The sequence below is a fragment of the Podarcis filfolensis genome (genome assembly GCF_964270895.1).
Source record: "Podarcis filfolensis genome assembly, chromosome: 2".
In the NCBI taxonomy this organism is placed as follows: Eukaryota; Metazoa; Chordata; class Lepidosauria; order Squamata; family Lacertidae; genus Podarcis; species Podarcis filfolensis.
Genome location: NC_139605.1, coordinates 96,293,322 through 96,437,500, shown reverse-complemented (window position 1 = coordinate 96,437,500; position 144,179 = coordinate 96,293,322). Strand labels below are relative to the sequence as shown.

At 46.0% G+C, this 144,179-nt stretch overlaps 4 long non-coding RNA genes and 1 pseudogene across 6 annotated transcripts; 3 read left to right on the top strand and 2 right to left on the bottom strand.

The window, feature by feature from the left end:
• Nucleotides 1-25,545: 25,545 nt before the first annotated feature.
• LOC310758139 (acyl-CoA-binding protein-like) lies at nucleotides 25,546-26,101 on the bottom strand (annotated as a pseudogene). Its single transcript has 2 exons — nucleotides 25,967-26,101; nucleotides 25,546-25,770 (listed from the first exon to the last, which is right to left on the bottom strand). The product of its transcript is annotated as an acyl-CoA-binding protein-like (transcript).
• An 11,765-nt stretch (nucleotides 26,102-37,866) lies between these two features.
• Nucleotides 37,867-100,918, top strand: LOC310755755. Its single transcript, XR_014544513.1, has 3 exons — nucleotides 37,867-38,761; nucleotides 63,892-64,007; nucleotides 99,635-100,918. It is a non-coding gene; the product is annotated as an uncharacterized lncRNA (long non-coding RNA).
• Nucleotides 100,919-114,702: 13,784 nt separating this feature from the next.
• LOC310755760 lies at nucleotides 114,703-119,067 on the bottom strand. The gene is made up of 2 exons (XR_014544518.1): nucleotides 118,929-119,067; nucleotides 114,703-116,058 (listed from the first exon to the last, which is right to left on the bottom strand). It is a non-coding gene; the product is annotated as an uncharacterized lncRNA (long non-coding RNA).
• A 1,153-nt stretch (nucleotides 119,068-120,220) lies between these two features.
• On the top strand, nucleotides 120,221-120,821 carry LOC310755783. The gene is made up of 2 exons (XR_014544542.1): nucleotides 120,221-120,314; nucleotides 120,504-120,821. It is a non-coding gene; the product is annotated as an uncharacterized lncRNA (long non-coding RNA).
• A 112-nt stretch (nucleotides 120,822-120,933) lies between these two features.
• On the top strand, nucleotides 120,934-130,897 carry LOC310755743. 2 transcript variants are annotated; one of them, XR_014544496.1, is made up of 4 exons: nucleotides 120,934-127,064; nucleotides 127,420-127,608; nucleotides 128,566-128,693; nucleotides 130,751-130,897. It is a non-coding gene; the product is annotated as an uncharacterized lncRNA (long non-coding RNA). The 2 variants fall into 2 exon arrangements; XR_014544497.1 differs by lacking the exon at nucleotides 130,751-130,897 and having other exon boundaries at nucleotides 128,566-129,699.
• The last annotated feature ends 13,282 nt before the right edge of the window (nucleotides 130,898-144,179 follow it).

Below are 144,179 nucleotides of genomic sequence, written 5' to 3'. Positions count from 1 at the left end.
AAGATCAGCGGCGTTGGTCAAACTCTTCTCCTGCAATGAGTAGAAGGAAGGAGGGAGGGAGGAAGACAAAGGAGGAGGAGGAGAAACACAGCAGACCCCATCCCAGTGGCCATGGAGGAAGTCACTGGCAGAGCGTGCAAGGTGATGAAAAGCACACTATTGGAGTTTCTGGTCCATGGTCTCTCTTGGCTTCAGAGGCACCAATACATCTCCTTTGCCTAGGGCACAAGGGAGCCTAGGAGTGCTGAGGAGCTTTCCCAGAACTCAGCGTTTCCCAGAAGATAAGAGTGGAAAGGGTGTTCCATATGTGATGGTTGGCAGCAATATTTAATGCACGGTTATATTTGATAGTAGACATGTAATGAGTTGTTTGTTTGCTTGCTTTTTTAAACCTTACAGCCTTTTAAACTTATAGCCTTTGGCAATGGCAATTATAGCATGCAGCTTGTGAAAATTTGTATCTGAAACCTGTTGACATCAAAACAATCAAGCCTATAGCAAGACATCCCAAACACTTAAATGTCAAACGCTGAGGTTAAAATTTCACATTTTAAAAACGTGTATGTGAATTTGGCTTCGAAATATCTCCCTTGGAAAGGTAACGTTGTGACCCTGGAATATTTGCAGATATTTGTTCCAAATCTTCTTTTTTAATTTTTTTTTTTAACAATAACATTATAGCATTACATTGCTAAACCTTTTAACCCTAAGTCAAACATCTTTTTTCTTCTTCCAAAAAGTAGGTGGGGACTATAAAATAGGGCTTACCACAAGTGGATTTGTGCTGAGCTCTAAATGGCCCCATCCATGCTAAATATTATTCTGTACCCTGCTCTGGATGGAACAATCATGGAGTTGGAAGGGACCACAAGGATCATCTAGTCCAACCCCCAGCAATGGAGGAATCTCTCACCCAACTTGGGACTTGAACCCACAACCCTGAGATTAAGAGTCTTATGCTCTACCAACTGAGCTATGTCAGGGTATATAATGACTGAGTAGTGCTAGGAGCCGCCCATCTGGAAGCAGCCTGAAGACCTATGCATGACCTTAACTTTTGTGGGTGTCACATGTCAATGCAGCTTCTACCCAGGTTGAAAATTACTGGCATGTGATTCTGGCAAACACAGGGAAAGTGGGTCATGTGGAAATCTGCATGGCTAAATGGTTTTTGCTTCACAATCTCCACCTTTCGTTTAAATGGTCCTTTAATGTACAGAGGGCAAGTTCTCTTTTTCTATGCCTCTGGTTCACCCTTGTTCTCACCTGCTGTTCTGATTTGGGCTCTTATTCTGGACGCTCGGTGATGCTACAAAGGCAGAGGTGATGATGTTGCTTCCTGAACATCTTAAGCGGAATTTCTGGTGCCCTCCGTGCTTGCGTCCCTTGATTTATTCATTTTATTGCAGGGCTGCAGTGTACCTTGAGGTGACCAGGCCTTGCATTGTTCACACCGAGGAAACCTCCTTTGTGGGCAATGCTTCTACCAGGTGGCCAGATTAGGATGTGTTTCTGCAGAGTGAAAGGCAGAAATCGAGAACTCTGCAGCTGCCTGTAGTGTAGGCCCACGAACGCGATTTTAAACAAATTAAAAATTGATTATTCTTGTGATGAAAGTAAAATTTAACATATTTTGTCAGCAGATATCCACAAAGTCAACTGATTTGCTCATTTTAGCACTACAGTAATACCACTTAGTGTGTGTCAGTTTATTTGAGATGATTTAAGTCTGAATGTTAATGATGGAGGAAAAAACACACAGAAGCTCCCTGTGGAGACCTGTGGTATTTTCATCTGGTATTGCGAGCTAAAGTGAGAATCTCTGCACTTAGAGGTTGGAAAATAATGATGATCGTGATTAATAATGCACTCCTCTCCTGTTTATCAGTATAGCCTGGGCTGGGCGGTCCTGAACCAGTGCGCCAAACCTCCCAGATGCCCAATCTGAACTCTCCTAACTGCACTGGATCTTCTGTCTGTCTTTTTTCCATCAACCTCTGCCTTTGGAGCTCGCCGTGAGTGCACACTGAATTTGAGGCTAACCTGGGTTAGCTCCCAGAATGAGATTTTATAAGTGGGGATTTTATAAGATGGTAACGGGAAGGGGCCTGAGCAATTGGCCGGGACCCACTTCTCCCACCCACTTTGAACTATGGATGTCCAACCAGCATGGATTGAATCTGGATGACCTTGGGCCAAATGGTGCCTTTCAACTCAGCCAACACAGTTTGTTATGCTGTGTTATGCTGTGTTGGCTTGTTCACACAGTTTGTTATGCTGTGTGAAGGTAAAATCGCCGGGGTCTGCGGGGAGAGGTTGGTGGAAGAGAAGTGTGTCTGTTGCCTTGAGCTCTTTGGAGGAAGGATGTGATAAAATAAAAATAAAAATTTGAAGGAATGAATGGAGCAGATAGGACAAAGGGGTACAAGTCGCTTTGCCTACTCCTCTATCACTTTGGCAAACACAGACACACACGCACACACACAAACACACACACAACCTAATGAAAGGAATGAGACACAAGTTGGGCAACCTCTTGCTTCCCCCTTCCTCCCAGATCCTTCCCATACCCATTGGTTGGGGCAGTGGCAAGAAAGACAAGGAGAGAGGAACTGGCCGCTGGCAAGCAATCCAACTCAAGCAGACTTGCAGACAATGGTCCTGAACGGGGATTGCCTAGACATGTGCCAAGCTGAATCAAAGTTTCCATCTATCTCAGTGTGCAGCAAGGGATGCTTAAATATCCATGGCTGGAAGAAGGAGAAGGAGAGGCCTGTTTGTTTTTTTCTGGTCACATCAACATCATATATTTAGAGCATATGACTCGCCCTCTCAAAAAAAAAAAAAAGGTTTTTGGGAACTGTTGAGGAAATGATAGCTCTGTGAGTGGTAAACTACAGTTCCCAGAATTCTGGAGAGCCATCCGTTCCCAGCGCCTGCTATAATCAAAACCAGCCTTGGTACCATATTGAGAGGTGGCCCAAGGCATGATGCTGCTTGAGGCGGGGTGGCAAATGCCTCGTTCTTGCTCCTCAAGTCGAGGTTCAGAGTCCCCAAGGGCAGTCAAATTAAACTGGCACCTGAGGCAGAACTCTCCTACTTCCTGTCATTTTTTTAAAAAAAAGAATAATAACAAAGTTAAATACCAATTTGCTGTCCTTTCGTACCTCAGAATGCTGTCTCACTCACCTAATGGTAGAGCTATCCCTGCCTCACTGCAGACTCTATAGTCACACCTCACATTTAAAGCGCTGTTAGCACCACATTAGCAGCAGCGTCCTATGAATTGCAGTTTGCTATGGCTGCTGAGAGTCAGAAGGTCGGTGGTTCGAATCCCCATGACAGGGTGAGCTCCCGTTGTTCGGTCCCTGCTCCTGCCAACCTAGCAGTTTGAAAGCACTTCAAAGCGCAAGTAGATAAATAGGTACCACTCTGGCGGGAAGGTAAACGGCGTTTCCATGCGCTGCTCTGGTTCGCCAGAAGCGGCTTAGTCATGCTGGTCACATGACCTGGAAGCTGTACGCCGGCTCCCTCGGCCAATAAAGCAAGATGAGCGCCACAACCCCAGAGTCAGTCACGACTGGACCTAATGGTCAGGGGTCCCTTTACCTTTATTTTACAGAGTTCCCCAGGAAGACTAGGTCAGTGAGGGGAACAGGGTGTCTCTTCACTTCTCTCAGCATCCTTAACAGACTACACTTCCCAGGGTTCTCTGGGAGAAGCCAAGATGAGTGTCAAAGAGGTATTACAGTGCAGATGCTGTCTGTGAAGGATCAGTTTAGTATCTCTGGTAATAAGCACTGGCCTTTCTTGTGTCCTTTTAGAGAAAGTCTCACAGTGGCCAGTGTGGTGGGGCAGAACCACAGAGCCATTTCCCCAATGCCAGCATCTTTGCAGCCCCAAAAAATACAATAAAATTGGGATTAGATGTTTTCTCAGGGCGGTGGAGGGTGGGTATGCCCCACTTGGACTGTGTAGACTGAAATATCTGGTAAGCATTCCGATCCCTCTTGCTGAACAGTGACAGGCAACGGAAGAATGGCTTGGCCAAAGTCACCACCTTGGGATTTTTCACAACTGCCCAGGTTTTGAACTGACTCTTTGCTTCCAGCATCTGTACTCAACAGGCAAGCTGCTGTGTTTTGTTGGGTCACCACAGCTGCAGCCTCCCCTATTTTGCAGCCACCCTCATTGTCAGGGAGGAGGTGAATTGATCTGCATGGAGGACGGAGGAAGTTGGTAACCCTGACTGCTTAAAGTTAGCCCATGGCTTGCTCTCATTCTAGTTTGCTTTGTATGTGCTGGAAATATGGAAAGGCAACTAGCAATTGCTCCCAAGCCTGCCACTTCTTTGCAAGCTTGGGAAAGAAAAGCCGGATAAAGGTGGATTTTTTTTTTAAAAAAAGGAAGTTTCCAACCCTCCTGACTTCACAGTCCATTTTGGGATAATTGCAACATGACCTCAAGAACTGGGAAACCAGAGAGCGCAGACACAGAACCCAAGGTATGCTTGAACTCTTGCGATTGTTAAACCAACCCTGTGATTTTTGGACCCTCCGGGGATAATGGCATTAAGCCCAAGTTTATTAAAGACAGTTTTGTGAGCTGCCTCCTAAGCCCCTCTCCTCAAACTGTCATATTTCCTCTGCCATGAATGGCGTAAATACTAGGTCTCTACATTCAGCTTTGGAGAAGTGCCAAGCAGAGCCATAAAAGCACTATTTAGCTTCCAGATCTGAAATCTGAATAGCGTGACCACAAATGGAGTTCAGGTACCAAGAGGGATGGTTTTGGATGTAACACTTATTCAAATGGTGGGGGGGGGGGAGAGACAGTGCACACTGCAAAAGCTTCCTAGCAGGAAGCACCCATGAGGGGGGTCAGCCAGAGACAGTAGAAATAATTTGTGTGGAGGGGGGACCCAGGAAGGTTGGTGGGGTATTGGGGAGTTAGTGAATGTGTGTCAAGCCCACACTGATGGTTCGCTGAGAGGCAAAGAAATCAGGATTGGACAAGATGGGCCAAATTCTGTGTTATTCTAGTTTGATCTTGAAGACAGTAGTTAAATTAAGGGTATTTGGTTGTATACTAACTTGAGTGGCAGCTGGGATTTATTTTTATTTTAAGTGCGATAACTTCCCAGAACAATGCACTGAGAGACAGGCTGCCAATCCCATGGTTAATCAGCTCTGTGTGCCAAGATCCTTACCTAGTTATTTAGGGGCGGATACTTCCTGGGAATTATTGTGAGATGTTAGGCTACCAGCGCAGTGTAACGGTTAGAGCATTGGACTAAAACCTGGGAGACCCGAGTTCAAATCCCCACTCAGACACACAAAGCTCCCTGGGTGATCTTGGGCCAGTCACTGCCTCTCAGACTCAGCTACCGCACAGGGCTGTTGTGAAGTCAGGATGGTAGAGGAACCATGTACGGTACCTTGAGCTCCTTGAAGGAAAGGTGGGATATAGGTAAAGGTAAAGCGACCCCTGACCGTTAGGTCCAGTCGTGGACGACTCTGGGGTTGCAGCGCTCATCTCGCTTTATTGGCCGAGGGAGCCAGCGTACAGCTTCCAGATCATGTGGCCAGCATGACTAAGCCGCTTCTGGCGAACCAGAGCAGCGCACGGAAACGCCGTTTACCTTCCCGCCGGAGCGGTACCTATTTATCTACTTGCACTTTGACATGCTGTCGAACTGCTAGGTTAGCAGGAGCAGGGACCAAGCAATGGGAGCTCACCCCATTGCGGGGATTCGAACCGTCGACCTTCTGATCGGCAAGCCCTAAGCTCAGTGGTTTAGACCACAGCGCCACCCATGTCCCAAGGTGGGATATAGAAATGTAATAGATAGAAATAAATAAATAAACCTGCTTGTGTGAAACCTTCCTCCCTTGCCCCAACACACCCTGGCCTTAATCTGAAGTATATTTTGAGAAGATCAGGGTTCCGCCTTAGCAAGAGCTGAACTCTGCAAGCCAAATTCAATATTAGTCATACAGTGGTACCTCGGGTTACATACGCTTCAGGTTACATACGCTTCAGGTTACAGACTCTGTTAACCCAGAAATATTACCTCAGGTTAAGAACTTTGCTTCAGGATTAGAACAGAAATCATGCTCTGGTGGTGCAGCAGCAGCAGGAGGCCCCATTAACTAAAGTGGTGCTTCAGGTTAAGAACAGTTTCAGGTTAAGAACAGACCTCTGGAATGAATTAAGTACTTAACCTGAGGTACTACTGTATATTAATATTATTTCCGTCCCTTTCCTAACATTTCTGCTACTTGAAGCTCGACCAGCAGAGGTAGGGAGATGGAGGCAGGGCTAAGCAGAATGTGCATTTTATTTCAATTGCACGTAGCTAGACATCGTTATAATGCAGAATGGGACTGAGTGATTATGCCAAAGACTTTGGCAGAGAGGAACTTCATTAATGGCCATGGTCCCTGCAATATACAGGCCCTTTCTCAACATAACACTCCAGCCGATCACAACGGCTGGAATCTTGGTGCTAATAAATAGGTCTGGTGCCCGCTTACAAATGTCTGTGCTGCACACTCTTTTGTACATTTGCCCCGTATGTGGTGCGTTTGGTTGCACGCAGCGAGCGCACCGTTTTGTATGCCTGGCCGCTGCGTGTGCATCTTGCAGATGGTGGGACCAGCTGTTTCTTAGAGAAGGATAACAGCCGCCTCTCCGAAACCAAGCAAGCCTCCTCGTTTCGGTAAGCACCCTCTGATCTTAAGAAACCTTGGACGTTCAGCAAGTATTCGCCTTGACCTCACTGCTTTATTATGTTCTCTTCCCACTCGCCCCCCCCACCTCCATTCCCCACGGTAAGTGCAGAATGCTCCGCCTGGAACCGATCATATAAAACTGGCCGCACCAGCCTCTCCCTGCCTCCTTTGGAACAATAGCTGGCTCCCGAAGCCTACAGGGACATGCCTATGCAATGTGTTTGAAAGAAACTGACAAAGTCCTTTTGTAGCTCTCCAGCTGCAGGTCAGACAGATGCAGTCAGAGCCACATAATAAAGCTGATAAAAACAGCTGGGTGATAGAAGCAGGGGCGGTGCGTATCCCATACAACAGGGAGCGCCGGGGAGCGGCCTGTTCCTTTAAGTGAGGCAGATTTGGCATTCTGAACATCTTTCAATGATGCCGCTTTTGGCAGAGGTGACAGAATTGCCCCAAATATCATTGTCCTGATGCTTAAAGCAGCAGTGGGTGCTGCATTCGTAAATTGGGACTTGTCTCTTGCAATGAACCTCATTGTGCACATTAAGAAGAGACAGGCATGCTAAAGAGAGAATGAAGTCATACCCTCCAACATTTCTCTGGTGAAAATAGGGGCGTCCTATTCCATAATTAATTATTATTATTATTATTATTATTATTATTATTATTTTATTATTATTTATACCCTGCCCCTCTGGCTGGGTTGCCCCAGCCACTCTGGGCAGCTTCCAACATATATAAATACATAATAAAACATTAAACCAGAGCTTTCCAAACTTTTCATGATGGTGACACACTTTTCAGACGTGGATCATTTTACAACATGGTAATTCAGTTTTACTAGCAAAGTGGAGGTTATACTAACCCCTTCCCAGCCCTGGGAGGAGTGCGGGGAGCATTGTGTGACACACCTACACACTACAGCCAACCCGCTAATGTGTTGTGACACACAGTTTGGAAAGCTCTGCATGAAACATTTTAAACATTTTTTAAAAACTTCTCTAGACAGGGCTGCCTTCTGATGTCTCCTAAAGGTTGTATAGTTACTTATCTGCTTGGCTTGGAGGTCACATAACTCCATTCCCGCCAACATTTATCCGGTCAAAAGAGGGACATCCTAAGGAAAAGCGGGACATTCTGGGATCAAATCTGAAACTGGGATGGCTTCTGTAAATCTGGGACTGTCCCTGGAAAATGGGGACATTTGGAGGGTCTGTGAAGTAATGCAGAGGCATATGAGGTCGCATTGATAATTTTAAAAAATTGTAAACTACTGAGGGGTCTTGTTACAATCATATTCATTTTGTTAACTAAGTAAATTTACCTGAATGCAGAGAATCCTCCTGCAACCAACGGTATTTGGGCAGTTATTTGGGACAGAGGTCCTGGCTCCCCACTCAGCAGAATGAGCAGGAGTACCCCGAATCATAGATGGGTGGCTAACCACATTTTCAAGTAAGTGAAGCAGTACACAATACCATCTAACGAAGGCCCCTCTGCAAGACCAGTAAATCCAGAGTCTAAAATTACCTAACTGTTCCAATGCCTCCAGCCAGCATGCTTATTCCTCTAGCAAGGCAAGGCTACAATATCTCAGGTGAATAAAGCAGCAGTCATGTACACTACCTTGCTGTGAGAGTGAGCCCTGCTGAACACAGCTTACTTCTGAGTAAAACATGCATGGGGCTGAACATCATCCTGAAGGAGGGGTTTCAGATTTTGGGTCATTTCCCCAAATATTACTCAAGGATGCAATCCATGAAGGAGATCAGCAATAAAATATAAAATGTTATTTCTTGTTTGTTTCTCCTCCATCTGCTTTTTCTTCCCCCTTCTATTTTTTTTTAAGAAACATGCTGACAAATCCTGGCGGCGTGGAAAACTTGGAAGTGAAACGGCGTCAAAGGTTCAGACACCTGAAAGCAAATAAGAAGAGATGTCGATGTGAAATTAATTTATATGAAACATATGATGAGAGCTGGGATGCGGGTGGCGCTGTGGTCTAAACCACGGAGCCTAGGGCTTGCTGATCAGGTCGGCAGTTCGAATCCCCGCGACGGGGTGAGCTCCTGTTGCTTGGTCCCTGCTCCTGCCAACCTAGCAGTTCGAAAGCACGTCAAAGTGCAAGTAGATCAATAGGTACTGCTCTGGTGGGAAGGTAAACGGTGTTTCCGTGCGCTGCTCTGGTTCGCCAGAAAGCGGCTTAGTCATGCTGGCCACATGACCCAGAAGCTGTACGCCTGCTCCCTCGGCAAGTAAAGCGAGATGAGCGCTGCAACCCCAGAGTCGGTCACGACTGGACCTAACGGTCAGGGGTCCCTTTACCTTTACCTGTGATGAGAGCAACATGCAGCAGTCTCTCCTTTGTTTCCGCATCACTTGTAACCACCTTGATGGGGTGGTTCGCCCCTCAAATAGTTACAATTCCAATAAATCCTTGACAAACTAGAGCATCCAGAACTTTTTGAGGGTGTGGGGAATATGTTTTGACTGTGCTTTAAGGGTGTAGTGAGTATGCAGGCCCAATTGGGGTAGGGATGGGGCCTCTCCCAGAATAATAAGTGATGCTCAGGAAGTGATGGTCTTTTTCATTGCTTTTATCACTCGTATTCCCTTTTTGGTATTGTACTGGAAATGGGGCAATCAGGGCTTCCGTAATGCATTCAAGGTGTGGATAAATTTATGCAATGCCCTTTCTTTCTTTTATTCTGTCATTCTTTGGCGTTTCATTCCCTCGGATCTCTGGAGAGTCTTTCTTTTCTTTTTTTGTCTTACTCTAGAGGGAGTTTTGCTTCCTATTCAGTCCCATCTGTTCCCCTGGAAAGAAATGAAAGAAGCCAAGCCTCTCTCTTCCTGCCAAACCCAAAACATAGCTGGTTGTTCCAGTGTGGTGGTGGTCGCTTGGTGGTTTTAGGCCGCAATCTTCCGCATGTTTCTCTGAAAGTCATGAAACACAATGGGACTTCCTTCTCAATAGACATGGGTAGGATTGCACTGTTAAGAGAACGATCTATAATCATTTTTGAAATCTCTGTTTCATGAACTGGCTGCTATGGATTTTTTTAAAAGGTTTATACCTTCATCTCACCTTAAAGGGACCCCTGACCATTAGGTCCAGTCGTGGCCGACTCTGGGGTTGTGGCGCTCATCTTGCTTTATTGGCTGAGGGAGCCGACGTACAGGTCATATGGCCAGCATGACTAAGCCACTTCTGGCGAACCAGAGCAGCGCACGGAAATGCCGTTTACCTTCCCGCCAGATCGGTACCTATTTATCTACTTGCACTGGTGTGCTTTCGAACTGCTAGGTTGGCAGGAGCAGGGACCGAGCAACAGGAGTTCACCCCATCACGGGGATTCGAACCGCCGACCCTCTGATTGGCAAGCCCTAGGCTCTGTGGTTTAGACCACAGCGCCACCTGCGTCCCATCTCTCCTTACTATGCACAAAAACACCAAGTCCCATTTGCCACTGGGTTACCCACTTTTGTTTTTCCACAGACCTGTTGGCACTCTTTGCGATCTGACCTGGACAGCCCTCTCCTTTCCACGCAATTTCATCTCCCGCCTCCCCCCACCCCTTTTTATATTAGTAAACAAAATGCTCACAAATAATCCATTCCCCGGTGAAAATCCTTGGGGCACCTTGCTGATTACCTCCCACTTCACAATCCTGAATTTCTTCAAATGCATGCGGTGCTTTCCTAAGCTGTTTTACCGCTGAAAGACGCCGTGCCAGAAAACGACATCTGTGCTCCGTAAGAGATTTCATCTGTTCCGTTGCTTGAAATATCTGCCAGCCAAGGCGCGCAGTCGGGGGGGTGGGTGCATTCGCTTTCGTAATGTGTGCACACACGCACACATACCCATGACCGGTGTTGTGCCTTTCACATGTGCAACTTTGCTGGTGATGCCAATGACATATCCTTCAATCGTTTGGGGATGAAAGCAGGGATGTGCACAAGTGAAACCTGCAACAAAATTTTGCAGCATGGAGTTCCAAACAGCTACCGAATGTCTCCTTCCATGATATTCCATTCCCTCTTCCCCCTGGTTTTCCGCTACTCTATCCCAACGGTCAGCCATGGTCCTCTTTCCCACGGCCACTATGTATCACCAGCCCTTGTTTTTCCAAGGACGGGGGAATGATTGCCTCTTAAGATTCTTCCCACTAAAACAATGTTGTTCTGCAAACTGTAGGGCAGGCACCCCCAAACTCGGCCCTCCAGATGTTTTGGGACTACAATTCCCACCATCCCTGACCACTGGTCCTGTTAGCTAGGGATGATGGGAGTTGTAGTCCCAAAACATCTGGAGGGCCAAGTTTGGGGATGCCTGTTGTAGGGTTTCCCCAAGACAACGAACAGCCCTCTCTTGTGTTGTGGATGGTGCTGTTTCGGCTACACACTGTACACTGAGAATGAGTTCAAAATGTATCTATAATACTATTCTCACACCAAGTATCTGTAACGCTGCTCCTCTCTGCCAGCATAAGTCCTGTTCATTTACTCCGTGTTAACAACAACAACAATTATTTTATTATTTATTGTTGTTGTTTAGCTGTTTAGTCGTGTCCGACTCTTCGTGACCCCATGGACCAGAGCACGCCAGGCACTCCTGTCTTCCACTGTCTCCCGCAGTTTGGTCAAACTCATGCTGGTAGCTTCGAGAACACTATCCAACCATCTGGTCCTCTGTTGTCCCCTTCTCCTTGTGCCCTCCATCTTTCCCAACATCAGGGTCTTTTCCAGGGAGTCTTCTCTTCTCATGAGGTGGCCAAAGTATTGGAGCCTCAGCTTCACAATCTGTCCTTCCAGTGAAGTTATTATTTATTACCTCAATCTGGCCGGGTTGCCCCAGCCACTCTGGGCGGCTTCCAACACATATAAAAACATAGGGCTGCCTTCATATGTCTTCTAAAAGTTGTGTATTTCTTTATTTCCTTGACTGGAGGGTGTTCTGTAGGGAGGGTGCCACTACCGAGAAGGCCCTCTGCCTGGTTCCCTGTAGTTTCACTTCTCACAGTGAGGGAACCGCCGGAAGGCCCTCGGAGCTGGATCTCAGTGTCTGGGCTGAACGACGGAGGTGGAGACGCCCCTTCAGGGCTTTAAAGGTCAGCACCAACACTTTGAATTGTGCTCGGAAACATACTGGGAGCCAGAGTCGATCCTTTGGCCCAGCCTGAACAATATCTGAAGCAAGGTGTGCTGTAAGCTGACTATAAAAGTTCCTTTAAATCAACAGTGCAACTTAACAATGTTTATTAAAACATCTAATCTCACAAAGGATCTGACTGTACTTATAAAACTGCAGTAAATCAAACGTGTTTAGCAACATTTATTATTTGGACAGGTGTTTACAGGGAAGAAGAGAAGGGAAGCAGCGTGCCAGCATTTGGTGAGTGTGTGTATTTGCATTTTTACATGCATGGTTACAAGGGTCAAGATACATCTGCCCCTTGCTAATATATTTAAGGTCTAGAGCAGGGGTCAGCAGATTTTTTCAGCAGGGGGCCGGTCCACGGTAGACCTTGTGGGGGGCCAGACTATATTTTGGGGAAAAAATAATGATGCAAGAGCACCATGAGCCCCGGTGGCTGCTTACCTGTATCTTGCAAGTGGCAGGGGCTGGCGGCGGAGGGACGATGAGCGGCGCATGAAAGGGTTCCAGAGAGGGGCAGCTTAAAATGGCGGCCGCTTGAGCGCTGCTGCTGCTGACACCAACAAAGCCCAGCCCGCTTCCTCCTCTAGGCAGGGCAGGGAGAAGCCAGGAGGAGGGAGGGAGGAGGAGGCAGCGCCATGGGAGGGAGAGGGAAAGAACACACGCGCCGGCGATTCCCAGACCGTCTGTGGGCCAGATCCAGAAGGCAATTGGGCCTGATCTGGCCCGCGGACCTTAGTTGCTGACCCGTGGTCTAGAGATCTAAGCGAAAGACTGATACCTGAAGAACGCTAGCGCACAGCACAGGTAAATTCTGAAGAGCAGACTACACTCCCAGGGAGACTCCATATCCACACCCACAGAAAGTGTCCAAAAAGGCAGGCTGCTGTGTTGATTCATGATAGATAGATAGATAGATATAGATAGATAGATATAGATAGATAGATAGACAGACAGATATACCCCCCAAAGAGCTGCTATACATACAGAATATACTTTTTTTTAAGGATCTGCAGACAATCATTGAATAGTGAGCCGGTAAATGTGGTGCAATGGTTAGTTAGGGTAATGGAGCTTGAGTGAAGAGACACGATCCGTCACGTGGCATGACTGCAAACCTATGCATAGTTACTGAAGGCGGAAGCTCCACTGAACTAGTGACTGCATAGGTTCAAACTGCAAAACACATTTGATTTTAATATAAGATCTTCAGCCAGCTGAGTTGCACGCTTTCGCGTTCTGTTAGAAATGCAAGCGATGTTGCACAGAGGTGTTGCCGTTTGAATTGCCAGCAGCATGAAGCAGGAACCCAGTCAAAGGAGAGAAGGCCACACATTAGAACATGCACACGGGTTGCAGAGATCTGATTTTTCCATGTGCGCTTTTGTCCACACTTCAGCGCTTTCTGTTTATATTTTTATTAAATATTATCTTTAATAAGGAATATAAAAGGCAAGTCTCCCAGTTACATGGAACAATTCAGCATTTCACCCCAACCAGCTCCACCCAGTGACACAGTGAACGCCGTTTCCCCGGTGTGTTTTCTGATAATACACAAGAAGTGTCCAACCTCTGCAGCAAAGAGGGACAGCTTGTGAGCAGGAGCTCTAAGAGAAGGTTATGGCAGGGAAAGAGAGGTCATGATCAATGGGGGTGGTATGAATTAATTTCAGAAGAGAGGCTACCTCCTGGATGTTCAAGCTTAGGAGACAGGAAGCACCCAGTTTTAGAAGGATTTGGTACCACTGAGAAGACATGGGCCTCCTTCCTTCTGTTGCGTCATGAGACAGGTACCTGGGCTGGCTACAGTGAACTTGGGTATTCTCAAAGGAGTCTTTACATGACAGGCAGGGTTGCAACAGAGGCCTGCTTGAGTTGTTACCCTACTCCCAACAGTGCTCTCTGGTCACTGTAAATGGTTTCCATCGGTCCTGCGCAGCCAGGGGAGGGCAAAAGATGAAAAGGACATAGACGAGAGGGGAGCTGCTCAGTTTTACAACGCAACGCAGCTGCCTGTGGGGCTGGTAAGGAACTTATCTCAATGTTTCCCATCCACACTAGTGGGTGCTGCTGTTCTCCCCCCCCAAAAAAATTATGACTTCCCAGCCCAATGAAAGTCCCATAAAACCTGAGGTCCATCGTGGGTACCTGTGCAAGTATTTGCTTAACTTACACACATTATTATTATTAATTTAATTTATGTTGTTGTTTAGTCGTTTAGTCGTGTCCGACTCTTCGTGACCCCATGGACCAGAGCACGCTAGGCACTTCTGTCTTCCACTGCCTCCTGCAGTTTGGTCAAACTCATGCTGGTAGCTTCCAGAACACTGTCCAGCCATCTCATCCTCTGTCATCCCCTTCTCCTTGTGCCCTCAATCTTTCCCAACATCAGGGTCTTTTCCAGGGAGTCTTCTCTTCTCATGAAGTGGCCAAAGTATTGGAGCCTCAGCTTCAGGAGGCTCAATTTATATACTACCCTTTCAATTGATATACCACCCTTTATCAAAAGATCTCAGGGTAGCGTACAACATTAAAAACACATTACAGAGCACCATTAATAAAAACATAATAAAAAGCATAATAACAGACAGCATGATAATAAAATCATCTTAATAACAACAGCCCCCTCCCCCAAGCTTTAACAAGCCATAGATTATTTAATGGTCAAAGGCCTGGGTAAAGAGGAATGTTTTTGCCTACTGGCTAAACTAAAGGCATGTATGCATGGCACTAGGTGAGCCTCTCTCCACATGCCCCCTGTTTTAAAGAGAACTGTCCCACCTCAGCCTTCCCACCACCTCAACTCCTCCACAGTATCCCACCTCCTGAGAAGCTTGCGTAGCAGTTCCGACCTACTCAGTGAGTTGCTTCTGTGCTCTGGTAGACCATAAATGCTTTATACAGGGGTCAGCAAACTTTTTCAGCAGGGGGCCGGTCCACTGTCCCACAGACCTTGTGGTGGGCTGGACTATATTTTGGGAAAAAAATAAATGAACGAATTTCTATGCCCCACAAATAACCCAGAGATGCATTTTAAATAAAAGGACACATTCTACTCATGTAAAAACACACTGGTTCCCAGACCATCCACGGGCCGGATTTAGAAGGCGATTGGGCCAGATCCAGCCCCCAGGCCTTAGTTTGCCTACCCATGCTTTAAAAAGACACCTCAGCGTCTCTCCAAAAGGCAAACAGGGAGCCTGTTTTGTCAAGGATGGATGCCATAAAATAGGGACTGTCCCTGGTAAATAAGAGGCAGATGGTAAGTGAGAATTATTTAGGCCAAAATGGAGAACAGTAACAGGATCCTGAATCCTGTTTCTGAATTCTTGCCCTCGATAATGCATGCGGCGGAAGAACCTGAACGCCATATAATGCCAAGGTTCTTTGTGTTAATCCATCTGCGGGAACTATTGTCTCTTTACTCAAATGGGCAGATGATCCGGGTTCCGTTCCGTTTTTAAATTGCAGGCAACTACAGCTTCCTTACCCCACCCTCAAGCTTTTGGAAATGATGCTCTGTACACAGCCTAGCACAGATTTGACCTTCATTTCATCCCCCCCCCCCAAAAGGGGGTGTGGTGTGAGGGGGAAAACACCACCTCCCCTCTCCTCTGCAGTCTGTAATCACTCCGGCTGTGAGTGCAAAAGAGTGGTGTAAAGAGTGAGATTCACTAGAAACAGGAGGCTGGGAGCCAGGAGCAATTTTTCTGCATCTTCCTAAGGAATGAGGATTGGCTGCTAGCAGAAGGGACTCCTTTGCTGGAGTAGCTCACTCTTGGAATGCTCTCCCCAGAGAGGGTGGCTTGGCCCCTGAATCGTATCTCTTTGGCACCAGGTGGAGAACTTTTTAATTTCCTCAGGTCTTTCAGTCTTTAAAAAAGCTGAGTATTTATTTATTTTTATTTTTTTAGATTACCGTATTTTTCGCTCTATAAGGCGCACCAGACCACAAGACGCATCTAGTTTTTGGAGGAGGAAAACAAGAAAAAAATTATTCTGAATATCAGAAGCCAGAACAGCAAGAAGGATCGCTGTGCAGTGAAAGCAGCAATCCCTCTTGCTGTTCTGGTTTCTGGGATAGCTGCGCAGCCTGCATTCGCTCCATAAGATGCATACACATTTCCCCTTACTTTTTAGGAGGGAAAAAGTGAGTCTTATAGAGCAAAAAATACGGTATTTTGTTTTCCACTACTGATATTCCCTGTTGCTGGCTTTACTTTTGTTTCATTCCGCCGCTGCTTATTCTGTTTCAGATCTGATGTTTACGTTTTATTTGTGCGGTTTTAACTTTTGCTGTAAACTGCCCCGGTGACCTTTTGTTACTGGGCAAGTATATATCCATTGCAAATAAATAAAATTGATAAATAAAGACTGACGGCTGGATTGGATTGTTAGAAGGGCCATAGGATGCGTTGATAACCATCGCTGAGAAAACTTGATTGAAAACACAACAAAAAGCCAAAACTCTTTTCTGTGGACGATTGAAATATCAAAAGTACCAAAAGGTTGACAAAGGTCAGTTACTCCAAAGGAGTCCGTAAAATGGAGGTTCCCAGCACCTGATCATGAATGAATGACAGGGCATCACTTAATTCTGTTAATACGCTATGCCCTGCAGTGTGAACAGAATGTAAGAAATAGAGACAGAAGTGCTAGCATTACAACCAGGAAAACTAACGCAATAACAGCTACAATTAAATGCACACTGATAATGTTCAGTGGCTATTGAATGTTGACTGGCTGTTGGTGGGTGGGTGTGGTGAAAACCAGGTGGGGGATTAATACAATGGAGTCTTCTAGAAAAGGGCATGGCTGGCAGGCTAGAACCCTGAATGACGGTACTCCACAACAATGCAGTATTTTGTTGCAGGTCCCTCTTGCCTTTGCAATATTTTAAAATCCAGCATAAGCAAGCCAGCTAATTGATATAAGTGCTGCAGAACACATCACAAAAAAGGTCATCATTTTTTCACTTCTGAAGTGCCTGACTAAAAATAAACAGTCTGCAATGTCACCCTGGACAAACTGTTCCACACTTTGGGGGCAGAAAATACCCTGCTCTGCATGCAAGCTGAACACACACACTTATCCAGTGCATTTTAAAGATCTCCTTTGGATGGGAGGGCTCCATATGGAACGTTTTGTAGCAAAGGGTGCCAGGTCTTCACCCAGAGATAGTGCCCATACCATCAGAACAGACATAGGGAATCTGTGGCTCTCTGTTTGTTCCATCATCCCAGACCATGAGCCCTGCTAACTGGGGCTGATGGAGTAAAAGATCTGGAGGGCTATGGGTTCCCCATCCCTAAATCACAGCATTAGTGTCGTACAGGACAGTCTTCTCAACCCAATGCCTTTCAGGTATTTTGGACTACAATGTCTGCCATCCCTGAGCACTGGCCATGCCGGCTGAGGTGAATGGGAGCATAGCTGTCAACCTTCCCTTTTTTTTGCAGGAAATCCCCTTATTCCAGCGCCGTTTCCCGCTGCTTCCCGCTGCTATCCCGGATTGTTAGATATCCCGTAGACTGTTCCCGGGACAGGTGAGGCTGCTGATCCCTTCTTTTCAAATCTGAAAGTTGACAGCTATGAATGGGAGTTTTAGTCTGAAACATCTGGAGGGTGCTAGATTGCGGAAGTCTGGTTTACAATGACTTAAGGTGCTTCCAAACTGTTGCTGGTTTCGAGTGGGATTCAGTCACACACCAGAAATTCAGGTTGCCCAGTAAGGTATCTTATGCAGAGAAACCTGCTTCCCCTCCCCACCCCAAAATCAGACTCTTGTGACAGGAAAATGCACAGAAAAATACTTGCTTTGGCACAACAGCATCCAACCTCCCTGTAATTTTTTAATTTTTTTTGCTCAATCAACAGATTGTCAGGAAACAACCTTCTGGGAAGAAGATCTGAGTTCAAATCAAGTCACTCTCTCTCAGACTATTTAATTACTTATACTGGGATAGCCCCATTTTAACCACTGGAGGACAACGGGATAATAATCACACACATCAAGGGAGTGCAGCTGCCGTGCCTCCAGTGAAGGGGTGGGGAGAGAGGTGCAGTGGGTGCTGCTTTGCTGTCGCCACATGCTCTTAAAGCAGGAGCGGGGAGCTGTGTTCAGCCTGGGGGGGAGCACATTCCCTTCCCCAGGGCCTCATGCCAGTAGTGGGCGGAGCCAAAGTCCAAAGTAGGCAGGGGCAATGAATGTGGCTTTTGCCTTTTTACAGTAGGGTAGTTTCCACACGCATACCCTGCCCTCCATCTGAACAAGGAAGAGACATGATCAGAGTTCAAGGGCTCAGACGTAAACATTCAAGGAGAGAATGAATGAAGCAGGGCCAGTGAGGGGCGTGGCCTGTGAAGAAGGGTGTGGCTGCAGAGAATCTTGAGGGCCAGATACTGAGCCCCGCCTCCTGAGAGTTCCTGATTTAAAGATATAGGCGCCGTCTCACTCCCTGAGGGAGTTGGCAGCTGTACACGCAGAAGCAGTCCACCATCCAAGCACCTAGCTAGCGCAACGTGGGTGCTCAGCCACATGGTGTTCTTTCAGAGCCAAGTGCCCCTTTCCACCCAAGGCACCCTGGCATGGGCATAGCCAGGATTTATGTTGGGGTAGGGGCGCAGGACACCCACCTGTCATCATCTTCCGTCTGGCTCTGTCTTACCAGATTCTGAATGAAATGTCTCAACAACAGTTGTTTTAAATTACTTTCTTTTGACCCCAAGTGCTCTGAAAAAAAATCTATCAAAATCTTCAGTCATTTGAAAACTAGGAAATTAAATTTTAAAAAATTAACACCAGGGAGTACCTTCCATGCGGTTAATGAGTATATTTTTCAAAATTACAAAAAAATACTTTGTTTTCACCTTATTATTTTTTTAAACAAAATCTAAACTGAAACAAGTTTTCTTGGATTTCCTGAAAACCTTTTCAGCACTTCTTTTTCAAATTCCTCCTTTTTCCAGTGCAGTTGTTCTGTGCACACTCAGTAAGCATGGCAAATTTCTACTTTTAGTTAAGTATTTTTATTTATTTACTTGATGGGGGGCGGGGGCGGGAGGAGACAGCTGCCCCCAACCCCAACCCCTGGCTATGCCTATACACCCAGGGCTGATAAAACAAAGCAGGAGATGGCAGAGAGATGCGCACTGGAGATCAGGCTTGGGGGCCCTTCTGAAAGAGATCTCGCCCCCCCCCCACCTGCCCGAGGCAGGAGGCCTCTTGAAAGGGGACCCCCCCCTCTCGATGTGCCCAGCCAAAGTGGCAACAAAGCAAGCCCCTTTTAAACAAAGAGCAGGTAAGGCGAATAAATCAGCCAGGAGGAGATCAAATTTCCGGTGCACCCAAAAGCCCCTGTAAAACACAAGAGAAAATTGACCTGTCAAGGGAATAGATGGACAATGAGATCACGCCTGCTTTCCCCAGACATCCGCGCGCGCCCTCTCTGGAAATCCATGGGGCGATGCCCGCTCCTGGCCAGAGGGAGAGACAGAGCCGGGGGGTCGTGCGCCCATCCCCACAATGCACCGCCGAGGGAGGGGAGGCATTTAACAGGCCTCTTTCCGAGGGGCGGACGGGCCTCTTTGCGCACAGCCGTGGCACAGCTGTAGCAGCAAATAAGACAATAAAACAGATGAAGACCAGCGATCCTGTCAGCAGACAGTTATAGGGCCTTTCTTTAATTTAATCTCCCGCCGCCGCCCCCTTGAACCATGGAGGGTAACCTCTCCATAACCTCATCCTTCTTTGCTGTGCAATTGGTGGACGCGCAGAGCGCAGGTGTCCTTGGAGCGCGGCGGACAAGTTTGCCGGCTGGCGCGGAGATGGGAAGGTGGAAGCTCTCCGGGACATCTTCCTTAACCTTGACCAGTGGAGGTTGCATTTGAACAGAGAAGCAGGGATTGGAGGAGAGAGGGATGGAGAGGAAGGCAGGAGGAGGACGGAAAGGGAGCTGAGGAGGAAGGGGAGAAGCCTGCCTTCGGGCTGGCACCGGTTAGGGCTACTCTTTTAGTGTGTAGTAGCTCACCTCCCAGAGAGCTACAGTTCCCAGCACCCTTAAACTATATTTCCCAGGATTCTTGGAGGGGGGGAGTCATGTGCTTTAAATGTGCTTTTAAATGTGTGTGTGTGTGTGTGTGCAGCCTAAATGAATATCCCTCCTGGCAAATAGAAGGGGACGAAATGGAGGCAGTGAGAGATTTTACTTTCTTGGGCTCCATGATCACTGCAGATGGTGACAGCAGTCACAAAATTAAAAGACACCTGCTTCTTGGGAGAAAGGCGATGGCAAACCTAGACAGCATCCTAAAAAGCAGAGACATCACCTTGCCGACAAAGGTCCGTATAGTTAAAGCTATGGTTTTCCCAGTAGTGATGTATGGAAGTGAGAGCTGGACCATAAAGAAGGCTGATCACCGAAGAATTGATGCTTTTGAATTATGGTGCTGGAGGAGACTCTTGAGAATCCCATGGACTGCAAGAAGATCAAACCTATCCATTCTTAAGGAAATCAGCTCTGAGTGCTCACTGGAAGGACAGATCCTGAAGCTGAGGCTCCAATACTTTGGCCACCTCATGAGAAGAGAAGACTCCCTGGAAAAGACCCTGATGTTGGGAAAGATGGAGGGCACAAGGAGAAGGGGACTACAGAGGACGAGATGGTTGGACAGTGTCCTCGAAGCTACCAGCATGAGTTTGACCAAACTGCGGGAGGCAGTGGAAGACAGGAGTGCCTGGCATGCTCTGGTCCAGGGGGTCACGAAGAGTCGGACACGACGAAACGACTAAGCAATAACAAAGTTTGCAATCCACAGAAGGAGAGTAACTCTTAGGAGCCAAGGTCCCTTCGCCTCCTCCTAATAAAATATTTGAGGGGGGTGCCACCCCAAGTGGATGGACATTGCCATTCAATGGTGTGTGCGCACCACATCATGTGATTGATTATGCGGGGCAGGGCTTACCTGCCCCAGTATTTTGTTCAAGTTGGCACCCCTGTTAAAGCTACAACCTGAAGCCCAATTACCTGAGAATAAGCCCTATTGAATTCAAAAGCAGTTTCCTTCTGCGTAGACATGGTAATGTTCTGCAATCCTACATACACTTACCTAGGAGTAAGCCATACTGAGCACAACAGGATTTTACCCTTAAATAGGCATACATAGGATTGCACCCTGCATACTTACTTGAGAGTAATAAACCCCAGTGAGCTGAGGGAGACTTGCTTCTGCACAAATAGGTGTAGGGTCACGCCGGCTGGCTGCAAATGTAAAGGCTTTTACCAGGGAGTAAGTCCCCTTGAACTCCCCAGAAGTTATTTTTAACTAAACATACATTAATATTGCCGCGTGTTTATAACCTGCTGTTCTGCACAGCACTCAAAAGTGGCTTACAGAAGATTAAACAATAAAAACAAATAACCAAAACAGCACTTAAAAAAACTAAACAGTACATTAAAAAATCAGCAGTAAAACTTAAAAGCAGCAATAATAGCAGCAGCCATAAAATGACTTAAAAGCAGCAGTCAGAAATAAATTAACAGAATACTGAACATTAGAAACCTTTTTGGGGGGAAATTGTCCTTGATAGACATCTAAAATCGAAAGGGGAAAGTGCCTGGCAGTTCTCCATCAGAAAGGCATTGCTCAGTTTTGGAGCCACCACTGGGAAGGCCCTGCTTGCCTGTTCTAAAGTGGGATAGGAAACAAGGCTTCTGACATTCCTCTCAAAATGTAGGCAAATCCATGAGGGGTGAAGTTATTTTTGAGCTAATGCTGTTTGAACATTTAGGGCTTTAAATTTGTGCACCAGCACTTTAAATTTGGGCTAGAAAAAGGCAGGTAACAAATGCAGGTGATAAAATCAGAGTGATGTGCTCTGATTGTCTGACCTCATGAGAGATCGCCAAAGTTCAGGGCAGGGTAGGAAGCACACACACCCTCCTCCCACTAATATTTCCCACTTTCCCCATCTTTCATTCACAATATATTAAGGTCCTGTATAGGACAGATTTGATTCTTGCTCCTGTAGTGAAGGTCTTTGTAGTGACAGAATTCTTGCCATGCAATGGAGGGGAGGGAGTAACCTTGGTGGAAGAGAGGATAGCTGTATTGCAGGGAAATCGTCATTTCACTGCTATATTACTGTTATTATTATTATTATTATTATTATTATTATTATTTATTATTTTCAGGTAAATTAGTTGATTGACAGCCTGTCCAGTACTGCAGAAAATAAGTGCACTGCCTAGAATCTTTTTTATTTTTTTAAGTAGGTGTTTCATATTTTCCAGTGTGCAACTTAGGTCAAATATGACTCTTATTCCTTTCACACAGTTGCAGACTTCCCTCACTCTATGGATATTCCTCTTACTCTCTCTTTCTCACACACACTCTCTCTTTCTCACCCCCGGCTAGGTCCAGTGCTTTTTTTCCTAAAAAAAATGTTTAGGGGTACTCTAATTTTCCTACTCATACTGAGTAGGAATATGAGTAGGAAATTCAATGCGGCCAAACTTAGATTCACAAAATGTTTAGGGGTATGCATACCCCTGCGTCCCCCCCTGAGAAAAAGCACTGGCTACGCCCATGCACACAAATATCATAGCCGCAACCTCACACACAAATATTCAGGATCATGCCCTCTAGTTCCTTACTCATAAAAAATATAAAAAGAAGTGAGGGAAGTTTCAAAAAAGGAGAACTCTGGAGAAAGAAGACTTTGCACAAGAAGGGAAGCACTTTCCATGATGCAGCCTTCCCATGGGAACTTGAGGACATTACTAACATCTCATTTATTTAAAGAATTTTTATATCACTTAACTGCAATCGTCTGTGAGCGGTGTACGAGAAATACAGTGAATCAGTTAAAATTCAAAAATCAGACTTCAGTTAAAATGCCTGCAGGAATGAGGGGGGAAATAGTCTTCAGTAGGTGCCTGTAGTTGAACAGGGAAGCAGCTTCTTTTCCTAGAACATGGGTAGGCAAACTAAGGCCCGGGGGCCGGATCCGGCCCAGTCGTCTTCTAAATCCGGCCCCCGGATGGTCCAGGAATCACTGTGTTTTTACATGGGTAGAATGTGTCCTTTTATTTAAAATGCATCTCTGGGTTATTTGTGGGGCATAGGAATTCATTCATTTTTCTTTCTTTTCAAAATATAGTCCGGCCCCCCACAAGGTCTGAGGGACAGTGGACCAGCTCTCTGCTGAAAAAGTTTGCTGACCCCTGTCCTAGAACCTCTTCAGCAGGGTTGAGGAACCCATGGTCCTCAAGGTGTAATTTGACTCCAACTCCCATGAGCCAGTGTGGCCAAAATTGAGGGATACAGTGGTACCTTGGTTCTCAAATGCCTTGGTACTCAAATAACTTGGAACCCAAACACTGCAAACCCGGAAGTAAGTGTTCTGATTTGCGAACTTTTTTTGGAAGTCGGATGTGCTCCGTTTTGATTGCCACACTTCCGTTTTGAGTGTTACGCTGAGGTCTGTCTGTTTTTGCTATTTATTTTGCATTTTTGTTTTTGCCACTCTTTTTGTTTTGTTTTTGTGACTATATGGAACCTAGTTCAGCTGCAGATTGATTGACTGTATGACTGCACTACATTGTTTATTGCTTTCATTTTATGGATCAATGGTCTCGTTAGATAGTAAAATTCATGTTAAATTGCTGTTTTAGGGGTTGTTTTTAAAAGTCTGGAACGGATTAATCCATTTTGCATTACTTTCTATGGGAAAGTGTGCCTTGGTTTTGGAACGCTTTGGTTTTGGAACGGACTTCTGGAACGGATTAAGTTTGAGAACCAAGGTACCACTGTAATTGGAGTTGTAGTTCAACAACATCTGTAGGGCCACAGGTTCCGTATCACTGCTCTATAAGTATCTTGACTTGGGACCTCAACCACAAATGCTCCACTCCAGCAACTGAGAGTCCCTGAGAAAGCAAGAGAGGGAGGCATTCATGAGACAAAGTAGAATCGCTGCAACTGTCCCCACGATTCCACATCTCTCGAAAGCTCTGTGTCCCATCATGCTCTGAATATATTCTTTTGGCTCAGACCAGAGCGAGGCTGGGACATGCAAACGCAATCAGAATAGAAGACAAACCTTTTGGTCCCACTAGCAGGAAGCTGTCCAATTTTTAAAGAATTCAGCCAAAAACTACAAATACCTTATGAGTTTCTAAAACTCTGGCCTAAGTCAACTGGGGCGTAGGAGTGCAAAACTGGAGTGAAACATGAATATTTGCAGAACGGTTTATTCTCATTAACAGGATTACCTGGCCTTCAGTATTGATTGGCCTGAGAAGTTTAGTGCTTATTTGTCAACACGATGTGCTAAAATTCATTCATCCAGACCAATGACATCAGAAAGCCAGCTGTGCTTCAGCAGATAGAGTGCTGGAAACAGAATGGCAGACCTTGGTTCACATCCCCAGGTCAGCCAGGAGCTCAGTGGGTGGCCTTGGGCAATTTACTATCTCCCAGCCTCAATTTCCCATCTATAAAGTGGGGAGGATAATGACCTGCCGCCTCTCAGAGTTGAGAGGATGAGCAAGAGATAAATATGGTAAAGCGTGGTGTGCATTAAGTGCGCTATATAAATGATAAATTGTGACATGCCCTGGGCCATGTGACACCCACTAACCAATCTCAAATTACAGAATTATTGATTATTAAACAGCATATATCAAATTAAACAAAAAAAAACAGTCAGATGCGGTCATTCCAGTGTGTGTTTTCCCCACTCTGAATATCTGCTTCAGCCCTAATTGATTTGTTTTTATTTATCTGACAAAATTTATAAACCGCTTAATATATGTTTGAAAAGATATTTAAGCGGGTTACATGAAGTATCCATGAAGATCAAACGTATCCATTCTGAAGGAAATCAGCCCTGAGTGCTCACTGAAAGGACAGATCGTGAAGCTGAGGCTCCAATACTTTGGCCACCTCATGAGAAGAGAAGACTCCCTGGAAAAGACCCTGGTGCTGGGAAAGATGGAGGGCACAAGGAGAAGGGGACGACAGAGGACGAGATGGTTGGACAGTGTTCTCGAAGCTACCAGCATGAGTTTGACCAAACTGCGGGAGGCAGTGGAAGACAGGAGTGCCTGGCGTGCTCTGGTCCATGGGGTCACGAAGAGTCGGACACGACTAAACGACTAAACAACAACATGAAGTGGTGTGACACACACATATACACACAATGAAATTTTAAAACAAGTGCCACAATAATAGAATGATCAAAAATAAAACCAACAGAATTTAAAAAGAAGCATGCATAATAATTGCATGTCTGGGTAATAATTGCCAAATGGAAACAAGAGTTTTTAGTAGGTGTATAAAACAGGCCAGTGAGGGCACCCGCCTGATCTTAACAGTTTGGGAGTTCCAGAGCTTCAGAGCTGTCACAGTGAAAGACTGATTTCTCACAGAGGCAGAAAAAAGCATTGTATGGCACTTGTAGAAATGCACATCCCCCGGATAGAAATGGTCAAGTGAGCATGTATGGGTCAAGCAATCCTGTAAAACTGGTCCCAATATGGTTTTTTTGGTGTGTTTATTATACAACCCATTAGAAGTAAATTTATGCAGCTATTAATCATAGAAAGTGGCATCAAGTCTTGCATACTGTGTAACATACGGTAGTTTAAGTTAGTAGAGTAGTAAGGCATTGAAAGGCATGCAGGAAGAGGTTTGCTGCAGTCCGTATTTTTCCTTCAGCTCTTCCACTTTTTTAATATATGCTTTCACTGCATCTTTTTTGGACATTCCTTTCAAGGCATTCCAGGCATCCCACTTGGTGTCCACCTTGGAAATCAAGCATCCCAGGATGGCCTGTATTTACATCTCTAACTGTGGCCTGCTTGTACAGTGGTACTTCGGGTTAAGTACTTAATTTGTTCTGGAGGTCCGTTCTTAACCTGAAACTGTTCTTAACCTGAGGTACCACTTTAGCTAATAGGGCCTCCCGCATGATTTCTGTTCTCATCCTGAAGCAAAGTTCTTAATCTGAGGTACTATTTTTGGGTTAGCGGAGTCCGTAACCTGAAGTGTCTGTAACCTGAGGTACCACTGTAATGGCTATAGACATCCAGCATTTCTTGATCTGCTGGTTGGGTCTTCAGCTCCTTGACTTCTTCTGCAGCTTTTTCAAACTCTGTCTCTGTCATAGTTGCAGAAGCGCGCAACGACCTCTTCCCAGTGCAACAAAAGGGTGAACTGAACCTGCTCTGGTCATAGATTACCAGATATTTTTTCAATGAATCTGGGGACTCTTCTCAACTTGGATTTTGTATGGGGACTGATTTGTAAATCCGGGGACTGTCCCTGGGAAACGAGGACGTCTGGTAACCTTACTCTGGTCCCAAGATGCTGAGGGCTTTATATAATAATAGTAGTAGCAGCAGCTTGAACTTGGCTGCCTTCCTCGTGAAATAAGGTGTGTGTGTGTGTGTGTGTGTGTGTGTGTGTGGTCCTCTATACTGATTGGCGCCTCCAGCCACAAACTCACATCCCAAAAATGTTTCCATTTCCCCACCTCTCAACTTGGTATCCCCAGAGGAATGCCTTTTTCAGCAAGCACCTGGTCTCTCCATGGGGAATGCCTCTATGGTCCTGTATGCGGGAGGCATCTGCTGCGAGTATTTGAGCAGTGGAGGGGGGGGATGTAGGTAAGTCGTGCTAATTTAATTAACATAATGCACAAGTCTGCCCAGTTTGGTGCATTTCGAGGGACTGGCTCAGATGGCTTTCTCCTTAGATACCAATCGCACCCTAGGAGCTTGTTCTCTCTGTGCCTGTCAGCTTGGGAGAAAGAGCCAGACAAGCGGGAGTCCTGTTTGGGGGTTTGCAGAGCCAGCCACATGACCACATCGCTTGATGTCACATTTAGGCTAACCTATTGGGTTAAACCACAGAGCCTAGGACTTGCTGAACAGAAGGTCGGCGGTTTCAAATCCCTGTGATGGGGTGAGCTCCCGTTGCTTGGTCCCTGCTCCTGCCAACCAAGCAGTTTGAAAGCACGTCAAAGTGCAAGTAGATAAAGAGGTACCACTCCGGCGGGAAGGTAAACGGCGTCTCCATGCGCTGCTCTGGTTCACCAGAAGCGGCTTAGTCATGCTGGCCACATGACCCGGAAGCTGTACGCCGGCTCCCTCAGCCAATAAAGTGAGATGAGCGCCGCAACCCCAGAGTCAGCCACGACTGGACCTAATGGTCAGGGGTCCCTTTACCTTTACCTGTTGTTTCACAGAGGCCAGTGAGGGTTGTGGCTTGAGGAGAGCTCCAGATAGAAAAAGCTGGAGGGGAAGGAAGGGGTATGTTCCCCCAGCAGAGTGACTTTTCCTCTTTCTAGAGCAGCAGGAGAAGTAATGGTGGCAGTGTATCCTTCTTACAGGGAAAATGCTGATTAAAAAAGAGGGAAGGTGTCAAAAGGTTTCTGGGAGATGATTTATAATGAAATGATAAAAATGTTGAAAAGGTCTTTTATTTTTTTTTTAAAAAGGGCCAGAAGCCTTTCTTTTAGGAATAATGGGTTCAGATATACTTAAGAGATCAGAAAAATATTTACGCAACAACGGCAGCCCAAATGGTATACGCTCATTAGTGGAAGGAGGGCACAGTACCAACAAAGGAGAAATGGCAGATGGAATTGATACAGAAATGGTTAATTTATCTGGAGGAATAAGAGAGCAGGGAGAAAGAGTCGTTAAAGTAGACTGGAAGAAGTTTGTGGAATAGTTGAAAAATTATCGTAAGCAACTCCAAACAATGGTAGGATTAGAGTAAATCTAGCAGTAAAATAATGAATGTAGGAAAAAATGGTAGAGAAAGAGTAAGAAATAATCAGAATAGGCAGCAGTAAAGGAAAACTGAAATGAACCATGGAAAGGGAAGGGGAGGGAAGTCAACAATTAAAGTGTGGTTTGTTTTTGTTTGATTTGTGCAGATTTGTAAAATTGAAAATGATAAATAATTTTTAAAAAGGGAAGGGGTGGGTGAAGTTTCCCCAGCACAGATACCCCTCGAAAGAAGCTTACCCAGGGTATTTTTTTCAGCTGGAATTTACTGGAACTGATGGTGCCATTGCCATTCTAAGAGAACAAGGGAGGCGTTCATGGTGAGTTCTGGCACCTCTTTTTCTAGAAGATCAACCGGATAAAGGTTATCCATTACAAGGAGACTACCTATTGCACCATTAGCGCTGATGCAGGCTAGTACTGTGTGCTTGTGATGCATTTCTGTTATTGTCTGACATATGTTGTGCATGTCTGTGTATGAGGGATGCACCTCTGAGGGCAGGGGAGGCAAGTACACTAAACATACTGAACAGCAGTCAGTTGCCATTATTTTTTCCATTTCTTCCAGACTGCATAAGCTCTTTTGGCAGGCACTTGCCTCGTTTTTATTTCTTGTACTGCACTTCATACAATTTTAAGCACTTCACAAGGACCGTAAACAAAACATCCATGCTGTAGGAAACCGGCGTCTCTCACCTCCTGGGAGGGAAGGAGCCTGAGGCAGACCCAAGGACTGGGAGAGGGAAAGCTCTTGGTCCATAACTCTGCTTTAAATGCCAAGAAGGTCTCAGGTTCAATCCCTGGCAGGTAGGGCTGGGAAGGTAGCCTGTCAGCCCAGGTCAGTCAGTGTAGACCAGGCATAGGCAAACTCCAGCTCTCCAGATGTTTGGGACTACAATTCCCATCATCCCTGACCACTGGTCCTGTTAGCTAGGGATGATGGGAATTGTAGTCCCAAACATCTGGCAGGCCGGAGTTTGCCTATGTGTAGACAATACCTTTCTATCTGGCTCAGTGGGACGCGGGTGGCGCTGTGCTCTAAACCACCGAGCCTCTTGGGCTTGCCGATTGGAAGGTTGCCGGTTTGAATCCCTGTGATGGAGTGAGCTCCTGTTGCTCTGTCCCAGCTCCTGCCAACCTAGCAGTTCGAAAGCACGCCAGTGCAAGTAGATAAATAGGTGCCACTCTGGTGGGAAGGTAAACGGCGTTTCCATGCGCTCTGGTTTCCGTCACGGTGTTCCATTGCACCAGAAGTGGTTTAGTCACGCTGGCCACATGACCCAGAAAGCTGTCTGTGGACAAACGCCGGCTCCCTCGGCCTGAAAAGTGAGATGAGCGCAGCAACCCCATAGTCGCCTTTGACCGGACTTAACTGGCCAGGGGTCCTTTATCTTTACCTTTTACCTGGCTCAGTATAAAGCAGCTATGCTACCTATCATTCAGAGCCCTGGATATTCAGGGTCATGGCCTGGGAAGGATTCACTCCCCTTCCCGTCTTCTCCTGCTTCTGTTTGTACCTTCATGTCACACAGCCACAGTCCTTATTGAGGATTCTGCCAAAGTCTGCCTTCTAACCAACTGAACTGAGTCCCGGAGGATGGATGGTGCTGTAAAGAAATAAGACTGCAAAGAGGACCATTATTCTGCTTCTGACTCCGGCAGAATGAAATGTTGACCACAAGCCTTCCGCTTACAAAGTCCTCGTGTACATGCAGCACCAGGCTGAAGGTGTTTTGAATAACTGCTCCAGTTTGGAGCTGTTTCTGCATGTTTTATTATGCCATGCATGTTCTGTGCAAAATGAAATACTTCTCTCTAGGGCTAGGCCATCCAGACCTTCTTCTTTGGATGGAGAAAATCACCCAGGCTCTGGGGTCTGAAGCAAGGGTGCTGCTTGGTGCTTAATGGACTCAGGGCACAGAAACCTCCATAAACACAAATCTACATATATTGTGCATGTATCAGATTTGTATTGATGCCTCTGGGCAAATCAAGATGGCGGATAGCTAAGGGTAGCAAATAAAGTATTGTGGGGGGTATTTGGTTTGGGATGGCTTTTGGGGGAGTGAACTGCTTTTTCTGTATGAGTGTGTGTAGTTTTTTTTACCTGGGTTCTTTTTGGGGGGGGGTCCTTTACACCACCTATTTTTCTTCTGTGAAATGGGTATTTTGTGATGCCTATGACAAAAGGGTTGTGGACCTTGCAGCAAACAAAGCAAATATTTTTTGTTTGTTTAAAGGAAGTAGGAAAAGGGGGCAAGAGATCTGAGGTATGGCACAAGAACAGGGGTCTGGAATTTCCTGGAATACCCCCCCACACACACACACACACCACCTTATAACACGCCTGATCTGAAGGCACCTGATGTAGCAATTTTGCTGATTCTTAATAGATCTTAGACCTGGGTAAAAGGTAATGGAAGGACCCCTGGACAGTTAAGTCCAGTCAAGGGCGACTATGGGGTTGTGGCGCTCTTATTGCTTCAGGCTGAGAGAGCCGGCTTTCCAGGTCATGTGGCCAGTGTGACTAAACCACTTCTGACGGAAACCAGAGCACACGGAAATGCCGTTTACCTTCCTGCCACAGTGGTACCTATTTAGCTACTTGCATAGGTTTGCTTTTGAACTGTTAGGTTGGCAGGAGCTGGGACAGAGCAATGGGAGCTCACTCCATCGTGGGGATTTGAACCGCTGACCTTCCGATCGGCAAGCCCAAGAGGCTTGGTGGTTTAGACCACAGCGCCACCTGTGCTGGGCAGTGCCTGGATGACAGAATATCTGGAAACTGTAGTTTGTTAAGGATGCTGAGAACTGCACATCCCAAAGGAGTAAACTATAGTCCCCAGCATCTTTTGGGGGGATTCAAAGTGTGCTTTAAACATATGGGGTGTATGCAGCCTTGAGCTGTATTCAAGCATTCAAAAGAAAGTGTGAGGGATGTAAAATAGGGAGCCGGGGGGAGGAACAGACAGGCCAGGCCTCAGTGTCCTTGTGTGCACTGGGCATGCCTGCTCCACCCTGTGAATGAAGAGACTGCTGTGGTAGCCAAATCTCTCTCTCTCCGTGGGTTCAAATGCAGCACAAAAGTCCCATGCACACTCTTTGTGGTGCAATGTGTCTGGCTGTTAACCAGAAGGTTGGTGGTTCGAGCCCACCCAGGGATAGCTGTGGGCAGAATTCCTACATTGCTGGGGGTTGGTCTAGATGACCCTCGGAGTCCCTTCCAACTCAGCAATTCTATGATTCTCTTTGATGTGCAATAGGGAAATATACCCACTTTCCAAATTCAGGTGCATACTTTCCCAAAAGTACTTCCAGCAGCCTCTCCTCCTTCCAGGGAGCATGGCCTTAAACATGCCAGCCTCTGGAAGTTTTGGACTACAAATCCCATCAGCACCTGCTGGTTGGGGCAGATGGGAGTTGTAGTCCAGAACATCCAGGGGCTGGCAGGTTGGCGAAGGCTCCCCTAAGCCAAGAAGCAGGTTATGTGAAAGTGGTCACTGTCGCTTTAATTGTGGTCAGCATCCTTTCCAAACCAAGCCAGAACAGTAGCCAGGGATAAGCGGTCCACCCTTCCAGTCAGAATGCAAAAGGAATCATTAGCACCCCCCACCCCACCCAATACATAACTTTGTGCAAGTTAATGGTTCTTGAGTTAGATGTAAAAATGATGCAAACTGGGGGAGGGGAGTGGATGGTTGGGGAGGCTTTTGAAACTATAATTGAGTTAATGGAAGCTCAGCAAGTGCCTCGTTTTTTTGGGGGGTGGGGGCGTAATTGGTCGTTTTTGTCACTTGTGTCCATTTACAAACTTCGCTTTTCTTTTCTCTATTGATTTTTCCCCCTTAACAAAGTGAGGCACTTAAAGGCAATTTCTGAAAGCCCCAAATGATTAATAAAACCCCATTTCCCTCTCTCATTAAAACAAAGGAATTAGAAGCTACCACTTGATTTGTTTAACAATCCTGCAAAAACTTCACCGGAAGCTGTTCACAATGGCTGATTCCTTGTTGTAGTAATGGATCAAGGATTTATTTTCAATTTTTTTTGGGGGGGGGGGGAAACAACCCTTCAGAATGAGACAATGAGAGGGACAGCTCTCTTTGTTGAGAGGAAAGCATGGACTGTGTTGGGTCAATGTACCTCCTTACTAAAGGAATCAATGATCAGGATTTTTAGTCATATCTCTCTCTCTCTCTCTCTCTCTCTCTCTCTCTCTCTCTCTCTCTCTCTCCCTAGCCAAAGACACTGGTGTCTCTGAGATGCCTGGGTTTATACCTTTCCCTTGTCTCTAGTCTCTGTTCAATACACAGCCAGGAACAGTGAGATTTTGGAGCTGCTATACTATTCAGCTGCTGGTCTGTCTTAGAACAGTATTTTCTCATCTGACTAGTAATAATTTTCCAAGGCTCACACATTGCCATTTGAGTGTGTGTGTGTGTGAGAGAGAGAGAGGGGGGGGAATAGGGGCAACCATCCAGGACCCCATATTTTCACAGGCCCCATGCTTGGCTGCAGTGGCCATGATGAAGATCTCCATCTCTTCCCTTGCTAGTGCAAGGCAGGGAATGAGGAAGTGAAGGGCCTTGCGGGTGTTGGCACCACTAAAGCAGCAGCAAAAGCGGGAAAATGTAAGCAGGGAGGAGAGGCTGCAGCTGCTAAACTGGTGCAAAACAACAACAACAAAAAGTAAGCTGGAGGAGAGGAAGACAAAGGGTTGTTACAATCACCAAGGAGGAGTAAGAATTCCCAGTGAAATACTGAATGTCTGGTGTGAGAGGACCCTGAAAAATGAGGAGGGGAGGGAAGGGAATGGAATGGAATATCCTGGAAGAGAACATGACTGGCTGGATTATTCAACAGCAGCACTCGCCAGCCCACGTTGCAACACACTGCTGCAGTTCCACTGGTCCTGTTATGATTCTGTTGGTGGGAGACTATGCTGTGTGTATGGATGTCCTGGGCGATGGCAAGACCCCCCTCTTGGCCTCACTGATGCGGTCCAAAGGAAAGCAGAGCAATATGTTTGGCACATAGGTGTAGCCGGGGGGGGGAGCTGCCCTCCCCCAAATCAAGTAAATCAATAAAAATACTTAACTAACTGAGGTTATGCCCCCCCTAACATGAAGCCTGCCCCCCCCAACATAAATCCTGGCTATGCCCATGGTTTGGCACCAGCTTGGCTGCTGGAGTTGTAGGAAGGAGATGTACATCATCATCATCATCATCATCATCATCATTATTATTATTATTAATACCTTGCCCATCTGTCTGGGTTTCCCCAGCCACTCCAACCATCTTAGGGACTCCATTCTGGATTTGTGCAGGGTTTCCTCCTTAGCCCTTTCTTCTCCTAGATGGGTTGCCTACCTTCCTAGGCTGACAAGCCCCACCTGCCCCTTGCTTTCCTCTACAGCACGTGCAAAAACCGCCTTCTTGACCATTAGATCCAGTCTTCCTCGCCCGAGCCTGTCTTTGCATGCAGGGGAACACACACGGCACAGCGGGAACAAAGTTACTTATTCATACACCTGGAGAGGTTGCTCTTCCAGAATAAGTATCTGGGGAGATGATACCTAGAAGAGGATTGCGGGGAGGGGAGGGAGGAAACATCTCTAAAGAGACCACAGAATCAATTTTCTAAAAAGAAAGCAGAAAAGAAACCAGGGATGATGAGTGATGCATTAGGCTGGTTCTCTACCTCAGGATGTTTTCACTGTGAGGCCTGGGAGCTGAAGTAATACAAAGGATTCAGGTCTACCCTTATCACCTTGCAGGGAACTTGCATCCAGCTGAGGAGGAGTGAAGTTTTACAAGGCCAGGTGGGTCCGTTTGCGTGGCGAGGCCCCAGACCCCCTAGCTCCCCCCGAAATAAATACACAAACACAAGTATGTTGGGTTAATGGGATAAACAAGGCCACGGCTTTATTGGTTACAGATGTGAGCGGTTTGGCTTTGGCAATTGGGTGAAGCAAGACTATATCCTGACTCCTGCCCAACTGCAGGAAGTATCTTAAGGGTCGACCACCGGAAGGGGGAGCCCTATGGTGTACATCAATGGAGCACCCCCAGGGTCACTGTTGGGGTCATGGCATGGCCCTAGCCCACGCCAGGAACCACACACCCGGGTCCCTTTAAGGGGATACCCTTAATGTGGAGGAGCAGGCGGAGGAACAAGCTCCCATAATAAGGCTTACCCAATGCCTAACCTTACAAAGTTGTGAGGATTGCTACTAGGTAGGCAAAAAGCAAATGGCTAGTGCCATTTTTGCCAAATGGAAAAATTCCTAGCCAGCCCCAACATCCAGGCAACTGACATAAGTCATAGCAAGGCCATAGTCAATCCACGCAAGAAAAGAGGATGGGTGGGCTGCGAAATCCCACGAATGGAGACAAAAGGAGGCCATACACTTACCAGACGGTGTCATATGCCGCCAGGTGTTTCAACTTCGAAAGCAAAAACGGGAGTGTTCTCTCCCTTTCTTCCATGGCTGCCCTGGTTTTATTTTAAGCCGTTGACTGGAAAGACTCTTGCTGAAAGTGGGGCTTTATTGTTGTTGTTCATTAAATTGGTATACTGCCTGTAATGGCTTTAGGGGTTGCTTGTGCGTAAATAGCCGCCGCTCTGGGCTAGGTTGGCTGGTTAAACCATTTCTCGCTGGACAGCCATCCACTCCGTGGCTGTTCAGTCGCTGGCAGAATCCGTCAGTGGGCATTTCTTAAACCTTTTCCAACATAAAAGTTGTTTGACGCCCAGTCTCCTCCTACTCTCCCTGCGCGGAAGTCTTCTGCGCAGGGAGGGCGTGGGTAGCGGAGGACCTGTGCTCTCCCCGCTGGTGTCCAGTGAAGAGTCCCGGAGCCTGCTCTCTGCTTCCCCCATTGGCCCCCCTCTATCCCTGGTGTAGCGCTGATTTTCTTCCCCAACAGGAGACTTGCCTCTCTCCCTGCTTGGCCCCTCTCCAGCATCGTTGTGGGGCCTCGCCTCCTCCTCTAGTTCCGATGGCAGTTCCCTGACACTGCCTTATACCCACAGGTCTCAGGGCAGTTACGACATAACATCACAACATAAGAAAACAAAATATATAATAAAACAAAGACAACTAAATAACCTTCCCCCTTTCCACAACACGTTTTTGAAAGGGCATTGGGTGTCAATCAACCAAAGGCCTGGTTACAGAGGAATGTTTTTGCCTGGCACCTAAAGGTGTATAATGAAGGCACTCTTTTTATTAATTGTGATGAGGAATTGGGGTTTGCTATCAGAGAGGGAGCCTGAGGAATGTCTACCACATCCAAGGAAGGCAGTGGGCATGCGAATTAGCTGCTCACGACCAGGGGAGGTAGCGACAGAAAAATAACAATGTGGGACACTTTCAAAATTGGGATAAGCGGTCTTTGACTTTGATTCCAGCTCCAGTAGCTGTGGCTGTTATTAAAAGGTATGCATTTATTAAAGAGTGATGACGACCTACCGCTGAGGCTGGGAAGAAAATCAAAAGACCTGATTTGGGTGGGAGAGAAAGGAGTTCTCAGAAGACTTTGAAAACAGGCGATGTCTCAGCGGACGAAAAAGTGTGCTGAGCTGAAGAAAGACACAAGAAGTTGCTTATGCCAGGTCAGTCTATTTGCCCATCTAGCCCAGTATTGTCTGCTCTGACCACCAGCAGCCCTTCAGGCTCCCAGGCAGACATGTCCCCCATTGCCTAACTGGAGATGCTGGGAACTGAGTCTGGAAAGCCTGGGTAGAGTAAAGCATGTGCCTGACACTTAGCTATGTCTCCTTCCACAACGAGGATCCTCCCACAATAGTTTTTAAGAGAGCTTAAAGTAATTTGAGAGAGGCATCACTTTTTATGGTATACCTTTGTCTTACTGTCACATCTGGCCAGACAGGTATTTGTGGGTATTTGAAAGTAAGTTAGTTAGTTAGTTAGTTAGTTAGTTAGTTAGTTAGTTTAACAACAACAACAACCCAGCCGAATCAGAGGGGGCACAAGAATGAGTGTATTCTATACTGCAAGTACCATTCCTGTCCTCCACTCTGTTAGGGTGAAGATAGATGTAATATAAATAGAGAAGCCACAGCAAATTCTTCACCTGCAATGTGAGTTTAGTTATTCAGTTTACATGCCAGACACCAGTGAGTCAGACACTGGTTCAGCTATCAGTCTTGCTTCAGGTGGACTGTCTAACCTTTTAAAGATATTTAACGCATCACCTGTATGTAGGGCTGCCAAACGTCTGGATCAGGGGTAGGCAACCTAAGGCCCGGGGGCCGGATGCGGCCCAATTGCCTTCTCAAGGTCTGGGGACCGCCCGGGAATCAACGTGTTTTTACATGAGTAGAATGTGTCCTTTTATTTAAAATGCATCTCTGGGTTATTTGTGGGACATAAGAATTCGTTCATATATTTTTTAAAAAATATAGCCCGACCCACCACATGGTCTGGGGGACAGTGGACGGGCCCACGGCTGAAAAAGGTTGCTGACCCCTGGTCTGGATTTTCCCGGACATCACCGGGAATTGATGATGGAATTGAAGGCAGAATTGACGTCTGGGGGTGGGGATTTTGTATGAGTTAATCATTGCCTTTTTTAAAAGGTTAAGGAAGAATTTTTCATGAATAGATACATTCTATTTCTAAAAGAACTGCAAACCATTTCTAAAACAATTACAAACTATTTTTAAAAGAATTGCAAAACTGTTTTGGAAATAGGGGGAATGGCGTTGTGATGACCCAAGTGCTAGCCAATAGGTGCCCTCTACAGGCAGCTCCATTATGCTGAAAACTCACACAACCCTTTTTTAAAAAGAAGAGCTTGTTTCCACATGAAAACAGTATGTTGAACTAATAAAACTGCCTCTAACACTCTCACAATGGCATGTTGCATGTGTTATGTCACAAGAAATATCTCTTGTTGGCATTGGGAAATATGGGGATGTTCCCTCCCTGTGCATACATAGTAATTTTGAAATGGCCCTTGATGCAAAGCAGTTCCTTTAATTTACCGTAGTTTCAATTTCCATTCTGTTGGTTGGTAGTTATGTTTGCAGTTATGCCCAGACTGAAATCAGCAGAAGCCTTTTCCTTTTGGCTCAACTCTTCTTCTAGGGGGTGTTTGTGGAATTACTAGAGTAAAAATGTATTCTCTTGTTTCAGTCTCAGGAACGGAGGCAGAGAGAGATGAGACACTGTGTGATAATGTATATGCATGAGATCAGTGGGATATATACATACATATGAGTTATATACACTGACACAAGTAAGGATTGGGTGCATGTTTGTGGTCAGCTATACATGCACAATAATCTGGTTTGGGGGAGTGAAACACAATTGCTGCCATTTCAGATTTTGTGCTGTCCCTGATATAAAGCCTTTATTTGTTATGTCGCATTGATGCCGATGTGCCCCACGGCCAGGATGGATCTGTGGGCCACTCCTAAGGGGGCCCCTGCACCAGGGCAATCTAGATGGACTTTATTTATATCTATAAGATTTTGCAGACTTTGGCTATAAACTGGGGCCCTACAAAAATAAAATTCAAGTTGCACCCCACTGCTTCAAATTGGGCCCCACTGGCTAGCCCTGAGCTAATAGTTGCTGGGCCCGAGTTGTCCTGCCCTCGCATGAAGTCTTGGGTTTGCAATTTTGGGAGAGGGGAGACTGCCCGCTAGGGAGTATTAGGGTTGGTGAGGCCCCCTAGATTTAGAGGCCCTAGGCTTCAGCCTACTTAGCCTATACATAAATCCGGCACTGTTGCCAGTTCAAATCCCTGTCACGGAGTGAGCTCCTGTTGCTGTGTCCCAGCTCCTGCCAACCTATCAGTTCGAAAGCACGCAAGTGCAAGGAGATGAATAGGTACCACTGTGGCGGGAAGGTAAACGGCATTTCCGTGCGCTCTGTTGCGCCAGAAGTTTAGTCATGCTGGCCACATGACCCGGAAAGCTGTCTGTGGACAAACGCCGGCTGCCTCAACCTGAAAGTGAGATGAGCACCGCAACCCCATAGTCGCCTTTGACTGGACTTCACCATCAGGGGTCCTTTACCTTCACCTTATACTTTATGCCAGTCAAATGGATGGGGTACAAATAAAGCTACTACTGTTGTTGTTGTGCTTGTTATTAGCATGCACCCCTTTGGAGAGGTGAGGTTAGTGGGCAGAATCAGGTTAGAATATGGTATATTAGGGTTGGAGCCTACCTAGCCTTTGGAGTTTGCTGCCTTTTAAGACTTCAGACTTTCATTTCTTTACACAACACAGTTTCATCTGTCAGATTGCAAAATACTGGATGGTTGGCCGCTTTGCAGAATGCCTGTAACATTTGCAGGCTGCTTTACTTGGGAGGTAGCCATGTTTCCAGTGAGGCTTCCTTCCCAGATCTGGCTCCCAGTGAGGCCTCTGCTAAACCCAACCATGGGACCCACTCCATACCTTAATGCAACTGCCCGTGTTTGGCATTGGGCACAAATGAACTGAGGGAGGAAGGAGTACTGAGCCACCACCGGAGCAGGGTTGTGCACACAGGAGTGCGGCACCGGCTGAGGCGTGGGAGACATTTATTCAGTAGCTCGGGGCTGATTAGTTGCAGGTGAGCAGATGGCACGTGGTTTGGATTTCGGCAAGGTTTGGGAGCAGGCGATTGGAAACACATTGTTTGGCAGAGCCGGCTGGCTCATTGGGGAAGGGCATGTGATCCAGCTCAGGCCCAAGGCATCTTCCACATGTCGGAACAGGAGAGGCTATGAGAATCACAGAGCAAGACAAAAGCACGGGTCATCAAGGCCAGGCCCTGACCTTTGGGGCTGAATGCATCAGCCATCCAGCAAGCCACAGATCGACTCATTCAGTCCAGAGCTGAATGGGGAAAGGCTGCGGCTCAGAGGCAGAGTGTCTGCATTGTATGCAGGTTCAATCCCTGGCATCTCCAGGTAGGGCTAAGAAGAGACCTTTTGGCTTAAAGGCTATAGAGCCACTGCCAATTAGTGCAGACAATACGGACTTACATTTCTGCCGTCATACAGCAAGTGTGCTACAGAAAGGACTCCTTGCAGAACAAAGAGCTCCAGGTAAGAGTCGGGCTGCACTTGGGCTTTGTGTAGAATGGATAGTCACTAAGAGCAGGACTTGGGAGGTTCCCAGGAGGGATGGAAGAGAAATTTTATTCAGTTCACATTTAAAGGCGAACCAGTCAAATCTGCACTTTCTGTAACAGCACGAGAACCAAAGTACAGTCATCCTTTGGAATTGGCACTTGCCCAGATTTTGAGATGCGGGTCTACAACCAAGCTTTACAAAAATGCATAAATCAGGGGAAAGGTCACAGAAAAAAATGAATATATTTTTGAGATTGACATACAAAGATGCGTTGTATTCAAGGAAATTGCTTGCGAAAATGTGTACATTAGTCCAAACATGTGTTTATTAGAAGAAATTGGTACCAAAATGATGAATTTTTGTGAGGATCTTTTAAAAAAACGCTGCAGAGTTGTGGAGAACTGAAGATTGGAAGATTGAGAAAGTGATAGGCACGGGCAAATTCCCTGCCTCTCATCCACCAACTCTTTATCTGGCCTTTTGGGGCAGGTTGATTGCTCTCAGCCTCTGCCCTGCATCTTAATTATTTTGATGAAAATAATAACACCACTGCCTTACCTTATAGGACACTGTCAGAAGCTACCAAGATAACACCTGCAAAATACAGTGGTACCTCGGGTTACATACGCTTCAGGTTACAGACTCCGCTAACCCAGAAATAGTACCTCGGGTTAAGAACTTTGCTTCAGTATGAGAACAGAAATCGTGCTCCGGCAGTGCGGCAACAGCAGGAGAACCCATTAGCTAAAGTGGTGCTTCAGGTTAAGAACAGTTTCAGGTTAAGAACAGACCTCCGGAACGAATTAAGTACTTAACCGGAGGTACCACTGTACTTTAAAAACTCAGAAGTGTTTTATTCATGCTAAGTAGGGTGATGACGATGCTTAAAAGGGAAGGGAAAGCACATCATTGTTATTAGTTTTATCAATGCCCATCTGAAAAATTTGTGCAAATCGCCGTTGTTGAGGGAGTGGAGGGCAGCCATTTTGTGATGCTGGGTTGGGGTGTGTGTGGGAGAGGGAGGGGGGAATTTGTGGAAACCACAGGTGTTTAATTTGTTGTCTGCCTTCAACTACAACCAGTGCTTTTTTTCTTTAAAAAATGTTTAGGGGTACTCTCATTTTGACTCAAAAAAAATCACCATTTTATAGTTCAAATCAGGAAAGATAAATACAGTAAATGGACAAAAGTACGAAGATTCACAAAATGTTTAGGGGTATGTGTATCCCTGCACCCCCCCAGAAAAAAACAACAACACTGACTACAATTATCATCATCCCTGCTGGATGGTCAGGCTAGCTGGGGATGAGGGGTTGGGAGATCAACCACCTCTGAAGCGCCACAACTGAGGCAACTCTGGTGTAAAGTCTCCCTACATATGTGTGTTCAACATGTGCACTGTTATGTATTCAGTGGTCTGTGTTTGCCTGAGCTTGAGTCTGGACTCAGGGTTCTGAGCCCCTGTGGTCTGATATCCAATCACAGAACATTTCAGGATTTGGGCCTCTGCCATTGGCCCTTAAATTCTGAGTTATGATTCGTAGCTTGGAAGTTTAGACAGCCAATCACGTTGGGAGTGGGAGTGGCCCAGGCCTTCAGAAATATATATAAGCAGTTGCTTTGCCCCTGTTGTCCAGTTCTGTTAGTTCAATAAAAGCTCTTGCTGTTATCACTGTGTCTTGCTTCGTAGGAACCCACCTACACTTCATGCATGACCGTGTATGCGTGTGGTGCCGGGAAGTAATCAAATAAATCAATTCAAACTGTGGGTTTTTTAAAAAGGGTTTCCAGAGGTTTAGAGGGTGTTTACAGGCTTTTTGGTTGATATTCCCCACTACACACAATTTCATGTATGTGGTATCCAGGAACACTTACCCTGGGGAAGATGCCTTTATTTGTGTAAGTTTAGACCGCTGGCAATAGTAATCTCTCTGGCTCCCCCTCCCTCTCTCTCGGCAGCCAATGGGACAGAATGAAAGAAAGAGAGAGAGAAAGGGGTGGCTCCAGCCAATTTTGGCTTTGGCCCTGACCACATCTGGCCTGCAGTCCACCTTCCTAGAGAGTGTGATCCTCAACAGTAAGTAAATAAATAAATAAGCCACTGTCACATAGTGGAATATAAACCAAAAACATAAACAACAAGGTACAATATTTAATCGATTATTTTAAGCGCTAAAAAGGATACCCTCCGATGAATCGGGTAGCATATTTAAAATGTTAACATTATTTTTAGAAGCACGGTAAACAGTATTAGAAGATTAGAGCGGTTCCCCTCCCCCATATGTAAATGCATGCACATTTAATCAATCAGTCAACCGGCACTCATGCACTTAATCAGTTTTGATTTTTTTTCTAATTGTGTGACAGCACCAGTAAACAAATAAAGGAGCTGCACTTGGGGGTGGGCACAAATTTGTGGGCAAACAGGAGTAGGCATTACTAATAGAGATGATGTCATGAGATGGTGTCATACCTACAAAGGCTGCCCTCAAAACCTTGGTCAAAGATATCATAACTATTGGCCTCAACCTTTTCCAGGACACTGAGTGAATGACTTATTCCCCCACACAGCATCCTTCCTGCTCCATCCCAGATATTCCAGACATCTCATATGCAGAAAGAATCCCAGTTGCAGGTAGGCTGCATGTATTTATGGGCACATAGGCTAGATTGGCCCAGACCGTTTTTGGTGTGGCTCTTTTGCACTCCATGAAACCCAGAATATGCAAAGAAGGGCAGAGCAACCAATAAATATCCAATATCAGGTTTGCTAGGTTTGAGAAGTAGCAAGTGGGGCAGAGACGCTGAGGACTGGGATAATGGCTGATGGGTTGACTTGGAAAGCTAATAAGAAAATACAAGAAAAGCCCTGGGTTGTGGTTGTTATTTCCTCATACACCCCTAATTTTGAGCTGATTTGGAAGCCTTTTTTGGCTAAGAACTTTGGCGAAAATTATTTCAACAAAATATATAAAATCAGCTCTGTACACAGCCGTCTCTGAAAAGGGGGAGTGGCCATGTGATTGACACAACATCCAGCCAATCCATGCTCAGCACAGCCAGTTCCTGCTAAAAAACAGATGAATCGGTTTCCCCCCAGCTTGATCTGTGGGAGAAGGCTGTACATGTGCCCTTAATGCTGTGATTGTGATTCCACAGTGGCCTCACTGCTGTTATTAAACATGTCTTCATGCATTCTGAGTCATTAAGTGACTCCACATGAGCTGACTTTCTCTGTGACGCTACTGTCAGTGGCAGGACCTGAGTGTCCATTTTGCCATTTGCAACAGGTGGCAATAAAGTTTTTGACTAGACTATCGGCTGATCTTTGATTCCATTCTTCCTGGACTTTCAAAATGCTTGGCTGGGCCTAGAGCATCAGTGGTGAAGGGAGGAGAAATCAGTTCATCTCCTACAAAAACAAGAACTAGATCACGTTTCATCTTTTACCTCCTTCTCTTTGCTGTTTAGTTTAGTTGCAGGACAGGTAAGGAATGGAATGACAGTACTTTCATGGGGTACGCAGTGCAATTACAGAACACTAGAGACTGAATGAAAGAAGAGGTAACTTGAATGGATTGCTAGGTCCAGGAAGAGAGATGCTCAAAGGGAAGGAGGAGATCCAAGGAGAAACTGTATAGGATACCAAAAGAGAGAGTATCCTTCTAGCTAGGAGTCCTGGAAATGCTTAGAACTGGATAGCATGAGATTGGCTGGATGGTTCCATCAGTTATTCAAATATCCTTAATTTTCTCTTCTATTAATGCCCCCAGAGGCTCTGCCTCACCTTCCCAGCCAGTGGAGGTGTTGAAGAAGCCACGATGCTACCTAATATTTAAAAGCTTTCAATTATTTTAATCCATCGGAAGCTACCCTAGAGAATTCCTGTCAGCAGGAGAGAAAAAATGTGATAAATGAGTCTCTGCCTTTGTATTATTATGAGATTATACTGTTTATCCAGTTTTCAAGTTAATGTTAAGAGCAATTATGCCCGTATCTCAGGTGCTTTCTTTGGGGAGCCTTGTCCCTAAGGATGGTTTCTTGGGATCCTTGTTGAAAGGCTAGGTCAGATTTCACCTTTTCCACCACATCTTCTTTCCTGTTCACTTTCTCTGTCTAATTCCAGGTGGGACTTTGCTCACATTTCCATCCACTCACCAGCCCCTATAAAACAGAAGGAGTTAGACCCAGACAAAGTTCCTTGAAGGAATCTCTGGCATTCCTGAAAAACCTGGTGGGAAACCAATTGCTACAACATGCCCTCCGAAATGGACTGATGGTTTGAATCCAGAATCCTGCACCTGTCCCTTCTCTCGGGTGAAAAGTGTGTATCTAGGCTTCAGTTCCATATTTGTACATTTTTGCAGAGGCGTACCTAGACTCACTTGTGCCCTTGGCAAGGAGATGTATCGGCGCCTCCGAAGCTCCGAAGCGAGACCATGGACAAGAAACTCAGAAAGTTTGCTTTTGTTTTCTTCCATCTTGCCACCCACAAAACAAATGTTTGTGTTAATTTATGTTTCAGTTTATGTGCACGTTTATGATATTGTTTTCTTACATTATCTGCTTTGTTAGCACTTAATTGAAAACCCTGATAAACATTTCTTTAAAGGGGAATTAGGCAAGTTGATGGAAGATAAAGCTGAATCGTAGGGTTGGAAGGGACCCTGAAGATCTTCGAGTCCAACCTCCTGCAATGCAAGATGTCCCTTATGGGGATCGAACCTGCAACCTTGGTGTTATCCGTACCACACTCTAGTCAACTGAGCTATCAAGGGCTGCTCACAAGAGGCAGCATGGACCCAGATGCCAGCACATCAGAACACAATGGGAGAATGCTCTGGCATTCATGTTTTGCTCATGAGCTTCTTGGAGGCATATGGTTGGCCACTGTGAGAAACAGGACCAGGTTGGCCTTGGGTCTGATCCAGCTGCAGGGCTCTTCTTGTGAGCTTATGGGGTTTTGCAGAATTCTTCTATACAGTAGTACCTCGGTTTTTGAACTTAATCCATTCCAGAAGACAGTTCAAGTTCCAAAACTTTCGCAAATTGAAGACTCAGTACGGAAGCCTCAATACAGAAAACTCAATATGGAAGCTGCTTTTCATGTTCGACTTCTGAGGCGCGTTCGAAAACTGAAGCATTTACTTGCATGTTTACGGCGTTCGAAAACCGAAATGTTCGTCAACAGAGATGTTCAAAAACCGAGGTATGACTGTATAATGCTTCAGGTTAAGGATCAATACATGAGAAGCAGCAGATCCCAGGCTCCCCTCCAGAGCGGGAAAATTTGTGATCCAAGAGTGACACAAGCACAGTCTTCCCAAAGCTGCCTTTCCCTCAGGATGAGCTTACACATGCTTATTCATCACTCGATAGCGGCAAAATCAAGTGATGACCTACGAATGTGAAGCAGCCATCTCAGATCAAACATCACAGCCAGAGTGCTTTCATGCTGTCTGACATCACCTATTTAAATAGAGTCAGTTACTCGGTCATCTGAAAGTCACTGAATGATGAGATATCAGGTGATATATGCTCATCTGCGAACCAGCCCTAAGAAGACTTTCCAGAGTCCAAGCAATCTTTCAACCACTTTGTGGGCTCAGCTAGACATCCCTTTGTGTAGCTGTCCATCTGGGCAAGCATATTTGTCCCTGTTGACGGTGTGGGTCTAAAGCAGTATGGTGCAGTCAGGTTCCCATTGTCTTGTTTAATTGTCCTGGTTACATGCCCGGGTGCAGGAGATCTTTGTCATTCAGAGTAAGCCTTATTATGCAGGGTTCCAGCTTCTTCGCCTTTTTAAGGGAACATTTAATTTTCAGCCCCATTGATGTCCTCAGGAAATCTGGCATTCTCTACACTTGGCATCCTGCAGGCCTGTAATTATCTTATATGGTGCAGAATAACGTGGCATTCGGCACCCAGGGCCTGTTGCTTCCTAAAGGAGGGCTGCCTTTGTAAAACGACGTGGCCCAGGTTTATGCCCTCCAACATTTCTCTGATGAAAATAGGGACATCCTATTCCATAATAATAACAACAATAATTTTGTTATTTATGCCCCGCCCATCAGACTGGGTTGCCCCAACCACTCTGGGTGGCTTCCAACACATATAAAAACATAATAAAACATTAAACATTAAAAAACTTCTCCTAGACAGGGCTGCCTTCAGATGTCGTCCGAAGGTTGTATAGTTCCTTATCTTCTTGGCTCAGGGGTCACACAATTCCATACCCTCCAACATTTCTTTGATGAAAATAGGGGCATCCTAAGGAAAAGCGGGACATTCCGAGATGAAACCAGAAACCGGGTTGACTTCTGTAAATCTGGGACTGTCCCTGGAAAACAGGGACACTTGGAGGGTATGTGCCAAGAGTCAGGAGCAAAGCAAGTACCTTAACTGCACACAGGTTTCATTGGTCCCCTGTATTCAATTACTGTAGTAACCCTCCCCTTTCAGGGTAAGCGACAAATCCATGTACCAGACCAGTCATATATTGTCCCTTTCAGATTCTTCTTGCCAGCTCTGCCATCCATCTCCTTTTTTGACTTTAAGATACTCCGAAGACCCCTGCAGTTAAGACTCCTCCTTCTCAAACTACAGTGGTACCTCTGGTTAAGAACTTAATTTGTTCTGGAGGTCCGTTCTTAACCTGAACCTGTTCTTAACCTGCGGTACCACTTTAGCTAATGGGGCCTCCCGCTGCCGCGTGATTTCTGTTCTCATCCTGAGGTAAACTTCTTAACCCGAGGTACTATTTCTGGGTTAGCGGAGTCTGTAACCTGAAGCGTCCGTAACCCGAGGTACCACTGTACACAGAAAAAGGCCCTTGCAAAGAGTTCTTGTCTCTCACAAACGTCGCTCATGGGAGAGGTACGAAGCTACCCTATCTGCCCCACAGGCCGGTGTCTGGACCGAGTGTTGTTCAGAGGTTTAATGCAACCCTTAAGAAATACTCCAGAGGTTTCGCCGTGTCTTCTTTTTTTATGAGCTCAATAAGCAAGCCCTTTATGGAAGGGATGTGAGGAATATCCACAGAAATGTTTGCTCATGCAAGAAGGGCCCTTCGCACTCTGCCACCCAGTTGGGGGAAGCGAGTGGAGATAGGGCTGCGGAGGCAACGTCATAATTTCAAACAAACAAGGAATAAAACAGGGCAGAACACCCTGACCTCTGGCAATAAAACCCGCAGCTCGGTATTGGGGTGGGGTGGGGGCTTAAAGACGCAGGCCTTGGAGCAAAACGTGTGGGAGAGCCTGTGAAACGTAATTACCATCCGTGGACAGATACATTCTGGAAGAAATCGAAAATATTTATTGCTGGCAATAACTGGCCCAGTATTACAGTTGTAGCTTGCCTTTTTATCCAACCCCCAACTTGCTTTTCTTTATTCATTCCCTCACCCCCTATCAGAATGTGAAATGCCTTGTTTGCTAGGCTGCGCAGTTTGCAGGAAAAACATCTGCCCCTTGTGGCCTGGGGGACTTGGAAATGCCAAGAGGCCTGGAAGTGAGCATTAAAGCCAATCTCCCCCTGCCTTCTTTTCTGAATTTAGGTTTCCTGGAAGTCCTTGTACTTCAGGCCTCTCCGTGGTGAGAAACTAAGACTACGTCCATAGGTAAAGGTAAAGGGACCAGAGCAGCGCGCAGAAACACCGTTTACCTTCCCGCCGGAGCGGTACCTGTTTATCTACTTGCACTTTGACGTGCTTTTGAACTGCTAGGTGGGCAGGAGCAGGAACCGAGCAACGGGAGATCACCCCGTCACAGGGATTCGAACCGCCAACCTTCTGATCGGCAAGTCCTTGGCTCTGTGGTTTAACCCACAGCGCCACCCATTTAAAACAAATTCTCCACATACATGCTAAAATCTTGGAACTGTAGTTTACCCATCACAGAGCTATAATTCCCAGCACCTTTGTTCCCAGGATTCTTTGAGAGGGCATTGTCAGATCATAGGTCTCATCTTGCTCAGTATTGTCTACACTGATTTTCAGCAGCTGTCAATAATAATAATAATACCCCACCTATCTGACTGGATTTCTCTAGCCACTCTGGGCGGCTTCCAACATATATAAAAACATAATAAAACACTACTTTTTTTAAAAAAACTTCCCTATACAGGGCTGCCTTCAGATGTCTTCAAAAGGCTATATAGTTAATCATCTCCTTGACACCTGAAGGGAGGGCATTCCACAGGGTTGGTGCCACTACTGAGAAGGCTCTCTGCCTGGTTCCCTGTAGCTTCACTTCTTGCAGTGAGGGAACTGCCAGAAGGCCCTTGGTGCTGGATCTCAGTGTTCAGTTCAATTTCAGATGGGGGGCATTCATAACCCTTAGGAAATGAACTTGAGACCTTCTGCATGCAAGGCAGATACTTTCCCACAGAGCTATGGCCCTTCCCCTGTTGGGAGAAGATGGAGTCAGCGGAGGAGCTGAGCAGGCCAGTCTTCTTGGTGTTGCCCGCTGGTATTTCCTCATCCTTAATGAACAGCATGCCTACCATTCCCTTCTTCTTCTTTGGAGCTGAACAAGCTATTTCATTGCTCTTGGCATCCCTCACTAGCTTTTTCTGAGCTTTAGCTTTTCTACCAACCTGGGCTCCTCATCTGTATTCATCCGAGTGTCCACCAGCCATGGCTTCCTTCCATTTCTAACAGGTGCCTTTCTTTTATTTTCAACTCCTCACAAAGCTTTTCATGCAGCCACTCTCTGGCATTTTGAGATGCTTCCTCACTCTTGAGGGATTGTTTGTGCTTCTAGTAACTCCTTTAAGAAAACTCCCACCCATTTGGGGCTCCTTTCCACATCAATATATCTAGACATGGCATCCATCCCACGTAGCATTTCTCTGAATTTATTAAAATCTCAGCTTTCCTGAAATTCGCAACACACATTTGACTATGCTCACCTTTGGCTTTCCACAGGATCAAGAATTTGGAAGCACATTGCTCCCCCCAAAGAATTCCAAGAACTGTAGTGTCCCATCCCCCACAGAGCTACAATCCCCAGCACCTTCAACAAACTACAGTTCCCAGGACTCTTTGCGGGAAGTAAACTGCTGTTAAATGTGCGTTGGATGTGTTCTAAATGGATGACTCTGCCTTGCTTCCCTATTGGTAAAGAACAAGTCGAGGGTAATCAGTCCCCTCATTCCTTCTTCTGCCTTGCTCTGAAAGAGGAAGTTTTCAGCAAGGCCTGTCAGGAATTCACTGGAGATTCCATGCTTGGCAGGATTTGTCTGCCAACGGATATCAGGGTAGCTGAAGCCCCCATCACTACTAATTGTTGCTTCTCTGAAACATCTATAACTTATTTCAGAAAAGTTATTATCTGCACCCTTGCCTGGGTTAGGCAGTCTGTAGTAGACTCTGACCACAATGCTGTTTTTTTTTGTTTTTTCCTCTATTCATTGGGGCTATGGTACCATATTTGCTCTCCTTAATGTCTGTGAAGGTGTACATTTAAAAAAATTTAAATGCTTCCAGCCACTCTCTTTTTTTGTTGTATCTCTTGATTTTGAACAAGTTATATCCTTCAGTTGCTACATTCCAATCTTATCAAGTCATGTTTATCTTCCTGTACTAGGAGTTCAAGCTCATCTCGTTTGTTTCGTATACTCTGCATATTAGTATATAAACACTGGAAAACGTGGCTGGTCTGATCCAATGTCTCCTCTGGTATGTTATTTTGCAGTTTGCTAGATAACAGCACAACACCCCCAGTTTCTCCTGCAGCATCCAAGTCCCTTCCTTTTGTGCTTACTTTCATATTTACCTTTGGGCTATCACAGGATTTAGTTCAAAGCCCTTTTGATTAGGGACTCAGCTACATTAGTAAAGAAAAGGCGTTTTAAATGCATTATAACGCTGTGGCGCTGTAGAGTTCCATCTTACACCCAAGTGATTTCCCATTATGAGGCTTACCATGCATTTTCCTGAAACGTTTTTTTTGTGGTATCTAGATCCAGCCTAGGTTGATTATCAATAGCAGACATTGGGGTGGGCTAGGGTAGGTGCTCACCTGACATCTGGTGATGGACTGGCATACTGGAATGGACATGGGGAGGAGTGAGTCAGTGGCAAGGTCAGCCTGGTGCAAACATACCAGCAGGAGTGCTGAAATGGCTCTGATGGCAGGTCTGCACCATGCTGTTGTCACCACTGCCTTGGCCCTCCATCATCAATGCAGGTGACCAGAGGTCAGGTGAGCACCTCAGCCCCACCCTGCAATGCACTAATGTTCATAATCCTTCAGCCAAACACATCTAATCCTGGTGAGGTGCTGCCCATCTCCTGCCAATAGTCCGGGGTTAAGGAAGCTTTAAACTATGATTCCAGAAACCAGACATCTTTTGTTGACACCATCTCTTTTCTGAAAGTTTTTTGAAAGTCTAAATACACAATGTTGACTGGAGCTCACCTTTTGCTTCTTGAAACTCTCAAAGATCTCCCAGAACACTTAACAAGCTACACATCCCATGCGTCTTTGGAGGAAGTCATCTGTTTGCAGTGTTCTTTAACTGCATAGTGTGTAAGCAGCCATGGTCCAAAATATCTGAAGGGCACCAGTTTGGTGAAGGCAGCTAGACCTCATCTTTGCTCGAACTTCGTCCAAAACTCAAGCTTAGTTCATCCTGTCAAAAAGGTTTCACTGGTTAGCTTAGTTTGGCTGAGGTGAACTATTATTTGGGAGTTGCTTCAGTTGACTTGGGGACGCGGGTGGCGCTGTGGGTTAAACCACAGAGCCTAGGACTTGCTGACCAGAAGGTCGGCGGTTCGAATCCCCGTGACAGGGTGAGCTCCCGTTGCTTGGTCCCTGCTCCTGCCCACCTAGCAGCTCAAAAGCACGTCAAAGTGCAAGTAGATAAATAGGTACCGCTCCAGCGGGAAGGTAAACGGTGTTTCTGTGTGCTGCTCTGGTTCGCCAGAAGCGGCTTAGTCATGCTGGCCACATGACCCGGAAGCTGTACGCCGGCTCCCTCGGCCAATAAAGTGAGATGAGCGCCGCAACCCCAGAGTTGGTCACGACTGGACCTAATGTTTAGGGGTCAGTTGACTTGAATTTGGCTGTGAGCTCCACTAATTCAGAAAACTTGGGAAATTTGGCCCGTTTGCCTTCAAAATACACTAATTTAATTCAAGTTAGGTTTTTGGCCAAGGTAGCGTACATTGAGATGGCTTACAAGTAGTTAAATTAGCTTGATTTGGGAGCAGGTTATGATGGAGAGGGCAAAATTTGGGTGGATGGCGTGTTTCAAATTGAGTTGTCTTAGGTAAGAATTGTTCCAGCTCTGCAGCAGCTGTGCTGGAATGGATTGAGTTTCTGGTTTAGTAAAGCTAACCTTTTTGGTTGAGCTGAACTGAACTGAACTGATTAGTTCTGAAAAGGAATATATTGCTCTCACCATTTCCCCTCATTTCTTATTGGCTCCCTCACCAGTTCTTTTATTGTCTTTAAGGACCGCCCTTTTAAGTTCAGCCAGAAAGGGTGGAGGCAGTTATTACCTGACTAAGGGAAGTCCATTGCTATTGATTCTTGCCCTGTAGGTGAAATAGGACTGGAAGCTTTTGTGTTCCATGCAAATACCTTTTCATCTGCAGTCCAAGCTTATGAGAAAGGATGCTTCAAGGGCCCCTGGGGAGAGGAGGGGTCCTTTTGTTATACATGTCTGAAGAGAAAGGTCAATGTGTCTGTTAGACAAAGGGCTCTGAAACTATTCCATACACTTTCCCCATATAATCTCCACAGCACACATTCAGCCGAGTAAGGTTGTGTCTTCACACACACACACACACACACACACACACACACAGAGAGAGAGAGAGAGAGAGACAGAGAGACAGAGAGACAGAGACAGACAGACACCACTTCTCCAGCCTTCAGCCTGCACTGAGAGGCCCTATACAAACTGCTGCCTCTGAGGATCAATGTTGAAAAATTCATGCAAAAAAAAAAAAAAAGGATCACACCAGATCCCCAAACCACAAAATTAGTGTTGCCAAAGGCCCTAACAGAGAAAAAGGGCAATTCGTTTGAGCATCCCATTTTTGTCTCGGCACTTAATTAAGGAACAAAAGTTCTGGGCTCTGTCTGCGCAGGTTCAAACAGGTACATGAGTTTGAATCTCAAGTTTTGAGGTTATCTGCACAGCCTCGAGGCCTGAGAACAAGAGAAGAAATAAATGATTGCTGTTTATGACCGCCCAAACCAGATCATCAATCATTTCCAAGCACATCAGACTCTGGCACTACGTGACCCTCACCTGCACAGTTTGGACTAAAGAGGTTCTGCCTTTGTGTCTGAAGCTAGCCCCTCTTCCGCATGCGCTTTTGTCCTAGAGGTTTAAACATCGCCAACACAACAAGGAGTGAGTGTCACATCCTGAAGTAAAGGATCAGATTCCAAAGTCGGCTCACACATATGCTTGAGTTGTCTCCTCTTAAGTCTCCTTCTCTGCAACTTGTGAGCTCTCTGCTTGTTAAGCTCACTGACCAAGTCCCAAACCGAAATAGCTGTCAGGGACATCAGTAGTTAGCCATGCTACACCTTCCAAGCATCCCTATTTTCCAGGGACAGTCCCGGATTAACAGAAGCCACCCTGATTTGATCCTGGAATGTCCCTTTTTTCCTTAGGACATCCCTATTCTCATCAGAGAAAGGTTGGAGGGGATGGAGTTATATGACCCCTGAGCCAACAAGATTGGTAACTATACACCCTTTAGAAAACATCAGAAGGCAGCCTTGAATAGGGAAGTTTTTTAAGGTTTAATGTTTTATTATGTTTTTATATATGTCGGAAGCCGTCCAGAGTGGTTGGGGCAACCCAGTCAGATGGGTGCATGATGATGATGATGTTGATGATGATGATGGATGTCCTTATTTTCATCAGAGTAATGCTGGAGGGTATGGCTTTCAAGTCCCAAACCAAAATGGCTGTCATGCACATCAGTGGTTGGCCAGGCTCATATTAAGGGAGTGGGGGGAGACACTATTGTTCAGGCAGAGTGAATTTGGCCTTCAACACCCACTAGAGGGTGACCAAGAACAATAACAATGTCCATTGCCACCAGTAGAGCAGCAAACTCTACCTGTGGCCTTGGCACAGCATCACAACAGGAGAGCCAGTCTCTATTGCCTCATCACATTGTATGAAACAGGGGTGGCAAGCTGGCAGCCCACCATGTAATCTTGGCTGGAGCCTGACCAGTAAGGAATATACGAAGCTACCTTATACCAGCTAATCTAGCTTAGTATTCTCCACACTGACTGATAGCAGCTCATCAGAGTTTCAGACTTTCTCACCATTACCTGGAGATGATGATGATGTTGATGATGATATTTGTACTCCACCCATCTGACTGAGTTGCCCCAGTCACTCTGGGCGGCTTCCAACATATATAAAAACATAACAAAACATTACACGTTAAAAAGCTTCCCTATACTTTTTTCCTATGTCTTCTAAAGGTTATATAGTTACTCATCTCCTTGACATCTGACGGGAGGGCAGGTGCCACTACCAAGAAGGCCCTCTGTCAAGGATTGAACCAGGGATGTTATGCATGCATAACAGATACTTTGCCGCTGAGTTATGACCCTTCCACGGTTGTGCCAACTTCTGATATTCCAAAATGTGGGTATCTCATTGCCCCCTTCTGCATAGAACCTGGAGTAGCGAAGGAGGCAGCAAAGCAGGTGTGAAAGCACTATGCACTCTGCCACAACATCACATTTCTTTGTCTACACACACACACACACACACACACACACACACACACTTTTCCTGGCTCAACAGAGCAGCCTATGGATGGCAGCTATGCAAGCAGTTCTTCCAGGCACACTGCCAACTCACATGAGATTGCGTAAGAAACACAGCATTAGGGTTTCGTTCGGTAACATGGCATCTTAGTAGTGTGCAAGTATTGACTAAACAGCTTAACCAACTAAAAACAATCCTTTGGTTTAAACATTCTAGATTTACCCAACAAGAACTCTGGCAACCATGCCAAATGCCTGGTTTTTTTTACCCCCCCCCTCCAATTCTGGTGGCTAGCTCTCACGCAGTGCTACAAAAACCAAATATTACACCCAGGCAGGTTTTGGTTTTCTTTAAAGAACCTGACCAGCTGGAAATCTTAACAAATTTCACTCGAGATGAGCTCTTTTGAAAATTGCTCCCACTTCCATTCATAAGGAAAATGGTTTTCAAATGCTATGTGAGATAAAGAGATTCTGTACTTTAGCATAACATCTCTCTGGCCTTTATTATAAAACCCAATCCCTCCCTAATAACAGAGCGACGCGAGGCAGGGTAGTATGACAACATACACATCCAGCCTATGGTCCATTGTTTAGAGAACGGGGAAAGCCTTTGAGAATACAGAAATTAGCCATCCCTGGAATGAGGAAAGATGAAGCTTTAATAGTATGCCCCCCCCCAAAGAGTTATTATGAGCCCCGGGCTCACATAATCACAACTTGGTGGCCGGTGATCCATAAGGCATGTTTACTCTGAATATAAAGAAGCCCATTTACCCATGCTTCTCCGTATTGCGCAGCTTGCAAAGCTCCCTAAAACCTTTTAAATACTCACCCCCTGAAAAACAAATGGAATCTGAAGTCTCTATCCTTAAAAAATAACTCCAAAGCAGGCTGGCACAACATTAAGCCTCATGGGCAATGAACCCTCCTTGACTAGCTTCAACTTCTTGGGGGAATACGAAGTATTCTTTTGTTTACAGACCATCTCCTTCCTCTTTGCGGGAACTTCTAATGCTCAAGCATCCCATCAAAGGCGAAGGTGGAGATGAGGGAATGCCAGAATCATCTTTATTGCTCATGCAGTCCTTGGATTCCCAGGTGTGTGCTGGAGTTGACATCAGTTTTTCCTGCTTGTTGCGCCAAGGCTGCTGGGCCCATGCTTTCCCCCTCTTGTGAATTGCAGGGAGGGAAAAGTGTGAAAGCCTTGTAAGTTGTCGTGTTTTTTTGCTGCTGAACTCAGCGAGAAGTGGCTGGGAGGAAAAGGTAGGAAGGAATTTTAAAGAGAGATTGGAAGTGTGTGGTATCTGTGTATGAGAGAGAGTGGGGGAATTGTAAGAGATGGGGTTGCAGAGAAAACCACAGGGTGGAGTGGGAAGAGGGAGTTAACAGCATACAGATCTGTGGTAGTTCATAGAGAGGGAAAGAGTGTGTCTTTCTGTGTGTTATGGGGGGGGGGGGAGGAAGGATACCTGAGAGGAGTTTTCAGAGTGATGGGGGTACTATGTATGGGGCACAGAGTTAAAAGGGAGCTGACACAGTATGAGTTAAAGGCCAGCACTGATTCCCCCACAATTAAGATAGCAATATGCGCCCCTCAGAATTATTTCAGATGCAAAAGTGGCTTTTCAAGAGTGATTTGACCCTGTTCCCAAGCCTATTCTGAGCAAGTCTGCTGAATATCCAGCAGAGGGCGTGCTTAGACTCTTGAAATACCGGGAGAGCCAAATATGGGGTGGAGGGGGGCCCCTTGTTCCTTAGACAACCGATCCCCCATCCCACTCTCATGGAAAAAGGTCATTTGAAGCACCCTCGCACAGAAATCATTAACCAAAATGCCAAACAGCAGTTGGTGACATCAACTACCCAGTGGCTTTTGGTTACAGGCCCTGCCATGTAGTATCTGTGCGATGTGTACATAGATTTTGTTTTGGCCACTAGTGCCTCTATATCTCCATCTCATTCCTTTATAGCTTGGTTCTGCTACAGCATCCTTTAAGTCTGTGGTTTTGTGCTGACCCACTGTCAATCCTGGACTAATGTGATTGGTGGAAGGATGCAGGGATGAGGATTCCTGGCAGCTGCTGTTGAAACAAAACAGTTCTCCCCTTCTTTCAAAGTGGTGCTTCCTAGGCAGCCGCCTGGAGTCATTTAGTAGAAATGATGGCCTTGATGATGCTTGCTGAGAGTTGGCTGCTCGCAGGCAAAGGTCGCCTTCCATGGCAATTGTACTATAGAGAAGGTCTTCCATGAGGACAGAGAGGTTCATTTTTTCCTACAGATGCTCTTTCAGCTTTGCTCAGGCAGCGAGAAATAGAGCTGCAGAGAACCAGAACAAGGCATGGCTGACTGAAAGAGAAAAGGATATTTGTTTGCTTTATTATTTATTACCGAGGTATTTAACTAACTAGTCCTCAAAAGAGATCAGTGTGCCATGGTTTCCTACTTTGTACTTCCTGTGTATGTCCAGTGGTCTTCCTGTAGCTTCCTGTCATGCTCAAAACTGCTCCTCAAATCCTATCTTCTTACATAAGTACAGAAGAAAAGTGTGACAATTGCTCATCTGCTTTTTGCCTTTGGCTTGAGGAGCCACCTGTTGCCATGCCAATCATTGGTTCCCAGCATCTGTGCACGTTATAAAATAGACATATATGTGATCTGCACATGCAAAGGTATCCATGCATATTCTTGTGAACATCCAAGCAGGAAAATTGTTATGTGTGAAACTGTCCTTTAAGTATAGGTACTAGAATCAGCGGCTGTTTCTTTTGCATTTATAGGAACCCGAATCTTGCAATTTGATGCCATGCGGCAGTTCCTAATGATTCATGGTTATTTGTTTTCAATGTGGCTTTTGAGTCACAACAGTCCCATAGAACCCTGATGAAGCAGACTCCTTCCTCCCAGCATAAAAGATCTTGCAGAAGCAACAAAGAGTCCAAATGCATAAATGCTTCCTGGCCTTTTGGCTATGATCAAGTGTAGTACCTGTTAAGATTTGTAAATGCAAAAGAAAGCAATTTATGCTCCTCTCCCTGAGAAGAAAATGCCCATCCACTGACCTGTGATAAAAAAAATAAGTCAATAAAACTCACTTGGGGATTTTGCTGCTCAGGTTTTAGCATGAATTTTATTTATTTATAATAGTATTTGTACGCCAACCTCTTATGAAATATCAGGACATTTCAAAAAACATAAAAAATAAAAGCAATACAGAACAATCATAGAAATGACTGACTACTCAAGGAAATTTTAAACAACTGCACAGGCTTGTTGGTATAAAATAGCCTTCAAGAGACCCCTACAAGTAAAAAGTGAGGCTGCCCACCACATCTCTGCTGGGAGAGTGTTCCAAAGTATGGGACCAGGGATACTGAATGGCTGGCCTGATTGAGGCCAGTCGGGCCTCAGTTACACAGGGGACAACTGACAGTACTCCTTCAGTTGATCTCAGGGTTCAGTTTGGGATATAAGGCCTCAGGTTTCTTGGACCCAAGTTGTTCCAAACTTTGTATATACACACAATAGCAGCAGCAGAAGTAAACTGCAAAATGATAGATTAGGAAACAGCAGGGAGATAGAATGGCTTTTGTTGTAGCAGTCTACCATCCGAAGAAGTACAGCTGGAACAGAAGAAGAGCCTCCTGGATCAGTTCAGTGGCCCATCTAGTCTAGCACCCAGGGGAAAATCTGCAATATGGGTGCAATACCTGGGTGCAATATGACTCTCTCTTCCTGTACCTGCCCTAGGGAATGCCCCCTATAGAAGGTGATGGTTGAAGCGGAATCTTCTTCATTGCATAGCTAGAGAGCTTTGAAAGGATCCAAGTGCCAGTGGAGAGGGAAGAACCGCTTCTACATCCAGTCAGAGCTAGCCATAAGGTGTCAGCTATTAGAGTTATCAGCTAACATGCAGGGCACGAAAGGGCTATCAGTTCTATGAAATCATACCAACGAAGCGTGATGAGCAAGTGCAACCTTCCCAGCTTTAGGGTGGGTTCTCAACTCCCCTGCCTGTCCATTTGCCATTCAAGGTCTTTCCTGGCTCAGAACAGCTTTTGTAACAACCTCTTAGTTTACAATGCATGGATTTCCTCCATCAGGGTCAAACCAAACCAAGTCATCCCTTGTACTCAATTTATTGCCTTTTGCTCTCTTCCACCCTGCTGGCTGTGCAATCAGTCCACTGCAATTGCGCCTAACCCTTAACAAACAAAAACTCTTCTTCTCCTTCTTCTTCTTCTTCTTCTTCTTCTTCTTCTTCTTCTTCTTCTTCTTCTTCTTCTAAATCCTTGATCTATCTTTTGAGTGAGTCTGCTGTTTCAGAACCAGTGTGCGTGTTTGTTCCAAAGCAACACAGGAGGGATTTTCCTTCTGTCTTCTTTGTTACTGTTTCATATATTTTGCTGGTCCCAGTTGTCTTGTCCCTATTTCTGGCAAATCACTGTTCCTGTTTCGTCCCCCATTTTTGTCTTTTGTCGGGCAGGGACAGCTCTAGCAGAGTAGCAGAGAGCACATGCGTGGCATGCCGTGGGCCTCCGGTTGGCACCTCCAGTTAAAAGGATCCAGCGAGCAGGCTACAGGGATGGCCTCACCTTGAGGCTCCAGAGGGCTGTTTACCTGTCAGACTAGACAGTACAGAGCCAGGTGGACAAGAGACAGACTTCCTATAAGAGAGCTTCATGTGTTCCTTGTTAATGTTCCGTAAGCTTGAGCTGCTAGGGTTGCCATGCCTCAGGATTCAGCTCTTGAAGGTGGGCATGGTTGGTGAATTGAGTACTCTTGAGTACCTGGATGTTAATTATAGGCAACACCAGCGTGGCAATGCTCTCCCCCTGCCCAAACTGCTGCAGTTCTGCACCCCTGTGTTGATTTGAAGGAAGCAATTCCCCCCCCCCCATATACAATAATAAACCCAAACTTAAAAGCAGATAAATAAACGAGTAAGTTAAGTTAATTTGGATATGCAGAATAGATTGAATTTAAGGAACTGCAGAAAGAGGGGGAAGGAAGTCAAGTTTTAAAATGTCAAAATGATTGTAAAATCAGAGAAATGTATATACAGTGGAACCTCGGCTCCCGAATGCCATGGGAGCTGAACGTTCTAGCTCCTGAACAAACGAAAACCAGAAATAATTGTTCCGGTTTTCGACATTCTTTGGAAGCCGAACGCCCGAATGCCCGGCTGCTGCAGCCAATCAGAAGCCGCACCTTGGTTCCTGAACTGTTTCAGGAATCAAACAGACTCCTGGAACGGATTAAGTTCGGGAACCAAGGTTCCACAGCGGCAACAGGAGGCCCCAATAGCTAAAGTGGTGCTTCAGGTTAAGAACAGTTTCAAGTTAAGAACAGACCTCCAGAACAAATTAAGTTCTTAACCTGAGGTCTAACTGTAATATGCTCAAATCGTCTGGTCCAGTGGGCAACCTGGCTGCTGCATTCTGCACTAGCTGAAGTTTCGTAACATAACGTAGCAGCAGATGCAGCCGAATTGTCAGACATGTGTAGCACTGTGTGCATGGAGAACTGTCTCAGCATCTTCTAGGAACTGGTGGGGGGAGACAGGAAGGAGTGGCAGGTTGCTCCCTGCTGTAGGAATGTGTCCATTGCTCAATCTGTAGCATGCATGTAGCATGTCAGTGCTATATATGTTCCTATCTCGTTGCCTGGGCCCCAGGAATTCTAATGGAAGTCTGATGTTTTCCTAAGTCTGCAGACAGCCTGCGATATCAGCTTGGAGAAATGTGATCAATGCATCAGCTTGAATCCGAGGCTGAGCCCTCTGGCCTTGGGGGTCTGGCTTTCTGTCTGTGGTGCCACCAAATGGGTTCTTCTCAGGTCACTTGTCTCTAAAGAAATGCAGATATCTGCCCTACAGATGCAGCTACATGTTGCTTGATAGGAGGAGATACTGTAGTATCTCTTTCACATTCTCTTTATCTCTTTCTCTCTCTTTCTCTGGCTTCTGGTAAACAGAACTGAGCATGACACGATGCCTGCTTTCTTCCAAGATACATTCCTTCTGGCCAGAGCACACCCTTTTCCTGCAAAACCATATCCTTGTGAAACCATCTCTTCCTGCCTTGAAGCCGAATTCAAAAATGCCAAGCAAACTCCTCCAATAAGAAGCTTTAAGTTAACAAACTAAAATCCCGGGATATTCTACCTAACTCACTCACTATGTGGACATCGCAAAGGAAAAGCGATAGAAGAAACTTCTTACATTGTTTATTTCTCACTATGACTGGAAGATTACTCTCCCCACACCTAGTGCGTTTTTGTCGACCTGCTGTTATTGGTCCAGGATGGCCTGGTTTGGAGGAAGCCTGGTGCTATTTATCCTTACTCAGAAGAAGTTATGTTCCACTGAGTGCAACAGGGTTTGCAGTCAGGCCAATGTGTTGCGGATTTCGGGCTTGGTATTCCAAAAGCCCAATACAGTGGTACCTTGGGTTACGTACTTAATTTGTTCCGGAGGTCTGTTCTTAACCTGAAACTGTTCTTAACCTGAAGCACCACTTTAGCTAATGGGGCCTCCCACTGCCGCTGTGCGATTTCTGTTCTCATCCTGAAGCAAAGTTCTTAACCTGAGGTACTATTTCTGGGTTAGCGGAGTCTGTAACCTGAAGTGTATGTAAACCTGAAGCGTATGTAACCTGAAGCGTATGTAACTCGAGGTGCCACTGTATTATGCATGTCTATTTGGAATTCCCATTGAGTTCATTGGAATTTACTTCCTGGTAAGAACAGCAAGGAGTTCTGCAGCACCTTAAGGTTTAACAAAGCAATCCAAACACCTGGTCAGCAGTGCAGAAAGGGGTCTGGATGACACAGAGGTGTCCCTCTGCCCAGCCCTCCCCAGATCCACTGCAGAAGCCGGTGTTGGGGTGCTGCTGTCAAGGAGCACCCCAAACAGCGGGTAGAAGTTACTGCTGGTGGCATCCTTTGCACTGGTACGCAGCAGCACTGGCATAGCAACCCCCATTGGTGCCTGGGGTGCAAAGATGGGTTAAAGTTGTTGAGCTTTGTTTGGAAGATTGGACCCAGGAGATGGACAGTGGCTCTGGGGCCCTGAAGCTCTTGTGTCACCCACAAGCCCCCATACCACCCACAAGCCCCCATACCACCCACAAGCCCCCATACCACCTGCCTTCCTGTGCTGCCACTGCTCAGCAGAAACTCCCAAAATGAGTCGTTTTGCAGGTGGGGCTCCATAAACACAAGATCCGCAGAATCATGACCTGACTGTATGGCCGGCACATGACTTGGAGTCCCCCCCCCCCCCCGCATAGCACCAAGCCATGGATCAGGCTCAGTTTGTGACGGGGGAGCCAGAATTCTTGGATGAGTCTGAGGAGATACTGTTCGCACCATGAAGGGGTTTGACTGCAGTTTGTCAAACAGGGGGAAAGTGGGTCACCTACAATTGTGTGTCACATGTACTTTTGCCTGAATAAGTAGGCCTTCAAGGCAGCTTGTAGCTGGCAGCGCAGGAAGAGATGCTTTCCTTAGGGAGGGAGGGAGGGAGGAAACACATGTATATCAGGGCTAGGTAGACAGCAGGGAAAGGACAGCCACTGGGCAGGAAGTTGTGCAAGCACTAGGCTAGACGGAAGCCTCACCCCGTGGCCTTTGGGAGAAGCACTGTCCAGCCAGCTTCAGTTCCTGAGACTTCACTCGATTCAACACACTCGCAAAGTGACCACGGGGGCCAGAAACATGCTTTAAAATAAATAAAATTCTCATTATGCCGATACTTCGGTCAAAAACTAATTCTGGCTTGCTGAATAGAATATACACAGCCCTGCTGGAAACCTCCTGCATTTCTGTACCATTGAATTTTAGAAAGAGAGGAGGCTGAATCAAGCAGTTATTCGATGGGACTTCTTACAGAGGCTGGGGAGGGTTGTAGTTTGTTCGGTGCCCTTCTCCCTGCTGCCCCACTCTCACCTGCCATGAAGAAGAAGAAGGGTTTGGATTTGATATTCCGCTTTATCACTACCCTAAGGAGTCTCAAAGCGGCTAACATTCTCCTTTCCCTTCCTCCCCCACAACAAACACTCTGTGAGGTGAGTGAGGCTGAGAGACTTCAGAGAAGTGTGACTAGCCCAAGGTCACCCAGCAGCTGCATGTGGAGGAGTGGGGATGCGAACCTGGTTCCCCAGATTACAAGACTACCACTCTTAACCACTACACCACAGTGGTGGTTACAGACCTAGGTGATTATTTAACAGGAGCACCTATATCTCGGGGTCAGCTTTCAAGTTCTATATGCTGAATGGCTATGTTTATAAACAATGTTCAATGTACGCATGTCAAATGCGCAAAACCCCACGCTTAAGGATGTAGAAGGATGACTGTCTTAAGCTTCCAGATGCGGGCTTCATATCACACAGCAGGGATGGCGAATCACCAAATTTAAGAAGACCCTGCTGGATCAGATCAGTGGCATATCTAGTCCAGCATCCTGTTCACCAGATGCCTGTGAGAAAATCCAAGAGCAGGACCCAACCACAGCAACATTCTCCCCTCCTGTAGTTCCAGGAACTGGTATTCAGACTTATTACTGCCTGCAGGTAGAACAAAGCCCTCATGGTTAGTAGCCATTGAATGTGGCTCAGCAGGGGTTACAATTTGCCCCTCTAGACCAGGCACCCCCAAACTCAGCCCTCCAGATGTTTTGGAACTACAAGTCCCATCATCCCTGACCACTGGTCCTGTAAGCTAGGGATGATGGGAGTTGTAGTCCCAAAACATCTGGAGGGCTGAGTTTGGGGGTGCCTGCTCTAGACCATTTTTCTCCAAACCACACCCAGATGCAACATTAGGTGGGAGTCAGGCAAAGGAGTGGCCTTCATTTGATGTGCACAGAATTGGTTTCCATTGAAGGGTCATTCAGGTATCACAAATGGGCCATCAGCAACAGGATAAATCCAGATTTAATAGAAGGGGGATGGCATAAGGGGTTGGCAGCTTGATGCCCACAATATCATGTGAACAGTGTAAAAAAAAGAGAAATAAATCACATATGTTAGGAGCAACTATTACACAATAAAACCCCATCTGGAAGCACGCCTCGCAACCATTACTATGTGTTATAAATGGCAACCCCAACCATTGGTTCTGAACATATGTTGCTTTTTGCTGTTGACTATGCCCCAGAGCAGAACTTTCCACTTTACTGTGAATCTCCTACCCCTCTCAGATCTGACATGGTGCCCTTGGGTGTGCCATCTGGCTCCTCCATCCCTGCTGACTAGTTGGAGATGGACAAGCAGAAGGAACTGGGCCTCGGAAGAACCCTCTCCAACCGTGGGACAAGGAGGCGACCTGACCCCACCACCACCTTCTGGTTCATTGTCCAGTGGGGTCAGGTCACTATTTCCCCCCCCCATGGGCATTGACCTCAGATCAGATTGGAACCTTTGACCTCAGAGAGTCATCTTTCCACCCATTGACAGATTTGCCTCAAGAACCGACTTCCGCTCTCTTTCCCCCTTGGCTTTCTGCTCTAACACTGGTTTTACCTGTCTAAAAAAAGAGAGCAGGTCTCATTCAATTGTTCCTTGGGCTTCCCAGATGACAGGTGCTTCCCATACATCATCTGAGGGGGTCTCAGGCAACTGGCGAAACACATAGTTCCAGAGACAATTTATAGGGTAGGAGGGTTGTGCTGATTTGTGCCTGATTCTCCCCCTTCACTTCTTCAATCTCCCCTCCTCCCTCCATTTTGCTCCTGAGACACACCTGAGCAAGAGGCAACCTGCATTTGACACAGACACAAAAGGTGGTAGAAAGAATAGGAGGAGCAGGAGGGCAGGCTGCCTCCCTGACCATCTTTATTAGCAGCCAGACCGTGACAGTTTCTTGCCTAGTCTTGCCGGGTCTGCTACCTGTGGAGGCGCCCAGATTTCTCTGATAACAGAGGACTGTCTCTCCCAGATGTCTCTCCATCTCTCTAATACCATGTCACGAGCATGGAACTTGCACTTGATTTATAAGCCCTTCAATTAAAGGTTGGACAACTGTTTAGGAAGCAGCAAGGAGAGGTTTTTCTTTTCTTTTTTGGTCCTGGATCCTATGATAGCCTGTGCTAACAGCTTGCAGCGAGGACATGCTAGATTTGACAGAGAGAGGTAGCGGTCAACAACCTCAGATATGCAGATGACACCACCTTGATGGCAGAAAGTGAGGAGGAATTAAATAACCTTTTATTGAGGGTGAAAGAGGAGAGTGCAAAATTAAAAGATGCCTGCTTTATGGGAGAGACCTAGACGGCATCTTGAAAAGCATCACCTTGCCAACAAAGGTCCGTATAGTTAAAGCTATGGTTTTCCCAGTAGTGATGTATAGAAGTGAGAGCTGGACCATATAGAAAGCTGATCGCTGAAGAATTGATGCTTTTGAATTATGGTGCTGGAGGAGACTCTTGAGAGTCCCATGGACTGCAAGAAGATCAAACCTATCCATTCTTAAGGAAATCAGCCCTGAGTGCTCACTGGAAGGACAGATCGTGAAGCTGAGGCTCCAATACTTTGGCCACCTCATGAGAAGAGAAGACTCCCTGGAAAAGACCCTGATGTTGGGAAAGATGGAGGGCACAAGGAGAAGGGGACGACAGAGGACGAGATGGTTGGACAGTGTTGTCGAAGCTACCAGCATGAGTTTGATCAAACTGCGGGAGGCAGTGGAAGACAGGAGTGCCTGGCGTGCTCTGGTCCATGGGGTCACGAAGAGTTGGACACGACTAAACGACTAAACAACAACAGCTTGCAGGGAGGAAATGCTAGATTTGACAGAGAGAGGTAACTTTTTGGGGGGGTTTTAAGGCTCTGAAGGCTGCTGTCTGGAGCTTCTTGCAAATTTCAGTCACGTCCACACTGTATACATTTAAAGCACGTGACTTCTCCCAAAGAAACCTGGGAACTATAGTTTGTTAAGAGTGCTGGGTACTCCAGTTCTTTCCCGAGACTAGCAATTTTCTACCTAGCAGAATCTAGGGGGTTGACTAGGTTGGCTCCCTCCAAGGGTGCAGACCCAGGGGGGCCCCAAAACTGTGCCTCTCCCTGTTGGGCTAGGAGCCCATCCACCTATCTGCGGCCCACGGCCCAAGACTGGCAAAGGGGCTGGAGGTATCCCAGCCCTGATTTAGAAAATCAATTCATTCAGCCACTTTTGGAGCTACCACTATGAGATCATCTAATCCTCCTCTGCCCTGCCCCCTGCCCCCCCCAATAAGGTTTTTGTGTAGATTTAAATCCTTTACCTTCTACAGCCTGATGGCCAATGACATCAAAATGAAGTAATGACAGAGGGCTTCTTTCCCCCCCTTTTGTTTCGAGGAAGGAATGCATAATACTCAAGAGCTTAAGAATCCTCCAGGGCGATGCTCAAGGGACACCTTAACAGAGATATCTCAAGTAAACATCCTCTTGTTTGAGGAATGAGAAGCTGCAAAGTGAGTTTTATCAGAACCCCACCATTCAAATTCTGGCCACAATAAAAATTGCATTTTTATTTGGTCAGGCGTTTTACGGACAAGAGGAAGACTGGAGTCATTCTTCCTTATCTGCTGAAGATGTTTAGTTAGTAGATGTTGTTTGTATTGTCTACAACTGAAGCAGGAGCACCCTAAATAGTGGAGATGGAGGCTCCTCTGGGGCCTGCTGATGAGACATGTTGACTTCTGTGACCCCTGAGTTGCATTTACCATTGCTGGTGTTGCTGGATTGTGATTTAACTGCAGTACTTTGAACTTCATATAGCCCAGTGACTTTAAAAAGTTTGCCTCCTGCTTACTTGATAGCATTTTCTATGCATACCTCTGAAATGTCCTTCATTGTGTCAGATGTGTCAGGGCAAAAGCTCACCTGTTTTTCAGATACTCCAGACTATTAAGAGGTGTGAGAAGCCTTTTCAAAGAAGAAAGGAAGCTTTAAAACACAAAAAAAGAAGAATGCAGGATGGATGTTCCTCACAATGGGTCACATTTCAATTTAAAATACATTCACCACAGGAAGCTAAACATATGTAAAAGGGAATTAAATCATGGAATGGCATTTGCCCATTTCATTCCCATTAGCATCTTTAAAAGGTTGGATGTTGTGTGTCTGCTGTACCTGGAAGAGAATAATAATAATAATAATAATAATAATAATAATAATAATAATAATTTATTATTTATACCCCGCCCATCTGGCTGGGCCTCCCCAGCCACTCTGGGCGGCTTCCATAGAAACCAAAAATACAGTAAAATATCACACGTTAAAAACTTCCCTGAACAGGGCTGCCCTAAGATGTCTTCTGAATGTCAGGTAGTTGTTTATCGCTTTGACATCTGTTGGAAGGGCGTTCCACAGGGCGGGCGCCACTACTGAGAAGGCCCTCTGCCTGGTTCCCTGTAGCTTTGCTTCTCGCAATGAGGGAACCGCCAGAAGGCCCTCGGCGCTGGACCTCAGCGTCCGGGCAGAATGATGGGGGTGGAGACGCTCCTTCAGGTATACTGGACCGAGGCCGTTTAGGGCTTTAAAGGTCAGCACCAACACTTTGAATTGTGCTCGGAAGCGTACTGGGAGCCAATGTAGGTCTTTCAAGACCGGTGTTATATGGTCTCGGCGGCCGCCCCCAGTCACCAGTCTAGCTGCCGCATTCTGGATTAGTTGTAGTTTCCGAGTCACCTTCAAAGGTAGCCCCACGTAGAGTGCATTGCAGTAGTCCAAGCGGGAGATAACCAGAGCATGCACCACTCTGGCGAGACAGTCCGCAGGCAGATAGGGTCTCAGCCTACGTACCAGATGGAGCTGGTAAACAGCTGCCCTGGACACAGATTTGACCTGTGCCTCCATGGACAGCTGTGAGTCCAAAATGACTCCCAGGCTGCGCACCTGGTCCTTCAGGGGCACAGTTACCCCATTCAGGACCAGGGAATCCTCCACACCTGCCCGCCTCCTGTCCCCCAAAAACAGTACTTCTGTCTTGTCAGGATTCAACCTCAATCTGTTAGCCGCCATCCATCCTCCAACCGCCTCCAGACACTCACACAGGACCTTCACCGCCTTCACTGGTTCTGATTTAAAAGAGAGGTAGAGCTGGGTATCATCCGCATACTGATGAACACCCAGCCCAAACCTCCTGATGATCTCTCCCAGCGGCTGCATGTAAATGTTGAAAAGCATGGGGGAGAGGACAGAACCCTGAGGCACCCCACAAGTGAGAGCCCAGGGGTCTGAACACTCATCCCCCACCACCACTTTCTGAACACGGCCCAGGAGGAAGGAGCGGAACCACTGTATGACAGTGCCCCCAGCTCCCAGCCCCTCAAGACGGTCCAGAAGGATGTTATGGTCGATGGTATCAAACGCCGCTGAGAGATCCAGCAGAACTAGGAAACAGCTCTCACCTTTGTCCCTAGCCCGCCGGAGATCATCAACCAGTGCGACCAAGGCAGTTTCAGTCCCATGATGAGGCCTGAATCCCGACTGGAAGGGATCCAAAAGGCATAGCTGAGGCTGATCTAGTTATCCTAGATGGTTCTAGCTTTTCCTCAGCTCCTGCAGAAGGAAGGGGGAAGGGGCTTCTGGGAAACAGGTCTAGAGTTTTTCACCTGTACTTTGCACCATGTTCTACCTCTGTGAACTAGGCCCTTGAACCTGTAGCCAGAGTCGAATGTCTGCTCACCTTCATCTGGTCTGGTGCCCTGGACCTGACCTTGTTTGTCTCTGCCTTATTTGTCTCTGGTGGTTTGTTATGGGTGCTGGGAATTGTAGTTCTGTGAGGAGTAAACTGTGGTTCCCAGGAGGGAGAGGAAAATGTGCTTTACGTGAATGGTGTGTATTCAACCCTGTTCTCACTTAACTCTGAACTGGGGTCCATTTCTCTCTACAGCTAATTCTGCAAAGGTTATTCACATATCAGTTCATTTCCCTGACATCTGGTCAGAAAATGTTTTGGATTGCTGTGTGTTTTTGCGTTTTTAAAATAACTTTAAAAAATAAGCCTGGACTCTTTTTTTTATTAAAAAATTAATAATGATAAAATATACACACAACAGGGGGAGATCAAAGGCAGCTGGGGGGGGGGAATCCAAAACAGAAAAAAACCCCAGCTGCTTGAATTTGTTCTTTTATCCCCAATGCATTTTGATATATAATCTTTTTCTAAGGGTGGAGGAATTCTTATTCTCTCTTCTCCAAAAAAGAGGGGGCAGAATTCTTTATCCCTTCTTTTCCAAAGAGTCATCAGAAATAGATGCCTGGGAGTTAGTCGGCTGCAGCTATGAATATTTCTGAGCTGTTTCTTACCTTGTTTCAGGAATAAATTACAACTAATTGGGGGGAAGGGTTCCCTTGAAAAATAATATAGCAAAACACACCGAGAGCAAAAGAGCAATCCCAGCACCTGTTTTCTTTCTGTGTTGATCGTTTCAGCTCACACACCTCTTATGCCGTGTGCAATCGCTTTGCAAATTCAGCAGCTAAATTCTACCAAAACCTGAACATTTTAAATGGATAGAGTGATAAATGCAGTACAAACTTACAACAAACCAAAGCCACAAAACCAAACCATAGCTGGGGTTAAAAAGGAATCCTTCAGAATTACAGCCGGGTCAGTTTGGAGAAAGACCATCATTTCTAAGGGCATCCATTCGATATACAACATTATTTGTTTGAATCATAGGATTGTAGAGCTGGGAGGGCACCACGAGGGTCATCTAGTCCAACCCCCTGCAATCCAGGAATATGCGACTGATCAAACTTGCAGCCTTGGCATTATAAGCACCAAGCTCTAGCCAGCTGAGCTATCCAGGCTGACAATAACAAACAGGTGTTTGTTTGTTTTGTTTCAGGGACACAGGATCATGAATCAAGCATTCTGCTCAGACTTTCCTTACAGTCCGATGATTAGCTGACATGAAGTCATTTCTTTTAGGAATTTGCACTTTGTGGTGGTTTCCCCTCTGCTACTCTTCGACTGAACTCTCCTGGTGGAGGCAATAGCTATTTAATATGCTGCCGTGACCAAAGTCAGTACCAAGCTATAGCAGTCTAGTGAGTAGTGTGTGCTAAGTTCAGATGTGCCAGTGATCCAGAGATGTGGCTGCTGTCAGTTTAGAGCCAGGGGTGGCTAACCTGTGGCTCCTTCATATGTTGCAGGACCCCAGTCCCCTTCGCCCCAGACCATTGGAGCCACTGCAGGGCCGGATTTAGGATTGATAAGGCCCTAAGCTACTGAAGGTAATGGAGCCCTTTATATGTCCAGCTGTCCTTTGTCAACAACAAATTGTTGCTGTTTTTTGTGTTGAATATATGCTATATGGTAATTTATGGACCCTAATAGGTATCTAAAATGGGACGAGGGTGGCGCTGTGGGTTAAACCACAAAGCCTAGGGCTTGCCGATCTGAAGGTCGGCGGTTCGAATCCCCGCGACGGGGTGAGCTCCCATTGCTTGGTCCCTGCTCCTGCCAACCTAGCAGTTCGAAAGCACGTCAAAGTGCAAGTAGATAAATAGGTACCGCTCCGGCGGGAAGGTAAACGGCGTTTCTGTGTGCTGCTCTGGTTCGCGAGAAGCGGCTTAGTCATGCTGGCCACATGACCCGGAGGCTGTACGCTGGCTCCCTCAGCCAGTAAAGCGAGATGAGTGCCGCAACCCCAGAGTCGGCCACGACTGGACATAATGGTCAGGGGTCCCTTTACCTTTATCTTTCATAGGTATCTAAAGCCGTTTGCACATGTTGCCACGCAACCATTCCATGCTAAATGTAGGCATCCTGTATATAGAAATGAGCAAACCAGTGATAGTTTAGGGAGCAGGCTAGAGGGCCTTACATCTTAGGAGCCTATACAACACAAAACAATGTTGCTGTATGCAGGTTTTACTTTATTTCCGCAGGGCCTGCAAGACAGAGTTTTGGTTTGGACTCAGTCTGACCCTTATGTTTCCTGCCCCTTATGGTTTTGGCTACTTTTAAAATGAGGCTGCATTTTAAATTGTATTTTAACCTGTATTTTAAATTGATATCCCCCCCTATTATGTTTTTATTGTAATTTTACTGGTGTTAGCTGCCCTGAGCCCAGCTCTGGCCAGGGAGGGCGGGGTATAAATAAAAATTATTTATTATTATCATTATTATTTGTTTTTTATCTTATATTTTGGAAATGTACACCCAGTTTTTTCCCCTTTACATTTTTTTTTGGGGGGGGGGGAGAGAGCTATAGCTTGTTTAGCTATTTGTAAATCCGGCACTGCACCACAGCTTGCCCGGGCTGGTGAAAGTTAAGAGTATGAACACAGCTAGAATGCCACAGGTTCCCCCATCCCTGATTCAGAGCCTTCTTTATGGAGCTGTCTGGGATAGTTCACGTGGCAGAGACTCTTAATCTTAGGCTCATGGGTTCAAATCCCACATTCTGCTGCCTGAGGTGGCTGCTTCATCCCGCCTCATGGGTGGGTCAGACCTGCATACAAAGCAGATGGTCTACCCTTGAGCTGTGATCTTTCCAAGGAGAGCATCGGTCGGACGTGGATTTAAAGGACAGTTCCAAGCCTTTAGGGACGCGGGTGGTGCTGTGGGTTCAACCACAGAGTCTAGGACTTGCCGATCAGAAGGTAAACGGCGGTTCAAATCCCCGCGATGGAGTGAGCTCCCGTTGCTCGGTCCCTGCTCCTACCAACCTAGTAGTTCAAACGCACGTCAAAGTGCAAGTAGATAAATAGGTACCGCTCCGGCAGGAAGGTAAACGGCGTTTCCATGCGCTGCTCTGGTTCGCCAGAAGAGGCTTAGTCCTGCTGGCCACATGACCCAGAAGCTGTACGCCGGCTCCCTCGACCAATAAAGCGAGATGAGCGCCGCAACTCCAGAGTCGGTCACGACTGGACCTAATGGTCAGGGGTCCCTTTACCTTTACCTTCCAAGCCTTTAATGCCCACCCCCTTGCCCCACAGCACAGGGGCCCAGGGCTGGCGTCCAAATAGTGGACATTTTCCCAAGGATGCTATGTGTTGACACTGGATCTGCCACAACCCCACTTATACCTATGTTATAGAAAAAGTTCATACTGCTTTTCCCTTTTCTCTCTCCATGATAGTTTGTAAGGCAAACTTGATAAATATTCCTCACCCTTCTTCTCTCATTTCTTTTTCAGTAATGTGGGGAAGGGGAGCCAAAATCCAGCTCCGCTTAGGAAAGAAGCAACTGTTCCAGTCCTGCTTGAAATTCCAGATTCTTTTTCGTTGGCTTCCGAGAGCTAAAGTGAATAAATATGCCCCTAAGTGATGCTAGGAGGTTGTAATTATTTTAATTAGAAAAGGTGGCCTCGGAGAGTCCCTGGGTCTCAGTCTATTTTATGAAAATGCGGGGGGGGGGGAGGGAGAGAAAGGATAGGAAAGGGGGGGGGAGAGAACCACCAGGAGGTCTAGCACTTAATAAATGTGAACTGATTACAAATCTTCCTCCCGACAACTGTGCTTTTGTCTTAAACTGGCTTAATAGGGTTTTTGTGCATGGGCCCACGTGCGTTGTTTTTGTTTTTTTAAAAAGGCGATATAAAGGGGTATGACAGCTTAGGAAACAGAGGTGGATTTGGAATTTTAATTTGTAACACTGTTCCTGGGGAAAACAACTTGATTTGTGTTTGGCCTGGTGGAGCCCAATTGCAGGAGTTTGGGATTCATGTCCTGACCGGCCCTTGCAGCCAACAATTGATTTCATTCCCACGGCTGATATTTTTCACTCTAGGCATTCATCTTGTTGGCAGGTGGATGTCCAATAGCGAGTGAGCCCTCCCTCCCCTAAACTCAAATTTTAGAGGGTTTTTTTCCTTCTCCCCCAGACTCTCCTTGAGAAGCTCTGCTGAGGTCAGCAGTAGCGGAGGATTTCGGAGGGTTTAAGAATTCCTGGTGGAGGTGCCTCTGCATGTGTGAGCTGTTTTTTGATGGGGAAGGGCTAGGGAGGGGGAACAACAACAACAGACTTGCCAAGTGTCCTTGTTTTCCAGGAACAGTCCTGGATTTGCAGAAGCTGTCCCGGTTTCTGATTTGATCCAGGAATGCCTTACTTTTCCTTAAAAGGTCCCTATTTTCACCAGAGAAAGGTTGGAGGGAATGGAGTTATGTGACCCCCCAGCCGAAGAGAAAAGTAACCATACAACCTTTAGAAGACATTGAAGGCAGTCCTGTACAGGGAGGGTTTTTCTAAATGTTAAATGTTTTATTATGTTTATATAAAATATATATTTTATTATATTAATTTATTATATAATTCATTACTATTATATAATTATATAATTTATTATATAATTTATTATTATATTAATTTATTAATATATAATATATATTTTATTATGTTTATATAGGGACGCGGGTGGCGCTGTGGGTTAAACCACAGAGCCTAGGACTTGCCGATCAAAAGGTCAGCGGTTTGAATCCCCGCGACGAGGTGAGCTCCCGTTGCTCGGTCCCTGCTCCTGCCAACCTAGCAGTTCAAAAGCATGCCAAAGTGCAAGTAGATAAATAGGTAACGCTCCGGTGGAAAGGTAAACGGCGTTTCAGTGCGCTGCTCTGGTTCGCCAGAAGCGGCTTAGTCCTGCTGGCCACATGACCCGGAAGCTGTACGCCGGCTCCCTCGGCCAATAAAGAGAGATGAGCACCGCAACCCCAGAGTCGGCCACGACTGGACCTAATGGTCAGGGGTCCCTTTACCTTTACCTTTACCTTTATGTTTATATATGTCAGAAGCCGCCCAGAGTGGTTGCAGCAACTCAGTCAGATGGGCAGGGTATAAATAATGAAATTATTATTATTATTATTATTATTATTATTATTATTGAAAAGGGTGTTCCTATTTTCATCAGAAAAATGTTGGGGGGTATGCAACAACACACTTCCTTAGGACAGCATTGTGTGTGAATCCTACCAAGTTGGTAAGAAGCTGTTGGAAGAAAAAGCAAGACAGGAAGTTATCAGCCTACTAAGACATTCCAAGCAGAGACAAAAAAATATTAGACTGGCTTTCCCTCAGCACTGTTAGAATGTGCCTGTTTGCTGCCAAACAAGGGCCGTTTTTCTTGTGGTCATTCCAAGGGACTTCATTTCCCATTCTGTCCCCACTACAGCTAAGATATTCAGAAGCCTTTATGGTGTCGCATGGAATTTCCAGTCCAGATTTTTTATGAGGACACTGTCGTAAGCGATGTTTAAATGGGTTTTCGAAAAAGCCTCCTGGCTAGCTTGAGGAAGGACAATAAAAATAGCCCTGCTTGATCAGCCCACAGTCCCATCTAGTCCAACACTCTGTTCTCAGAGCAGGAACTGAGCTCAGCACCCCTCTCCCCACTCTGTCCTGCTACCCTTCGGGAACTGGTATTCAGCAGTTCAGTTCTTCCAGAGATGCAGTTTTTCCTATTTGCCATCCTCACTCGTGGCAAATGGATAAACTTGCCCTCCTCCGTGAATTCGCCTGATCCTCTTTTAAAGCCTTCTTCTTTTTATTAATGCATTTTATTTTAAGTATTGTTAGGGGCAAAAGCCCTCCTAAAATGGCTTAATACAGTGGTACCTCGGGTTAAGTACTTAATTCATTCTGGAGGTCTGTTCTTAACCTGAAACTGTTTTTAACCTGAAGCACCACTTTAGCTAATGGGGCCTCCTGCTGCTGCTGTGCCGCCACCCAATTTCTGTTCTTATCCTGAAGCAAAGTTCTTAACCTGAGGTAATATTTATGGGTTAGCGCAGTCTGTAACCCGAAGCGTATATAACCTGAAGCGTATGTAACCCAAGGTACCACTGTATTTCAAATTATAATGCATCTGAGCTAGTGGCCAACACAACACTTTGTGGCGGCAAATTCTATTGCCAGTTCTTTTCCCCGAGTGACTGTGAGTTCTAGGATTATGGGAGAGTATGGATTTTTTTTCCCATTGGCCTTTCCTTCCCTTTCTTTCTACTCTCTTTCGCCCCATTATGGAAGCCTCTGTCGCCTGCTTTTCCCTCAGATCCCTGCTTCTCAGCAGATTGCTTATTCTGCAGCTGTTTTGCATCCAATGTCCTTGCCCCTCAAGCTTCTCAGAATCTCTCCCACTGTTTCGCCTGCACTGCAAATCTGCTCTTGGCTCTAGGACAAATTTCCATCCTCCCACAGAAGCTGAACTGCAAGCATTCGGACAGCTTTTTGCCCTGAGTAGCTGGAATGTTTGGGAGCATTCTGTGTCACCATGTCAGCTCAGCTAATGAGTGTCAGAGACATCATCATTATCATCAGAACAACGTAATATAAACTAATCTAGAGTTTCTAGTGTGCCGTAAGCTTTGTATTAATATTTCAGTACCTTCTACTATTTAGTTTATCATTATTATTTATTAAATTTCTATACCACCCTCTACCTGCAGGTCTCAGGGCGCTTCATGGGATAAAGCCACAATATGATACAGTGGTGCCTTGCAAGACGAAATTAATTCGTTCTGCGAATTTTTTCGTGTAGCGAATTTTTCGTCTTGCGAAGCACGAAATCCCATAGGAATGCATTGAAAATCAATTAATGCGTTCCTATGGTCAAAAAAAGTCCAAACAAAGCCAAATTTGGTACAACAAGAGTTTATTAAGTGCTCTTTAAAGTCACACATACTGTAAAGAGCATTTCAAAATTCAAACCCAGAATTTTTTTTAAAAAACAGCAGAGTGGCCCAATGGTCACAGAAAATCATAAAAATGCAGGGGGAAAAACACAAGCTTCCAGATTCTTGCAAACCCCTCCCCAACTGTTCCCCCAGCCACCCAGCACACAGAAATTCAAATCCAGAAATGTTTTTTAAAAAACAGCAGAGTGCCCCAATGGTCACAAAAAATCATAAAAATGCAGGCTTCCAGATTCTTGCAAACCCCTCCCCAACACCAAGTCCTTGAATTCCAAACACCCCAACCCAAAATCCAAAAACCCCCCCAAAAAGTTTTAAAAGCTTAACTTACCAAATGGCTGCAAAAGAAGTTTTGGAAAAGCTTCAAAAATAACCAAAGTCTTTAAAAACCTCAAAAAAGGCTACTATGTACACTGCGTTCTATGAGTTGCTCCTCGAAGTCAAGTCGCAACTGTATTAACGGTGTTAAGAAAAAGGAAACAAACTTGCAAGACGTTTTCGTCTTGCGAAGCAAGCCCATAGGGAAATTCGTCTTGCGAAGCAGCTCAAAAAACGGAAAACCCTTTCATCTAGCGAGTTTTCCGTCTTGCGAGGCATTCATCTTGCGGGGCACCACTGTAACACAAAATATGACCCAATATGACCCAAAAGACAAGGAGGAAATGATACATTAATCTTATCCTTTTAAAGACTGGATGGGCTTTAGGTTGAAGGGAAACCCTGTGTGTGAAGCCATCCTGTTGCGTAGCAGGCAACAGGACTGGCAACAAGGACCAAAATATACTTTTAAAATCTGGAAAGGTGTGCCCAGATGTTGTCTGGCTGTCAGGACTCTTAAAACCAAGCAGGCTGCATAGCAATGGTCCGACTGTCATGGTGAACTGAGGTAGAGGGCTTCTAAATAAACCTATGTCTGTATGCATAGGTGTCTGCAGCAATGTTTCGCAGGGTTTCCCCAAACTAGGGTCTCCAGCTGTTTTTGGACTACAATTCCCATCATCCCTGAACACTGCTAGTTAGGGATGATGGGAATTGTAGTTCAAACTTTTTTTTGGAAACCCTGTTTCAGGGGTGAGGAATAGTAGAACACCGAAAGGGAGGTGCAAGCTGGTTCTTCAGGAAAAAAAGAAAAGAAAAGAATACATTGCCTGTACATTTCACCTCATATCTCAGGCTCTACAGATCCTAGAATCTTACTCCTTTTTGAAAATGGAATCTGGGGATTATGGTTCAGCTGGATGACCCCTTGCCACCACTCCCTGCAGACACTTATATGGATTTGGCTATGAAACTGGCGCAAGCACTCCACGAGGGCATTTTCACACATTAGCACATCAGCTCTTGAATAGCTTCCATAATAGGCTAACTTATTCAGTGCTCAGTTGCTAAAAAGAGAAGTGCCAGGGAGGCGAGCCTTTCCACAACTCTGAAGCCCTCTTGGGTTCATTCCAGATGGGTCAGAGCAGGCCACACAGGAAAGTCTGTCTTGCATGTTTTCAGATGTGCTCCATTATTGCTTCATATATTCCCAGGGCATTCAGAGAACGTGGGTTGTGTTGTGTGGTTGACCCTGCCGAGCCCCTGCTTCAGGTTGTGCCCCGACGGTAATATCAAGGGACAGGACAAGTTGGGATCGAACCAGATGTGGGAAGCTGTGTTTGAGACGGAGGACATGGGTGCAGACCCAGGCACTCCTTTTTGTGCCACCTGTAAATGTTGCGAAACGGGCCTCAGAAGCTCTCGCTTCCGGGGCTAATTGTGCAACAGGATGAAAGAGTGGTACGCCGTGTTGCTGCTTCTGAGAACCGAAGCACGCTGCGTTTGAGGCCTTGTGCCTGAAGCGCAGCAAAATTGCCGCACCGTCATCCGCCCAGCCTCCCAGCTGCTGTGCTTTGCCTCCAATGCTAATGGCTTTTTAGCCTCTCTCTCTCTCCCTGACTCCCTGCTCACCCCCAGCCCGCCCTGTTGGGCCTGATTAGTAATGAGAAGAGAGCCTGCCATGCTCTCCATCGCAATCACTCAAGCTTCCTTCTGGGAAAGTTCAGCAATTAACTTTGGGTGAAGATGCTTTTGAAGCGCACAAGGCATCTGAGAGCCAAAGGGGAGGAGGAGGAATGGAGTGGTGAACCCAGGGTTAGGGTGGGGTGAGGCACGCCGAACCCAAAGGCATTCCACAAATTGGAACAGGCTGGGGCTCCTGGGAAGGGAAAGGAGGGGGCCGTCCCATATGGCAACAACAGATGTTGCTTCCCTCCTCCGCCCACCCCCCCTTCACCGTTGGATGCAGGGTCAGCCCAGTTGCAGAAGCACGAAGAAAAAGAAGACTACGCTCGCTAAAACCAGAACTCCAAGGGTCAGAGGCATAAGAGAACAGAGGTCTTTCATGCAGCCTTAAGGAACTAGATTAGAAAGGTCTATGGAGTTATATGGTGCTGCGGTGGGCTGGATAATCTGTGGGTCCCACAAAGGCTGGGGTTAACCATCATGCTGAGTAAACCATAGATTGCTCTTGCTGTTATTACTGGTAGAGGCGGGTTATTACTGGTAAAGGTAAAGGGACCCCTGACCATTAGGTCCAGTCGTGGCCGACTCTGGGGTTGCAGCGCTCATCTCGCTTTATTGGCCGAGGGAGCTGGCGTACAGCTTCCGGGTCATGTGGCCAGCATGACTAAGCCGCTTCTGGCGAACCAGAGCAGCGCACGGAAACGCCGTTTACCTTCCCGCCAGAGCGGTACCTATTGATCTACTTGCACTTTGACGTGCTTTTGAACTGCTAGGTTGGCAGGAGCAGGGACCGAGCAATGGGGGCTCACTCCGTCGCGGGGATTCGAACCGCCGACCTTCTGATCAGCAAGCCCTAGGCTCTGTGGTTTAACCCACAGCATCTCTTGTTATTACTGGTAGAGGCAGGCAAATGGCATGACTGTCTCCATTTGGTCATTAGCTTTCTGGGAAACATCTGGCCAGCCACTATTGGTGGAGCCACTGTCCGTCCCTCTAAGAGCCTCCCCCCCCCCCCAAAAAAAACCCTCACTAAGTTTGACTGATCTCCGTAAAAAGCTCAACAACTTTGGGCAATCTCTCGCTCTAGGACTCAATCTGATTCAGCAGAGGCTGCTCCTATTTGTAGGAGGGCAAAACTTGGGAGGCCCCTGCTGTGGTCTCCTTGTGTGGGAATTAGTTGGTCTGGAGAGCACACTTCTCCTTGTTGTATAAAGCTTTCAGAACCCTCCACCGCTCAGAACTAGAGCAACTCTCCAATGCTAAGCCTGGCTGTCAAGTCTAATGCTCACCGCTGGCTGGGTCCATTTGCCTGCTTTACTCTCACTCCTGCTGTAGTAAACAGGATCCCGGGTTTGCCCCAGGCACCAAGACAGAAGAAACTTCTGCAAATGGAAGGCACATCCAAACCTGAAGGAGGGACAATCCCCAGCTGCATATTGCCTTGCTGCCCTGGAGCTCTTAGAGTTGGCAAGTAGAGTCTGGCAGCCCTAGACGCCATCACAAATTAGAGGAGCAGAAACCATTTTTCCAGGTGTGGGAAAATAGCAAAATTTGCCTGCCTGCTGTTACAAAAAGAAAAAGACTGTCTGCACAGCTGATACATGCGGGAATAGGACAGATTGAGGATAGAGTAAAAATGTATGTGTGTGTGTGTTTAAGGGGACTCTATGCTGGTGCTGGTGGAAGAACAAGTGTCATTAATGGCATGGATGGGAGATATGTATTGCTGCCCACAGTATAAGTCAAGGCAGGGCCCTATTCTATTTCAGGCTGCAAACCTATACCCACTTCCCTGGAAGTAAGCCTCACTGGGTTTATTTCTCAGCATATGTGCATGGGATTTTTGCTGCTCATTTCCTTGTGGCTACACAGGAAACTGAAGGAGATGTACTATTCTGCTGAGCTGTTTTTGCATCACCAAGGAATAGGGGTGTTTCTGTGTCTGGCTCACAAGTTAGTGTTCCTTCACAAGTCTTCTCTATCCAGTTTCTGTATCAATCTGCAATGCATGTTGTTGTTGTTAACCCTACAAAAATAGCCCTGTTGCCCCCACAGAAGTCTTTGCGTAGGTTGAACCTGGCCCGATAGACTGACGTTTTCAAAATGTAAACAAGTTTGATACCCTCAAATACATAAGAAGGGAAGGGCCCTCACAGCTCAGCGACAGAACACATGCTTGGCATGAAGAAGGTCCCAATTGCAGCCTGCAGCCCTTCCAGTTAAATGACCAGGAATTTGGTGATGAGAAAGACCTCTGCTGGAGACCCTGAAGAGCTCTTGTTAGTCGGTGTAGGCTGTAATGCTGTACTAAAGGTAAAGGTATAGGGACCCCTGACAGATAAGTCCAGTTACAGACAACTCTGGGGTTGCGGCGCTCATCTTGCTTTACAGGCCAAAGGAGCCGGCGTTTGCCCACAGACAGTTTTTCCGGGTCATGTGGCCAGCATGACTAAGCCACTTCTGGCAAAACCAGAGCAGCACACTGAAACGCCGTTTACCTTCCCGCCAGAGTGGTACCTATTTATCTACTTGCACTTTGACGTGCTTTCAAACTGCTAGGTTGGCAGGAGCAGGGACTGAGCAATGGGAGCTCACCCCGTCGCGGGGATTCGAACCGCCGACCTTCTGATCGGCAAGCCCTAGGCTCAGTGGTTTAGACCACAGCGCCACCTGCGTCCAGTGCTGGACTAGATGAGCCCAAATTCCTGGTCTGAACTCATCATCTTCCTAGGTTTGCAAGATCCATTTCCCAGCAGGACCCATTATAATTGTGCCAAACCAATAGCTTCTGTATCAGACACATCAGCCCACGTCAGTTACAGGGAGTGGGGGAAAAACAGACACCGTGATTATTAAATAGGTGCTCCGGGAAGGAATGTGCTGTGGCAGTTGAAACTTCAGAATCAAGCCAGGAGTTTCCTTGTTACTGAGCCGACGCGGAGCCAATTTTGTGATGTGGGAAAGCATCTCATGACTGAACGTTGTTGTTGTTTTCCTCCTCCTCCCCCTCCCTAAAGCTTATCTCCTGTACCAGCCTATGTGAGGAGAGAGGGGTGGGGAAGATGCAGGCGAAGAACACAGCACATTGTAGGCCAGCTGAGGACATATTAGCAATCAGTGTGTGAGGCTGTGCATGTAAGAAGCAGAGCAGTTAAGTAACGGAGCAGGCTGCTGTACTCTTGCAGCAAGCCGCATGGTGTCTTCGCAGGTACGTATTTTGTTGTACTTCATGAAATGGAGTACTAACAAGAATTCTTTCAAAGCGTTAATTCTATCACACAATAACAAGCTATCACTCAGCTTTGGAACACATTTTTAAAAGAAAAGCCCGGCTAGCTTTTCAGACACCTTTTAATTGAATAACTTTCTAAAGAAATGCCTGAAGTAACTGATATTATAGTTGAAGTCTTGTTTATTCTGTTATATTTTACTCCCAGGAAGATACATTTATCCTAAACGAGGCAGACATTTTTAAATATGATCCTTTTGAGATCCCAAGATGAAATTTTGCAGGTAATTCTTAGAAATATTAAAGAATCAATACAACTTTTCTGGAAATTTTTAATCAGATTAATTTTTTTAAATCACTTAAAAAAAAAATTTGAAATTTTGTAACTTACGTTTAAACTTTAGAGTAAGTCCATCGTGTGACATATTATATTAAAGACCCTGAAGTTCTGAAGAGATTGGTGTTTTTAGTTTTCATATGAGTCCACAATGTGATGCAGCAGCAAGCAAGCAAGCAAGCAAGCAAACAAACAAACAAACAAACAAAAGCTAATGTTATTCTAGGCTGCATCAACAGCAATATAGTTTCCTGATCAAGGGGAGTAATAGTACTGCTCTATTCTGCCTTGGTCAGACCACACCTGGAGTTCTGGGCGTCACAATTTAAGAAAGTTATTGACAAGCTGGAACATGTGCAGAGGAAGGTGACCTAGATGATAATGGGTCTGGAACCAAGCATTAAGAGGAACACTTGAGGGAGTTGAGTATGTTTAGCCTGAAGAAGAGACAACTGAGAGGTCATGTGGAAGATGGAACAAGTTTGTGTTTTTTTGTTTTTTGTTTTGCTGCTCCAGAGGGTAGGCTCTGAACTACAGGGTTCAAACAGCAAGAAAGGAAAGTCTGACTAAACATTAGGAATAACTTTATGATAGTAAGAGCTGTTTTACAGTGGAACGGACTGCCTTAGGAGGTGGTTGATAGACTCTCCTTCACTGGAGGTTTTTTTAACAGCTGGTACGGTCATCTCTCTTAATACAGACGCGGGTGGTGCTGTGGTCTAAACCACTGAGCCTCTTGGTCTTGCCGATCAGAAGGTCGGTGGTTCGAATCCTCACGACGGGGTGAGCTCCCATTGCTCAGTCCCTGCTCCTGCCAACCTAGCAATTCAAAAGCAGCCCAAAAGTGCAAGCAGATAAATAGGTACTGCTCCGGTGGGAAGGTAAACGGCATTTCCGTGCGCTGCTCTGGTTTCGCCAGAAGCAGCTTAGTCATGCTGGCCATATGACCCGGAAAAACTGTCTGCGGAAAAACGCCAGCTCACTCGGCCTGTGAAGCGAGATGAGCGCCGCAACCCCAGAGTCGTCCGCAACTGGACTTAACTGTCAGGGGTCCTTTATCTCTCAGGGATCCTAGGCAACTAGGATGATGAAAGGTCTAGAAACCAAGCCTTATGAGGAATGGTTGAAGGAGCTGGGTATGTTTGGCCTGGAAAAGGGGAGACTGAGAGGAGCTATGATAGCCATCTTCAGATATCTAAAGGGCTGTCACATGGTGGGTGGAGCAAGCTTGTTGTCTCCTGCTCTGGAGGGTAGGACTCAAACCAGTGGATTCAAGTTAGAAGAAAGGAGATTCCGACTACAGGAAGAACTTTCTGACAGTAAGAGCTGTTCAGCTGTGCAACGGTCTCCCCCAGGGGGTTGTGGACTTTCCTTCCTTGGAGGTTTTTAAGCAGAGGTTGGATGGCCATCTGTCATGGATGCTTTAGCGGAGATTCCTGCATTGCACTAGACTAGACAACCCTCGTTGTAGAGTGGCTTCCGACTCTACAACTCTCTGATTCTACTGCTTCCAGATTCCTTGGAGGAAGCCATGTCTGTTTAAAGCGGCATCATAGATATATGGAGTAAATATGGCCTTGGCTAGACGCACCTATGTCCCTGACACAATCACATGGGCCCTCTTAGCAGAATGGGCAAAAGATGTTGTGTGGGTCCCTGTGGTGTGGCCCTTTGGTTCTCTGGGGCCCTGGCACACCCCATTCCCAGAGGGCCACATGCAACACAATCATGGCCTTTCCTCCACTTGCTGCCCTCTTCAAGCTCCCCTACAAACCAACCATAATTAGCCAGCGCTATTCAGGTCTAACGGTACAGAGTTTACCTCCTCCAACTAATGTGTGCATATCACTCCTAATCTGTCTCCATGACAACGTTGTTTGACATCTTGGCTAGCTAGCGTAGGTTTTATACATATATATCCAAATACACCCACTTCCACAACAGTTGGGTGGTTTTTCGTTCTACAGCAGCTAATTCCCCTGTCTGTAATTAAGACAAGAGGCATTGCTCCAGAAGAACACAGCCTCAAGCCCAGCTCAGGTTCAGCCATTTTGGGGTGTTTCTCGAGCATACTTAACTTGGAAGTAAGGTCCCATGAAAGAAGTGGGCTCCATAGATTTATTTAAGTATGTGACAGAGTAATCAGATTTTCTTGATGGTGTGAGCTGTTCAATAGTCAAACATTGCCATACAAACTGCACGATAATGTGCATTCATTGCTGGATTCAGGTGTCTTTTCGTGGTGCTGTACACACAACATTATTATTATTATTATTATTATTATTATTATTATTATTATTATTATTATTATTATTATACCCTGCCTGTCTGACTGGGTCACCCAAGCCACTCTGGACAGCTTTCAGCATATGCAGAAACATAATAAAACATCAAACATTAAAAACTTCCCTATACAGGGCTGCTGACAGATATCTTCTAAAGGTTGTATAGTAACTTATCTCAACTGATGGGAGGGCGTTCCACAGGGCAGGTGCCACTACTGAGAAGGCCCTCTGCCTGGTTCCCTGTAACCTTACTTCTCACAGTAAGGGAACTGCCAGAAGGCCCTCGGTGCTGGACCTCAGTGTCCGGGCTGAACGATGGGGGTGGAGACACTGTTAGAAAACACTCTGGGGTGCCCCTGCAGCCCCTGAACTCCGAACGTCCCCCGGTACGCGCAGCTCTAGAAAAGGCATTTCCCTTCTTCTCCAGTGTGCTTCAGTAACATATATCAAATGATATATACACACTAATCTTCTAGCATAACACAGCAAGAAGCGTGAGACATCATAGAGCTAATCTACGTATTTATCTACACACTATGTACAGACAAAGGAGTCATGGTGTCCTCTCTCTCCAGCTCCGAGAGAACAAGAACAAGTAAAAGCAAAAGTACAGTACAATAGTACATACAGTGGAAGAGATAAGACTGTCTTCCTTTCCCACACTCTTCCCAGACAGGCGTGTGGTTTACACCAATCTCATCTGCAGCATCGGAGGTGTGAAATACTAACAGACACTCCTTCAGGTATACTGGGCGGTGGCCGTTTAGAGCTTTAAAGGTCAGCACCAAAACTTTTAATTGTGCTCGGAAACACACTGGGAGCTAATATAGGTCTTTCAGGACCCGTGGCCTGAAAGCCACATTCTGGTCCAGCTGCCACATTCTGGATGAGTTGTAGTTTCTGAGTCACCTTCAAAGTCATCCCCACATTGTCCTTGTCTCATACTATTGGTCAATCCAAAGTACATTCTGCTGGGACGGAGAATTGACTTTTCCAATATGCATGGGTACACAGAGAGCACTTTTCCCAGGTCACCTCCTACTGGGGCAGACCTAGTGACATGGCAGGGCTGGGCCACTTGCCCTCACCATGTTTAACTTGCCTGTGAATGAAATAGGATGCATTGCAGTAACTGAGCCGCCTCCGTATACTGATATATATACCTACGGTATATCAGTACATCGACACACCAGTTTCCAGTCCCGCTCTTTCGAAAGACAGTGATAAATAATTTGGTTTTGTTTTTGTTTTTTTTTAAAATAAAAGTCTGTGGAAACGCTAATTGAGGGGTGGGGAATAGAGAACACCACTGCTCACTAGCTCAAAACCGTGCCCACCTGTGTGTATGGACAACATGGATAGCTGCTTCCGCTTTGGATGACATTGTTGCACGAAGGTGTATGCAATTGCAAACTGCTATGCACAAAAACGCACTGTGGAAAAGCAACCCCTCTTCACACAGCCTTGTAGGTTTTCAAACAGAAAACCGATCAAGTGGATCTCCTACATCCCAACTCACTGATTCCATTTAAGGATGCAACCTTCATGTTTTTAGCTAGCATCCCCACCCCACGCTGCCCCAAATTTAAAAACAAAACAAAGCTGGAAACACAACATATATATGTGAAAGCCACATATACTACTGAATTTGTTCTTTTTTAATCATATGATTTGTAAGCAGAAGATGTTGAGAGAAGTTTGCTATGGTATTAGCTTTGTTTCGCATCTCTGACAGCTCTTGCCATGGTGACCCTAGAAAACATGGTTATTTAAATCATAATAAAAAAGGTAAGATACTATGCTTGCATTAGTTCAATTCTGTTGGTGAGATTTAGCCCCATCCTTTCCTCATCCTGCTGCTTTTTGACCTCCATTGCCCAGATATGGTTTCTGTGTCGCAGTGCTGAAGTGACTGTAGACGTGACAACTGGGAGAATCCCCTTTTTAGGGTTTAGAGAAGATAGTAGGTTTAAGAAGCAACCCGATCCCTCCAGAGGATCCCTCCCTTGTCTGCTTTCTTCATTCCTACTAATAATGCACAATGCCTCAAGGCTCTGTTTACACTTTTTACCCAGTCCTGCTTTCTCCTTGACTCTTCTTCAGCTTCATGTCTCTCTCTGCTATCTATTTGTTTCCTCAGGTTTCTGCTTTTAAGGCAACTGGCTCCTTCCTTTAGCTGCTCTGTCTCTTGACCCAGGGCTGGCGTCACAGGTAGGCAAAGCTGGGCGCCGGCCTCGGCCCACGTTCCTGCAAGAGGCCGGTGTTGACCCTCCAAGCCTCTTCTGCTTTCCACTTTCAGGGCCTGTTCACCCACCGTTTCTGAGCCTAGAAACAGCGAGCAGAGCACGGAGGAACACCCTTCATGTGCCTTGCACATTCCTTCTGGACAGTTGTGTCGACTGGGCCCACAGAAAGAGGGGAAAAGGAATGGGCAGTGATGAGGAAGAGGGAGAGGTCCACTCAGGGCATCTTGCTGCCCAAAGGCCCTCCAAACTCTAGAGCCATCATAGGCTTGGTCAGCCTCCGTAGTGCCCCTCTCTTTTCCTCCAGAGGAGAGAGCCTCTTTCCTTCTGGAGAGCCAGTGTGGTGTAGTGGGTAAGAGTGGTAGTATCGTAATCTGGTGAACCAGGTTTGCATCTCCGCTCCTCCTCATGCAGCTGCTGGGTGACCTTGGGCCAATCACACTTCTTTGAAGTCTCTCAGCCTCACTCACCTCACGGAGTGTTTGTTTTTGGGGAGGAAGGGAAAGGAGATTGTTAGCTGCTTTGAGACTCCTTTGGGTAGTGATAAAGCGGGATATCAAATCCAAACTCTTCTTCTTCTTCTTACACACTATGATGTTCTTCCAACCCCTTGGCCTTCTGATCACTCTATCCTTGCATCAGTTCCTTTATGCACCTGTTTCCTCACAACTCATTCTGTGCAGCGGTTGTGATGGAAACACCAGCTGTATGAAATTGTGCATCTTATCCATTCAACAATCTGTGTGCCATTGAAGTACTCAAGGAGAAATGCAGTTGTCTGCAACAGAAGCGTTACTGTTTTGTTTTAATTCTTTTGGCGTTAAAATATGAGTTAGGCAAGTAAAGTAAATTGGATCCAGAGAGCGACAGAAGAACCATACACAATGGACGTGGTCTTGAACTCACTTAGCAGGGGACCAGTATTTTGGTATGGTCAGTGAAATATTAAAATGTCTCCTGTGCTAGTGCCAGCAGCATCCTGGGCTGCATAATCTTCAAGTCCTTACTATTGCTTCTCCTACCAATACTATGACCCATTCGCTGCCTTCTTTGCACCCTTCCTTCAACCTCCTTGCCTCCTGGCTTCTTCTCCTTTAATTCATCTCCATCCCATAACCTCTTTGCTGGCCTCAATTTATCCTCAGTTTTAACCCCATCGAAACGAACAACTTTCCCAGTCCTGCATAAACTCTAAACTGCAAACTGTTTGATTCTTTTATTCCAATTCCAAGTCCCACCACCAGCTACTTGGCCGGTGTGGAAGCTTTTGCTGCCACAAACACAATAGAATATGGAATATGGAAACATTCTGGGCAAATGGTTTATTTTTCCGGAGGGAGGGCCAATGGGGTCATTTTAGGGCGGGGGATAATATCGCTACCACAGACTATCTAGCCACAGTTTACATGAGGGGGGCATGGGCCAGAAAGTGATGCCTTTTACCAGTTTTATAGTCTGTTTGACCCCTATTTCAGCATTGCTTGCTGCTCAGAGGACTTCTAAAGCCTAGCGCTTCTGGGAAGAGCTGTAAGGATTTATCTAGAAGATCCTGCAAAGTCAACTCTGACTGCAATTCTTTGCCCCATTTGCACAATACTCCTGCAATTTCCTCTCGGCGCATTATCCGCTCCTCATGGGATGCTATGGAGAGATCAGAGGGAAGGCCTTGTTGTATAGCTTTGTCGCTTCTCCCTATCTAAAGCAGGGAGTTGAAATTGACAATAGTCCTTTCTGAAATCCAGGCAAGATGTGCCCAGAGTGGAAAGCATGCAGCCTTCTCAAAAGCTGTGCCTTTTAAACAGGGGAAGGTCAACAAAATGGTGAGCATTCTCATAGACATGGGGAGGGGGGAGGATGTTTTGCTATCGATCACCATTTTGGGGGCCTGAAAGCACTAGACCAGCATTCCCTTGCTGAGTGCTACATCGGAGAAGCCGTCAGCTTCCAATTATTTATTTACCTTGTGTTGTCATTCATTGGTGAGATCACTCACTGCATCACCAATCTGACATGAACTCTGTGCAACCATGCAACTGTGCAGCGGTTGTGATGGAAACACCAGCTGTATGAAATTGTGCATCTTACCCATTCAACAATCTGTGTGCCATTGAAGTACTCAAGGAGAAATGCAGTTGTCTGCAACAGAAGCGTTACTGTTTTGTTTTAATTCTTTTGGCGTTAAAATATGAGTTAGGCAAGTAAAGTAAATTGGATCCAGAGAGCAACAGAAGAAGGACGTAGTCTTCAACTCACTTAGCAGGGAAACAGTATTTTGGTATGGTCAGTGAAATGTTAAAATGTCTCCTGTGCTAGTGCCAGCAGCATCCTGGGCTGCATAATCTTTCCTCAACCTTACAGCTTGGCATCACCGTGCTGTGGTCTAAACCACTGAGCCTCTTGGGCTTGCTGAAGGGAAGGTCAGCGGTTCAAATCCGCGTGACAGGGTGAGCTCCCGTTGCTCGGTCCCAGCTCCTGCCAACCTAGCAGTTCGAAAGCATGCCAGTGCAAGTAGATAAATAGGTACCACTGCAGCAGGAAGTTAAACAGCATTTCCGTGTGCTCTGGCTTCTATCACAATATCCCATTGCGCCAGAAGCAGTTTGCTGGCCACATGACCTGGAAAGCTGTCTGTGGACAAACGCCGCCACCATCAGCCTGAAAGTGAGATGAGCAGAGCAACCCCATAGTCACCTTTCACTGGACATAACCATCCAGGGGTCCTTTGCCTTTTACCTTTGCCTGCCCCTCCATTCATATTCACATACATAAATCCCCTACATGGCCCTTTATTGCATTTTCCAAGAAGCAGGGCTGAGATAAGCAGCAGCTCACCTCCTCAGATAGCTCAGTCGGTCGAGCATGAGACTCTTTATCTCGGGGTCATGGGTTTGAGCCCCACGTTGCATGAAAGATTCCTTGAATTGCTGGGAGTTTGACTAGATGATCCTCATGGGTCCTTCCAACTCCACAGTTCTGTGATTCTATATGGGATACACTTGGGAAGACAGGCGAACTAATACCAGTGTACTGGAAGAAGCAAAGATCACCAGTGTTGAAGCAATGATTCTTCAACATCAACTTCGTTGGACTTGTGCGGATGCCTGATGATTGTCTTCCAAAGCAACTACTCTATTCTGAACTTAAAAATGGAAAGCGTAATGCTGGAGGTTTAAAGACTGTCTCAAGGCAAATCTTTAAAAATGTAGTATAAACACTGACAATTGGGAAACACTGGCCTGTGAGCGCTCCAGTTGGAGAACAGCCTTTACCAAAGGTGTCATGGGCTTTGAAGATACTCAAACTCAGGACACAAGGGAGAAACGTGCTGAGAGGAAGGCACGCTTGGCAAATCCATACCGTGATCAATTCCCGCCCGGAAACCAATGTCCCCACTGTGGAAGGACGTGTGGATCCAGAATTGGCCTCCACAGTCACTCACAGACTCAATGTTAAAACCGTGTTTATGGAAGACAATCTTACTTGGCTATGAGTGATCGCCAAAGAAGAAGAAACATCCAAGGAAAAGAAGATAAGGGAGCTCTGTTGGAGAGATGAAGGGTTGTCCTTTACAGGGCACATCTTGCAAGTTAACAGCCTTTTCTTCTTCTTCTTTTTTTTTTGGTCCCAATTTTATACCGATGCGATAAGGAGAGATAGATAAAGCAAAACACAGCTTGTGGACGGGAGGGAAAGAAAACGAGAAACAGGAAAGTAGGGGGAGAAACAGAGGAAGCAAGTCTGTGATTCACCAAGTCTCACGCTTGAGCTTCCGAAGAACCAACCTATGAGTCTTTCAAAGAGGAAGGCCATAAACCTCGGTTTCCCTGATAGTGCCACTCATCAACACATTTGGGAGGCAGTGAGGAGCCCTCACAGGTGGAAAGATGAGAGGTAGCAGCTATAGCAGTGAAATATACTCAGAGTCGCAAAGTGATTTCATGCTCTTTATTCAGCTCATAGTGGTGAGGAGGAATGAATGAATGTCCACTCAAAGTATCTGCTTTATATACATTATTTACACAATGGGCTGCACATGATTGGCTAATTCCGGAATTCTACTGTAAGCCAATCAGGTTGTGGATTCAATTCTATCTGGAGCATGATTGGGTGGTTCCTGCCAACCAATCATACTGCTGCATTGTTCTAGGACCAATCAGACTGCTGCATTCTGAATCCTATTGTTCTAGGACCAATCAGACTGCTGCCTTTTGGATCCTATTGTTCTAGGACCAATCAGACTGCTACAGTTTGGATCCTATTCAACTCAGTACATAACAAGCAGCATCTGAACAGCCACCCAGCTAGCATCAATGAGGAAAGGAACAGAAACAAAAGGAGGAAGGGAAGATTGGGAGATTTGCCGCTCCCCTCAAGGAGCTGCAACATTATTATTTTTTGACAAAATTGAAGAGGGAGGCCAGCTTGCTTATTCATATCTGCCATGGCTGTTGTGCCCCTGATCTTGTCAGTTTGTAAATGCCATTTCTGTTATCATCTCCTTCTATTTTACACGCATCTTCCTGCTCTTCGGAGATGCTCCTCTTGTGATTTCCCCATCGTGCAGGTGGCGGTGATTCTCTGCCAGGTTGTCAGACATAAAAAATCACAGGATTAGTTATAATACGGAGCTTGATGGATTTATGGGTGGCATCTTACAAGGGGCTGGGCCACAAGTGCGTAGGAAGGAGGCTCCTTTTGTAAGCTAGTACTACTTCAATCGAGTTGCCTGCAGAGGTCACAGAAGAATTTCTGCTCAAATCTATCCCGTGAGTTCCTGCCCCACCGCACCCCCCTTTTTGTGTTTTGTTTTGCACTGTTTCTTTTCCAAGGCAATTCTTCTCAAAGTATTAGGCAGGTCTCCATAAGGAAACATGGACTATTGCCAAGGCAGGCCAGGAAGCACAATGCAAGCCACGCCTTCCTGCTTGGTGCAATAGATTGTCTAATAGCTACCCTGCATACTGAGTCTCGCTTTCGACACAAGAGTTTGCATCTCTAAGAGCCACTGTTTTAGAGACTTGCCGTTTAGAGAGATAAATTGCCCCTTTGTGGAGGGGTATGTGCATGAATGTTGAGGGCAGGGAAGGAGTAATTGGAGTGCCCTGATTGGCAGGGTTATTATGGGTACTTTAGATATCCTATAAGCCACCCAGAGTGGCTGGGGAAACCCAGCCAGTGGGTGGGGTATAAATAATAAAATTATTATTATTATAGTGCTATGGGTTAAACCACAGAGCCTAGGACTTGCTGATCAGAAGGTCGGCGGTTCGAATCCCCGTGATGAAGTGAGCTCCCGTTGCTCAGTCCCTGCTCCTGCCAACCTAGCAGTTCAAAAGCATGTCAAAGTGCAAGTAGATAAATAGGTACCACTCCGGCAGGAAGGTAAACGGCGTTTCCGTGTGCTGCTCTGGTTCACCAGAAGTGGCTTAGTCATGCTGGCCACATGATCCGGAAGCTGTACGCCGGTTCCCTCAGCCAGTAAAGTGAGATGAACACTGCAACCCCAGAGTCGGCCACAACTGGACCTAATGGTCAGGGGTCCTTTTACCTTTAAGGCAGTTGGAGATGGCCAAGCCAGGTAGGGAGATGGGGCAACAGATGTCTCAAGGCTGTTGCCCATCCTTGGCCACTTCCTGTCCATCAAGGTTTGAGTTGCCGTGCCAGCTTGCCATCCCAACTGATAGTGCTGTTGCTTAATCATAGAACTGTAGAATTGGAAGAGACCCTCAGGGTCATTTATTCCAACCCCCTGCAATGCTGGAATCACATTATAAAACACCCTGATTATGGATGAGGAGGTTGACTTGGTGTGCATTACCAAGACATGGGTGGGTGAGCTGGGCCAAAAGGGCCTGGCCCAGCTGTGTCCACATGGATCTGCAATACAGTACCAGCTAGAGATGCCAGAAAATCCCAGTGGCAATGGAAACAACTGCAGAAATTGCTACTGATCACATAGTCACTCATTGCTACTCCATGCGAATATAAGCAGCATTTGTTGGCATCAGATCCTTCCCCCCCAAAGCTGTGAATATTATGTAATTGTTGTTGTTGTTTAGTCATTTAGTCATGTCCGACTCTACGTGACCCCATGGACCAGAGCACGCCAGGCACTTCTGTCTTTCACTGCCTCCCATAGCTTGGTCAGACTCATGCTGGTAGCTTCGAGAACACTGTCCAACCATCTCGTCCTCTGTCGTCCCCTTCATCTTGTGCCCTCAATCTTTTCCAGGGAGTCTTCTCTTCTTATGAGGTGACCAAAGTATTGGAGCCTCAGCTTCAGGATCTGTCCTTCCAGTTAGCACTCAGGGCTGATTTCCTTCAGAATGGAGAAGTTTGATCTTCTTGCAGTCCATGGGACTCTCAAGAGTCTCCTCCAGCACCATAATTCAAAAGCATCAATTAATTAATGGTGTTATTGAAGAGAGGATTCTTCACCTATCTCAGCCGCGAAGGAAGACAGGGGCAGGGGGGGCGGACTGGGCATCTGGGGGGATTACAGGGTGGCATAGGGGGCTGTAGGGCTGCTGGGCATCACCAGGGACTGCAGAATAGCAGGGGAGCTGCAGGGCAGCACAGGGGTTGCTGGGCATCCCAGTCTTTTCTCACACGGTGCCTCACAAAGTTGTCACAGCAGGCTGCTGAAGGTCCAAATGGCCCCCTTTTGGGTTTGGTCTATCCGGCACCCTAATCAGCTTTTCTGTATGGCTATCCAGAAATGCAAAAGAGCTGCGGAAGTGTGCTTTTTTTCACCTCCTTTGCCGGCCCAGGGCAACCACGATTATACACTCAAACCTGTGCTCTGTCAAATATGCGATGAAATGTACGTCCGTCCTCTGGTCTGTTTCATTGCTTGCCATTCCCTGGAATAGTAGGGAGATGCACAAGCTGTACAGTGCCTAAGAGAGTACAGTGGTACCTCGGGTTACAGACGCTTCAGGTTACAGACACTTCAAGTTACTGACTCCACTAACCCAGAAATAGTACCTCAGGTTAAGAACTGTGCTTCGGGATGAGAACAGAAATCGTGCAGCAGCAGCGTGGCAGCAGCAGGAGGCCCCATTAGCTAAAGTGGTACCTCAGGTTAAGAACAGTTTCAGGTTAAGAACGGACCTCCAGAACGAATTAAGTTCTTAACCAGAGGTACCACTGTACTCAGGAGTGATGGAGTCCAAGGCTCTTCCCATCTCACAGTTCCATAGCGAGACCATCTGCCATGACAGTCAGAAACTCTTCAAAGCATTCAGGAATCCTTCTGATTCCAATCATCTCTGGGGACAAACCATCTGAATTGGGCCCCCACACCTGCAGGGGGGAACTGCCACTGCCAAACCAATCCTCACCATGGAATGAACCATCTGTGGCAATGGGGATCTTAAGTCTATCAGCTGATCGTTTCCAATCAATTCTGCTGCAAAAACTGGGCCGAGAGTGCAGCTTGCCAATGATGTACTGAGATAGCGCTAGGGTTGTCACGGCGGCCATGAAGTCCTGAGCTGAGCCAGATAAGGCAGCCGTGGTGTGAATATTCTCCAAAACCACCTCTGAGCTCACCTCCACCAGCTCAGGCAGAGGAGGTCATTGGGCAGTGGGGCGGGTGGTACAAAATCCTTGTATTGTTTCTTCGGCTCAACACCGGAAGCAAATCTCCAAATCCACCTGCCTAATATATGGGTCTCCTGGTCAGAAAGTTGGAATTTCTATGAAGGGTGCTTCCCCCCCCCCCTCACGCCAATCATCCAACCTGTGTTGGAGTTAGGGGTGTAACATGCTGTCAATTTCCTTGCTAACATGCATTCGTTAAAGAAAGGACATTCTCCATCTCGCTGCTGCTTGCATTTAGCATTGCAAACCACAATTCAGTTCGTTTTGTTTTTTCACTGCTGAGTCTTTACATAATTAATATCATCATGTTTTCCTTTTGTATTGGCTCTAGAGGCAGACATGCCTTATCCCCTCAGGAGGCTAAAGAGATGTCCAGCACAACTACCTGCGGCGGAGAGAGCTTCCATATGTCTGATGCTCAGGCAGGGGCAAGTACTGATGACTGAGCAAACGTCTTACATTTTGGAGGAAAAGAAATTGCAGTTATAGTGCAAACCTAGATATGTCTGCTCAGAAGTGCCATGGAATTCAATGGTACTTATTCCCAGTAAGTGCATAGGATTGCAGCCTTAAATATTTAACAGTTTTATTAATAAGTCTTATTACAGTGGTACCTTGGGTTACAGACGCTTCAGGTTACAGACGCTTCAGGTTACAGACTCCACTAACCCAGAAATAGTACCTCAGGTTAAGAACTGTGCTTCGGGATGAGAACAGAAATCGTGCTCTGGCGGTGCAGCAGCAACGGGAGACCCCATTAGCTAAAGTGGTACCTCAGGTTAAGAACAGATTCAGGTTAAGAACAGACCTCCAGAACGAATTAAGTTCTTAACCCGAGGTACCATTGTATAATAAAGCTATACGGTTCTTTGTTGCTGTCATAGACTAATAATATTTTCATTCTAGATCTTCAAAAAAAGCAGCCATGTCAAAGTTATTATTTATTGATTAAATTTATATCCCACCGGCTCCAGGGTGCCAAGGCTCTGTGGGCCCCCTCAATATTTTTTTTTAGCCCCCCCCCCTTGTTGAGGCCAAATGTGGAGCCAAGTGCAGAGCAATGTCAGGATGTTGCACGTGCGACATCAGGACATCGCATCGGGGTCCCTCAGTGTTATTTGGAAGATGGCGCATCTGCTTCCCAAGGAGTCCTAACCCCATAAGTGGTTTAGAAAGAACAGCACGACATCACATGATGAAGGACGCCCCTCTATTTTAGAAATCCCCCAACTACTTGCTCTGTTTATGGAAGGAGCTCCAGCCTAAGATGTGGTTTGGAAGGCACAACATCCCTGAGGTGCAACATCTTGGACACATTGGGAGCAAAACTTTTCTCTTTTAGGAATCCACCATTCACCTGCTCCGTTTCTGGAAGGAAGCGTTTAGAGCCCTGAAAGGTTGGTCTTGGTCAGATAGGCCAATAGCGTAGGAACCCCTGCCAGCGCCTGGGGCAGAGCTTTTTTTTAAGAGGCCAAAGTAGTTGAGATTTTCTTTTTAGGAGTCAAAGATGGAGTTTTTTGCGCACATGTACACACCACATGCATACAGACTAAAGACACACAAGCATCTCTCTGCCCAAGTGCATCTCTTCTTCTCTCTCACAGACCACACATTCACACTTCCACATGTACCTTCCCCCCCGCTCACACATTCACAAACCTTTCCTTCTCACAGAACATACATACATACATACATACATACATACATACATACATACAGTGGTACCTCGGGTTACAGATGCTTCAGGTTACAGACGCTTCAGGTTACAGACTCCGCTAACCCAGAAATAGTACCTCGGGTTAAGAACTTTACCTCAGGATGAGAACAGAAATCACGCGGCAGCGGGAGGCCCCATTAGCTAAAGTGGTACCTCAGATTAAGAACAGTTTCAGGTTAAGAACGGACCTCCAGAACGAATTAAGTTCTTAACCCGAGGTATCATTATACATACATACATACATACATACATACATACATACATACATACAGTATATCTCCCCTCTGTCTCAGTCTCTGTCTCTGACTACATGTGCATCCCTTCCTCTATCACAAACAACAATATCCACAGGATTTTTTCCAAGGGGGAAGGGTTTTTCCAGGAGGGCATTTTTTTCCTTGGTAGTGGGGGCCAAAGTAAAAATCTGAAAACACTGGGTAGGCTAATTTCTCACAACAAAATGAGAAGAATTGCATCTGTACATTTTTGCTTCGCATTTCAGGTTCTAAGAATGCTAGAAACAACATTTTGTTTTGTTAGAAATGAAAGCTGGGAAACTGGGAATTATCGTTCATCCTGGGGTCACTAAAGGCAGCCTTTATGGCACCTGAGGGCACCAGGTTGGCAACCCCTGCATTAACAGACTTGGTAGATACGCCATCAGCTACAATAGCTAGAAGCAGGAATGTTCACATTCAGACTCAGCATAACTTATTGCCAAAAACTGGGAGCAAACAGCAAGGGGTGCCTGTATTCCTCATGCTCTGCTTCGAACACTTTTTCTGACACAGCTGCTCTGATTTGGCACGGCAGTTCTTTCATTCTGAAATCAATGCAGAATTGTGCTATTTTTTTATGACTGTTCTTTCCTTGGAGCAGAATTTCAGGTTTGCCGGAGGAAATTTTCCCTCCAGCTCTGAGTGTAGAACTGCAGGACTCCACGAAAATACTTTATAGAAAATACTTGGAAGTTGAACAGCCTAGTTCCCGAACGTTTTGGCTCCCGAACGTTGCAAACCCAGAAGTGACTGTTCTAGTTTGTGAACTATTTTTGGAAGCTGAGCGTCCAATGCGGCTTCCGCGACTTCCGATTTGCTGCAGGACCTTCCTGCATCCAATCAGAGGCCATGCTTTGGTTTTCGAATGTTTTGGAAGTTGAACGGACTTCCGGAATGGATTTCTCTTGCAGAACCTCCAGACTGTCCCATATTCTGATTGCTGCTCTAGCCTGTGATGCCCTAACACAATATTGTGGCTTCTGTGGAAAATCTAAACAAAATTGTATCATCGGGGCATGTGAAGGGAAAAGACACCAGCATTTTATCTGGGCTAGCCTGAGTCAGCCTAACTGCGTTCTCTAACCACTCCATCCTAGCCAAAATTTCTTGATAGCACAATTGTTTGAGTTGGGGCCCAGTGTCTCAAGACTTCCACCATGCACGTGGGTCTCGGCTGTTTCTCAAGTGTTGCTTGTTCTGCCATCTGAGTTATAGCAAAGGTGGAATGGACACACTCTGTGTGTGCTTCTCTTTTTGAATTCAGTAACTCTTTGTCCTCTGCAAACACGCTAAGGAATAGTCATCAGCGGAGCAATTGGGCTCCTGCGCACGTCTCCTGCCATTTTTCTCCTTTTCATTGAACGCGGAACTCTCCTGGCGTCAGACAGATGCCTGGCAGGGCCCAATGAAGAAACTCAATGAGGATTTTCCAACATAAATTAAAACAAATTGCATTTTTATATCGCAAATAAGGGCAGTTTTATAGTTTTTATTGCATAACAACCATTAATGAAGTGCAGTTTCAGGAGGCCTTAATTGCTCAGAGACTAAAGTTCAATTCATATCTTCAGCGCACACTAGAAAGATGCAATGTGTCATTGGTCACGTATCTGGCATATTAGAAATGTAAATAAATTTATGGTCACTATTAGGAAAATGGGAGAGAAGGGGCTCTATTTATCCCATCTATGTATGTTAAAAAAAAAAAGGTGGTTAAACAGCGCAGGAATAAAAACTCTGAGGAGAAAAACAAAGAACCAGGAGGACTTTTATAATACCTGCACCCACTGAAAAGGGCCAAATATATGCTCAAGACTAACAGCACATAGACTTTATCTTAAGGAACTGACACCCTCGGGAATTAGATGGAACTTTAGGACAGTTAAGGCAGGAATAGTTGGGTTTTTTAACATGCTCTGCTCCCATTTGGCAAACTGTCTTAAAAATCTGAAGTATGGAGCAGTGACAGATTCTGGAAGATGTGGACAGTCTCCAGAATCCTTTCTTCTAAGTGAACCAATGACTCAATATGAGATGTGTATCCCAGGATCCTTTCCAAACAGCTATCTGGGTCCAAACTCCCAGGCTGTCCATAGTTAGGCAGCACCCAGGAGTTTAACTGCAGCACCCTCAGTGACCTTGTAAAGCATCTCTTGAACTTAAGAAGGTGTACTGTTGCAAGTATTGGGGACCTCCAGCCCATGGCAATATTTGACTCACCAGGCCTCCATTTGGCTTGAGATCCCATTTTCAAAAAAACACACGGCCACTTGCTCCACTCGTGATGTACTATCAGTGGCGGAGCAAGACGATCGGGCGCCTGGGGCGGCGTGCTTGCCCTGCGCCCAGGGGCAGGGCCAGCCGGGGCAGGATGCTCCATGGGGCCTCCGAGGAATCTGCCTGCCTCCTCCTACAGCTGTCCTACAGCTGAGGGGGAAGAAGAGTTTGGATTTGATATCCCGCTTTATCAGTACCCGAAGAAGAAGTACCCTGAAGAAAGCGTGACTGAATTTGTTATGTACTGAAGTTCTCACCCTGGGCCAGCAGGGGGGATACTGTAGATAATTGTCACTCAGGTCCACATATGCAAATAAGGAATTGAAAGTGACGTTCAGTGACTGGATAGTTATAGAAAGTTGTTACTGTTGCGTTGTAGTGGAGCTCTATAAAAGCAGGCTGGCTGAACCCTTCAGTTCAGTTCAGTTCTGGCCTGTGAATAAACGAGCTGTTGAAGAATCGCTGTGTCGTCTGATATGTTCACCCACAACTTAACAGAATTCCCCATGGATCAGCTGATGTACACCCCTGTGGAAAGCACAAATCTGCACTGATTTCAGAATGAAAGCTGATTTACAATGGAGTCCAATCCCCATTGGTCACTATCTCCTCCCACCCCTGCTGCCCACCTTTGACAGGTGGGCAGGACCAACTGCCTTTCAATCACCTGACCATATTATGACACCAGATGATTGACAGGTGAGTGTTCCCACCTAGTTTTCAAACTGGGCCGGGGGGGGGGGAGAGAAATAAACATCTCGCCCACCAGGACAAAAAAGATTCCCCACCCAAACGCTATTAGATTGGAGCAAACCGTTTGTCTAATCCACATCCTGTTTCTATCAGTGGTCAGCCAGATGTTTCTGAGAAGCACCCAATATAGGCATGGAAGCAATAGCCCTTCCCTGTTGTGACTTCCTAGCATCTGTTTTGCAGAGATTTACTGCCTCGGAACACACAGGTTCCATCTAGCATTCGCAAATAGCTGCTCTTAATAAGCAAATGGTGCTTATAAAGCCCTAAACAAGTTGGGACCCAAGAACTCGAGGAGCCCCTCTCCCTGTTTCAGCCTGCCCATGTAATGAAGATCTTCTGGAAAGGCCCTACTTCAGGTCCTATCGCCAGGAAGCATGCATTCCCTGCTGGCGTGAGAAAGGGCCTTCTCTGTGGTGGTGCCCTGCTTAAGTAATGCTCTCCCCCCTGAACCAGTTCTTCATTCAGGTATTTGTGGGAGGTTAATACAATCCCATGATGCCCAGGGTTGAACCACCTGCCCTGTAGTATTTAAAGGCTGCTTTGATATGTCATTTATTGATAAGTGTTTTGATTGTGTCATTTATTGTCTCTGCTCTGCTCTGGCTTCACTATAGCTTGAGATTATGTTTGATGTTGCGGTGAACTCTGGATCAGTTATGATGGGAGACAGGTTTAAAATATCTTAAATAAATAAATAAATAAATGTCCACTATAGTTTTTTGTTTAAAAGAACATGATCCTGCAACCCCCAAGCAACGTTAAAAGTCAAACAGACAGACAGACATAGAGATACAGTGGTACCTCGGGTTACAGACGCTTCAGGTTACATACGCTTCAGGTTACAGACTCCACTAACCCAGAAATAGTGCTTCAGTTAAGAACTTTGCTTCAGGATGAGAACAGAAATCGTGCTCCGGCAGCAGCGGAAGGCCCCATTAGCTAAAGTGGTGCTTCAGGTTAAGAACAGACCTCCGGAACGAATTAAGTACTTAACCTGAGGTACCACTGTATATACCTTTCCTGCAGCTTACAAAGCTGTATAAACCTATGTCATATCTCCTATTAGACTGCGACCCATATTTCAAGAAGTAAAAATAGGGGCACAAAAGGTGGGGGTTTTTAGGGGGAGGGGAATTGCCCAACTCAAAAAGTTGTTGAGAAAATTTTTCGAAATCCCCCCACAGCCAAATCGAAACGTATGGCAACCCTTTACCATCCTCCAGCCTTTCTCAACCTGTGGGTCCCCAGATGTTGTTGAACTACAACTGCCATCACCCCTAGCTAGCAAGGCCTGAGCTCAGGGATGATGAGAGTTGTAGTCCAACAACATCTGGGGACCCACAGGTTGAGAACCGCTGCAACCCAAACTTGGTTTTTTGGACTACAATTCCCATCATCCCTGACCACTGGTCCTGCTAGCTAGGGAAGATGAGAGTTGTAGTCCAACAATAGCTGGAGACCCAAGTATGGGAAACCCTGCTGTAAACACCTAAGTGGAAGTAACTCACATTGAACTCACGTTTGGGCTTTTACTGCCAGCCCTATCTTCTTCTACGGCCGGCATGGGTGGTGCAGTTGCTTGGAAGCCGCAAGTGTCTTTTTGGCTAGCCTTTTGTTGGCGCGGGTGGCGCTGTGGGTTAAATCATAGAACCTAGGACTTGCCAATCAGAAGGTCGGCAGTTCAAATCTCCGCGACAGGGTGAGCTCCCGTTGCTCGGTCCCTGCTCCTGCCAACCTAGCAGTTTGAAAGCACGTCAAAGTGCAAGTAGATAAATAGGTACCACTCTGGCGGGAAGGTAAATGGCGTTTCCGTGCGCTGCTCTGGTTTGCCAGAAGCGGCTTAGTCATGCTGGCCACATGACCCGGAAGCTGTACGCCTGCTCCCTCGGCCAATAAAGCGAGATGAGCACTGCAACCCCAGAGTTGGTCATGACTGGACATAATGGTCAGAGGCCCCTTTACCTTTACCTTTCTTGGCTGAAGTTTGTATTAGCCACTCAGCCTGGGACAGCGGTGTGAACTCTCTCTCTCTCTCCCTCTCTCCTGCCCTGCATTCCACTCATTCCAGGACAAGCCAGCCCATGGTGTCAAAGCAGACCGGCCTCCTTTCCCTGCTGCATGTTGGTAAATAATGCTAATTGCCTCCAGTTATCCTGAAATACCAAACATGTGGAGGTAGCCAGCGGGGCCAGCCTAGCATCAAAGCCAGATAAATTTGCACCAGTTTCTGCTCCCGGACAACTGCTGCCTCACACAGAGGCTGCATCTCCCACTTACGCATTTATTAAATCAGGCTCCAAACATGACAGGTCTAATACCCATAACAAAACACAAGGAGTGTGTTATACCCCCACAATGTACAGTTGTGCCCATTCCATCACGAACCAACCGTGTTCAGCTTCGTGCCCGGTACATTATGTCCAATACATTCAACATAATACATTAGATAGATTACATTCAGTGCAATGCATTACATGTGACGTTGTACAAGATGCCCTTCAGATACAGCTTGTCCAATGAAGCATATGGAAATCATTCCTTTGGCCACATTTTCTGGGTGCTGACCATCAAATGGTAGCGCCCTTGAATTATGGGATCACTCTTTACTGCTTCCTGCGGAAAACGATCGCCTGCCTTCGTTTTTGCGTCTGCCTCCGCCTCTCGTCTCTCATTTGTGTACACACCCAGGGAATCTGAACTAGGCTTGCCATGTCCTGAGCTTCCTATTACATTGGCCACGCAACGCATCAATGAAAAGAATCAAATGGACCACGAAAAAGGATGGCATACATTTTTTTTTTTGGCATAAAATCTGCAGTGGTCAATTTGTGCGGATAGATGCAAATTTAGAAATGATTGCTATTACAGTTTAAAGAGAGAGACAATAAGTCTCACTGTTGTAAACAAAATCTGCCCTTTTTCCCTTATGGGGTATCCAAGAGCCCATATAGAGTCCTTACGTGGGTTCCCTGTTGGTAGGAGAAAATAACAGAGGCCGACCAGAGAATATTGAGAAGCAAAGCAGCTAGTAAGCCTGATCTTTTATTATTACATCACCACAGCGGGGAAATCTGTGTGCTTTCACAGTCTGTGTGCTATCTATTGATGGGCCATGTTTTAAGGTCCTTGCTGCTCTCCCTTCTTAGGGTCCATTCCCTTTAAACCAGAATTGAGCCAAATGGGGCAGGGATGGGGAACCTGCGGCCCGATGGATGTTTGTTGGACTTCAACTCCCATCAGCCCCAGCCAGCCTCCCCAATGATCAGAGGTGATGGGAATCATAGTCCAACAAATGTCAAGAAGAAGAAGAGGAGGAGGAGGAGGAGGAGGAGTTTGGATTTGATATCCCGCTTAATCACTACCCTAAGGAGGCACTGTGGGTTAAACCACAGAGCCTAGGACTTGCCAATCAGAAGGTTGGTGGTTCAAATCCCCACGAGCTCCCGTTGCTCGGTCCCAGCTCCTGCCCACCTTGCAGTTCGAAAGCACGTCAAAGTGCAAGTAGATAAATAGGTACTGCTCCGGCAGGAAGGTAAATGGCGTTTCGCTGCTCTGGTTTGCCACATGACCCTGAAGCTGTACGCCAGCTCCCTCGGCCAATAAGAGTGCCGCAACCCCAGAGTTGGCCACAACTGGACCTAACGGTCACGGGTCCCTTTACCCTTTACCTTTAAGGAGTCTCAAAGCAGCTAACAATCTCCTTTTCCTTCCTCCCCCACAACAGGCTTCCAACCCCTAAAACAGAGGATGCCTTCTAACAGAGGACCATGCTCTGTAAAGTGGGGCACAGTGTCTCCTACTTCCAATATTTTGCTGAAAGCGCTGAGGCTGGGGATAACCTATTGGGTTCTCTCTCTCTCTCTCTCTCTCTCTCTCTGTCCTGACACCTAACTGGCGGGATCAGAGAGAAGCTTGCAGCACCCTGATGACATAATGCTGCTTCCCAGGAAACCCAGTCTCCTACTTGAAGAACCATGCATGACCTACACCTGCAGTTCTACAGCAGTTGGAAGGCTTGCTTCGTAGTGTTGCTGACCCAGCGATGATCAGTGATCCCCTTTCAGTTTTGTGGATTTCATGAAGCATGAAACTTGAGGCAGTTTCATGGCGAGGGGTATGCTACATTCCCCACAATCTGGGAATGCAACTGCCCTGCAAACTCTGGAACAATTTTGTTTTTTGTTTTAAATAAAACCTTGATTTGTTTAAATGCTTTCTAGGATTAGTACCACTGCTCCTCAGGGTTTCCAAAAGAGCTTGGATCCTGGTTTTTTTTTAAGGAATGGGGGGAGGTGATTAACCCTTTTAGGGAGGGAAAGAAGAATCCTCCCTTACTTTTCCCTGGAAGGAGTGACATGACAGCCTTCTGCCCTCTGTGCACGGAAATGTCAACATGAAGGGAAGCCAGAGACTTTGTCTCTCTGCAGAGATTCTCCCAGAAGGGGGGTAAGTCCTGTAATGTTTAACATCAAAACAAAGAGGCCCTTCTCTGAGCTGCTGAAATGGTAACTACAGGGCCCTGTTATCTCTTCTCTGCACAGAATACCAGCCTCAGCAAGGTTGGCTGCTTGGCTTGTTTAATTTTTAACCAACTTCTGATTGCAGCTTGGGGGAGAGGGGAGTTAAAAAACAACAACACAGGACTTAAAACTCCTTCCCCAAGACCGAAACTAATCTCCAGACTCTGATGCTTATGTTGCTATTTGCCTCTTTTAAAAAAACAACAATTAATTTTGTCTTATTTTCCAAAATGGGGACCTTGTGAAAACATTCCAGAAGTGCAGCCATGTCTGCCACAAGAGAAAAAAGACAGAAACGTCCTGCCCCTTTAGAAACGGGTTTATTTTTCGGCAAATTTGCGTAGAAGGGTAGGTCCTTGTGTGATAGGGCTTTGAGGCAGCTGTCTATTGGAAAAGCAAAACAAAACCCTAAATTGTTACTTACGTGAGTATGTTAAGCCATCAAAATGTATTCCAGATGAAAACTGCCCATTGCCCAGCGCTGAGGTTGGTCTTTAAAAGAGAAGAAAAGTAACAGCCAGATTGGAAAAGCAAAACAGAATAAAACAAACTCTGCTTCAAACCAATTTAAAATTCATTATGTGATGTTCTCCTGAAGCCTGACAGAATATATGAAAACTTGTCTATTTCACATTCTTCCTGATTTGTTCACACAAAGTTTACACAGAGGTTAGACTATGCTCGGTCTTTATTGAGCGTTTATTCTGACCTGCACGCATAGATGAGCATTCATCTGATTTGTCTGTTCAGTGGTTATACATCTTCCTGTTAATCATTTGGTCGCTCCTCACTTTTCAGTGCATTTCCCTCTCATTTTCCTATCTGAAAAAGTGCATTTTTAAAAAAGTGGATTTACTTTATTTATTAAATTTGCATACCACCCTTCATCTGAGGATCACAGGGTGGTTTACAGTATAAAAATACAAAAATACACAACGAACAAACAATAAGACAGAGAGTGTGTGTGTTTTTAAAAGGCCATGTTTTTGTTGTTTAGTCGTTTAGTCGTGTCCGACTCTTCGAGACCCCATGGACCAGAGCACGCCAGGTAAAGCGTGTGTGTGTTTTTAAAAGTGTGTGTGTTTTTAAAAGGCCATAGACTGCTTAATTAACCAAAGGCCTGGGAGAAGAGGAATGTTTTTGCCTGGCACCTAAAGATATGCAGTGAAGGTGCCTGACAAAGGGGGAGCCACTGCAGAACAGGCCCTCTTTCATGTTGCCACCTCTCGTGGAAATGAGAGGTGATGAACTCAGGGTCTGAGTCGGTTCATATGGGGAGAAGTGGTCCTTGAGGTAGTACAGTGGTACCTCTGGTTACGAAATTAATTTGTTCCAGAGGTCCGTTCTTAACCTGAAACTGTTCTTAACCTGAGGTACCACTTTAGCTAATGGGGCCTCCCGCTGCCGTGCAATTTCTGTTCTCATCCTGAGGTAAACTTCTTAATCTGAGGTACTACTTCCAGGTCAGCGGAGTCTGTAACCTGAAGTGTTTGTAACACAAGGTGTTTTTAACCCAAGGTACCACTGTACAGTCTGAGTCATTTAAGGCTTTATAGGTAAAAACCAGCACTTTGAATTGATACCAGAAACTGATTGGCAGCCAATGCAGTCAGGCCAGAACCGTCTTGCCCCGGTGGGCAACATGGCCGCCAAATTCTGCAGCAGCTGAAGGTTCCAAACTGTCTTCCGGAGGCAGCCCAATATCAGGGCAACAGCCCCATCATCCCCATTCATTGGGCAAATCTAAAGTTCTGGTATTCACTTGTCAGGGACTGGGCAGAGGAAGAATGGTGGAGACCGCCTGCCCAGCCTGACCCTTCCAGAGAAGAAGTAGACAGTCCAGAATTACAACAGGGGTTTGAGGGAGATCACAGCTCAGAGGCAGATGAGGTGAAAAGTTGGGAAATAATGGGAGAGGAGGAGGAGGCAGAGCTGGAGCAGCTGGCTGACACATTATCGCTAGAAACCATTATCCAGACTCACCATCTCCCAGAACCTGGCGAGCCTTAAAAGTAGGAGAGCAAAGGCCTCAGAAGCAAAGGGATGACAAATAAGGAAGTGGGAGAGAAGGAGAGGGGAGATTTACTCTGGGCAATGCCATTACACTGGTACCTCAGGTTACATATGCTTCAGGTTACATACTCAGTTAACCCAGAAATAGTGATTCAGGTTAAGAACTTTGCTTCAGGATGAGAACAGAATCGTGCTCCAGTGGTGCAGCGGCAGCAAGAGGTCCCATTAGCTAAAGTGGTGCTTCAGGTTAAGAACAGTTTCAGGTTAAAAACGGACCTCCGGAACGAATTAAGTACTTAACCCGAGGTACCATTGTATTCCAAGAGGCAGCATTTCCAAGCCTCTCTCTGTGAATATTGAATAAAAAGCAGTTGGTAAGAACTTTTCCTGGTCTTATCCATTCCTGGCGACTGGCCGTGGGGTTTGGATCCACTGCCGCCTGACATCACTTTAGAAGCAACCTACGTAAGGCTAATTTGGGGGGGGGGGTTAACTTATTGCCCATTGTTTTCTTTATGGGACACCCTTTAGGTAAGGAGCGTAGGTCCCAGAGTAGCAGTCCATTCCCCACCATCACCTCCAAATGCACAGCCAGTGTTTCAGACCACAGCTGCTTGTTCCTCTGGACCACCTCTGCTTCTGGCTAGCTTACTCATTCTACACACCGACTATTCTTACGCACAATTAAAAATGGGGAATGCCAAAGGCATAAATCACGTTGCTTTTTTTTTAAGGTAATTGTTTGACATGTGTTGATATAGCACTGCTATATATAAAAATGTAACCACAACAAACACTGGGGTAAAATACGCACACCCTGATCTAGCCCTAGCCAGGAACTAGTCATGCAGGACATTTGATGCCTCCAGGCCTGGCTGTGCATCGGAAGAGACATCCAGCCACTTGGGGGGGGGCGGGGGCATGGCGAACACGACAATACAGATGGGGATTTGCATCTAATTGCGGAAGAGGAAGCCTTTAAACTTGGCTAAGGAACTTCCTCTCTCCCCACGGAAAGATCACCCCTGACTTGTGGTGTTAGGTTGCCTTTCATTTTTAATTGCTGCTCTCCACTTGTGAGACATAATGTTGAGAAGCGGCTTATAAATTTCTTAAATTCACACAAGCAAGGATGGGCAGAGATACAATGTCCACACTCCTGGTGTCTGTGTATGATTTAGGCCTACAGTTTGTGATCCACCACGTGAGAACCAACATAGAAAGCTGACACACCAGGTTAAGACCTGTTTCTCCATCTAGCCTGTTATCATCACTTACTTCTGTGGTTTTGGGTACAGGTGATTTCCTATCCCTTCCTATCTGGTCTTTTTTAAACTGGAGATGCCAGGGATTGGATGTGGTGATCCACCAATGGTAGATGATCTACCAATGAGCCATGCTCTCTCCTTGTTTCCATGCATAGATCTTATTATATCAGAACCATGGGTGGGAGATGCAGATGGAGGATAAAAGGAGAAAGTGTATACAGTGGTACCTCAGGTTAAGAACTTAATTCGCTCTGGAGGTCCGTTCTTAACATGAAACTGTTCTTAACCTGAGGTACCACTTTAGCTAATGAGGCCTCCCACTGCCGCCGCGGGATTTCTGTCCTCATCCTGAAGCAAAGTTCTTAACCCGAGGTACTATTTCTGGGTTAGCGGAGTCTGTAACCTGAAGTGTCTGTAACCTGAAGCGTCTGTAACCCGAGATACCACTGTACTCCTGCTTGCTCTATCTCTTCCTCCTCCTTCATCGCCATCAAGAGTGTGAGTAACCTATAGGAACCATGGTAGTTTGTGCGGGTATATACACTCATATCTATACAGTATATGAAATTATATGGAGCTGCCATATGTCCGGATTTCCCAGACATAAACGGGATTCGTCTGTCAGAAATAACGTCTGGGCAGAATTTCCAAAAATCGGTAAAAATGTCTGGGGAAACCTGGGTGTATGACAACCCATGTCATAAGTGTTGTTTTTTTGTGAATGTACCAAAAAAAATAGCTCAAAAACCGCAACAGGTAAAGGTAAAGGGACCCCTGATCATTAGGTCCAGTCGTGACCGACTCTGGGGTTGCGGCGCTCATCTCGCTTTACTGGCCGAGGGAGCTGGCGTACAGCTTCCGGGTCACGTGGCCAGCATGACTAAGCCGCTTCTGGCGAACCAGAGCAGCACACGGAAACGCCGTTTACCTTCTGGCCTATTTATCTACTTGCACTTTGACATGCTTTCGAACTGCTAGGTTGGCAGGAGCAGGGACCAAGCTCACCCCGTCGTGGGGATTCGAACTGCCGACCTTTTGATCAGCAAGCCCTAGGCTCTGTGGTTTAGACCACAGCACCACCCGCGTCCCAAAAACCTCAATAGTATTGGGAGGGGGGGAAAAAAGATCAACAACTTTTGTTTCTGGATTTTCACTTTTTGAAATATAGGAATCCTAAATTATGGCTGTGTACACTTTGTAAAGCGCCCACCCCAAGAATCCTACAGTTCCCAGAATTCTTTTGGGGGAGGGGGGTGCTTGAAAATGCGCTTTAAATGCATGGCATGTACACAGCTGCGGCTCCAAACATTCTGTGCCCCTCTCCAAACAATCTGTCGCACCATGGTGTGACCAAGAAACAAGACAGAAGCAAACCTGCTTCTCAGTAAGTCACACGGGGAAGGGAAAAGTTTAGCCTCCATCCCACATACCCTAACATCCTCCTACATGAAAGGGTGCCATTCACTCTTGCATAGGAAAGCAAAGCTTTGGGGAGAGGAGGGACACTGATGTGGGGAGGGCAAGACTTGACTGCCTCTCCCCATGACCAGTGGAGAGGCTACTGCAGAAGAAGGCAATGCACCCAAAAACACACTGCATGCCACCGGGGTGCTATACACAATCCTACTCTTCTAACATGTGGCCCCACCCTCATGTCTCACCACCTGTTTCTCCTTTAGGTAAAAGACTCTGTTCAGACTGCTTTTTATTATTTGGGTCGACTCCAGCTTGCATATTCAGGCCCACGGCAGGGGCCCATGGAAATACTGACCCCCAAGCCTCTCTCTTTCCAGGCCCAACTGAACATCATACACCCTCTCTAACAGAAGGCATGCTATCGCCTTCTATTGGAGAGTTTCTCTGCCAGAAACACGGAAGTGTTCCTGTGCCGTTCCTGTGCTGGTACCGGGTAGAAAACCTAGCAAGAGGTCTGGCTGGTGTGTAACCCTGAGGTAGCAATTCGACTGCAGCGATGTCTCGTCTTCTCAGGGCTCAAAAGATTTTGATCCCTAGAAGAATCTCCTCTCTCACATACATACAGCTAGCACATCGCTTGCTATTCTGACAGCCTGTAGGGAGGAATGGAGGACCAAAGGTCTCCCTGACATTGTGCTTGTGACATCATCCAGAAACCTAGGAATCTGCTTCCTACTAGGTCATTGGTCCATCTGTGTCCACTCACTGACAGCAGCTCTCCAGGGTTCCAAACAGGGAGCTGTTCCCAGCCCTATCTGGCAATGCAGTGGTGCAAACCTGGGACCTTTTGCATGCAAGGCAGAGGAGCTACAGTCCTTTCATAAGCGATGGATGATACCACAACATTTCCCCCTCTGGGCCTGCCCCAACCATTTTGCGTTTCGCTTCTTTAATAGGGTGAGCCGTTTCTCACTCAGACGCAAGAGCTGTCATCTAGCCTTTAAAAAAAATAAAAATGAACAGCATCAAGGTTTTCCCTCCTCTCTGTCTCTCTCATGCCACAAGCGCTCCACCATTTTGAGACTTCTTTGCTTTTATTTTATTTTTAAAGGGTTTAGCGGATATTGTTGAAAGCTGTGCAAGCTTGCCTCTTTAACCGTGTTGAGTGCGCACATTTTGAAAAAACATCAAGGGAGGCTTCAGTGGAAAGCTGGGGTAGCGTAGTGATGGAAGAGATAGCATACCTTTAAAGCATGTGGCTTCCCCCAAAGAATCCTGGAAACTGTATTTACCCTTCACCAGCGCTACAGTTCCCAGCACCCTTAACTAAAGTTTCCAGGATTCTTTTTCGGGGGGGGGGGGAGCCATGTGCTTTAATTGCAATTTAAATACAGTGGTACCTTAAATACAGTGGTACCTGAAGCACCACTTTAGCTAATGGGGCCTCCCGCTGCCGCCGCGTGATTTCTGTTCTCATCCTGAGGTAAAGTTCTTAACCTGAGGTACTATTTCTGGGTTAGCGGAGTCTGTAACCTGAAGCGTCTGTAACCTGAGGTACCACTGTATAGAATGTGTATGCAGCCTATGTTACATCTCAAGATGTTGTCACTGGGTATAGCTCAGTCGGTAGAGCATGAGACTCTTCATTTTAGGGTCGTAGGTTCAAGCCCCATGTTGGGCAAAGGATTCCTGCATTTCTGGTGTCTGGACTACATGGCCATTGTGGTCCCTTCCAGCTCTACAGTTCTGTGATTCTAAGTCTTTTGTTCAAATCTCACCTTTGACAAGAGCTCATAGGCCGTCTTAGGTAAGCTGCGCTGTCTCAGCCTCAGTCTCTCCTCACACCTCCATTTACAATATGGGGGGGGGCAAGCTGGAACATGTGCAGAGGAAGGCACTAGGATGATCAAGGGTCTAGAACAGGGGTCAGCAAATTTTTTCAGCAAGGGGCCGGTCCACCGTCCCTCAGACCATGTGGTGGCCCAGACTATATTTTGAAAAGAAAAGAAAATGAACGAATTCCTATGCCCCACAAATAACCCAGAGATGCATTTTAAATAAAAGCACACATTCTACTCATGTAAAAACACCAGGCAGGCCCCCAAAATAACCCAGAGATGCATTTAAAATAAAAGGACACATTCTACTCATGTGAAAACACACTGATTCCCAGCCCATCCGCAGGCCGGATTTAGAAGGCGATTGGGCCTTAGTTTGCATACCCATGGTCTAGAAGCCAAGCCTTATGAGGAATGGTTGAAGGATCTGTTTAGCCTGGGAAAGAGGAGACTGAGAGGAGATAGGAAAGCCACCTTCAAATATCTAAAGGGCTGTCACATGGAAGATGGAGCAATCTTGTTGTCTCCTGCTCTGGAGGAATCCAACTTGAATGGATTCAAGTTGCAAGAAAGAAGATTCTGACTACTGGAAGAACTTTCTGACAGAAAGAGCTGTTCAGCTGTGCAACGGTCTCCTCCGGGAGGCCTCTCCTTCCTTGGAGGTTTTTAAGCAGAGGTTGGAGGGCCATCTGTCATGGATGCTTTAGCGGAGATTCCTGCATTGCAATGGGTTGGACTAGATGACCCTTGGGGTCACTTCCAACTGTACAATTCTGAGATTATATTATTCTGTGAATCAACCCTCCATAGATTATATTGGAACAAGCAGCCGGCTAGTGCAATTATAGTGTGTAAAAGCCCTTCGCCTCGCTTTGCACATCTTACACTGGTAGTGACCTGCAGCTGATACACACTTTATAAAAATAATATAATAATAAATTATTATTTCTACCCCGCCCATCTGGCTGGGTTTCCCCAGCCAATCTGGGCAGCTTCCAACAGAATATTAAAAACACAATAAAACATCAAACATCAAAAACTTCCCTAAACAGGGCTGCCTTCAGGTGTCTTCTAAAAGTCGGATAGTTGTTTATTTCCTTGACATCTGATGGGAGGGCGTTCCACAGGGCAGGTGCCACTACCGAGAAAGCCCTCTGCCTGGTTCCCTGTAACCTCACTTCTCGCAGTGAGGGATGAACAAGTAATAGTCTGAGCTACCACTGCATCTTAGTGCCCCTACCTGAGGCCCAGGAGTGATGACAAGACTTGTCCCCCTCACTTCTGTGAAATGGGAACACTCTTAACTAGGCTGCTGATTTCACAGAGGGGCTCAGAAGATGATCATCAGCTCTTAGTTTTTTAAGGTGATTGCATAACTACTGATTTTAAAGTGTTAAATAATGACACTGCGCATTTCATATTGGGTTTTTATGTAAGATTAGAATTCAGAAGTGGCACTTAGAATAATGGCATGAGGCAGCCCGGTGATATTTCTAGCAGGCGAGAGAAGATCCCATTTTAGAAGCAGCAATCTTTAACCACAGTGGCAGATGCAGTTTCCATTCCTAGCTCCATCTAGGACATGTGTTAATTCAGTTCTTTGGATTGTCCTACAACTAATTTTAAATGTGCTTTTTCATTTGTTGGGCAATATATATTTAAATATATATACCAGGACCCAGAACAAACATGTCTGACGTCCTGTTTGATGCTTTCATTTGATGCTTTCATTATTAAACCTCCCCCCCCCCATCTCTTTCTGTGTCACATCCTCTTTTAAAAAGTATTCCCATTTTACAGGTGGGAATACTGTCTCATCCAGGGAGAATAAAGATCTACTGCTGCTGTGGATCCTGTCGCCTGATGCGATCATCTCACCTTGCCACATGGGCAGGCCCATCCCTGTGTACAACAAATCACAAAATACAATACAGAGCACAAAATTCAGATTGAATTAATCATATCCAATACATTCTTAACTTTCTCATTCAAATCCATGGGACCAAAAATGTGGATCACATTCATAGTTTAGGCCAGTCAATAAATATGTTGTTGTTGGAACTCAGCTTCTCTCAAGAACCCGCCCCCCCAGCCAGCAGGCCCAGAGGTCTGGGATACAGTGGTACCTCGGGTTAAGTACTTAATTTGTTCCAGAGGTCCATTCTTAACCTGAGACTGTTCTTAACCTGAAGCACTTTAGCTAATGGGGCCTCCTGCTGCCGCTGCACCGCTGGAGCACGATTTATGTTCTCATCCTGAAGCAAAGTTCTTAACCTGAGGTACTATTTCTGGGTTAGCGGAGTCTGTAAGCTGAAGCGTATGTAACCTGAAGCGTATGTAACCCGAGGTACCACTGTAGTGGCAATTGAAGTCCAGCAACATTTGCTACTATGGTAGGGAAGTCTGATCTATTGAGCAGAACAGGAATGGGGAAACCTTAGCCCTCAACTGTTGACAGGCTCCAATTCCCATCAGTCCCAGGCACCGTGGGCAATAGTTAAGGATGATGGGAGTTATAATCCAACAAGATACGAAGGACCACAATTTTCCCATCTCTCCAATAAATGAATGGATAAAGAAATCTTGCAATGAAGTTGTCACATTTTATCCAGTGATTCATACTGAGCTTCCAGTGAGGAACAGAGGACTCTCTTCTGAACTTCACACTACTTTAAAACACACACACAATTCTCTGGTCATCTAAGGACTGGTGTCATGTAGTGGTGAATTTTCACATGGGAGCTTAGAATTCCTTTCATAAAATCTCACCACACCTATTAACTGATTAGGTGTGACCCAATAATAAAATGTGTTGTTTTTAGGTGGTGTTCAGCAAACTCCTCTAGTGAAGCTGCAACATGGAGACTTTAATTCTGACCTGCTTTGCACAGTTGTTTGGAAGAGTTCCCGAGATAATGAAGTGTTTGAAATACTCTGAAGCACCATATAAATTTTAAGAATTATTGCTGACTGTGCCTGATGAAAAACTTCAGTGATACCCTTAAACTTTTTTTTTTTTAATTTCAAATGGATAAAGTCAGTCTTTCTTAAAAGCACCATCTGAAGCGATTTTGTGTCTTTTGTGCATTGGGTCATTTTATCCAGTCCACTCAGGGATGACTTCCACCGTACCTGCAAACAAATCTTCCCAAAGGTAATACTATAGATGGTTGTTTCGTCTGGCACCACAAAACTGCACTCTCCCCTGTTGCTTCCACTTTTTAACCTGAGACAACTGTTGTGATGGAACAGTCTTGAGTGACAAGGAACCTTCAGACAAGGTGAGATCACAAGCTTGTGCCCTGTAATAGCCAGGGCAACTATCAGCCAGTCACATCTGCTAATATTTTTGTTTAAAGCAACTTTTTTCACACACACAAAATTGGCTCTGCTCATGTGTAAGCCCAAATTAAACAGCTCAGGCTTTTCCTGGCATAGGGATAAAGAGATGAGGCAAATTTTGCATGCTTAATACCTGCATGCCAAGAAGTTATTAAAGGCATGAGATTAGGTCCAGTTAAAAAAAAACACCACCAATCTACCCCCTCCCCCCCCCCAAAAAAAACTGGCAACCTTACCCAAGTGTGGCAAGGAAGGAAGGATTTTTAATTTTTTTCTTGCCTACATAAAGCAAACAAACATGTTTGTAAATAGACTGCGTTTCCCAAGTAGTGCATTGGTAGCACCAGGGCATATACTGGTTCTGTACACCATACAAAAATAAAAATAAATCTTATTTGCATTGATGTCATCTCTGGAGACTCTTCTCCAAGTGTCACTATCATCATCATAATTTCTACTAATACATCAGAGTATACGGATGGGTACCTGCCCCACAGAGCTTACAATTTGGAATTCAACCCATAGGAAACAACAGAGGAAAGGAAAGGAAGGGAATTAAATTGAAGGCAGGGCTAGACAGTGAAGGAATATGTGATTGTTTCAGTTTTCAAATAATCATACAATTGTAGACTTGGCAGGGACCATCTGTTACATGTTATAGACTCTGTTATAGACTTAGGGTCTTCCAGGTCATGTGTTTGAGCCTCATGTTGGGCAAAAAGATTCCTGCATTGCAGGGGGTTGGACTAGATGACCATTGTGGTCCCTTCCAGCTCTATGAGTTAGTGATTCTGTAATTTAAGGAACTCCTTCTTGAAAGAAGTTTGCCTGTCACCAATCTTCCTGATGCCCAAATGAAACCATTTTTTAAAAAACAACCCCCAGCTTTTAAACATGTTATTTTTAAAACACTCTGAACGTTAATCAGTGTTAAAACACTGATGAACCTGACTTAAGAATTTCATCTCATTTTTGTACACAAAGCTGATGGGCAGTATATAACGGATGTATATAAGCAAACAAATAAGTCTGTCCACCGGTACCACTGAAGATCTGACTCAAGCTGTTTGGGCAGGAAATCTAAATCACACCCCTTCTCTGAGTGGCAATCACAACAGCAACTGACCTCTTGTTCTCATTGGTTCCATGCTGGCCTCTCACCTGTCCATATACCAAGAAAGGATAAATCTGGGACCAGAGCTGGATGTGCAGTCTGCATGTCCAACCTCCTGCTGTCATCCTGGGTTTGGTGAGAGAGAGGTTTTTCCAGGTAGATGTCCCACACCTGGTGTTACACTGCAGCACCTAGCTAGTGGCTACACAGGCTATACAGGCAGCTGCTGGATAGACATGTTCTTAGAGACAACCAAACCCTTTTTAACTTCCCAAGGAAGGCTCACTACTAAAGCAAAGTTGAAATAATGCTGATCCAGTTCTTTCATTCCTCTTCCCCTGCTTATCTGTCCATCAGTTGTCTACATCCGTCAGCTGTTTTATGTAATATTTAGATGGAAAGCTTCTACAGTGTGAGTAATGTTAACCAACAGGGATGGCCTTCCATGTTGGACCATGTGTGTAGAAATCATACCCGCACTCTTGTGTTTCGGATTGTGTGTGATCAGACTTTGAGTGTGACCGTGTTGCGTGCATTTCCACAAACCAGTGGCCCACCGCTGCTTCTGGAAAGGCTGCTCCTTCATAGGGCTCGATTCACGGGTGAGTTTCTCTTGCTCAGGCTCCACAGAATGAACCAGAAAACTGTTAGAATTCCTGTGCTCCATGTGTGTTTATATGTAAATAAAGTAGATTAGCCAAAATGCTGAGTTGTTGAGGTCTGTTACACAAGCTGTGAAGACTCTGCGGATCCCTAAGTGTGCCGATGTCTGTTGGCATCGGTCGCTGTGATGTTCGGGCTGAATAAAGCTTTTGAAGCTACCGAACGAACGACCAGGAGGAAGAGAACATGCCAGTCGGGCTTGTGTCTCTACCAGGGTCCTACTTGAGTGTAGGACGGGTTCCTGACAAAAACATGCCAAGAATGATTGTGCCCCCAAAGCACTGAGTCCCATTTCCTTTACAGAAAGCTCATTCCCCATGAAGTCCCATTAAAGTCTGTGGGGATGAATCCCATGAGTAACTGCGGCTTCATACAAATGCAAGTAATGGTCAAGGAAACCCCCCACTCCAAAACCAGACATAGGCTGGCCCGGCCCTACCATTAGGTAGTGTGAGAAAATGGCTTCAGACACCAGGGAGAGCAGTGGTATCTCCCTAGTTATTCCTCCTGAGCCCCTTGGAGGAGTAACAGTTCTGTTGGGAGGACAGAACTATGTGCACCACTTGAAGCCCCATAGCTTGTCTGCTCACGCATGGTAGAGGACACTATCCCGTTGCCAGTTTTGAAAGATTCAGCTACTAGTCCAGTTGGTTGTCCGTACTTGGGATGAGGTTGAGGACTGCATCTTGTCCCTTGCCTCAGACAACAAACTTTCTTGAGCCAGCCTTGCACATAAGGCCGGTCCTGCCATTGGGTCACATGAGGCAGAACACTTCAGCTAGCAGATCTTGAGATTTCATTAAGGTGTAGCAAACTGTTGATCATTTAGTTTCCTGTTATGTTTTCACAACCACAGAAGTGACCAGCCAGCCATTGGGACTTTCTCTATTGAGGTTCTAAATTGTTTGTGTATGGGAGAGGGCTATGGCTGGACAAAAATTATAACTTGTCAGTGGTGAGGGGAGTGAAGGGTGAATTCCCAACTATTCACAAACTTCTGTAGCATGAGGGGGTACCAAGGAACCCCTGCACTGTGTGGCCTGGCAATAATTCATTTGCTGAAATGTCCAGAGGTTTTTCTAGCAGGGCAGTCCCATGTTCCAAATTGCCTTTCTCTCAAGGAATCGCCCGTTAGCACTGTGCCAGAAACATGTCATCCAATGGGTAAAGCAAAGGGCCCTGTGGCTTTAAGTTGTCCTCCCTCCCAAGTCATTTTGATTTAATTGTTTGCATTTGTCCGGTGATCTCATTTGTCCGGTAAACTCAATAAATTATTTGTGTAGGCTGGAAAGCTGCTGGTGTGTGAGAGCTGCGACAGTTCCTGAAGGCGTCCAAAAAAGCAAGGCTAGGGACAGGTGAGCGCTTCCAAGACTTTCCCCAACAAAGCAGAAAGAAGAAACGCAGGACAAATTAAATGCATCTTTGCCATTTGCAGGAGGCCACCTGGGTAGCAGAAAAACAGGCATGTGTTCTCAGAGAAGAGGGACCTACAAGTGTCTTCAGGTCCATTCACTTGCAGATGCTCATCTGCTGAAACAAGACCCCAAACCAGGCAGATGCTCCATTTCCACAGAGCATGGACCACGAAAACGGAGGCTGTTCAGCTTTGATGCTTATCAGCATCAGCATCGCAAAAGGGTTCAGTACCCGAACCTTAAAATGAAAATGAGCCAGTAGGACCATCACACTTATTAAGAAGAGTAAGAGAGCCACCTTAGGCAGTGGAAACGGGTGGTGTTATATCAGGTGTGGACAACCTTTTCTGCACTCACACCCTCCCCCCACGCAGCCACAAGGCGCATGAAACACCTGCAACAGTGCATGGATACCCGGAGGCTGCCTGCCAGTGGGTGCAACTGAAAGAGATGTGGCTGGAGCCAGTGATGTGCCAATGGTGGATGAGGCCATTCACACACACACACACACACACACACACACACACACACACACACAGACTTATTGAGAAGAGACATCATCTATTTATTTATTTATTTGCTTAATTTATGTTCCACCCTTCCTCCAAAAGGAACCCACAGTGCCAAGGCTGTTAACTCTCCCCTCCCTGAGCGACGCTCCTCCCATCACAATTATGCAATTCTTGGCCTGCTCAAACTGCATGGGGGATGGCAGAATGCAGGAAGGTTGCTCCCCAGGCTGCATCCTGCCCATCAGAATGGTACCCCTCCGAGGTCACCAAGCAGCTGTTTGGCAGCCTGGCAGGAGTCCAAGTGTCATAGTAAGGATGGCTTAGGTAAGCACAAACTCTGCAGGGAGGCAGCAGAAATGCGGTGGGCGGTGAACACTTCGTGGACCTCGCTGAAGACCTCAGAGGGATGCAAGTGCCTGGTGGTCACAGGTGCATAAATTTTCCAGCTCAGGAGTCAACATGGCTTAGGATCGGGCCTGAGAGCCATTTCCAACATCAACCACGTGAGAATACAATTCCCATGTTAACCTTGCAAAGGAAAGGGAACTTTTTTTGCATGAAAAACAAAAACGTAATTTCTGCCTTGCCCAGAGTTGTACATCTCGCTCCAGTTCAAATTCTTGCTAGTGTGTTTTGGGTTACTTTTATTCCAGACGGCCCACCCGCCCAACAAAACAAAACAAAGAAATCAGTTATTGAGCTATTTATTTATTTACTTAATAAAATTTATATACTGCTTGCTTGATTATAGAAAAAAAACTGCAAAGCTGTTTACAAAAAGATAAAACAATAAGATTATCACTTTTTTAAAAAATTGCAACCATAATCTAAAACATACAAAAGTTGAAACAGCAACAGAATAGGCCAAAACAAATTAAAGCTCGTACCAACTTTCAAAACATATGGGTAGGGCTGTCTAAATAATAATGTCTTCAGCAGGCACTGAAAAGAATACATGGAAGGTGGGTATCAATCTGCTGGAAGAAACCATCTAGATTCAAGGGTTGCCTTTTAGGCTTGTGCAATAAAGATGGAGCGGGGGGGGGGGGGTGAGGAACATTCAGGATATGCTCACTGTTTTGCTCACTGGTTTCAGAGACTCAGAACAGAAGCCTAAAACTGCAGTCATTAAAAATACATCCTTTGGGGTAGTCCCACAGAAATCCATTGGGGGTATTTTTTTGCTAGTGCCAGCATATACCCGGTATATAAAGTTGAACTTCATAATGCACTACATACTAAGACTAGAGACAAGCATTTTCCAAAGTGTTGCAGGAGGGATCGTTGTTGCTTGTGAGGTGCGCAGCTATCCTCCCACTTTTGCCTGTAAGGAAAAGGTTTGTCAGGTTTTTATCCTGGGCCAAAAACCTGCCAAACCTGCTTAACCAGAGGTGACTGCTTGGGTGGGGGTGGGGAGACGGTCTGTTCACACACACGTGTGGATGTACAGTATGGGAAATCCTTCCTCAAACCACTTTCAGCTCTCTCAAAAACAATTGTCTGCATCCTGCCAAAAAGCCTTTTGCTGTGAGGTTTATATTATAAACATATAAATGCTATTTAAGTGCAATGTGCTTAAGATTTAAAATTGCAGGGTAAGTGTATATTTGTCTGTTCCCCTTGTTTGCTGTGATCGCGCTGTGGCTTGCTGAGGGCATCATTTCCTTCCCACATTTCTTTCTTTCTTTCTTTTACAATTCTGCCCTCGACACAAATTTATTTAGAAGCCAGTCCCATTGACTTCACTAGCCTGTACTCAAGATCCAGTTCGATATGCATTTTTTTTCTGACTGTGGTGTAGATCCGCTCCTTAATGTGTCAAGGGCGTGTTCATCCTCACAAGGACCCTGCAATGTGGGTCAGCACATTTACTGACTAAGCGAGTCAATAAATGAGCCGGGATTTGAACCCAATGCACCTCTCAATATGCTATGAAGCCGGTCTTGCATAGCTGCCATGCTTAAAATGCTTTCTCCAGAGCTGCCCTGTAGAAGCATCGTGGGGCTGCATTCAGAAGTGTTGCTCAGTGTGACAGTAAAGCTCCCACCTGCAGCACAGGGAGGGAAGAAAATGTTGGCAGTTATTGCCTCTCCCCCTTGCAGATTAGTAAAGGTAAAGGTAAAGGGACCCCTGACCATTAGGTCCAGTCGCGGATAACTCTGGGGTTGCAGTGCTCATCTAGCTCTATAGGCCGAGGGAGCCGGCGTTTGTCCGCAGACAGCTTCCGGGTCATGTGGCCAGCATGACTAAGCTGCTTCTGGCGAACTAGAGCAGCACACAGAAACGCCGTTTATCTTCCCGCCAGAGCGGTACCTATTTATCTACTTGCACTTCGTGCTTTCGAACTGCTAGGTTGGCAGGAGCAGGGACGGAGCAAAGGGAATTCACCCCGTTGCAGGGATTCGAACCGCCGACCTTCTGATCGGCAAGCCCTAGGCTCAGTGGATTAGACCACAGCGCCACCCTTGCGGATTACATAACCCTAAATCTACTCCAGAGGGTGGGGCCCCTCTTGAGCAAATTTAGGGGGTCATGGGGGCTGCCATGGCAAAAAAACAAACAAACCATGCTTCTGACATGGGCACAGCCAGGATTTATGCCAGGGGTGCAGGCTTTATGTTAGGTGGTGCAGAACCTCAGTTAGTTAAGTATTTTTATTGATTTACTTGATTTGTGGGGCTACGCCCATGGCTTCTGTCCCTGTTCTGCTACCAGAAGCCTTACCACCACTGAGCAATACCACTACATACATCCCACTGTTTCCACGGGTTTTGGCTACAAGACAACTTTGTATGCTTTGAAGTCTGCTCCTATATGGATGCCCACAAACGATACAATTAAATAGGAGACAATTAGGCAAGCACCCCCATGCATAACTTCGTCTATCATCATGTGCTATCTGTTCCATAAGGCAATTTGGTACACATATTCAGGTCACAGTTCTGCGTTTCATTTTCAAACAGCAGCAATACACAACCCAATAGACTATCCCCATTTAGTTGGGAGGAATAGAAGAGGCTAGAAAAGAGACAGAGCACAATGGAGATCCAGTGCAACGTGGGGTGTGTGGGTGGGTGTGTTTGTGTACTTACACGGATGATCCAATTCCCTCTTTGAAGTTGGAACACCTGGTCACCCCCACACCCATTTTCAAAGGAGAAATGCAAACGACATTGTAATGTAATATATGCCTGGGAGATTGAGATATCAAGATGAGAATCCTTGTGCTCATTCAGGGTACATTTGTAAATTGCATCTTCAAAGATTACTGAACAAGGCTCTCCCCAAAGCCAGTGGAACATCTTAAACATTGTGCATTATTAGTTTATGTATATCTATCCTGTAGACTAGGCATATCATCTTGGCTTCCTGAATTTGGGGGAGGGAGAGGAGGTAAAGGCAACGGAGGCTTTCCTATGGAAAGAATGGACAGCTCTGATTTTACTGAGACAAGAGATTGTTTCTCCCTTGCATCTTTCCCTCAACAAAGCAAGGAAGGAGAGACAAGGAGCAAGGTTTCAGAGACTTGGGCACAAGGCAGCCTGACGCTGTCAAGAACATTTTTTTAAAACTCACACTTCCGTAGTAGAGCTATCACGAGGGCCATGCAGGAGTGGGGGGGGGGCTTGAGGGGACTCCTGCAGGAGGAGAATGAGGGTGGTTCTCCCCCTTTCCTTTGTGTGTTTGGAGTGGGCCTTCTCAGCTCAGGATCTGGCCCCTCCAGCCGGCTTTTGTGGGGTCGGGGGCGAAGCCAAAGCCAAAGATGCTGAAGATCGAGAACTGAGGTTGGCCCCTTCCGCTGCTCCTGCCTTTTCGTGCTCGGGCGCACCAGAATGGACACGTCCTGGCCGAGCTCTCAGGCCTTCGTGCCGCGCCCCCAAGTCGCCCCAGGAAGCCAAATCTGCACTGAGGCAAAGGATGAGGGAGACACAGCAGCGACCAGCCATCGCTGCGGGGGGAAGGTTGAGATGCTGAGGCCCGGGAGAAAAGGGGAACTTTGTAGAGGTGGAGAGGCGCACTGGAGTAGGAGACGCAGAGCCTGGTGGAAGGAGCTGACGCCAGAAGGTAGATGGGCGCAGAATCCAGAAGACGGGAGTTTGGGAGCATGGCAAAGGAGGGAGAAGGGTCTGCGTGGATGGAGCTCCCCTGTCTAGGGTGCCTTGGCTCACGTTCAGGTCTCCCGCAGAACAGGGAGCCCACCCAGCAGATTGGAACAAGGGAAAGGCGCGCTCCTCCTGCCTTTGGGCCTCATCGCAGCTACAAAGGGAGGCAAAATCCAGAGATCCAGGAGTCCGGAGAGAGACGGGACCCACGCAGCACCTTCGGGCTCAGCACAAAAGGCACTAGGAAACACCGCCCCCGCGGAAATCCAGGCGTCCCCGCCCTCCTCTCTCCCTGCGCGCTCCCACAGATCCCACCGAATCTGTGCGTCACATATTTTGATTTAAAGCAACTATAAATTCAAACTGGGGAAAAAAATAATCCAAACCTTCCACCTATGCGCACATGCCAGGCTCTCTACAGATCCTTAGCGAGGGAATCATTAAAAGGTGGGATGAGATAGTGAGAGATTCAGGCGCTTTTTTTGGTGTTCAAAAAATATTTTGAAAGGTAGTGTGCAATCTACGAGTCTGTGATGCGTTAGGCAGGGTGCATTGGGGGGGTGTCTCTCCCCTTCCCCTTGCTCTACAGAGAAGAGATTTCTTTGAACAGAAGAAACTCGCCGTGCAAGCTCCTGGAAGCTCCGAAGGAGCTGGCGTTAAAATATTAGCCTTCTAGGCAGGTAGCACCGCCTTTATGTAAGCAATGAGACTTAGCTGTTGCCCAGTAGGTATCAATATATGCTTGAGATATGGGGGTGGGGGGAGGAGAGAGACAAGGCCCCAGCGCTGTTTCCCTAGATCCATTGTAAAATACCTGATTAGGTAAGATTGCATCAAGTTGCCTCTGATCGCCGTCGGCGTCATTCTTTGCCAGATGCTGAATTCGCTCTCGTCGTGGGCATCTAAGAAAGAACAGGGGGTGCGTCCACACAGCCCGCTTGGGGCAAACCGATAAACACACGAGGCAGCGCCCGGTGGCGACCCCAGCCCTCAATGCAATACAATGCGGAGTTGGTTGGTTCGGTCTGCAGTTTGCAAACTGTGGGATCTCACTCCCCTAACAGCCAGGATCGCAGCTTCGGCGCAGAGCGCTCTCCTGCTCCCAAACTTCACTCTCCCACTGAAATTAAAGGGACTTGGAAACACCGCGGGGGGGGGGGGAATCCCACCCTGCCTGTAGGGAAAGGTCTCTGCATAATGCGCGGCGCAAATGCACCGACACGTATCGTGGAAGCCGCGCGGATTCAGCGTGGAGCCCGCTCCGCCTGCGCGCTTTTAAAGTGTGTGTTTTAAAGGAGACTTCGACTCCTCGTCGTTGGCTAAATTTGGGGTCTCTTCTCCCCAGCACTTCTTTAATCGTGGGGGCGCGATCCTGGATCCTGCTGCCGCCAAGAACGCGGTCCTGGCTCCGCTTTGCGCGGGTTTGTTGCCCGCGGGGACGCGCTAACCAGGCCCAGGCCTTCGAGATGCAGAGGCAGGTCTAAGAGCCGGCGCGCCCTCGCCCATTCCGGCGGCGGCGCTCGGCTCTCGGCCGCTTTCTGGCAGCGCAAGAAGCCGGAGATCCTTGGCGCTCCGAAGAAGGAACCGAGAGAGAAACCCGCGTCCTCCCGACGGCACCGGGGAGAGGCAGGCAAGCAGCGCGGAGCCGACGGCGCAAGGTGGCCTGCGCAACCCGCGCGCTCTGCCCGGCTCGCCGGAAGCTTCTGGCAGCCCACCGAAGCTGGAAATGTGCCGGATCCAGAAAACGCCGGCCAAGCTCTCTCTCCCCGCCTCGCCGGCTCCCAACAGGACGCCCTGCTTCCTCTCTCCTCGCTGCCGCAAGGTCTCTGCGTTGCGGGTCGGCTCCTCCGCCTCCACCAAAGCCGCCGCCGCCACCACATCGGTCCTTGGATCTGCTGCGAACTGGTTCAACCGAGAGCCGGAGAGGCGACTCCATCGTATCTACCTCCTCCGAGCCCAGCCCTTTGTTTACAAAGGAAGCTCTGGGAAAAAGAACCGTTAAGGGGGGGAAACTGCCCCCCCACCCGGGTTCTTTGTGTGCATAGGGACGAGGACAGGTCTGTGATAACACAAATTGTGCAACTCGCATTTATAGACGTGCATTTATATAGACGCACAATTACTGTCAATATTAAAGAATCGGTTCGGAGGCGGATGGCGAATTGAACGGTTTTACAAGAGAGTCCGTGGAGCGTAAAAAGTGCGTGTGTATGCATATAAAATTGGACACCCATTTCTGTATTAGGCTTCTTAAAATGTGCGATTTGGGGCTTGCGTTGCAAGAGGAAAGGGCCCTTAAATTAAGATTAGAATCTTTAAACAACTCCCTCTCCCGTCCGCCCTTTTTTTTTTTTTAAAGGTTCCCTCTGCTTTTGTCTTCCTCCCCAAGGGCTCGAATAGAAGATCCACCGAGAAAAATCCCACCCACCCCCGCGCCTTCCTTGCCCCATCATAAATTTGCGCCCTAGTTCTGTCTTTCCAAATTTCTCCGCCGTGGAAGTTTCCCCTACTACCCCTGGCCCGATGCTCAGCTCCCGATGGAAGGCAACGAAAGGAGAGCTCCGTTTGTTGCTTTTACCAAACGCAAATGCGGTCGCGGAAGCAACGGTTATTATCTCTTATTAATCTCTCCAGTTACAAGTCACCGGTAAACAAGGAATGAAAGTGGCGGTTTCCTTAAAATTTAAATAAAGCAACTACCCCCTCATGTACGTCCCCAAACTGTTTTTATTTTATTTTAAATAGACAACATAAGGCTTCCCAAGTGTGATCAAATCCTCCTTATGAAGCAGAGGCTGCTGGAGCCGAAGCGACGGTTTCACGCTTGCCTCGGAAGGAGCCTCGTCCCTTTCATTTCACTTGCTGGGTTTTTGTTGTTGTTGCAGATCGCCTCTCTCTTTCCAACTCTTGGCCTCCAGAAACTACATTCGAATCGTTTGTGTCCTTCCTGGCTTTCCCAGGCCCCTAGATAATTTTGTTTCCCTGCCCCCACCGTCGTATATTTTTTTCTTACTTTAAAAATTATATATCTTCATGTCACAACCGTTTCCCTTTTAAAAGCACAAACATCCAATTTGGCTCAGTGTAATAAAATCAGTCGGAGATCCTTAAACGCGACCATTCCGCTGAATTAAGTTGTGAAATCTAATCTATTATATCCATAAAGGAGAATGCTTTCATTGTAAATTCAGGTTATAAAGAAAACTCTACCTGGAGCAGTCAAGTCGTCCCCCCCCCCAATTTCTCCCCCACCTCCTCTCCCTCCTCCCCATTCGGATTTGCTACTTGATGGCTTATCAAATTACTTCAAAACGCCGGGCTCCCCTTTTTCCATATCTCATTGGAACCAAAATTAAATGTGGCAAGACGTCCCTTTTAACAGCATGAAAAGGTCATAAACCGGCAACAACAACACAGGAAAGAATAAAGACACACAAAATTATTCCAGCCCTTTGCATCTAGGGTTCTGTGATTAATTTGGACCTTTAAAAATACCTCATATATATCTTAAACAAAGGCAGCAAGAACCCAGGCAACTCTGCAGAGTCGGGGTTCGACAGACACGCACGCAGTTAGAAATCTATAACGATCCGATCGTGGAAGGAAATTCAATATACAAGAAAGGGGACCCTTTGAAAATGGATCGAGTTAGCTGGATCGAGAGGTGACAGTCACGATATGTTAAAAACCCCGAACGAAAATGCCCCATATTCCTTAAAACGCAGAGAGGTCTTATATCAGAGCAACTGGGGAGGGAAAGGGGGGGAGCGAAAGAGAATGAACCCATCAAAATTAAAATTTTGGAAGTGTGGGGAGGGGAGGAGAGGAGAATACGATCTGGCGCCTGGGCTTTCTCCTGGTTCAAAGAAATCTCTTTCCCGGAAGAAAGAAAAGAAATCCCATCCCCACCCCCCAAAAAACCCCACCATCCACTGATTACACTTTATCTTTCCAAATAAATTTACAAACGCACACAGTGAAATTAACCTCCGAGTACCTGGCAGCTTCGAGGCACTGGGGCAAAAATAACACTAAAGCAGATGCAAAGTTTTAGTTATTAAAGGGAGAAGTGGGTGGAAAGGGGGGGGAGGAGGAGAGGGAGAGAAATCTGTAGGATGCAGCTTTTGTCAGATCTTGGGAGAAAGATTTATTAATGTGTGGCTTATGTCCCTAGTGTTATATCCTCCTAAAGCCCTGCCCGATTTCCTAGTCTAATCTTTTATTTCCATCTAATTATTTTTTTTCCTGCCACTTTCAACTCAAGTCTTAAAAGAGGGGAAAAGGGGTGGGGGATAAGCAGGGAGGGAGAAAGAGGCAATATGAACTCTGCAAAATCTCCGGAGGGTTCCCCCCCCCTTCCCAGCGCTGAAAACCTGAACGCCCCAATCCCAGCTAAAGAATATTAACAAGGGCTTCTCGACACAAGCCCTGTACAATATATAAATCGCGGGAGGGGAAAATCAATTTATAAAAAAATATATATCTTAACTCGAGAGGGGAAGGATTGGGCGCGGAGGGGACGACGAAAGATAGAGCCGAGGACCCGCGAGTTTAAGATGTTAAGCTCAGTATAATAAATATGCGTAAAGGGGAAGAAACCACACTAGCCAGGGCGAGGGTGCAAAGATTTGGGTTAGTACTAAAGGATATTCCAAATGGAAACATTTTGCAAAACAAGTACCTATAAATAAAGGAATGGAAGCAAAGAGTCTAGCTCCGAACCCCCCTTTTCTAATTAAAATAAAAAAACATTTGCACGGCAAGTTTTAATTCCAGTGTAAAACTCCAGAATAGTGGCGATTTCGATGCACCAAAACGGGGGCAAAAGCTAGATGTTCAATATTAGCACCACTTAATCTTTTGAGGTGGGGAAAGACTCAAATGGTGGGTTATTTGAACAAAACGAAGAGAACGTTCAGCTCCATTTTCATTCTGGCTACATTTTATCAAAGAGAAAAACTGATTTTTTTCCTTTTAAATAGGATTTACAGTTCGAGACTACCTACGTTTACTCGGAAGCAAGGATTTCCACAGCATCTACTAAAAATTAAATAGGACTAAGAATTCCAAACTTAAATAACCCCCCTCAAAAAAAGCCATGCGGCAGATAAGATTGGATCTAAATTATATTCTTTAAATATATGGATACTTTTAAACGCTGGAGAAAGGGGGGAAATGAAGCTTAAGGCACCCATAAAGTAAAATAGAAAGAATTGCATAGGTGGGAAATCTTGCAAAGAAATCTACTACAAAAATAGTGTTGTTTTTCCTGGCTTCCCCTCTCGCCAGTTAAATAGAGATTGTTTTTTAGAGGGTGTTTTAATTAATAAAGAGGAAAAAGTGTTTTAGGTATTCAGAGTTGGGCTCTTCGAAACTCCCGATGCACAATATATTTAATGTGTGTCTCGCTAAAATCTTGTATAGAAATATCTTTTAATTTTTAATTTATTTTAAAGTTCTAGTGAATTCAGCTTTTATATAACCAAAAACGACCACCCCCCACCCCCAACACACCAGCGCTCTAGTTAATTTAGAATATTTGTTCATTGCAAACTGGAATATACTAGAGCAAAATTTCCCACGCCTTTGGGAAGGAAAGCCCTTTAAAAACGCCTGGGAAATACAATGCCAAGACTGGCTGTGGTATTTGTGTATTATAGAGCCATTGTTCCACAAACCATTAACGTTTTTATTCATGAAAACTTGGAAACAAATAATAACGTCATGGGCAGTTTTCAAAGGGAACTGGCGAGTCTATTTTCTGCAATTGAAATTCTGAATCCTTAAAAAGGGGGTGATCGTTCATAAAAATCCCCACTTGCTTGTTCGTATTTGTTATTACCAACAAAAATTAAATTTTCTTCATTTTATCCATCCATTTTGTTTTCGGCCTTAGATCTATTTCCTTTAAATTTAGAAAATTTAGGGTGTTTAGAATCTGCCGGGCCTCTTGCATGTAAATAGGGTTGTTTTTTGTTCAATTTAAGGGGACAGATTTTCCAACTTTTCCTGCAATTTCGTATTTAATACAATTATTTTCCTTTTACATTAACAACCGCCAAACCCCGACAAAAATGGTTCCACCTGCCCGAAGCCTAGATTTAAATTAAAATGCCAACCGAAATATTTGAACATTTACTAGTTTCTGACCTAATCACCTATAACTGTTTCTGGGGGGACGGGACTTTGAGTAAAGGAAAAAAGAAAAAGTTCAAATGAAGGTCCACAATGGTCCAAATATTACCGTTTATTTATAAGTTATTAATACAGTATTATTGGAAATAATGTTACTGGTATTACTGTGGGAAATTATGTCACGTGCCAGTTAGCATTAAGAAATCCCCCCACCCCTTTACGAAAGTGAATTATCATCAGTGTTTCTAACGTTCAGAAATCAAACGCCTAGTTTTCCCCAAGACCCACTGTTTTAAAAATAAATTTACAATACCGTATATGTAAAACCACCCTAATTTTAATACACTAAGAATTTCTTATTACATTTTAGGCGATATGTGACTGTTATAATCCTGCATTTCCATTTTGGGCCCGTTTTGCATTTGAATACAATCCTAACATGGATTTAATTAATTAATTGCTTTTTTTAAAAAAAATGTTATATTTTCGCTCCAGTACGATATTTTGCGCGTTCCATTTCCCAAGTATTCGAAACAATCAGATCGAGCATATTTTTTTTGTCTCTTTATTGGATGTTATTCTGTTTTAAATAAGATATTGGGATGAAGGGAATGGGGCGAATTGTTCACAATCACGGGAGGTGGGGAAATAATATGGGAGGCGGGAAATAAATAAAACCACATACCTGCAAATCCAGAGAGCCAGTCCCTTTTCCCCCAATGAGTTATTAACACAGAGAGAGAGAGATTGGGGGTAGGGAGCAACCTCCCCACAGTGTTTTCTTTTTCCCCCCTCCTGCCCTTTTCTCTACACACATACACCCCTTCCCCCAATAAAACATTAAAATTCAACGCGGATTTTCTCTGCAACCCTGAAGCGGGGGAGACTTGCTCCCTCGTTGGGATCTCGCCTCCGGCCAAAATATTTTACAAGCTCAGCTGGGAGGCGGGGAGGAGGAAGCAGCATCTCATTACAGGCGATCCCTCTCCCGTTTCCCCGTCACCACGTGTCTTCGCAGTCCCTGGGCTTTCGCACGTACATCCGGGTCTCCGGCTCGCCATGGCTCTGCATGCAGTTCGTCGCTGGAGACCGGAGCGCCGCAGAGATCAGCCGCTTCGCCTGCCTGCTGTCTTGATTCATCCACTCGGCTCCTTTTTCCTCCAAGCTTTGCAAAGCACAACTCGCGCACCCCCCCCCCCCCACGACTGCAGACCAGACGCATTTGTTTCGCCCCCCAGGCCAGCGGATTTGCATCTTCCCAGCTGGAGAGGACACGATCCTGGTGCATCCGGGAGAGAGCAGTCCCCTCCGGGATCGAAGGCGATCGCTCCGCTTCTTGCTCGACCGGCGATCTGCTGCTGCTTCCAGCAAAAAATAAAAAGTTATTGCAAGCGGCGCCTTCCTGCCAGAGCTGCCTGCTCCGTCGCCGGGCTGTGCCTTGCAGTAGCCGCTTCTTTCTTCTTTGCAGAATCCGATCCTGCCCCCATCTCTCCCTCCCCTCCCCTCCGGCTCTCCTCCTGCTGCTGCAGCCACCCCTCCTCGCGTTTGCACACACACAGCTCCGGCTGTGCATGCCTGCTTTTGCAGAGAAGGCTTTGCATGGAGACGGCAGCGGTGCATGCAAGCCGGCCGCGATAAATAACGCTCTGCTGCAGCCGAGGCTGCCCGAGAGGCTTCGCTGCCCGGCTCTGCTTCAGGTCTCACCCCCAGGGAGAACGAAAGGAGAGAAGCAGCGGCGGCGGAGCTGGGGAGAGAGGAGCGCCCGGGGCGGAAGAAAGGAGGGAGGGAGGGAGAGGAAGAGGGGGGGAGGGGAAGAAAGGCAGCTTTGCTGGGAAGAGCCGCTCCAGCCTGCCCTTCCCCCCCACCCCTCGCAGCTTTAATCAATGGGAACTTCTCCGCCGTGCCTCTCTTAAGGAGGGGCGGGCTTGTCCCCCACCCCCACCCCCAACAACACACTTCCCATCCCCCCCCCCACCCCACCGTAGTCAAAGCCAGACTGGCTAGCAACTGGGATAAGCTCTTGCAGCTCCTCTTTCCCGGCTCAGTTTCCCTTCGCTGCAAAACAAGCCAGCCCCCCCCCGCGATTTTCCATGGGGGGGGGGTCCCCAAAGGCGCTCGTCCACCTTAAATCCCCGCAGTCGCGCCTAGCAGCTCTCGGCCAATCAGCGGGACGCCTCGTCTCGCTTGAATGACTCTCGTTCTTTGTTTGCGGAGAGGGAGGATCTCTCCAATCTGATAAAGGAGAGGAGGGTGCGGGGGAGGGGTGGGGAAGGAGGCCCAGCTGTTGGAGGCTCCTGAGCCAATCGGAGGCCAGAGCTCTTGCCTTTGGGTGTGCATTTATTTATTTTTTTGCTCCAGAAATTCCGGCTTGCGCTGGGGGATGCCCTTGCTGCGAGCGGGGGCCTGAAAAAAAAAATCTCTCTCTCTCCTCTCGCTATATTTATACTGGCCTTTCAAACTCAACTCATCCAAGGAGCTATTAGGCTGTCTGTCTGTCTAGGGCAATAATGTTTGAACAGGCCTTCCAATCTGTGACCGTTTAAACAAGGGCCATTTCAAGGAAAGGCATATGATTGATATTTCAAATATGTCTCTTAAAAGAAAAAAAAAAGGGGGGGAAGAGGCCACACCGCCAGGTTGTGCAGAACGTAATAGGCGCTGAACTCGGCGCTCCTTTGTAGCGGCGCTCCCCACGGTGACCTTCCGGCCCTCGACTGAACATGAACTCCCCACTCTCCCCACCCCACGCCACCCCCGGTTAGGAGCCGAAAGCAGGAAAGCACACGCGCTGCCTCTTTCTCTTGTGTTTTGAAAGGTGGTGTCAGCTCAAAATCAATCCCATTCGGGAAAATAACAACTTAAGAGAGTTGTTAACATTTCTAATTTAATCTATCCGTCCGTTCTGGGAGGTAGAGGTGTGTGTGTGTGTGTGTGTAACTAGGACAGTGAAATCTGTTAATGGTTTTAAGGCTGCAAATGCTAAGAGTAAGTTCCCCTGAAGTCAATGGGGCCTCCTTTTGCTTAGACGCCTCTAGGATTGTGCTGCAACGTCTATTTGTTGTTTTGCTTTTAGGCAAGGAATAATTATTGGAAACAAATGGATAATGCCTGAACCCAGGTGTCATCTGGAAAATACGGCATTCGGTGAAGTTTTTTTCTTTCTTTTACAGAACAGCGAAAACTTTAAAAGGGGAGGTTTTGTGGGAATTCATCTGAAGTAGAGTGATCTACTCTGAAATCCTTTTCAGAAAGAGCAGCACTGATTTAATGTAGTGTTTTCTTTGACTACTGAATGAAAGCCTGCAATTTGCATGTCCGCAGGAGACAGAATTCTAGAATACATAGGACTCGCTCTTAGGGTGAGTGCCGAGGTAATTTTGCTGTTTTGAATTAAAATTTTAGGAAGCTTCCTTATAACGAGCCAGACTATTAATTCATCTATTAATTCATATCAATATCTTCTACACAGCAGCTCTCCAGGATGTCTGACAGTGGTCTCCTAGTTTTACCTGGAGTGAACATGTGACATATTCTGCATGCAAGCTCTACCACTGAGCTATTGCCATTCCACTTTAATTTAGCAACATGAACCTCAGCATATTTAATCAGGAATATGTGCCACTGAATTCTTGGGAACTTGCTCTATAGTAAGTGAACTTAGGACATGCCCCAACCACCCTCACCCCGGTCCCAATGTGTTTGAAGCCGTCCTGCTTCTATGACAAGCAGGTTGCCTTTTCACAGCCATGTAAACCCATTAATTGCCACTATGGTCATTTATAAAGGATCATCTGGCCTTTAGATATTACATAATCAATAACCGTCCAATTTTTTTTGAAATGTAAGATTTAAACATCTCATTAAAAAAAATAGCAACTTTCAAATTCACCATTTAATTTTGTGGTGCTATTTCATAATTCAGGCAAAATAAGATCATATCATGAAAAAAACACCCTACAATTAAATGTGTCAGCGTTGGGGTTTTTTTATCCTTAATTCACTTAAAGTTCAAGTGCTGATTTTTTTTTTTGTACCAAACACACACACACACACACACAGAGAGAGAGAGAGAGAGAGACAGAGAGAGACAGAGAGAGAGAGAGAGTTATTAAAACTGGTAGGGAAATAAGATCTTCATATCTTCTGTTTTGAACATCTAACCAGATTAGATTTTGAGGTGTATGCGGATACAGAATTATTTTTTGTGTGCAATCAAAAACCCCTTCTCAAAGAAGGGACTGCTACTAGAATATCTAGAAACATTCCAAGCAATCCACAGTTAATCAGCCTTGGTTTTGCTCTTTAATTACCCCCAGAAGGCCTGAAGCCATTCTCCCAGCCATGCAAAGACCTACTTCCTGTATACAACTCTTCGGTATGGCAGAGAGAACAAAATCTGAAGTCGATGACAGGGTGAAATTGACTCAATATTGCCGTCCCCCAAGTAAGCAAATGTGGGGCCACAAGTGCCTTAAATCTGCTCATGTAAATGTTATCATAGCCTTTACATCAATTCTCTTGGGGTAATAGTTCCTTGGGAGTTCAGATTTTCTCCTGGGTAAAGGCAGTTCTGATTCCACCCTGGCAGCAAATCCAGGCCACGTGTGAGGAAATCAACCATAAACTTCAGAAAGCAGTTATTTTACAGCGCAAGGAAACTGGGTCATGGCACTGTTTAGCTAGTCGTCTTACTTCAGAGTAGTATTCATCAGTACGAGACATTCACACTCAATGTTCATTCACACCGTCTAGGGAGGGTGGCTGTACCTAGTCACACTATTAGGCAGGGTACAGTAGCTTGCCTCTGAGAGCAGAGTTTTGGGTATCATTAAAGGGCAGCAAACTGTCAATGGCTATGTTTGTTTTATTTCATCTTTCACCAGTGGGGGTGGCAGTTTAGATTTTCTGCCTCAGGCACCACAATGTCTTGGGCTGTGTCTCTGGCTGTACTTGCTTAACATCTGCTACAGGGTGTATCGCCGTTGCCTATATGTGTGAGATGCACATGCTACATATAATTGACTGTGCATTCTAAAATCCACACAGCAGCTGTCTCTCATTTTAGAAATTAAGCACTGGAAGCGTCAGGACTGGGGAAACCATTCCAGACACTTTGTCACTCAAGGGCTTAACTGTTGGCTGACGGTGCCTAAGTATTTAAATATTTCCTCGGTTCTGTACAGGGCCGGACCCTAAATATTTGATGCTCGCTCTTCAGAATTTGAAATATTTCCCCAGAAAGTTCTTGTGTGTCGCTACATTGTGTGTCACTTAAAATGTACACGTGGCCCAAGTAGAAGATTGCCAATGCTACCAAGTGAAGCACATTGTGGTTAAGGGATACAGAGTGCATCACTGTATGCCTCCTGGCTGTCAATATCATGGCATACAGCTTGCTATGGATGATGGGAGCATTGGAGCCCTTGACACAAGGCACTTTAACTTCAACAGAGTCTGTATTTCAGGATCGTATAAATGGGGGGGAAACATATAGCAAAGTCAACCAACTGAAGTAGTAACAGGAAGATATAAATGTACTCAGATGCTTGCAATTTTGCAAGTAAGATAAGAACCCTTTTGAGTTAGCTGCTTATTTAAAATAAAGAAAACTGAGTTGGGTTATTGAAAAGGAACGCGTTTTAAAAACTTGATAATTTGCTTCTCTGTCTTTATGCTGTTTATCCATGCCAAGGGACCTTTCAAGGGGGAGTAGTTCCAACTGGGTAACCAGTTTTGTCTCATTTTATTTGCTCTGTTTTGTCATTCTCGATTTCCATCCACGGCTATGATAATGTTGCAATCCTTGGGTTGGGCAAATGTTCTTTAGGTCTGGCCCTGCCCAAATTATTTGCATTGAAATGAATCTTAAAAGCAATTAAATAGATCCTGTTTGGCAAACCCCACCCTCACCTTTCTTTATTGTTTCTATTGGGGTGGGGGGCTGTTACCGGTAAGAGTAAAGGAGCAGCTGCACTGAGTCAAGTCCACTAAGCCCTGTATTGTATCTCCCAACAGTGGCAGAATCCAGATGCCTGAGGAAATGTACATCTACAGAGTGTATTAGCCAAGTAATCTTTTTATTGTTCCCTCTCAGGCCTGAACGGGGCCTATCATTGCTTTTGCAAAGCGTTACTCTGCTTATCTTGCATACATTCCAGCTCTGATTCAGTCGCTCACTATCTGTACTCTGTGCATTTAATTTCCCTGGGACCATAATTCCACACCCCTTACAACAATTTTTTTCCAATTTTATTTTATTTACTTACTTTTATATTTGCCTTATCTTCTATCAAGGAGCCAAAGGTGGCCACCCCTGCGTGCACTGACAAGACCCAGACCTGCTTAGTTTCAGCAGGGTGGTGGTGATTTCATGTGCTTTCCTTCTATACCATGGAAACCATGTGCATATACAGTACATACCTGAGACTGAGGATTACATCGATGCTGTAGTTTGCAAAAGGGTGTGCCATAATAAAATGGGTTGTCTTCATGCTAATTCAGGCACTATTCCGCCTCCTACTTGCGCAAGTTCTCCCAGCCATCCTTGAACAAGAAGTTGCACAAGGACCATGCCGCTTGGGAACTCAGCGTTGCTGATTAAAGTACGGTAACTTCCCTCATCTCAGGAAATGTGTCCTTCTTGGCTGGTAAAGGGACCCCTGACTATTAGGTCCAGTCGTGGCCGACTCTGGGGTTGCAGCACTCATCTCTCTTTATTGGCCGAGGGAGCCGGCGTACAGCTTCCAGGTCATGTGGCCAGTAGGACTAAGCCGCTTCTGGCGAACCAGAGCAGCGCACGGAAATGGCGTTTACCTTCCCGCTGGAGCGGTACCTATTTATCTACTTGCACTTTGGTGTGCTTTCGGCCTGCTAGGTGGGCAGGAGCAGGGACCGAGCAACGGGAGCTCACCCTGTCACGGGGATTCGAACTGCCAACCTTCTGATCGGCCAGTCCTAGGCTCTGTGGTTTAACCCACAGCGCCACCCGCGTCCCTTCTTGGCTGGTAGCAATGCTCATAATCTAGCGGCGAGGCTGGGAAGTGCATCCCTGACATTGCAGAAGTTGCCTTCAGCCTTGATCATAGAGGCATGGAATCGTAGAATTGGAAGGGATCACGAGGGCCGCGATCCCATTCAACCCCCTGGGATGCAGGAATCTTTTTGCCCAATCTGGGACTCAAACCCATTGCCCTGAGATTAGGAGTCCCATGCTGAACCTAAAAGAGGACTTCGTTTGTTTCTATTTCCCATATCCATAATGCAAATATGAAAACCTTTGTTGGGTGGCATGTGCTTTCAGGTTTCAAGTTTCTTTCACTTTCTCTTCCTCATCATATTCATAGAAAAGAGTGAAAGGGTCATCTGCTCTTTTTGTGTCTTTTGTGAAAACACTCGCTGTGTTTACTTATACCAATAAACATCCAAGAGCGCTTTTGCAAAGAATAAGAAAAAAACCTGGAAACGGAACTGACTCTTAAGACTTCAGTGTCTGAGTCATCCTGAATTTGATACTGTATTGTGCTTTGCCCTGACAATTGTAGTGTATGTGTGCTCCACAGTTCCCTAATTCTAAGACACACTCATGAGTTCACTCAAAGACTTGGGGGTCTTTCCCAGTGTCCAGAACTCAGGGGACCCCTTAGGTTGTGTCTTCCAGAGGGCCGCTTGCTCTGCAAGTATTTTAGGGGCTGGCTTTGCCTCATAGCTAGCTAGCATTGTTATTCTTGCCCTTTGTGAATTCGTCTCATCCTTTTCTGAACTTAGTTATGTGCAATTTGGCCAAGGCTTGTTAAACTTTGTAGCTGAATTATGTAGCATGTCTGAAGTGCAATAAAGAGGTAACCAGTGTCTCCTTACCTTCTCAACATTGCTAGTTGTTTTCTCTGGTCTGTCTTAGGGTTTATGAGGTTTATTTATAGGTAAATGTATTTTTTTTATGACTGAGGCCACCTTGACACTGAAGTTATCCTTTCGTTTTTGGAATTAAGTAGAAGCCTTGCTAAAGTGAGCCTCCAGGTACTGGCTTCATGAATTGGAGAAGGGAGTTGTGAACCAGCATCTTTTTGGCCTTCACTTGTTTTCTGGGTGGCATAAACATTTGAAAATCAGTCAATAGGTAGTGAAGTCCTAGCTATTATATATTCTGATTATTTTAGGAGGCAGCTTACTCAACAGGCTGGCCAAAATCTGCTCAACAGGTTGGCCCAAATCTTGGTTTTCATTATGCAGAATATTAGTTTCATTATGTTTTTCATTTGCTGATTTGCATTTAAGAATTTCAAAAATCTCAAACATTGTTCTTTGCCCTGGAAGTTTTTGAAAACGGAAGGGTTTCATTTGTTGACAGTGGAACAAACAAATATAGCTGTCATGGCTAGTAGATGTTGGTAGACCCATGACTTTGTCTTTAATCCTTTATTTAAACACACACACACCCCTCTTCAGAGATAGCAGCCACCACCACTGTTTCCTGTGACGAAAAATTCCTTAAGTTGGTTATGCATTGTATGAAACATTAATTCCTTTCATCCAGATCATCAACTTTGTTGGATGACTTTTTCTTCCCATTTCTAATATTATAAGAAAGGAATACAATATTTGTATTGTTCTTATGTAGTTTACGTTCTGTTTGTATTCTGCCTTGATATTTTCTATGAGTGGGCAGTACTGTATACAATTTTTAAAAAATAAATAAAAGTATTCTCTCTATCCCCATTGCCCATGCTCTTCAGAATGTTATAACATTTCCCCATAATATCTCATTCTTTTCCCAAACTTCAGTTGCCTTAGTCTTGTCTTGTAGCTGAGGACAGCTGGTTTCAAGGAACAGGCTGCCTCTGAGCACATCCTGAGCCTAGGGGTTCATTTTCAAAGCAAGAACTGAACTGAGCTTTCATAAAAGTACATTCCTAATCAGCTTTCTGCATCACAACAGCCTCATTTAGATGGTTAAAGCAGTTTTTGTTGTTGCTGTTAAGCAAATGGGAGTCGGAGCCCCTCGCTGATCTATGGGTGTGGGCAGGGGGGCAACTGCCCCCCCAATCAAGTAAATAAATTAAAATACTAATAGAAATAATCAGAATATTTGGAATGGAAATGCTTGCTGAGGTCACTTGGATGATGTTGTGGCGCATTCTAGTGATGCAACTGGCAACCCGAATGAGCGATGGGTGTTGCTTCTGCAAACTGACCAGTTACGTCGGTTCTGGAACAGGAGAGGTGGGTGTTCTGCACCCCTAAAATAAACCCTGGCTATGCCCATGCATCAATCTACTGCAGAATACCTGGAGATCTACCACCATGGACCACCCCTGGAGGATAAGACTTTCATTGGCTACTAACCCTGATGGTTATGTTCTGTTTCCACTGTAAGAGGAGAATGCTGTTGCATGAAGTTCCTGCTTGTAGGCATCTAGTTGGCTGCTCTAAGAACTAAATTCTGGACTAGCTGGGCCTTTGGCCTCATCCAACAAGGCTGCTCTTATGTTCTTACAGTGTAGACCATTCTCAGCATAGATCTGATCCAGTAGAACAGTGGTTTTCAACCAGTGTGCCGTGGCACCCTGGGGTGCCTTGAATGATGGTCAGGAGTGCTACAGGCAACACCAGCCTCTGTCCCTCTTTCCTTCCTTCATTCCCTCCTCTGATGCCCTCTCATGTCTCTGCCTGCCAAGGGCTTGCAAAGCTGTTTGTTGCAGCAGCCCTGGCTACAAGCTCCTCAGGCGAATGGTGCCTCTGGGGCTGGCCAGGGGGTGCTGGTTGCGAGGAGCTGAGGTGGCCTCAGAGTAAGGGAGCAAGGGAGCCCAGCCAGCCAGTCTGTCAGACCTTGCTATTGGGAATGGACAGACAAGTGGGAGGCCAGGCAGGCAGGCGCTGTGCTGGCCTTGTGCTTGCTGTGTGCAAGGCCTGCTTGGGAGCTGAATGCCTGGTGCTGAAGGGGAGCCTTTCCACTACGCAAGCCTAGCAGCACCCGCTGCTGCCACTGCTGTCTCCCAAGGTAAGGTGCTGGCCTCACGTTCACTTTTAGCCAGTCTTCTTTGGGCCACTAAGGCCAGAAGCATCCTTTTCCCAGGCCCCTGTGGGGCAGTGTGAGGAGACACCTCTCTTTGGAGCAGAGGGGCATCTCAAAGACCAGGAGCAGCAGCGGCAGCTGCCCAGAGGACTCCCAAGGACAGGGGAGAGGAGAGGAGGCTGAGGGAACACTCCACAAGGGAGGGTGTTCGAAAAACGGCGAGAGGCTGCCATCTCTGCAGGCAAGGGGTGACACAACTGGGCTCCTGAGCCCCACAGGGGTGCCACAGAAAGAATGTAGTTGGCCGAGGGAGCCATGGACTCAAAAAGGCTGAAAACTTTTGCAGTGGAACCTCTGAAAAGTAGAAGGCTGCTATTTGTGTTCCTATGATGCTTCTTGTCCTGATCATCATAAGTGGTGTGGCATTTGGTGTAGTGCCAAGCCAGTCACCAGGGTCAAACGATCAAAAAAATTCCTTGTGCTTGAGCAGAAACATAAAATGTCTTTTTCTGGTAACCTAATAAACTACCCTAATCCAGGATTGTGCGTCCTCCAGTCTCAGTGGTCTTTTTAGGCACCAAGGGGAACAAGATGTGCAATGCATCAGCCCCTGCAATTGGCAGGTGCTGTAAGACCTCCACATTTGCCAAGCCATGTGCAAATACTAGGAACTTTGTCTTCTGCCCTTAGTGTGTCCAAAGAGCAGACTTTTTTTGTTTGCTGGGGGCTCCAGATTCTGCCTGCAGGTACACACTCACAATCTGATTCCTGGTAAATTGCCCATGCTTCCAGTTTGAGAGTATCTCTTCCTTGAGATGCGTTCCATCCGGTCCGTGTTATACATTCAAAGAAGCTTTTATTGGGGTGGGGAGTCTGCTGACAAGGAACGAATGACAAGCCCCAAGAATTCTGTGGATGTTTTCAAAACCATGCAAATACGTAACATGGCTACAAGTTCGCCTAGGCTATCATATATCCAATCTTCAGCTGCAGTAAGAAGGTTTTTTTTTTTTAGTCTGCTTGTTGTTTATTATTGTTTGGAATGGGATATGCTGTAGCTACAAGTTATGTTTACAGAGAAACAGTTTTATAATAAGACCAAATCTTGACATTCACGGACAAGTGGGAGGAATAATCTGGCATATTTCCCTATGAAGATTAATCTGAAAAGTCTCTTCCCAAGGAAGTAGGCTAGCCTGGACAAACTTGATAAGGTCAAAACAGGCTATTAACCATTTCTTTCTGTTGTATGTTGTTTTACTTGTTTGTATGCTTTTGTCCACTGAGATATCATAACTGTACTCACGCAATTTTGGGGCTTGTAGTTGTATGTTGGATACTCTCATTGTATGTTTTATGGTATCCTGAGATTTTGCTGAACTGACAAGATGGGGAGATTTTCTGGCTGAGGTCATCAATCAGAAGACGTCACCTTCTTACCCCAAGTATAGATCACATGCAAAACAAAGGCTGTTTGGGATTTGTACTGCCTGCTCCAAGCATGGAAGTGCCCTAAGAATCCTAATAAACAAACTGATTAACTGAAGCGCCAGCATCCAGCCTTTTACAATAGGCAAATTCCTGCACGTTTCAAACCACAATTCAATTTAATCAGAGTTTAAAAGAGACCATCCCAGGAACCATTTTACATATAAAGGTGGGGTGAGTGCCTCTGTGCATGTGCAGAATGCTATTTAATACTAAGGAATGCATGACCATATAGGTCAACAAAAAACAGATAAGAGGACGTAGCATTTAAACAGGATCAAGCCTCTGCATTTCTCTCGCTGAGAACACACCAAGCAATAAATCCTTTGGAAAGCTGAAAGGAAGCGTGAGAGGAAGCCTTGGCTACGCAGAAGGATCTGGTCTGAATGAGGAAATGCAGACCCAATTAGTTCCTGACAGATGGACAAATGGAAACAGAGACGGATCAGTAGATGGATGGCGATACCTGGATAGGAAGAGGGAAAGCAGCAAAGATGAAAACACAGACTGATGTACTTAAACATGTTCAGATGGCCCACCTATTTCACTTTCTTCATTTTCGTCTTATCAGTTGCTGTTCTCCTGTTTCCCTTAGGAGGAAAAGGAAGAGCCGCTTCTCAACATAGATTTTGCAGCTTTAATTGATGACCGGCTGCAGGTCAAACATAAATGACCTGCCTTGACTAATTTTGGGGAGAGATGCTCCCCTTCTACCCCCTCATATTTTTGTCATGCTGTTTCATTTCTGGGAGACTGGTCTGCCCACTGGATTTGGCCAGGAGCAGCCAAGGGCATCCTGCAGCCTGCATCTGATGCCATTCCCAATTTTTTTATCCTATCGTCGCTGCCATTCCCTGTATGAGAATGGATGCTCAAGGTGCCCTGCCACCTCTAACCACCCCCCACCCCTGCAAAAATTAGGACAGCCAAGTTGTTGAGAAGGATAATTCCATTCGCCGCTGCAGTATGAGCTCAAAAGGACAGGTGAGAGGAGCAGAGAAGGGGACAGGAAAGTCCAGTGACACAGAGAAGAAGCCTTTCTACACAGATGTGGAGATGATGGGCCTCTGAGACTTGCCACCTTCTCTAGTACCCAAGCATTCCTCCCTTTTTAAAAAAGTATTTTTTATTTCCAAATTTAACAAAGGGTGCGGGGGAGGGGATTATAAATGAACAGAAAGGAAAGGAGAAAGGAGGAAATGAAGGAAGAAAAGAAAGAATGGTTTTGGTAGAATTTCAGGGTATAAAACTGATTGGTTGAACTCTGAATGAATGCCAGTGGGCTTACGGTAGACCATTGACTATATACACCCAATGGCAATTTTATTTGTACCCAGTGGGCATAACATATCTAGGTATTTTGGTTCTGAGAGAGATTTCTCAAATGATTAAAAGGCATTTAATTAGGGTGCTGAAGGATTTTTCCAGCGATTTGGAAAGATGGGCACTACCTACTGTAAATTTAGTATTTGGGGCAGTTAAGATGAATGTTCTGCCATGGATAATATACATACTTAATGGTGTTCCACTATATATTCCCTAAGTGTATTTTCAAAAGATTAATGGGATATTTAGCAAGTTTATTTGGGATACCTCTCCACCTTGTTTTCCACTGAAGAGAATATAGCTTCTCCCGTGTATTAGCCCCCTTGCTGATTTCATGCCCACCCCAACTTATAACTAGGCTCTGTTTCATGTTTATACTTTGCATGAGATAAAAAACAGATCCCAGCAGTTACCAACTTTGGAAATTTGAATGTCATTTCACATCACTTCCTATTGTCATTTATCTCCCCCAACCCCCCCAGGTTGTGATCCCCACCCCAGGTAGAAAATGAGAAACCACACACAGACATTATTTGCTGTTTCATGATGTCTCAGTAAAAATCTGATGCAGCAGAATTAAAACAGATCCTCTATAATTGGCATAACTTTAATTTTTTTTTAAAAAAAATTATTTCATAAAATGTATATATGCCTGCTTCTTAAAACAACTTAAAAGTAGTTTACTAAGAGGGGGGGAAACAATAAAATTATCAGTAAAAAATGGTAAAAGCTACTATTTCAAATATTCCAATTTTTTAAAAAAATAATTAAAAATAAAATAAACAATAAGCTAAAAACGGATTAAAACACATTTCAGCCTTCTGGGTAGGCTTGTCTAAACAAAAATGTTTTTATCAGGGGCTGGAAAGGGTACTGCCGATAGGCATGGGATTCCAAAATATGAGCAGTGCTACAATTTCTTACAAACGTGGAATGGGTATTATGTGGCTGTTAAGTGGGCAATATACAGGGGTAAGGCAATCTCGCAATCACAGTAGCCTTTTCAGAAGATCACTGCATTTATTTTGTTTTCTGTTCTTGGTTTTGTACTGTGCTTTCACTGTTTATGTTCGTAAGCCGCTGTGAGGGTTGGAAAGATAGTACAGCAATGTTCAAATGGATTAATAATACCTTTCCCCCCCCTGCTGTGGCCCATGCTTAGGCTGGGAGCCTCCCTTCAGAGACCGCCAAGATTTTGCTCAGTTCTTGGAATCCTGGACTAAGGTCGAGTCTTCCTTCAGTTTTACTCCATTGCTTTTCTGGCGGTTCCAGTTCGTACTTTCCCCCAGCCAGCAGTTCACTTCCCCACCCCCTCCAGCACCATGGGAGCTGCAGTTCACATGAAAAACAGATGAGGTGGTGAAACTTTTCCTGGACCTTAGACTGCAAGTTAGGGGAGGGTAGCATGACTGAATGGTCCTCCATTCAACAAAAGCAACAGGAGAATGGTTAACCCCTCTAGTGTGCTAGTTTTCCCAAAGAGAGGAGTTTTGTTTTGTTTTTCATGGAGAAGTATGAAGTCACCAGAGAAAATTTCCCACCTCAGCTGCTGTTCATGCAAACTAGACCTCAGACTGGCTTCTAAAAGGGATGCCCCACCCCTGCAACAGCTTTCCTGCCTTGCTGGTCTAGGCTCTGGGGATCCACCACTTTTTTAGGGGGCATGGGGCACATCTAGAGATCTGTTGTGGCCACCACAAAATGCCCATTTTCACAAAAAAGAAAAGCAACGGACAATGCAGAGAAATCCCCCTCCTAAAAAAACCCCGGTGGAACATCTATAGCCTCTCCCCATAGCACCGATAAAACACAGCTAGAAGAGCAGGAACCCCAAAACAGAAATTGCTAACCCAACCAAGCAACAGAAAACACACACCCGAAAACACACACTCAAAAACCCTTAATTTTTTTTCAAAGGAGGAAGGGGTCTTGGGGTGTCTAAGGGGTCTGTGCTATCCATGTGAATCATAGTGTGGTACCCACATGTTGGGTCTAGCTTCTAGAGTCTCACTTAGGCTGAAATAAGTATTGGATTCCAATCCTAGACAAGGCCTGCCCAAGGGGTGTGTGGGTGGGTGTGTCTGTCTGTCTCTCTGTGTGTGTACACGCCTTTGTAGGGAGGAAGAATAGCTCAATGAATGAATACATGGTTTCTATGCAGTATTTTCCAGGTTCAGACTCTTCAGTTAAACAGATCAGGTAAGGGGTGATGTGAAAGACCTTCTGCCGGAGAACCCTGGAAATACACCGCCTGTCCAAGTAGACCACACTAGCCTAAATAGACAGATAGTACCAGATAGCTTCCTAAGTGCTGTACTGGTATTTTAACAGGGAATTATTTACCATTCTTCACAGACATTATCTCAGCCAACTGCATTACCTCAGAAACCCTGGTAGCAGTTCCATAAAGGAGGGCATTGGCTTTCAGTTAGTGAGTCTACCAAGTTGTGGCCTGGTCTGAAGTGGGTTGCAGTGGCACCATTACCGCCATACAAATTTATGGTAAAAACATTAAAATATGAGTCCCTCTGGTGGGTTCCAGGTTGGGGATAAAGTAGGGCAGTATTGTTATCCCCATATTGCAGATATGAGACTGAGGCTGAGAATCACTTGTCCAAGGCTATCCAATGAACTCATGGCTGAGGTGAGATTTGAACTGGGGACTGGCGTACACCCACTAACACCATTCTCATTCTGGCCAAACTTTCGTGACCTAACTGGAATTCCTGCTGAATCGTATGAAGAAAAAGAAAATTATGCAGAGAATGAAAATTTAGATATGTATATGTATAGATATGTAAATTTTTAAATCAATAAAGAATTATAAAAGAGTGGAATTATTGTTGAATTGCCCTTGAGGCAGACAACACAGTATCAAAAAGATACTCCTAAAAGTGACAGCTTCCTCACTATTTGAATGTAGCCAAAGGACTGGCCCTTGAACTTTGCTGCGTGTGACATCGCAGTTCTATTCCTGAGTGAAATCTGAAATGCTGGGCCTGAAAAGCCAGTCTTCCATATATTCTCATACCCTGTGACGTTTCTCCAATGAAAATAGGGGCATCCTATTCCATAATAATAATTGTCCTAGCCATTCTGGGCAGCTTCCAACATACAGCGGAACCTCGGCTGCTGAACATAATCCGTTCCAGAATACCGTTCGACTTCTGAAATGTTCAACCACTGAGGCGCAATGGGCGGTCGGCAAATTCCATTGAGAAAATGGAGAAACATCCCTCAGAAGCCGTTTGACTTCTGAGATGCATCTGAAAATGGAAGCATTCACTTCCGGGTTTTTGGCTTTCTGAATCGTATGGCTTCTGAGACACTTGAAAACCGAGGTTCCACTGTATTTATAAACATAATAAAACATTTTAAAAAAAACTTTCCTATACAGGGCTGCCTTCAGATGTCTTCTAAAGGTTGTATAGTTACTTATCTCCTTGGCTCATGGGTCACATAACTCCATACCCTCCAACATTTCTCCGATGAAAATAGGGACAAGCTAAGGAAAAGCAGGACATTCTGGGATTGAATCAGAAACTGGGACGACTTCTGGAAATGTGGGACTGTCCCTGGAAAACAGGGACCCTTGGAGGGTCTGTATTCTACGCTTGGAAGAGACAGGCTGTTAGAATTATGGAAGAGCCTGCTTAGAAGCTGTAGAAGAGAGAGGAGGAGGTGGGGATTTTGAAGACTGTGTATATGCATTGGGACCGCAGCCATGCCAAAGCCAGCCAGGATGTCAGTGGCAAAGACTTGGCCATGGATCAATGGTGGGAAAGCTGTTCCCTCAGACTAAACAGGCCTGGTTCCCTTCCAGTCTCTCCAAATAGCAAGCTCCTGACATCTCAGGGAAGGATGTTTGATTTTCAGAGCAGGTCTGAAGCCAGAGATAGGATGCTCTTAACCAAGGGCGGAGAAGCACCCCAGGCCTTGGAAGGGAGGGAGCCCGTTCTGGGAAAGAAAGAAAAAGTGATGTCAACGTCTCCTTGGCTTCCGAGTGGCTCTGCCTCGCCCCTGCCAACTCTGAGCACGGAGAGGCAGCAGAGCGAAGCCAGCAGTGAGTGCCACACGAACAGGCACTGGGCCCAAAAGCCTCCCTTTTCCAAAGCTCGTCAATCACCTGGGGGAAAACACTGCAATTTTCCCAAATCAGAGCAATTTTCCCAAATTAGCAGAGACTTTGTTGTTATTACCCCCGTCCGTCCCGTGTTTCCCCTTCGGTGATGGATCGCACAAGAGAGGCCTGCCCAATTAACCGAGCTACTCCCTGGTAGAGAACTGGGGTGGGTGCCAGGTTAACTCTTTCAGCACCAGAGGGGTGCTTGGAAGTCTCTAGCTGCCATTTATGTTCCACAAAAGCCTCTTTTGTCTCTCGGCAATTGCCAGTTGGAAAGAAGGAGAAAGATTCTGGGCTTTTATCTGATGCGAGTTTGTTCGCTGTCCAGGGTGGGGTGTGTGTGTGTGTTATGATTTTTTTTTTTTAAAGGGAAATTTAAAATCACCTCACAAAAAACACACACAGCGTTTTTGCAAATGTTCCAGAAATGTTTTGCAAATAACGAGTTTAATCAGAAACTGTTTTACCTGTCAGGAAAAAGGAAGAAGGGTTACCATATGCTTACCATATAAAGGGTCCAAATATTTTAAAATGTGACATTAAAAATAACCCATTGGGCATAAGGGATAGCTCAGTCGGTAGAGCATGAGACTCTTAATCTCAGGGTTGCGGGTTCGAGCCCCATGTTGGGCAAAAGATTCCTGCATTGAAGGGGGTTGGACTAGATGACCCTTGTGGTCCCTTCCAACTCTACAATTCTATGATAAGGCTATCATGGTGATTGCTGATCCTCACCAGCTGAATGGGAGATGACACATGCAAAGGTTCTCCCATTTATTTCCCACACTCTCAGACATGTCTTGTTCTTTCCTGCTGTGCAGCACACCTGGACTCCTGTTTGTAACAGCAGAGGAGGGTGATCCCCAGGATTGGGAGTGGGGAGAAGAGGCTGCAGTTGCCTCATCTCCTTATCCAACGGTAAGGAAGGAATCTTGGAGACGTAACTTAATATCTCTAGGCAAGAGGTGGATCCAAGAAGAGTGAGATGCTTGGGTAGTTTATGGCAAGGGTTGCTAACCTGTGGTCCTTCAGATGTAGTCCAACTCCCCATCATTCCTGACCAACCATGGACCATACTGGCTGGGGCTGAGGGAGTTCATCATCCACAAGGCCACTAGTTCTTCACCTCCCTGCTATGGAGGCAGGGGAAAGAACATTGCTGTGCAGAAATATTCATGTTAGTGTATTCCACTGGAGGCATGTACTGTAGGAATTTTGGAATGGCTATAAAAAAAACTAACTTTTTAAAAGGAGGTAGCAAAACTATGGGGGTGTTGAGTAAGCTTGAATGAGCAGAGGGAAAGCCATGTTAATCAGTCCAATGTTTCCAGTACCACCCACCCAGATGCCTCTGAGAAACCTATAAACAAAGCACCAACCCAGGAGCCCTCCTCTGTTGTATGCCAATATCTGGTATTCAAAGGTATATTGAATAATACAGTGAAGGAGCACTTAGCCCCATCTGTTTTATTTTGATTAAGTAAAGTAATTTATTTGAAGTACATAAAAAGGTCCCAGAGAAACTGGTGGTGGATTTCATATTGTTGTGATAGGCACTAGCCAGTAGGTGCTTGCAGTTTCACGTGGCTACATTCCACATGGTACTCATGAGCAAAGCAGATGCACAACATGGAAGAAGCACTAGAATTTGCCAGCAACAAGGACTGTGATATAAGTGTTGGGGAATTTTCTCACAAGAAGAACATCTTCTTGTGAGAAAAACATCTGGGGACCTTGACAACAACTATGAAGTTGCTGTTCTAAAAATAATTGAGGAAGACACAAAGATCTGGAATATTAAATGTTTTACAACTTGATTCCATCTCAACCTTTTCTTCTTCGGGTTTATCTTCCAGGTTTCTCCAAAGAATGTATAGTTCAAGTCCACAATAATTTCTTCCACGCCTTTTCTTTGAACTTTACAGCAGAAATGGGGAACATTTCCCCCACTCAGCCTGAGTGTTGCATTGCCTCATGGGCAAACCTCCCAGAGGCCTCACGCCAGGGATGGGCTTCGCCAGAGGCAAAAACAGACAGAGCAATGGATGTGACTCTTACCTTTGTCCAGTTGGCTGTACTCCAGCTAGGAAAAAACCAGACATTTCTACACAAACGTCTCTCCATTCAAGCAAGCAAGAGCCCTCATCACTGCTCCAGGACATATTACAGTCAGGCAAAAGCATTTGAGGACACAGAACAGGGACGGTGAATCATGTGGCCTGAGAAGGATCCCGAGGGCCAGGTAGAAAGGCCAGGGAGGCCACATTCAGCTTGTGAACCTGAGGTTTCTCTTTTCTGCTGAAGAGGCTGCAGTGTACCTGTTAATGTCTTACCTAGGATGAAGTGGAATGGAGACCAAACTTACTCAATCAGGATCACTTCCTGTCTGGTGCTACCTCAGTTCCTTCGCTGCCTGTAAAATGGAAGCAAGGGTTTTCTTGTTTTTGCTTTGAACATCTTAGACAATACCTCGAGGCAGTATTACCTGTAGGTATAGTAGGCCGTGCATCTCAGCATTAGGCACAGAGGAAGCCATTTATGTCGGCAGTGATGCAGCACTGATAATAAATTATATACCCACTCTTTAATTACCCTTCCTCATATATGAGATCAGCTGCTTCACAGTCCTCTCTGTGTTGTTCCATTTCCTGCCCCTATTCTGGCACCCTTCCTCCCACCCAAGAAAGCTGCAAGATGAGGCTGCTCTCTCATTGCCGTCACATACAATCAGACCCTTTGATCAGCCAAACAGAAATGGGGGCCAGGAGGAGGGGGGAAAGGGACAGAATCAAAGAACACTTGAGTCTCAGTTTCTCCATGAAAGTCTTTCTTCTGTCTGCTATATTTTGGTTCCTGCTCTCTGACAAATAACCCCCATTGCTAAGCTTCCAAGCACTAGGCTTGAGAGGGCGAGCCTGCTGCGCCTAACTGAATTGGCCTATAATGAGACCCTTGCCAGGACTAGCACTGAGTCCATGAGG